The 142245-nt window shown below is 41.5% G+C and overlaps 6 protein-coding genes and 1 long non-coding RNA gene across 16 annotated transcripts in view; 4 read left to right on the forward strand and 3 right to left on the reverse strand.

Annotated features, from left to right (window-relative positions):
* Positions 1-9748: 9748 nt before the first annotated feature.
* Positions 9749-20276, reverse strand: LOC149309314 (uncharacterized). 2 transcript variants are annotated; one of them, XR_016281894.1, is made up of 5 exons: positions 20167-20276; positions 17258-17379; positions 16553-16624; positions 13427-13555; positions 9749-11112 (listed from the first exon to the last, which is right to left on the reverse strand). It is a non-coding gene; the product is annotated as an uncharacterized LOC149309314 (long non-coding RNA). The 2 variants fall into 2 exon arrangements; XR_016281895.1 differs by lacking the exon at positions 17258-17379.
* PLEKHH3 (pleckstrin homology, MyTH4 and FERM domain containing H3) lies at positions 16678-43613 on the forward strand. 4 transcript variants are annotated; one of them, XM_089532192.1, is made up of 12 exons: positions 16678-16695; positions 33103-33164; positions 35930-36018; positions 36507-36701; positions 37132-37289; positions 37909-38017; positions 38182-38479; positions 38922-39129; positions 39557-39693; positions 40185-40305; positions 40558-40789; positions 43308-43613. In XM_089532192.1, the coding sequence occupies exons 3-11, from the start codon at positions 35952-35954 to the stop codon at positions 40771-40773; spliced, it is 1509 nt and encodes a 502-aa protein (XP_089388318.1). In that variant the 5' UTR covers positions 16678-16695; positions 33103-33164; positions 35930-35951; the 3' UTR covers positions 40774-40789; positions 43308-43613. The 4 variants fall into 4 exon arrangements, with proteins under 4 accessions (XP_089388318.1, XP_089388316.1, XP_089388317.1 ...); XM_089532190.1 differs by lacking the exon at positions 16678-16695 and adding an exon at positions 21284-21546; XM_089532191.1 differs by lacking the exon at positions 16678-16695 and adding an exon at positions 21577-21661.
* On the reverse strand, positions 43597-59158 carry LOC149309316 (tubulin gamma-1 chain-like). The gene is made up of 11 exons (XM_089532197.1): positions 58713-59158; positions 57205-57317; positions 55978-56145; positions 55713-55781; positions 53062-53141; positions 49787-49913; positions 49368-49454; positions 48591-48740; positions 47543-47695; positions 47161-47322; positions 43597-45470 (listed from the first exon to the last, which is right to left on the reverse strand). The coding sequence occupies exons 1-11, from the start codon at positions 58759-58761 to the stop codon at positions 45273-45275; spliced, it is 1356 nt and encodes a 451-aa protein (XP_089388323.1). The 5' UTR covers positions 58762-59158; the 3' UTR covers positions 43597-45272.
* Positions 58902-80292, forward strand: RETREG3 (reticulophagy regulator family member 3). 2 transcript variants are annotated; one of them, XM_089532196.1, is made up of 9 exons: positions 58902-59319; positions 65004-65110; positions 68299-68326; positions 70178-70304; positions 70950-71034; positions 71670-71807; positions 72662-72744; positions 76825-76957; positions 77657-80292. In XM_089532196.1, the coding sequence occupies exons 1-9, from the start codon at positions 59099-59101 to the stop codon at positions 78106-78108; spliced, it is 1374 nt and encodes a 457-aa protein (XP_089388322.1). In that variant the 5' UTR covers positions 58902-59098; the 3' UTR covers positions 78109-80292. The 2 variants fall into 2 exon arrangements, with proteins under 2 accessions (XP_089388322.1, XP_089388320.1); XM_089532194.1 differs by having other exon boundaries at positions 58903-59319; positions 68296-68326.
* Positions 80293-91131: 10839 nt separating this feature from the next.
* On the forward strand, positions 91132-99048 carry PSMC3IP (PSMC3 interacting protein). 2 transcript variants are annotated; one of them, XM_089532204.1, is made up of 8 exons: positions 91135-91346; positions 92896-93011; positions 93973-94062; positions 95294-95405; positions 96514-96659; positions 97112-97165; positions 98473-98532; positions 98701-99048. In XM_089532204.1, exons 1-8 carry the CDS (start codon positions 91310-91312, stop codon positions 98755-98757), a joined length of 672 nt encoding a protein of 223 aa, XP_089388330.1. In that variant the 5' UTR covers positions 91135-91309; the 3' UTR covers positions 98758-99048. The 2 variants fall into 2 exon arrangements, with proteins under 2 accessions (XP_089388331.1, XP_089388330.1); XM_089532205.1 differs by lacking the exon at positions 97112-97165 and having other exon boundaries at positions 91132-91346.
* Positions 99049-99894: 846 nt separating this feature from the next.
* On the reverse strand, positions 99895-108965 carry MLX (MAX dimerization protein MLX). 2 transcript variants are annotated; one of them, XM_089532201.1, is made up of 8 exons: positions 108889-108965; positions 104935-104971; positions 104425-104514; positions 103750-103856; positions 103458-103557; positions 103252-103351; positions 101780-101981; positions 99895-100908 (listed from the first exon to the last, which is right to left on the reverse strand). In XM_089532201.1, the coding sequence occupies exons 1-8, from the start codon at positions 108934-108936 to the stop codon at positions 100852-100854; spliced, it is 741 nt and encodes a 246-aa protein (XP_089388327.1). In that variant the 5' UTR covers positions 108937-108965; the 3' UTR covers positions 99895-100851. The 2 variants fall into 2 exon arrangements, with proteins under 2 accessions (XP_089388327.1, XP_089388328.1); XM_089532202.1 differs by lacking the exon at positions 104425-104514.
* A 1593-nt stretch (positions 108966-110558) lies between these two features.
* Positions 110559-142245, forward strand: part of DHX8 (DEAH-box helicase 8) — a 33960-nt gene continuing 2273 nt past the window's right edge. The window contains exons 1-22 of one of the 3 annotated variants that reach the window (XM_089532199.1): positions 110653-110689; positions 111969-112153; positions 113717-113802; positions 113908-113980; positions 114739-114821; positions 115711-115820; positions 118662-118967; positions 119875-120019; positions 121125-121325; positions 122240-122327; positions 122924-123021; positions 125213-125360; positions 126718-126899; positions 127783-127977; positions 129379-129564; positions 130037-130247; positions 131938-132119; positions 133305-133445; positions 135793-135948; positions 136303-136440; positions 137395-137523; positions 140366-140562. In XM_089532199.1, coding sequence (XP_089388325.1) covers positions 112105-112153; positions 113717-113802; positions 113908-113980; positions 114739-114821; positions 115711-115820; positions 118662-118967; positions 119875-120019; positions 121125-121325; positions 122240-122327; positions 122924-123021; positions 125213-125360; positions 126718-126899; positions 127783-127977; positions 129379-129564; positions 130037-130247; positions 131938-132119; positions 133305-133445; positions 135793-135948; positions 136303-136440; positions 137395-137523; positions 140366-140562 — 3104 coding nt within the window. In that variant the 5' untranslated portion in view covers positions 110653-110689; positions 111969-112104. Of the gene's footprint in view, positions 110690-111968; positions 112154-113716; positions 113803-113907; positions 113981-114738; positions 114826-115710; positions 115821-118661; positions 118968-119874; positions 120020-121124; positions 121326-122239; positions 122328-122923; positions 123022-125212; positions 125361-126717; positions 126900-127782; positions 127978-129378; positions 129565-130036; positions 130248-131937; positions 132120-133304; positions 133446-135792; positions 135949-136302; positions 136441-137394; positions 137524-140365; positions 140563-142245 lie in introns of those variants that run through there. The other 2 variants (XM_089532198.1, XM_089532200.1) reach the window with 2 other exon arrangements.

The following is a 142245-nucleotide window of genomic DNA, read 5'->3' on the forward strand; positions in this document are numbered from 1 at the left end:
ACAGTAATATACTTTTTTAAAAAATTTAAAAGGACTAAGAAATATACCACGGAGACCCAAACAACATTTTGGAAGTGACAAGTGAACACTATTTATTACTTCCCCAATCTGTAACAACGCTACTAGCCTTTATGCTATTTACTTTGCTTTTGCCTTATTCTTCCTCTGTACCAAAGTAACATATTTCAGATGACAAAGGGTGAATCTACACTTTAGAAATAATGCAGTATGACACAATTTTAACCTCCATGTCTGCATCCTACAGATTACTGGGGTTTGTAGATTTGTGAGGCACCAGCAGAAAAGGCTAAAGATCTTGTAAAACTACAAATCCCCTGGTTCCATAGGATGGAGCTCTTAAAGTATGGTGTCAAACTGCATTATTTCTACAGTGTAGATGCACCCGAAGAACTGGCACCTTCTCAGCTGTCCCACTTCTATAACAGCCTTTCTGATATTCCTGATTGGATTCACCATCACTTCACATTCTTTATCTCCAAGTCCTAACCAGTCAACTTTTCTCCTGAGTCCTTTTCTGTTCATGTACTCTCCATTTCCATTTGGTGGCAGGTGGGTGGCCACCTATGTTAGTGTGCTGCAACTATAACAGCCAAGGTCCTTGCAGCACCTTAAAAAGTAGCACATTTAATTTAGGATCACATTTTTGACCATTTTATTTCAGAACTTGGGAGCCAGCGTAGTATAATGGTTTGAATGTTGGACTACGACTCTGGAGAATTTGCTTCAAATCCCCACTTGGCCATGGAAACCCATTGGGTGACCTTGGGCAAGTCACACTCTTTCCACTTCAGAGAAAAGCAAAAGCTAAGCTCCTCTGAACAAATCTTGCCCAGAAAACCCCATGATAGGTTTGCTTTAGGTTGCCATATGTTGGAAATAACTTGAAGGCACATAACAGAATAGTGTCAACTATGATCCCAAAATATTATTTACTGAGACATACTGTCGTCCATTGTACCATTATAATGTGTCAATTTGTGGCGGTGTGTGTGCAGGATCATCTTATTGTCACCATAAGTTTGAAACAACAAGAAAGCACACAACAATTTCAGAATAATGGAGTTTATCACACCTGAGAAATTTTTCTTAATTTCGAATGAAAAGAAAGTGGGGCCAGAACGCATTTATGTGAATTCGCTAGTTCAGCTAATTTACGTGAATGCGAATTGTGTTCGAACTGGCTTCCCATTGCCTGAAAATAGCATGCCATTGCCTGAATTTGCGTGTGGTAGTGTATCATGCAATAACGTTAAACCCCATGATTGCATTCAGATTGCCATTGGATTATACTTCCAATTTCCCTTGTCTGATAAACTCCAATGTCATCCACAAGACTAGAGGGTTCTACACCTGCTTATCCTCCAATGTAATCTATCTATATCTTTTATTTTTCTGTCTCCTCCTCCTCCTCCTCTAGGCATCTTTGGAATTAACCCAAAGAACACGTAATTGAAATAATAGCATATTCTTTCCTTCTTATAAATGCCTCCATTTCACCACTTCTTCTATGGTTTCCTATGTCTGCTTTACATTGTAAGCCCTTGAGTGCAGACACCTGTTATACCTGTTCTTTGTAAAGCAATGATGTCTCTACATGTAGGCATATACATAAATAAATGCTAGCAACTTTACCTCTTCCCAAATATATGAGGTATTGTATTAACATATAGTCCAGTCGGTAAAGCTTTTACTTTGATAGTTGGAATCTTGCCAAATAGTTATAAATTTAAACCCAGACTTAAATTTGGATTATTTTTATGTGTTTTTCTTCGCAATGTTATGACACTTTTCTAAAATGTTAAAATTATCTTTTGTAATTTCTTTATTTATATGGTTGTAAGGTGTTTGTCCAGTTGTTAAGAGAAAGTTTTCCTTTTTAATATAGAAAGGAATAGCTTTAGTTTGAGATTTATTTATTTTTTATTCTGTAGCTTGATAGTTTTACACATCCTTATATTCAACTATAATGTTAATGGCTGAACTTTTAATAGTCATGAAATATAAAATTCTATCATCCACATATATATTAATATTGTAGGTTAATTTGATTCCATGCATCCATTGCATCCATATTAATATTCTATTTTATGTGTATAGAAAAGTGGTCCTAGGAGAAAGCAATCAGCAAATCAGATAATCTTATCTGGGTCCCTCTATGTATGTATGTATGTATGTATATGGAGACACAAGCTGTAATCCTATCTTCCAGTTATACCAGCTAATGCAAGATATGGTGGAAGGATGCCCTACTGCACACCTCTTTCTTGGGACAAATTTCCACCAGAAAAGAGTTGCTGCCATAAAATTGCAGATACACTGAGAGATGTCAGTGCCTGCTTATCTGTGCTGATAACTTCAGGAGATGGGTCAAACTGTGGTGGGAATGGGTGGGACAGAGGAGGAGTAGACATTAGCAGATATCTTATACTTCCTCGGGCTTTAATCCTGCCCCTTATGCTGTCATAAAATTTTGTGTTATGCATTTGTTTTAAGTTTTAAAAACATTTAAAAAACATTTAATTAAATGAAAAGGGAAGAATGCATCTACCCAGGGCTTGTGAAAGTTACTCTTTTGGATAACAACTACCAGAATCCCCCATCCAGCTTTGCTACTGGCCATAGGATCACAGAGTTGGAAGATACCTCAAGGGCCATGCAGGAATTCACAATCAAAGCCCCCCTGACAGATGGCCATTGAGCCTCTGTTTATAAACCTCCATGCTGGCTGGATTATTAAGGGAAGTGTTGTCCAAAAGAGTATATTTTTCCAGGCTCTGCTCATCTTCCTTTTTCTTTCCCATTCCCACTCTGCTATAATATAGCATACATTTCAGACTAAATCTGATACCCAATCACTATATGGTATGAGCAATCTACAAACCTGAGAGAGGCCATTATTCAGAAGATAGACTGCATCATGGAGGTTCATGTATCTCATATTCAAACTCCCATCTCTTTGAAGAACCATTCTAACAGAGGTTAATACAAAACAAATGAAGTGCATTGTTGCTGTGTGCCTTCAAGTCATTTCCAATTCTTGGCAATCCTAAGGTAACCTATAATGGAAGTTTCTTGGCAAGATTTGTTCAGAGGTAGGTTTGCATTTGCTCCCCTCTGATGCAGTGTGTGACTTGCCTATGGTTACCCAGTAGGTTTGAGCATAATCTAATGCTCAAAGAACTACACTAGCTCTCAATGTATTAAGGTAAGTCAATGGCTATATTTGCAAAAATCTTACGTGAGTTAAAAATAATATACTGTAGGGGTATTACTTGCATTAGCCATAAATAAAGTGTACCTTATTATTTTTCTGTTTACTAAATAAAAATGCATTTGGACTAAATCCAATTGTCAGTTACAATTAGAGCAGGCCCACTGAATCAGGGTTTTTACATAGTTTAAAAAAAAAACCATTCAGCAGTTGTTATTGGGTCTACTCTAGGTAGGATTCCTAAATGGATTTAGGCCCTTGAGCAACAATATAACTCTGAGGGTCCTTTCACACTATGTAATTACAGTGTTATGATTCCACTTTAACAGCTATGGCTGCATGTGCATCATATGGCATCCTGGGGCTTGTCACTGGTGAAGTACTAGGGTTCTCACATTATTACTTTTGACTGGCTAGGAATCCCTCCCTGCACTTCTCATTTTTCTTACTGTTTCTTCACCTTGCTGTAAAAAAAATAATTTATTTCAGTTAAGGAGATCACATTATGATATATCTAGATTAAATAAAATTGATGTATCTTGCAATACACCTGTAAAAAAGAGGGATATGGTTCACAGCACAACCAACATAGAAACTGTTGGGACAGATAAGATGGACAGGGCAGAAGATGCTTCAGAAAACAGGGACCAATGGAGATGGTTTTAGGGACCACTCTGGAGGACAAAGTGCTATCTCTGGAGGACAAAGTGCCATTTGTGTCTTCTTGACAACAATAGTTTAATATCTGTGTGCTTAAATATATCCATTTACTTGTTGGTCAGCATCCTATTAGTGACATATGCAAATGTGGAGTGATTTTTTTTAGTGTGCAACAATCATATCCAGCTGATGGTGACCTAAGGGGAGTCAGTTACACGTGAGGCCTTTGCTCATGTGGTGCTGGCTTCAAGTATACACATTAATATGTAAATGCACATTGCCTCCATACATTGTCTTTGTACATTGCAATTGCTCAATGGGTTGTCAGCCACACACATTGGACATTGATCTTCATATGCTGGACTATGTTGTTATTCAGTAGAGGAGCTATGTAACCTAACTTTCTCAGTGGATATTTATGCTATGCTATAGCAATGTAAGATCTTGGCCATTACATGATAAAGCTGCCCAGTAATTACAAGGAATGAGAAACTGAGAAATACCTTATTCTTTAAACCTGAAATTAAAAACATGTGTGTGTTTCTTTATGAGTGAAACTGTAGGCAAATTGTTTTTCAAATTTTGATTAAAATCCTGATAGAGCAATTGTGGACTGGTCTCACATTCATGTGCCAAGGATACTTTAGAACAGTGTCAAACTAAAATATGAAACAGTCTTCCTGTGTGTATGTGGGACAGCCATTAAATGTGTAAAAACATCCGTCATGCCAGCAAAAGATTGCCAGAGAGACTATATTGTACATCCGGACACAGAAAGAGCAAAGCACTGCAGAGCCCTACTGAAATTTGAGAATCAGAACTGGAGAGACTGGAAAGGCGGACTTTACTGGAAGAGAAGTTCCTGCCAGAGGTGAACTCTGCAGTCCAGGCCCTAGTTATACCACAAGCAGAAAAGCTGCAGAAAAAAGCTTGCTGAGAAAGTGGCTTGAATAAAAAGTGCTTGCAGGCGAGCCAAGCCACATGCTGTTTGTATTTTGGTGTTGTCATCTTTACTTACACACGTCAGTTGGTATGGGATAAAATGTTGTCCTTTTGCAAAACTGCAGGATGTGACTCATTTTTATTTCTTCACAATAAAATCCTTTGTTATAACCAGCTCTCCCAAAGATTTCTGCTTCTAACAAATTAGGGTCAATGTTCATATGAAGTTCTGCAAGCTTCTGTTTGTCATTGTTATTAGTTAAAAACACATGGGCATTTTCATAGGTTTCGAGAGGAAGGATGAGAGCAGAGCTTCAAAAGTTATTTTTGGACTATATCCCCCCCCCCCCCCAAGCTGGGCCCAGCTCAAATTAAGACTTATTTTCAGTTTGAAAGGTATCCTCCTATTCAGGGAGTGAAAGCGGAGACAAAGCTTGGAAATGTTCTTTTTGGGGACTACAATTCCCAGAAACCCCTAGCTAAGACAACCATAGTCTGTGCTGGCTGGGGGATTCTGGGAACTATTGTTCAAAAGATAAATTTTCCAAGCTCTGGTAGAGAGGTGAGACACACTCGTTCCCTTCCACTCATACAGCCTTTTTGCTTGAACATCCCTCCCATTCCTTGGCTGACAATCTGTCAACTTCTCTCCCCAGCTGGTTAACTCTGCATAACTCACAGGAAATTTAATTGTTACTCCTATTATACAGTCAACCCTTCTTATACATGGATTCAAGCATCCACGGTTTGAAAATGTTCAAAAAAGTATACATTTCAAATATCAAACATTGATTTTCCATTTTTTATAAGGGACACCATTTTGCTATGTCATTATATTTAATGGGACTTGAGCATCCACGGATTTTGTTATTCACGGGGGATTTTGGAACCAAACCCCAGCGTATAACAAGGGTCCATTGTTCTGTACAGACAAGACAACTGAGCTGCAGCAAGAAGTTTGAAATTAGTATAGTACATATGGAGAGTCAGTGTGGCTCAGTGGCTTAAGTGTGGGACAATGACTCTGGAGTTTGAATCCATGCTCAGCCATAGAAACCCACTGGGTGACCTAGAGCAAGTCACACACAGTCAGCATCAGAGGAAGACAAAGGCAAACCCCCTCTGAACAAATCTTGCCAAGAAAACCCTGTGATAGGTTTGCTTTAGAGTCACCATATGTCAGAAATGACTTGAAGACACACAACAACAACAACAACAACAACGCCTCTGAGCACACGCTCAACACATTAATGTGATTCTGCCCCTCTGCCCATTTAGCACCTCAGGCCTAATAGAGATAGCAAAGCCACTAAGCAGGTTTGGCTACTTCCAGAATGAGAGGTCAGACAAGATCTGAAGCTGCTCTACCCCAATCTGCAAGGTTTGTATTTGACTCCGACTGCCCAGCCTGACAGGTCCTAAATACCCTGAAGGCACCTGATGCTGTCTGATCTTGGAAGCTAAACAGAGTTTGCTCTGGTTAGTACTTGGAATGGAAACTGCCAGAGAATACCAGGTGCTATAGGTAATATTCAGTGGAAGGCAATAGCAAACTACCTTTGAGTACTCCTTGCCTAAGAAAACTCTATGAAAGTTCATGGGGTTTAGATATGTTGACAGGTATCTTGAAGGCACATTAACACACACTCAGCCTGACTGCTATGGGCCAAAAACACTAAATTAAAACCACACAATATGGAAGGAATAAGAGGGTCTGGGAGAGTGTAAAGACAGCAGCATGTGAAGGAGAGGGGAGCAGGCAATCCAATGCTAAAAATTTGTAATGAGCCCCCATGGCGATAATACTGTGGGGAAAGAAAAAAAAGAGGCAGGAGAAAATTAGTTTTACTTAAGCATTGTGTATTAAAAAAAGTTTTCAAATATATTTTGAAACTTGGGACAGAGGATAAATCTGTAAACAAATGCACAAACACAAAAAAGATAAGGTGGGCCCAAAATTTTCAGCATGCTGTACAAAGGTTTCAAATCAATGTGAGTCGTCAGAACAAAAAAGTCTTTTTTTTTTCCACATGTGGGGAACCTGTAAGAAGGCGAAAATCTATTGGTCTAAGATTTATACATTAAGGTAGATTTCATAATGCCACCAATGTTTTTGTTGGGTATTACAGATAAAGAATTGGTTAGTAAATATGGTCTACTCTTCTGATATATGATAACAGCTGCAAGAATATTGTTTGCTCAAACCTGGAAATGGACTTAAATGCTGATGACAGAAAAGTGTGTTGTTGGTTGCGGACTTTGTCCAAGTTGCCAAACTGATTTTGAGATAAATCATCTGAAGATTTTTTTGAGACTGGAAACTATTTATGGACTTTTTGAGCAATATGAAACCTAATGATGTAATAATCTGCTGTTATGGTTATTAGCAATTCTATAAGTCACATTTATTTATAGCTTTAAAGAGACCTGGTAGCACTTTTGAGACTAACAAGAAAGAATTTGGCAGCATGAGCTTTTGCAGATTTCAGTCTACTTCTTCAGATGCATTTGATGGAATGCTTCTGAAGAAGTAGACTTAAATTTATGAAAGCTCATGCTGTCAACTTCTTTCTTTCATTTAGTCTCAAAGATGCTGCAAGAGCTCTTTACATACTGATTTTACAGACTAACACATGTATCTCTGAATTCTGCCATTAGTTAGAGCTGAGGAGTGCTGAGGAGTCAAGCAAGATACTGACAAGTGTGTGTGTCCGAATCTCAGGCAATGCTGAGGAGTCAAGCAAGATACTGACAAGTGTGTGTGTCTGAATCTCAGGCAATGCTGAGGAGTCAAGCAAGATACTGACAAGTGTGTGTGTCTGAATCTCAGGCAAAACCAAATTAGTAGTGCCTGAGCAGATATACTTATAGGCCAAAACTATCTTGGGGCAGATTTGCAATTAAGGTGAAGTTCCCAGGAGGGAAGAATAGAACTGGAAGTCTGTAAATGGCTAAACAATAATCATGATTGTCCCTTGACAAAGGAGTATCACTTCTAGAGAGAGGTAGCCTTGGCCTTCTGTTCATGTGTAAGCCCAAGATCTATCACACACTATCACTCCCATCAGTGAAGGAATTATGCAGATTCTCATCTATCTTAGTTGATCTATTCTATCCATGTGCTCTCGAGCTTCTACCTGCTGAGCAAGCAGGATCTTCAAATATGGTCCCTATATGGCATGGCTAGTTTTATGCACGGGAGGCACCCTCTCGGCTACCTGCCTAGAACATCCCCTTAATATCAAATTGATATCAGAGGGGGGTGCAGAGGGAGGCTAGACCTTGGGGTAACAGACACATGCTAACACTTCTACTTGTTGAAACATTTGTCTGAGGAACTGCAAACAGGTGCCAGGTGGAGTGGGGGGAGTGGTAGCAAAGAGTTGGAGGATAGAACTGTATATGTCTCATGTTCAACATTGCTTATACTCAAGCTGTTCTGCTCAGCTGTCATGTAGGATGCTGTCCCTTTACCAATGTTGAAGCAAGACTGATCTGCTAGTCTGGTCAAATTTTGTACATGGAATGTGTATACCGGTGAGTCTGTGTTATCTTGCCATAAGCATCAAGCAGAAAAATAGAGCAGCCTTGAGAGTGTGCTGGGCATTGCAAACAGGTTCTGAAAGTGAGCAATGGCTTTACTTTTTTCAGGAAATCTCTACCAAATAGGTTACTGTCTGTCAGCACAATTGTGGGGAAATCGCCCTCCTGAGGGGACTTTCCTTTTGCTTCATTTCCTGCAGAAAACCAGAACCAAGTTCTCATGCATGCCACTTCCCCAAATGGATCCAAGTGGTGAGACAGGGCTCATAAGATCAGTTGATGCTCTGCCCTTTTCTTAGGTCTAGAGGGGAAATCAGTGACTGGGCCTTGTTCATATAGTTTTCCTATATCACAGAGCTGAACATCTAAGCTAACATTTTGTATAGGATGACTACATAACAACAGGCAGGAAAAAGGAAATCACCAAAGAAAGAGATGAAAAGATGGTACTATTCTGCATAAAAACTAACATAAACTGATTTGCATATATAAATGCAAATTTATTCTACTGTAAATACAAATACACCCCACAAAGTGGTTAATACCAATCAGGTGACAACCTGTGTACCTGTTCAGTCTACTGCCTAGGTATGAATTGTTAATGGGTGACTTCAAAGCCTCAACTTCTCTTTCCTGTTCCATAGATTTGTTATCTTGAAACTGGACTCAAACTGGGTAGACCCTCAAAGAGAGAACACCACCAAACAGAGAATTATACTCAGGTAGACCTTTAAATAGAGGACTGCTTTCCATAGAGTACATGTCCACTCTACTTTTTTTCTTTTTTAGAAAATATTATTTATTAATTAAAAACAACAATGAAAAAAGTATTTTACATAATCTAGATCGCAGAAAAACCTGTTAACTCCCACCACCCATTCCCCTACAAAATCCATTTTCTTAGATATATTATATACACAGCAATTATTAATTATTCCTCATTTCTTTCTCTGATTTATCAACCTCATCTTCCATCTTATATAATATTTTAGCTTTCCATAAAAAAGTATGTAATATTACTAGTGTATTATTTTTTACCTCTTACCTTATATATGAATCAAATAACATCTTATCTTATTATTTACTTCAATTACAAATTGCAAGCTAAACTGCAAGTGGCAAATCTATTTCATACAATCCATATCCGACCATCTCTTTTTTCCAGTATTTAATCAGTGGTTCTCATATGTGTTCCTCTCTCCTTTCTTCCTTCATGTAAGTTGTTAAATTGTCCATTTCAATGATATCTAAAGCCTTAATTAACCAGGCCTCAATATCAGGTGCATGATCTCCTTCCTTCCAATATCTGGCAATTGTCATCCTTGCCGTAGTTATTAAATATAATATTTGCTTCAAATGTCTTCTCCCAATTACATCATCTATCATATTTAACAAGCATACTTCAGGTTCTAATTTAATTTTAATTTGATATATTTCTTGAATTATTCTATGCACTTCCTTCCAATCATTTTTTATTATAAGCCAAGTCCACCACATGTGGTAAAATGTTCCAGGTTGCTTTTGCCATCTCCAATATAAGCCCTCTGTATTCTTATAAATTTTAGCTAGACCTTCAAATAGAGGATTGCTTTCCTTAGAGTACATGTCCATGCTAATTTCTAGTATGCTGGAATATTGAGGTTTCTGGTCTGTAAGTATGCTCAGATTATTATTTGTGGCATTTGGTTTGTTAAAAAAATATTTTATTGTATGTCCTAACTACAGGACAGAAGGGGAAACAAACAAACAAACACACACACACACACACACGTATATGCATACACATATATTTTAAGCACATTAATGGTTGGTTTGCACTGGTAGTTTATTTCCCACTTCATATATAGTATACAATATACACTCAGTAAACAGTAGTTGGTTATTAAGTTATTTCTGGAAAATGTAGCTCTGCTGAAAAAGGATGCAAGCTACCTGAACAGGGAGAGTAACCACAGCTGACCTGAATAGGAGTAACAAGACAGGGTAAGCAGCATTCTCCAGACACCCTATTCAATGAATGTGAGAATGGTAGAACTAGCTGCTTTTCTTCTGAGTGTTAGTGTAAAGATAACAAAGAGCAGCCACTAAGCACACATGTGCATGAATGCACACATCAATTAAGTGACAATGAAAACGTTATAGAAGCTAAGTGTGTTAGTGTTGAAGTTAACATGATAGAAATTGTCCCTGTTTTAAAAGTAAAGGTCGAGATGGAAACAGAAAAGTGTATTACAACAACTGCAGAAAGAAGAAAACTCAACAAATACTGCTTTGTCTCAGTCCAGGGCACGTGGGAGCAGAAAGAGCTGGAGGAGGTTAGAAGAAACAAGGAGTGAACAGGAAGTGCAAACAAGGCACGAAAGTAGAGGGGGGGGGGGTAAGAAAAACAAGAGCAGACACCTGGAGGCAAAAGACATATGGGCATTCACCCACCACAAGTGGGGCCTTAGAATAGCAGCCACCCCCTCCTTTTCCAAGCCTGCTAATTATCTTAGTTCCTGGAGCAAAACTGGACAAGATCCTTCAGCTGGTTGTGAAAGGGAAACACAGTTCCAGGTGAGTCATCAATGCAGCTGTATGTGAATACTCTTTATTTGCAAAAAGTCAATGCCAGTCTGGATGTTTTCAGAGGGCTACCCAAAAAGGTGCGTCCGGATCCTCTGCACGTTTCAGTGCTGATGCGTTGTTTTGTAATGCTGCGTTCGTGTTTTTATAAGTTTTTTCAAGACACCACCCTTCAATAATAATAATAAAAAAGTTGAGGGTGGTTTATGAAAAAAGAAAATACAAAATACAATAAGAACACAAATAAAACATATCCAAACAGTCATAAAAACACAAGGCAAGAAGATAGCAAGATCTTAAAAGACACATAAGAACAGTCAGATAAACTGAAAGTATGTCTAGTAGATATAGGGGGAAAAGATATGTATTTGGTACAGAAAGGATAGCATTATAGATACCAGGTAGCCCTGTCAGGGAAATGAATACCCTAATCGCGTGCCATCACTGGCACTGTCATTTGGAAGCCATTGCCTCACCTCAGGTGAAAGAGTAAGAATGGGCAAGCATGTTTGGAAACAGGTTCTCCTTTAAGCAACCTGCTCCTAAGCTATAAAAGGGTTTAAAGGTCATGATCAGCATCTTGACCTGGGCCCAGCAATGGAACTACTGCAACTGATGTAATCTATCTGCCTACTTTCTGAATGGTCCTCAGTCAACCCCCATGTAAAGTGCATTACAGTAGTTTAATCTGGATGTTACAAGTTTTTGGATCACTGAAGCCAGGCTACTTTATCCAGCAAGGGTTGCAGGTTGCCACATACATCTAAGCTGGTAAAAACACTCCATTGCCATGGGAGGAACCTGTGCCACTCATGACCAAAATAGATTCAGAATACTTCGAGCCGAGAACCTGTTCCTTCAAGAGAATCCAACCAGACAAACCACCCTTCAATAGCCATTCTGTTTTATCTTGATTGAGATTGAATTTATTGGCCTTCATCCAGTCTTTTAGCCCAACTAGACACAGATTTAGCATCTTTGTTGCTTCACCTGAATTTGATGAAAAGGATAAATAGTATTGGGTGTCATCCACATATTGATGGCAACTCACCCCAAACTCAAAATTTTTGATGGCCTCTCAAAAGTTTAATGCAGATTTTAATGAAAAATATATCTCTGCAGAACTCTACAGGCTGCCAGTTTGTTTCCGGGCACAATTGAAAGTGCTGGTTATGATCTATAAAGCCCTATATGGCTCAGATCCAGGCTATTTGGCAGACTGTCTCCTGTATGAACCGGCCCAGGCTCTGAGATCCTCAGGAGAGGCTTTTCTTTCCCACCCACATCACAAGCATGGTTGGTGGAGATGTGAGAGAGGGCCTTCTCAGTGGCTGCCCCTGGACTGTGGAACCCCTCCTAACTAGTCCCTCCAATTAAAGTAAGAAGAGGGGATATTAGGGAACTGATGGTGGAAGCTCCTACATGCAACCAAGAGAGAAAGAGGCAAGAGCAACAAAGAGCCCATCTATTATTCTGAAAGCCTGCTGGACCAGTAGTATTGCCAGAGGGAAGATAGCTTGTACTGCACTGAAGAGTGGCCATAATGGCTATTCTTTAAAAGAAAGTAGGCCCTCCTGTGGTGGAATCAATTGGGGGGGGGGGTGATTCTTGTTCCTAGGCTGCTGATCCTTAAATTCCACTGCTGTCAAATACTCAAGCAGTAACCTGCCACTATCTTTTGGAATTGGCCATCCAAGACACAAATGGAACCACTTCAGCCAATTCCCCCATCTCTATCCCACGCAGCCTCTCTGTGAGGACATCACGAGGTACTGAAGATGACTGTGAGAGACTGAGGATAATCAACTGGATCACAGTCTCTTGTCTTTTTCCCAACATGTATCACACGTCAAAGGAAATGAAGTGGTCTTGGTGCCAAAGGAAATGAAGTGGTCTTGGTGCCAAAACCAGGCTTGAAACTACACTGAAAAGGATCTAGAAACTCAGTTTGATCCAAGAGCAATTGAAGTTGTATAGTAACCATTCACTTGAATACCCTGCCAGCTGGTCATTTTTCAAGTCTTCCAAGTCCTCATTAGATTCCCTTAGGGATGTCTGCACATCTGTTTAATGCAGGACTGGAATTATCATCTTTCTCAAAATGTTTGCTACCACATGGCTCTAAGCAACCAATACTTCCCTGCTTGATATAAGCCAAGAAAGGCAGGAATTGAATACAAACAAGTTGTTTCACAAATTTGGGTCTCAACAACTGAGCCTCATTCAACAGCAGGTCAAATGGAGCACTGGGCACCTCCAAATACTGTCTTGATTCAACACTTCTGTCTACACCAGCACAGATGTGAATACTTGTATCCTCAAAATATTTTCCATACAGGACAAAGTCACAGTGTCCTCCTGACAGTTTCTAAACATTCCATAATAGGCCAGATTACAAAATGACCAAGCCATTCTCAGAAAAGCACCCTAAGATAGCTCCACAAGGACACAATGAAATTGAAAAAATGGAACATTTGTACTTACCACTGAGGCCTTTTTTTCAGCAGTAGATAGAGGGTTCTGGGTTGTCTCCTCCCATCTGAGAGGCATAAATTACAACCTGTACTCGTTGTGTGCAAGAGCTCCTGCCCAGTCACAGGCAACAACCTTTGGCTTAGAGAGAAAATAAAAAGTGATTAAATCAACCTGTCCACAGAAGAGTGAGGAAGGTGATAAATTGTCTGGAAACCAAAGTATATGAGGGATGATTAGGGAGCTGAGAATGTTGAATTTGGAGAAAAAATACTTGACAGGTGATATAGCCATTTTTAAATATCAGAAGGGTTGTCATATTGAAAATGGAGAAAGATTGTTTTCTACTGCTCCAGAGACCTGAATGAATGTATTCAAACTACAAGAAAAAGATTGCACATGACCTTTAAGAACTTTTTATTGATAAGAGCTATTCAGCAATGGAACAGACTGCCTGAGAGGGTGGTGAACTCTCCTTTGAGGTCTTAAAAAAAGGTTAGATGACCATACTTTTCGGAGTGTATAGCATGAGCCTGGATTACATGGCCCTTACAGTCCCCCGTCCCCCGTCCCCCCCAATTCCATTAAGCTATGTTTTGATGAAATAAGACAGTCATGAAATGAGGAGGGCAGGGAAAAGGCACAGCAAGAATAACCTACTAAATTTGGGTGGCATAGGAAACCCTCCATCCGCTCTTGGAAAAGGACTTTCACACTACATGCCAACATTTCATTTCCCAAAAGCAGAGGGCACTTGTTCTAGGATGTACCATAGCTGCCACTCCAGGTGGAATCTTGCTGAGCAATTATGGAACAATATGATTCTGTGATTCTGCAGAACCTTTTCTGGAAGTGTATTTGTCCACTTTATGACAATGTACTGAAGATGGAAACCAAGGACCAAGTGGTGCCCCGCAATCTCTTCCAAAAAGAACAGTAGTTTTGAAGGTAGCTGAGATAGCAGCTACTGGTGGAATGGGCACTGCTGGGAAACAACTGCTTCTTTAGGTACACTGCACAAGCCTGATAGTGAGCTGCTGCTACTATTTTATCAGACTGTAGCTGCCTGCCTGCCTGCTTCATTGCCCTCAGTTCCCCAGAATATTAAGAATATTATGACTGGGCTGGGCTCTGTTCACAGGGCATTTAGGAGTGAGTGTGTCAGCTGTCTGAGTCATCTCCATATTCCACACAGTGAACAAAAGGAGTGCCAGCCTTACCAGATGGAAACTCCCCAAGAGCTCTCTGTAATCCTGGAGACTGTATAAGCCTCCTTGGGTGGATCATCCCACACTTCGCTGCAGAGAGGAATAAATGCTGTAAGTCTAAGCCTCACCAGGAAGTGATCTGCCCATCGGGTACTTCCAGATGAGACTTCTATCATGAAGTTGTCTTGCTTCATGGAATTTTTCACCATCTTCCATTTGTAACTCTCCAGTGTTTCCATAGCTGCTACTGTCTCTCTCCCCCACCCCTTTCAAGTTCAAATTTGTTAAGAAGAAAAAAAAGGACAGAATATCTCCACAATGATGAGAGATTCCAGGAGCTATCCATTTGGAAGCACCACCATGGTAAAAGAGGTAGAACAAAACCTGCACTCTTGGGTTACCATCTTCCTGCTAAGAAAGCAAAATTAAGAATGAATTGGCTATGATAATTTTTATCAAATATGTTGTTAGCCAACAAAAAGGCAGAATATGTATCTTTTAATAAATAACTATGACTACACAAATGACTGTAAGTTAACAAGTGAAGCCTAAGAGGTTTTGTCTGTTCACAAAAGTTGACAGAACATGATGTATATGTCCCTAGCATCAAGCACCTTTTGGGTGTTTGCATATGCTGTACGAGAGAAAGTGTGCTTGTGTGTGCCTGTGTACATGCTATGCAATTCTTGTGTGCATACATGTAAGAGAGTCTATATGCAAAAGTATGCAACTTTCAATATAGTACTGTACTTCTAGTTTTCAGTTATGGCTAAATGCACACAAGTTCCTACCTTGTGTTAGGCTTCCTGAATGTCAATGGAAAGAGATCCTCTGGCAAAGCCAAACGAGTGGGAGTGAATTTGGCATGCCTCTTATTTCCTATGTCCTAACTTCAGCGATGCTGCTTGACCCACCCTCTGTATCAAGGCAGAGTGCAAGCATGCTTAACTCCTGTTAAACCATAACTATAGAGGCTGAAGGTTTGAGATAAATTAGCTGTACAATAATGAATATCTCACATTAATGCCAACTCTGTGCTCATATTTTTATCAACAATTAAGGACCACAAGGGACCCACACAGCCACCCCTTTAGAATCTAAAAAGTCATTCAAAATCATATTTAAAAACAAGACAGTTGGCCACTTTAACATTTCATTTTTAAAACATATTTGAACTCTATGCAAAATATTTCCTTCCATATTAAAGATAACCTACTGGTTGCCACCCAGAATTGGTAGGAATTAGAATGGTGTTATTTTTAGGAATCCAAAAATAACAGGGAAAATCCAGACAAAGAGGTGGGGGCAGAGAAGAAAATACTGTTTCTCCCTAGCTCTCCTCCACATTAAAGGCAAGGAGAATATGTCCTGTTAGCCTAACTATAGTAGTAATACTGAATGTTTTTGATTAAGGATTAAGCTCACAGGGTCTAAATACTCTAAAGGCACCTGATCCTGTCAGACCTTGGAAGCTAAACAGGATCAGCTCTGGTTAGTCCTTGGGTGGGAGACTGTCAACAAATACCAGGCACTATATTTCAGAGGCTATATTTCAGAGGAAGGAACTGGGAAAACCCACCTCTGAGTATTCCTTGCCTAAGAAAACCCTATGAAATTCATGGGGTCACCATAGGTCAAGAGGTTAGTTGAAGACACTTACACACAAAGCTCACATGTGTCTCAATTCATCTCCGCTGCACTTCAGAACCATGATATCAGATGAGAAACAACTTTTTCAGCTGATACTATGGCTTAGTTCCAGGGTGGTGCAGAGAGACACGATAATTGCAAAGCAGAAATGCCCATAAAACTAGAGGATAATCCTCCTAAGGAGCGATTCTTCTTATCAGTCCTTTCAGGCCAAGTGTTCTGGATCAATGCTGCCAAGCCAGAGAGAGTTCACTGTGGCTTAACAAAGGTTACTTCTCACCATTCTTTTAGCAGATACACTCCATGCAGTTATGAAAATTCCAGGCAAGGATGCAGTTTTCACAAGCGAGACCTGAAAACAGATATGATGAAGAAGATCCATGAGAAGATCTTGGAACATCCCACCTCAGCCCAAACAGCTAGGTGGGGACCTCTGATTTTAAATGAAACAGCACTACTGGTGGGGCAAGTGTGTGTGATGTTGCTTGGCCACACATGCCCTGGTTTTTATCTGTGAAATATTGGAAGATACGTCATAATGTAATGTGAAAGGGACACACATGTTTGTTTTATGTATGTATTCTGTCTGTTGTGGGCTCACAGTGACTTTAAAGTGGGCAACTTAAATCTGGAAAATAACACAGGGGTTAGGTTTAAAGCTCACTGCAGGCCCACTGCTCCAAGAGAAACCAGATCCTCCGCAAAATGCTTTAAAATAAACTCACACAAGAAGTAAAACAAAATGTTGGAATCTCCCTAGACATTTTAAAATTAGTCTGGAAAACAGACCTACATCGAGAAAGTACATTCCATTTTAAAACCACACTCTCCCACTTTCTGTTCTGCTTTAATAACATTCACATGTGGCGCAAAGAGGGAAGCTCTAAATGCTATTTTTGGAAAACTGCCCCTGCTATCTCTCTCTCTCCTGAAACACAGTTCTGCCCCTAAAAGAATATAAATTTCTCAGTTCACATAGACTTACTGAGTTCATGAAGGACTTTATCACACAGGGGAAATTGGGGGTTTAAACAACTATTATCCCGTGAAAATCGCACAGTTGCAATTAAATTTTTCACATGATGTCACTATTAAAGTCCCATTGTCCTGGAATAAAAAGGCAATAAACAGCAACAAATCATTCATGGGGAAACTGGACTTTATCACATGGTGAAAATCGGGGTTTAAACAGCGATTATCCCATGAAAATTACGCAATCATGATTAACATGTTCACACGACGTCATGATTAAAGTGCCATTATCCCGGAAATAAACAGGCAACAAACAGAAACAAATCATTCATGGTAAATCCCGTGAATGATTTGTTACTGTTTATTGCAAGTTGATCCCTTGGATAATGGCTATTTAATCGTGATGTGTGTGAAAATGTTAATCACAGTTGCACGATTTTCACAGGATAATCACTATTTAAACCCCTGATTTTCACCATGTAATAAAGTCTAAAGAGAGGTAATATTGGCAGTGAATCACACATTACAGGAAAATGCATGCAAATAGATGTAAAGAAATACTGACCTTTTCAAACACAAGAGGTCAAAGAAATAGGAACATAGGGTGAAAGACAAAATCCCATCACCCCGTGATTTTTTTAATTCAGTTAGGGAAAGAAAGGCCTGCAGATAAGGGATCTATGGTACTTCCTCCATGTCCATTCAGATGTGAGGACCATGATAATACAATCCTGAAGGACCTCACGGTCCCAAGGTGACAGGTGTCCTCTCTTTCCAGGACATGTCCTACATTAAAGCCTTGCATCCAGAAGGTATTCCAAATGGCCTCCATTTTGAGCGTGACAGGGGCTGCATCCTCACTGCAGAAATAATCTCATTTGACACAGCTTTAACTGCCATGGCTCAATGTTATGGAATTCTGGGATCTGTAGTTCTGTGGGGCATTTAGCCTTCTCTGTCAGAGAGCTGTGGTGCCACAACCAACTACAGTTCCCAATTCCATAGCATGGAGCCATGGTAGTTAAAACAGTGTCAAACCGAATTATTTCTGCAGTGAGGAATATAGATTTATACTTCTATGGAGTTTATCATACTGAGGCAAATTTTGGCATTAAAGAGAGATTAAAGTGCATTTAAAGCATCCTGCAAATAAAGCAAAAATGGAGAGTAATTGAGCGAATGATTATCACACGCAATTGTGCAATTAAAGTCATATTGGAAATGCATTGTCACTGAAATCCCAAAAGTAAAAAGATGTGCATTAATTCTTCTTTGTGACTTTAATGGCAGGTTTTGTGCGATGTCGTGTGAACTTGTTTAGCGTAATTATGTGATATTTCTGGGATATTAAATGAGATAAATCCCCAATCTCCTTCGTGTGATAAACTCCTATGAATATTTTGAGCTTTTATTTGGTCATGTCCTTCATTTTTCCTGAGTGTCCTCCATTTTGTGGTGCCTTGCCCTCCTTTGTGGTTAGGGCATCTGGACACCGTCACAGTCCAGCACCTGCAAACACTATTGTTATAACAAATAGTGCATAACAAATACTGTGGGTAGGATTCTGGGAAGTGTAGTCCCAAGGAATAATTTGACTAAGCTCTGCATTTATGGACGATAAAAAATAAAACCCTTCTTATCTTAACCTAAGAGGGGGCCATGTGGAATAGGCCAAAAATACATCTTGTCCATTTCCTGTTTCCTTAGCTATTGTCAGCAGACCACCCATTCTGGCTCCTCCCTGAGGAGTGCCTTTGAACATGGAGGTTCCACAGAGCCATCATTATGTTTAATAGCAGTGGATAGACTTGTCCTCCAGAGCCCTAATGTTGTTTACAGCTTCTCTGGCTCACTGGGAAGAGAGTGGGAGTGACGTGCTTCTTTTGTAGCATGAAAGTAATGGGCCTCACGCAGTTTTATTACAAAACTGAAAAAAGCCATGTGTTTGGCTACCCTAACCACTGCCTATTAGTGTGCCCTGTAAATCCACAATGGTGCAAAAGACACTGTAGGGATAATCCAGTTTGACATTGCTTTAACTGCCCTGGCTCAGTGCTAGGGAACCCTGGGAACCGTAGTTTATTGTGGCACCAGAGCTCTCAGAGAGAAGCTTAATGCCTCATAAAACTACAGTTCTCAGAATTGCCTAGCACTGAGCCAAGGCAGTTAAAGCAGTCTCAGACTGGATTATTTCTGCCGTGTGTTTCAGACCAAAACGTGGCTCTTGTACCACCTTTTATGATCTGAAGACACTTTCCCTGTATGTACATGTCTGTTCTTAAATGATAAGCTTAGACTTTGGCCTGTGGAAATTCCTTCCACAGACTAAGGTGCCCTTTGGATTCTGGAGATTAGGGTTCGATTCCCTGCTCAAGCACAAAAACCCACTGGGTGAACATGGGCAAGTCACACTCTCTCAGCCTCAGAGGCTGGCAATGGCAACCTCCTTCTGAATGCCAAGAAAATCCATGATAGGTTCACCTTAGGGACACCATAAATTGGAAGCAACTTGAAGGCACACAACAAAGACCTTTTTATAAAAGCAGGAGTTGTATGATTAATTGGTTGCAAGGGATTGTTTTCTATGGGCTGTGTGTGTGTTCTATTTTTACGATGTTTTTAAGTAAATGTATACTTTTAAGATTAATGGTGTTTTCACAATAGCTTGTGATTTAAGTGTTTAGCTCTCCATTGTTTTAAGCTTCTTGTAAGTCTCCTCGGGCCTCTTGTCAGGAGCAAAGTGGGATATACATTTTAAAATCGTAATAAGATCCTGCTCCTCCTGCGTGTTACGCTGCCTAAAGCTCTCTCTATTAATTTCTGCTGTGTGTTGGGAAGGGTGAAGGGTGTGAGGCTGCCAGGCTACAAACTGGAGAGGCCTCTTGCACCTTCACAGGTTGTGTAGCAGGTGTTTCTTGTTACCTGGTTGTGCGACAAGCAACGCCTGCTGAAACTCCCTGTTCTCTCTCTCTGTATTCGTAAGACTTTTGGTTAAAGTTGACCATGGAGTTGTGCTGGAGGATGTAGATATTCCTAAAGATAACATATTAATCAGACCTGTGAATAATCAAATCCACAAATATCAAAGCTGTAAATGTGGAGGGATGAGTATACTATATTCACAGTTGCATACTTTTGCATGTAGACTCTCGTACATGTATACACACACACAAATTGCATTCTATGTACACAGGCACAAACAAACACACTTTCTTTTGTACAGCATACACAAATACCCAAAGGGTGCTTGTTGTCATGTTCTGTCGACTTTTGTGAACAGACAAAACCTCCTAGGCTTCACTTGTTAGCTTAAGTCCAAAACACACTGCAGCAGTAATCCAGTTTGAGACCGCTTTAACCGCCATGGCTCAGTGCTATGGATTCCTGGGAATTGTACTTTTATTGTGTGTGTGTGTGTGTGTGTGTATGTGTGTGTGTGCATATATATGCGTATTTGTGTATATGTATGTGTGCATGTGAGTGCATATATGTGTGAGTATTTGGGTATGTGTGTGTGCATATATATATATGTGTGTATATATGTATATATTTGTGTATATATGTGTGTGTATTTGTGTATGTGTGTGTGCATATGTGTGTGTGTGTGTGTATATGTATGTGTGCATGTGTGTGCATATGTGTGTATTTGTGTGCATATATATGTGAGTGTGTGTATGTGTGCGTATATATATATATATTTGTGTGTATATATATATATATATATGTGTGTGTGCGTGCATATATGTGTGTGTATATATATATTTGTGTATGTGTGCATGTGTGTGCGTGTATTTGTGTATATATGTGTGTGTGCATGTGTGTTCGTTCGGCTCTGGGCCCCACAACAAACTCCAGCTCCCAGAATTCCATAGCAAGGACCCAGAGAAAGCGGTGCCAAAGCGGGTTATTTCTGCAGTGTGGAGGCGGGGAGGCTAGTGAGGCTTAGGCCCGTCCCCCGCCTTCTTCCCTTCCCTTCCCAAGTTCCCTCTCCCTCGGGGCCTAGTGACGCACGAAGCCTCCTAGTCCTGACCCCCGGAAAAGGGCTTGTCGGGCGGGAGCAGCAGGAGGAGGCGCCTGAGCCTGGCCTGCCTTCCCTCTCCTTCCGAGGCTGAGGAGGACGGAGCAGGGAGCGCCTGAGAGCCTGGGCTCCGGATGCCTTTCCCGGGGGGCTTGTGGTGGCTGCTGTGCTGCAGGCAGGGCTTCACCTTGCTGCGGAGGGACTATGGCGAGGCGGGCAAAGGGGCGGCCGAGGAGGAGGAGGAAGAGGAGGCCGAGGAGGAGTCCTTCGAGCTCCGCAGCCAGGTGGGCTTGCTTCCTTTGGCCTTCTTCGCTGGGAAGGGAGGAGGAGGAGGAGGAGGCTCAAGGAAGCATGAAGAAGCTCCAAAGGAACCATGCTTCTTAAGCCTGGCTCAAAATGGTCAGTAGAATCACTGTTTATTTTAGAGAGATCTTGCTGCCCACTTTTTAATTCCAGTGAGTCTCAAAAGGGCTACAAGATCTCTCTACATAATTAATAATAATAATAATAATAATAATAATAATAATAATAGCTGCAGCAGCAGCAAATGCATCTGAGGAAGTAGACTTAAGTCTAAGAAAACTCATGCTGCCAATCTCTTTCGCTCAGTCTCAAAAGTGCTGCAAGATCTCTATACATAATAATAATAATAATAATAATAATAATAGCAAATGCATCTGAGGAAACACACTTTGGAGCCCAAACAGACAGGCCAAAATAAAGCTTCTTCGGGTCACTTTGGAGGTATGCTGTTTAAATGATGCATGCGTCCTAAGAGGTGAGAAGCTGCGCCAAAACCATGCTCCACTCCTAAGGACTGGAGCACAGCTTTGGCGCAGCTTCTGGCCTCTTAAGATGCGTGTGTCATTTAAACAGCATACCTCCAAAGTGACCCGAAGAAGCTTTATTTTGGCCTGTCTGTTTGGGCCCTAAGTCTTTGAAAAGGAGGACGCCTGCGTCTAGCAGTGTGGGTCACAGATGTCCTTCTTTTCCAAGGACCTGCCTCCCATCCCAGCCTTCTGTGCAGAAGGAATTTCAAAAAGTCCTCCATTGTTGAGCATGACGAAGAAGCATGGGTTGATACGTATGTGAGTGTTTTGAGCTCTCATTTGGTCCTGTCCTCCATTTATTTATTTCTTCTTTAATGTCTTCCATTATGTGGTACCTTGCCCTCCTTTGCCGTGAGGTCCCCTGGTCACCCTGGTCAGGCATCATGTCACTTCTGTGGCCGGGTTTGGAGGCAGATCTTGGCACTGGCTTCTCTCCTGAGCTTTTCTGGCCCTGGAGGAAAGAGGAGGGTGCATGCCTTGGCTTGTTACGCTTCTCCTCAGTCTCTGTGTATGAGCAAACTGGCTCTGGTGACTCAGGGCTGGGAAGGAATCCACTTGGCACCGACGCTGGCTGCGTCCACACTGCAGAAATAATCCGTTGTGGCACCATTTTGGGCTCCATGCGATGGAATCCTGGGAATGGCCGTTTGTTGTGGCACCAGAGCAGAGCTCTGTTGTGGTTTGAGTGTTGGACTAGGAGGTTTTTGCAGCGCTGATCCGACGTGACTGCAGGTTCAACGGTGTGAAATCACGCAATAACATGATGTGTTATCACACGCGATTCCTTTCTATGGGGGCTCCTTCCATGGCGCTTCCGCAGTGATTCCAAAGTGACCCCTCATTTTGGTGAAATCGGTAGCAAGTGAATTCACAGAAATCACTTCCAAGCTCAGTTTGATTTCACTCCGAATTGGTCTGATGTGGAATGCAACTTTGCTTCTGCTCTGCAAACCCTCCTGGGTTGCAAATTTCCCTTGATGCGGCGCTGCAATTTCCCCCATTTCCTTTCAGTGGTCCTTTCACTTTCAGGGCAACTCATTTTTTGGGAATATATACATGTGTGTATGTGCATGAATGTGAATATACAGATATGTCTATCTATCTATCTATCTATCTATCTATCTATCTATCTATGCATTTATAAATGAATTATTCTCTGAAGATGCCAGCCACAGATGCTGGCGAAACATCAGGAAGAAACCTTTCTGGAACATGGCCACATAGCCCGAAAAACCCACAAATGGATGCCGGCCATGAAAGTCTTTGACTATATATGTGTGTATTGAAATTGCTGAAGTGGAAGGGAAAATAAAAAAGGGGGATGAAGAAGACACAGAAATATTCACAAGGCAAATGGTCACACAATCATGCAATTAAGCGAAACAGGGAACAAGAACTTGCGCCCCTTTTCACCCCGGAAATGTGCAAGGCCACGATGCATTCAGACCTCCACTGAGCATGTGCAAGGGTGCCAATTTGAATTGTTGAATCCGCATGGTATACACTGGTGTGGTAATACAGTTTGGACTCACTCTGCTTTGCGTGCATCCGCATCATGTGACTTACCTTGGATTCGGTTCCCGCTCAGTATGGAAGGGCAACCAGGTGTGATAAAACATTCACGTTATGACGTGAATTTGCATAGCTGAACCAGGAGTCACCCCGGATCTGAGCTGCAAAATCCTCTGTGTTTCAATCCCCATTTGATCACCGAAACCCACTGTGTTTGGTCACACTCAGCCTCAGAGGAAGGCTATGACAAACATGTTCTAAAGAAATCTTGCCAAGAAAACACGATAGGTTCACCTCTTGGAAAGTGACTTGGAGTCACACATAACAACAGTGAATGGGAAAAGAATCCCAGGATGCACTTTGGAAGAACTTTTCAAGTGGCTGAAGGCAGGAATTATGAGATCTACACAAACAAACATTCCCAGGATTTCATTCCATGCGGCCAGGACAGTAAGCGGTGTCAAAATGAATTATTCCTGCAGTGTGGATGCAGCCTCAGAGGCCTTCTAGGTGGAGTTTTGACTCAAGCCCTGAGTGCCCAGTCCCCACATTCTTTATCTGCACCTTAAATGGATTCATGGACCGACTGCATAAATATATTGCTTCTCTTATGCAGAGAGATCTTACAGCACCTTTAAGACTCAACTTATTTCTTCTCATATGTGGAGAGATGTTTTAGCACCTCTGAGATCCAGTATATTGTTTCTCATGTAGAGAGATCTTGTAGCACCTTTAAGACGCCATATATTGCTTCTCATATGTGGAGAGATCTTGTAGCACCTTTGAGACTCACTGAAAGAAAGAAGTTGGCAGCATTAGCTTTCGTAGACTAAAGTCTACTTACTCAGATGCCTTCTCTTGCTTCTCGTATGTTCGGATTTATTTCTGATCCTTTGTACTACAGGGTGTGTTTGGGTGTGCACCTTCCAGTTGCCTTATGGAAATCGCATGAATTTCATAGGGTTTTTTTAGGCAAGGAATGCTCAGAGATGGTTTTGCCAGTTCCTTTCTCTGAACAACAATCTGCAGTGCCTGGTATTCGTTGGTGGTCTCCCATTCAAGTATTGACCAGGGCTGACCCTGCTTAGATCCCAAGATGAGAGGGGATCTGATGCCTTAAGGTATTTAATCTAATGCCGCAGGGGCTTGCTGTGTGCCTTCAAGTTGTGTCCAATTTATGACAACCCTTATTGTGGGTTTTCTTGGCTTGCAGAGTGGGTTTACCATGGTCATCATCTGAGGTTGAGAGAGTGTGATTTGCCCAAGGTCAGCCAGTGCTTTCCATGGTTGAGCAGGAGGTACTTTCATAATACTTGCTGTCAAGCTTGTAGAACAGCCCTGTTTTAGCCCACCCTCCTATGTTTTATTCTTTGCGTCCTGTAGTTAGTCCATTGGGGAATCATTAGAAGGTTGATCCAGGCTGCCTCCTCCTATTGCTGTGAGAGCAATAGTCTCCAAATATGTAGAATTAATTCAGCCTCTGGATTTTGCTGACAAGGTGAACAGAGGACAAGGTGTTTCCTCATATTTCTAATTCTTATATAATGCCATAGCCATGAATTATGCAGCTTTGGCTGTTGTCCTGTTTAAGACTTCTCTCACTTCCAGTCTTTTTAATTGCGGCATTTAAAAAGCCATGGATTGCTGAAGCCAAGCTTGGCCAGCCTCAGGAGGAGAGAGAGCCTGTTGGCAAATCAGGAGTCCCGATTGTACGCGGTGCCTGTCAAAAAGCTCACAAAGGCTGCATCCACACTGCAGAAATAATCCGGTTTGACGTGGCTTTAACTGCCCTGGCTCAATGCTGTGGCATTCTGGGAATGCTCTGTTCTAGGGCCACCACAAACTACGGTTCCAAGAATGCCACAGCATTGAGCCAGGGCAGTTAAAGCTGTGTCAAAATGGATTATTTCTGCAGCCAAAGATGACCTTAAAGATCTGCCTTTCAAATCTCCCCTACCCACCCCACTTCTTCTGCCATGCTGAACTCTCCAGAAAGCAGAAGGGATGCCACTGTTTCTTCCTCCTGTAGGTCAACCTCTTCAGAAAGAGAAGCCAAGTCAGCTGAGAAATAGATGAAATACAAATTCCTTGTCTTCGTTCATCCACTTTCCTGTCCCTATAGGGAAGGTAAATTTCCAGAAAGAAATTGTAAGCCATCTTGACTTAGCCATCTTGACTTAATGTGAGTTCTGGGTGTCCAAGGAAGGCAGTCCGTTCTGCAATCTGTACATACACAATTTGCTTTTTTATCTTACACGTTGGTTAAAGTCCTTCAGTCTCCAGGGAGGTTTCAGAGAACTAAGCTGCTGCTCTGATGAGGCCATAGCTGTAGGCTGGTGACTGTTGATTTTTAGGGGGCTGGTGTTGACCCTCTAATAACCTATCCCCAAAGGAAAACTTTGCAGTGGCTGGCCTTTGGATAATGTTTGCAATGGCGTTACTTCTTGGCACAGGCAAAAGGCCAAACCACCCGCTTGGACAGAGCTGGGTTGGGCAGGGAAGGCTTGTAGTCTGAGTCGAGGGGAACCTTTACCCCAAAATGTCAGAGTAAGGAGTACCTACATTCTGTTTCAGACAACAAACCACCGGTGGGTTGAGAGGTTTTGGCCAGCCTTAAAACCCCTACGTATTTCAGAAAGCTTAGTTTAACCCAGAGCTGGATGTGCAGAGAAAAACACACACACACTCATACATTCACCCTTTCTGCACACACAGTCAACACTCCTTTCTGCTGAGAAGTGTCTCTTCCATTCTTCCTTAGTCAGAAAGGCAGGCCCTGTCAAGAGGAACGGGATGGGACACGTTGAGGGAGTGCATTGCTGCTGGCTGGGAGGAACTGGTTTTGAGTGCTTTTACTTTTTTGTCTCTTCAAACTCTCCAGGAAAGGAAGAGCAGTCCCTCTATTTGGGGGAGAGCAGAACTGGATCTCAATTTTGACTGCCCAGAACTGTTTTTAAAGACAGGGAAATCTTAGTCTTGCAAGCAGGTAATTATTAATATGCAATGTTGCCTCCTTGCAAGGCAAATTGTTTTTCCTATCCATTACCATTTAAACATTCTTAAATATGAAAACTCTGATAAGCAGAATTAATACTTAGAAGCACCCTTCATGTTCTCATTGCAGCTTATCCCCAAGTAAGTATGCCTAGGAGAGATTGCAGGCAGCTTTTATTATTCCTGGGAGGGCTGAACAGCAATAGCCGTCTTAGGCTGCATCCGCATTGCAGAAATCTTCCAGTTTGACCCCCCCTCCCCCTTTAACTGCCATGGCTCAGTTCTGTGGAATTCTGGGAATTATAGTTTTGTGAGATGTTTAGCCTTTGCTGTCAGAGAGTTCTGGTGCCACAACAAATTACAATTCCCAGAATTCCATAGCATTGAACTATGGCAGTTAAAATGGGGTCAAGGTGGGTTATTTCTGCAGTACAGATGCAGCCTTAATATTTCTTAGTGCTTGATCATTTAGGGTACAGTTCTGATTATATAGGAGTCTTGGTGGTCCAATTTTGCAAGCTACTTTGTGGGCTCAGACCCCCAGTTTAGTTGTGAGGGGGCTCAAGCCCTCCTGCTTCCCTTTCCCAAGTCTCTTCTAGAAGTTTTAGACCAGAGTAGGCAACCCATCCCTTCTTCTGGCTGCACTGAAGGTAACGGGTCCTGTCTGATTTCAGAAGTTAAACAGCATCAGGCCTGGTTAGTACTTGGAAGTGAGACGGTCAGGAAATTCCCTGTTCAGGTGAGGGCAAGGCAAACCTCTAAATACATCTTGCCAAGAAAATCCTGTGATAGGGTTGCCATAACTTAGAGACTACTTGAAGGCATATAACAGTGATGGCGAATTTGCAGTTTGGGCACTCGGCCCCTAAAAGGTTCACCATCACTGACATATAACAACAACAAACTGTGTCCAGCCCCCCTCCCAGAAGGTGAACACTGTTGTTGTGTTTGGCAGTATGAGGTGACACTTGCTTTTGGGTGAAGGTAAGAGAAGGTTTTCACCCACAGCTGGGAGATTGGCATGTTGCTTTAGATAGATTCTTTTACTCACTCTGCCCCCACCTGGCAATGGCTGAGGAGCACCTCTTTAACCAATGTAACATTGATGTTTGAAGCACATGTGACCAACGAGAAGCAACTGGGGAAGAAGTGTATAAAAATGCCAAGCTTTTACTATGGAAAAGTGGTTGGGACCAAGCATACCATTACACTCATTCTAAACAGCTTGGCCTCTGATTAGACTCACATCAAGTCATTGTACAAAAGAGCAGCCTAGGTAGTTTAGACTATGGGGCTGCCCATCAACCTGATTTCAGTAGGGACGAACTGGCTTTGGGAAACTTGCAGCTGAGTGTGAGTTCACCCTTGCTATCCTTGCTGTTTGCCCACTCCTTCCCTGAATCAGGTATACTAAGGGATGCCTTCCCTTATTTGAAGACATGTTTAACTATCTTGCCTGATGCCTATTTTATAAGAACAGGTTTCATCCTGTTTTAAAACTACCTAAAACCATTTATCCCAACCTGATACAATTCTCATCATCCCAGACCAAATACATCTAGAAAGGCATGAAGTTGGAAAAGCCTGCTCAGACCTCATGGCCATTGCATCAGGTGTCAGCAAATGCAACTTGTTAATACTAGAATACCTGTGTTTTGTTTGATTGGCTTTTTTGGCCTTAAAAATTGGATATTTTTTCTACACTACACTACATATAATTTTATAAACGTCATATATCTTCTGTGCTGGTTTTCTCCTGTTACATTACCTTAAACATTTAACCTTTTGCTTTGAAGGAAGGAACACTTACTACTAAGTGATGCTGTTATGTGCTCCTATTGGAACTGCTTTTCCAGTGGGATGCTGTGCCAAACTAGGTCCTGGATAGATAGGTGTGTACTTGCCACTTAAAAAGTTATCTTGTCAAGCTGGAGAGACCAGATCCTGATCTGGACACCTGATACATATCTGCTGGGTGTGCTGTAGTGTTATCTGAGACTGTCATCCCTGGCCCTATCTCCATAGGAAAAGGGATTCAAGGGATATCAACTGGTCCAGGATGGATTGAGTTTAGGGTGGCCCATAAGAAGCATCTGGGCCAATATCCACTTTGGAAATCGCATGGGTAACAGCAGAGAGGCAAACCTTGAGGGCAGAACAGGTGTCAGTAACAGAACCACAAATGCCTCCTTCGAACAGAGGGCAGGAGGCTGAATCAAGCCTGATGGCTTTGCCTAATGATATGCATCATCTAAGCAGATGAGGACAAAACTGGCAGTACTTGGAACAGCAGCTTTTTGTTGTTCGCCATTCTGACAACTGTGCCTTTGAGTGACTTCATCCAGCAGCAACTGCTTACAAAACAGCAAGGCTCTGTCAGTCTTTGAAAGAGGCATCATCTGAGTTTTCAGGCATATGTTTCCCTGTGCAATAGTTTCTGTTCAGGTTGAGCTTTTTAACCATGCGATTTATTCCAAGGCTTTCTGAGAGGAAAATGGAAGGTGCCAATTCACGAGAACAGTATTGCCAGATACCTACAGACTAGAGTTGGGGGCTTGATAGCCCTGCCTTGGTTTCTACTACCCACCTGAGAAGTACTGTCGCATCATGAAAGTGCAACTGTGCACGTATTAACAAATACCCTGATCAGCTGTGTAAACTAGGGCTTTAACTTTATTAAACCACATTTATCTTGTTCTTTTCTGGAACAGAGCACCAGATTTGTGGCTGTCTTTTGAAAAATTGATTGTATTTTATTTATTTATTTATTTATTTATTTATTTATTTATTTTATTATTTTTTGCAAAATAAAGACTGGTCAGTGTGAACTCGAAGGCTTTTATGGCCAGCATCCATAGTTTTTTGTGGGTTTTTTGGGCTATGTGGCCATGTTCTAGAAGAGTTTCTTCCTGACATTTTGCCAGCATCTGTGGCTGGCATCGTCACAAATGCTGGCTCTAAAGATGCCAGCCACAGATGCTGGCAAAATGTCAGGAAGAAACTCTTTTAGAACATGGCCACATAGCCCAAAAAACCCACAAAAAAACTAAAGACTGGTCATTTTTTCAAGAATGGTCTTGTATGGCACCTTAATGACTGAGATCCCTTTTTGTGGCACAAGTCTTCATAGGCTAGCAACAAATGACTGGAACAATCTTTGGAAATACACTTTTTTCCAAACTGGATTACTAAAATCGTTCACATGTGACCAGTAGCTGGTCTGATGCAGTTGGGGAGAAAAAAAAAACAGGAAGAAGCCAAAATGGAAAGAGCAATGCAAGAGGGTAGTTGGAAGCTGCCTGTGAGTAATTGGTTCAAAACTGGCATCAGTTCCTTGCAGATTATTCTCAAGGGAATATAAACTTGCTCAGCCTCTTGATTAGGGTTTTCAGAATGGTGCACATTGATACTTTGCTCCTCTAGCCACTATTATGATAAAATAAGATATGTTATCAAAAGCAGATACCACTTTTGTTTTAATAGCTAGTGGGCAAGGTTGCCAAGCTGCAAGAGCTATCTGTCTGTCTGGGGTGGGAATCAGGCAGATTTCCAGATGTTGTTGGACTGCAGCTTCCAGCATTCTTCACCATTAGCTATCATGGCTAGGGCTGTTGAGATTTGCTGTCCAACAACACATAGTGGTCCCCACAGTGCCCTCCCCATGTGGGCTAAACCAAGTGTAGCAAGAAAAGAACTTCAAGACTAAAAATTCAGACTATAAATCAGGTGGAGGAAATGGAAGCATTTCATTCTCTCTTGGTCCAAATCACAGAAAAATATACCTTTAGTCCAAACCTCTCAAGCTACTAGACTAAATGCTGAGAGATTGAAATACCATAAATATCTGTGTCTGTCCATGTTGGGGTAGTAATTGAGCCCTGGATTTTCAGGAAAATACCAAGACATGCTGAGTGCTAGGTTTCCCCCATAGGACAAGCTTGTAGTATTAATCCATTATTTTTCCAAGTACAGTGATGAAATCCTGTAGCCCTCCAGATGTTGCTGGTAGTGGCCCTTAGCATTCCATTGATTGATTATATTGGTTTGGAATATTGTGTTTGCAGCCTAGCACCTTTAGGAGGTTGTAGTTGGCCATCAGTACTTCAGATATTCAGACTTCAGATAATCAGACTTCAGATATTACCAATACGCCCTCTCTAAAGAGGAGTTACTCCTTGTTCCTCACCTCCATGAGCCTCAGGATTATCTTAAACTGCAGCAAGGGAGAGCTGAGTCTCAAAATACCAGAGGACAGTCTGGGTGCAGAATGACTACTTTATGAGGACAGTGTGAGAGATTGTAGAACAGGTTTGGAGAAGTGCAGCTTTCCTCACATCCCAATAACAGCATAGCCAATGGTGAGGGATGCTGGGAGTTGCCATCCAGCAACAGGAGAGCCACAAATCTCCCCCCACAGTATTTATGTAACATGGAAATAAAGAAAGGCACCTGAAGTTCCACTGTGCACCCTTTGGATGCCTGCATGAATTTGTACGTGCTTCAGAATGTGCTGTGTTTGAATTTCCAGAAATGGCATTTGGTTTCTGCAAGCATTTGAGGCTAGGAATTCTTGCTTGAGCTTTTGAATATCCCCCTCGCACAACCTTTTGCTTCATTTCTGGAATAATCCTGCCATGCTGTGCTGATGGCTGCTGCCAGTCTCCCTGCCCCGGCAGGACTGTGACAAATAAAATCCATGCCAACTTCAGCTAAGTTATAACAGGTGTTCTAATGCCAGAGGGCAGTTGGTGCCTCGTCCTTTACTCAGTACCTGTTGCAGCAGCTCCCTGCTCCCCTTCATTCAGTCTGGCTTTATATAAAGATCCGTATCACACCACACTGTCATACAGGGTGAGTATCTCTTATATGAAATGCTTGGGACCAAGCGGTGCTTGGATTTTTTTTTCTTTTTGGAATATTTGTTTTTCCATATATGTACATAATGGAGATATCTTGTTTGGGCAAAAATTATTTTGTCTAAACACAAATAAATTTATGTTTCATATACACCTTATACAGAAAGCCTGAAGGTAATCATATACAATGATTTTAATAATTTTGTGCATGAAACAAAGTCTGTGTACATTGAACCGTCAGAAATCAAAGGTGTCACTATCTCAGTTACAAATGAAAAAAAGTTTTGGTTTTTAGAATATTTTGGATTTTGGAATTCAGGATAAGGGAGTCAACCTGTAGTGCTATATTCCACTTTAACAATATCTTCTGGAATTCTGAGGTTTGTAGTTTAGTGAGGCCCAAAAGCTCTATGGCTGTGAATTCTAAATGCCCTTCCCTAAACTGCAGATCCCAGCATTCCCTAAACTGCAGATCCAGAATTCCAACTGTCATGACAGTTAAAGTGGAGTACAGTGCTATAACAGTGTAGTGTGATAGGGCCCTTCCCCTAGGAACAAGTCAAATGGGTTCTTTGCTGTAGGGGAACAGCAGCCTGTGTTTTATGTCCTGCACTTTCTGCCAGTTCTCCTGAACAGCATCTCAGATTTCCTTTAAATAATGAATTAATTAACATTAATTAACATCTTGCTTGCATTTAAAAATGAAAACAGTACCATCAAGACATCCAGCAATAGAAGAAAACTGGTAATTTTTGCCATCATTGGGTAGTCAACTTGAATGAGGTGCATGAGTTGGGGTTTCCTGTGCCGTTTATTGGGACCTGTCTGTTCTTCTGGCGTGCCTCCCTCTGCTTGGAAAGGAAGGAAACCTTGGCTACAATAGGACTTTGTTTGCCTGTCTCTTATTCAGCCATGTGCTTGTGCAATTCTGCGCAGTCTGGAGCCCAACACCAAGGTCGCCTGAGGATACAGGAACCCGTTCAGCTGCTGCAGCTTGCTCTGTGGGGTGGGGGGAGGTGGGGTGGGAGGGGATGACTGGTCAGACTGTGGCCTAGGAGGGGTAGTAGAGCCGCCTGGGCAGCCTGGGAAAGTTGCAGATTAATAATTCATTTCCTTGTGTGGTTGGGAAATGGGATGGGTAGGCGGCCTGCATATACCAATGTTATTATTATGCATTCCCAATCTCTCTTCCAGCTAGCCTTCTGCTTTTGAATATATAAACAATAATATTGCTGGGAAGAGGGTGTTGTTATATGTCTCGGACAGAGCTCGGAAAAGCTTCTGTTGAAGACAGCAATTCCCAGAATCCTTCAGCCAGCGTAAACAGTGCTGGCCAGGAGATTCTGGGAGTTGTCATTAAAATGTAACTTTTCCATGGTCTGCTTGTGAAATTCCTAATTTTGAAACCAAAGGTGGGGATAATGCAATTCTATTGATATTGTTGGACTGCAACTACCAGCATTCCTCATTACTGTTCTGCTGGGATTTGCAGTCTAACATTTGGAGGACCACATTATTCCCAGTCCTTCTGTAAAGTCATCAAGTGTGTCTCCTGCCTTAATTTCCCTTACATTGGGATGTCTCACCCTGTTATGTGCAGCTTTGAGTCCTGATGATGTTCCCTATTCCTCTTTCTGTGATTTTACAGGGACCTACCTTGCAGGTGACTCTCGCTCAGCCCAGCAGTCGTGCCAGCACTGGTTCTGAAAGGTAAGCAATAATGGGTTCTGGGTGCATGTGAGAAAATTGGAGCTGGTACTCCAGTGTGGAAATGCATATGCATGTGTCTTGGTGGTGGTGCTGCATGTTATGCACAATCAGAATTTTGGCTGTTGTCACCACCTAAATACAGAACTGTACAGTCTTTTGACTCGGAGCTTGAAAGGGTGCCTTTTTTGCACTGCATCTCTCAGAATCTTACAACCAACTAATTGCATGCTGATTACAGGATTTTGGGAGTTGCAACTAACACTTCCAAATGCTGGTCATGCCTTATTACAGGTTCTTCCTGTTTGTTGTTAACGTCTGTCTTTAATCCTGGCATAGGCACCTGCTTTCAGGCCTCAAGTCAGCAGTTTCTTAAATATGGAAGCCTGAGATAGTACCAGTGAATACCTCTTAAACTTACCTGTGGCTAATGCTTCCTTCAGTATTATGACAGGCCACCTGATTTGAAAGTTCTTCCTTCTGTTTCTGAATATAGAGAAACTGGCATTAGTGCTAAGGGAAAGTTCCAGTAGATTTTGAAAATGGTTGCATGTTGAAACCAACACTAGGCCTCAGTTAAATTATGACAGTGGTTCCTAGTGACTTCAGTTGCTGATGGGGGCAGACTGGGAATGAATCTAGTTGTCCAAATGTGATGTTTTAATCTTAAAAACCAGTAGTGTTGGGGAGTAGGCTTGTCTTGACAATATACTTTTCCCCCTGAAAATGTTTCCCCTAATCCCAGATGCCCACTGATGTCTATATAGGAGAGGATAATCTTCATATGTTTAGAGGCATTCTGCTGTTCATGTTTTTTTTACATTCTAGGATAGGATTGTTCATCTTTGCATTCCTCTCATGTATTATGGCTATTTTGCCTTTGGCTGGAACAGTCCTAAACAACGATACTATATGGTATCCAAATCTAAGCTTAAGCCCTGATGTTGGATGTTATCCCTGTGGCTCAGCCCTGGTCCAAGTGAATGCCTTCCAAGTACATCAGTCCTCTGTACTCCTTAAAGTTTTGTTTCTTTTTCAGCTAGAAAGCAGTGGCGGGAGAGGGAGAATTCATGGGAAGAATTCTGTCTGGTGACCCACACACCTCCTGCCCTGATTCCAAGCTAATAGTTCCCATCTGGGTTGATGCTTAGCTATGGAGGAAGTGACTCCTTCTATCTCATCTATTGCCAGACAGGGCCTGGGAAAAAGCAGAGGGATAGAATCTTTTTGTTGGGGTTTAGGGACCTGGGATTCTTTCTGTTGACCAGGAGCGGGTAACTGCAGAAAGGGGATGGGGGGCATTTTCTATCCTCATCACCCAGTGCAGAATCAAAGGGATGGGAGCTTGCACAACTATAAGTATGGTCAACTTGTGTAGATTGAAGAGTGGATGCAGGGTGACTGAGGCCTAGTGGAGCTAGAGCCACCTGGTTGGGGAGAGTAGAAGACATAAGGCAGGCCTGAAAGGGCATCTTGATTTATTCTCAGTAGTATGCCAAATTATGTAGTCAATTAGAGAGTGCCTTTGAGTAGGAACCAGTCTGCCTTCTTTGACAGATATGTCAAGCCCACATAAATCTGGGATGAACTACCAAACCAAAGAGTATAAATTATAGCTGAGCTTGACTTTGACCAGCTCTTATCTAAGAATAGCTAGAAGCCTTATTTTGCTGGGCTTTGCCTGTCTTAGAAATATTTTTGAAAGCTAGGATCGCTAATGCTGGACTCCTCGAAATGTACTACATAGGATCATGACATGGGGAAGAGGCACACCACTTCTGCCTCTCATTAAATTATTTTCTTCTCCTTTGTTTCTTTACTCCCCTCCTTCTTTGTGTCTTGCACACATGCATGCGCACACACACACTTTTCTATCAGGCAGTCCAGCCAGCATCCTCTACTGAGCTCCTTCATTTCCCAAATTCTTGGCAGCCTTTCTGTATAAACAGCTTATTTTTAGCCTGAGGTTAACAGTGCAAGAGTTTGCAGCCCACTTTCCCACAACCATGGCAGGAAGGGATGTGTGGGGCTGAGTTCCCTTTCTCTCAAAGAAGTAAGTGCAACAATTAGAACTAGAATAAGAGTATGTACAGCCCAGGATTCTCTTAAAGAGAAGTTTAGAATGTAGAGCAGCAGCCTTCAGACTTTTTAAGCCCATGGCCTATCTTTTTACCAACCTGTAAATCTGAGGCAGCACTTTTTAAAACTATGTATTTACACATGGGCAGTGCTCCTGCTGTGGGCTCACTTTACCTTAGGCTACTCCCCATAGTGGTTCCTGACCCTGCAGTCAAACACAATGGATTGTATCAGAAGACCAGCTTCCATTTTCTTTCCCTTTGTAAAGGCGTGTGTATGGGTAAAGCAAAAGATAAGGCAAATGCAAGAAGGTTGAGAAAGGAACAGAAAGAAAAACAGACAAAACAGATGTCAAGTAGCATCTTGGGATTAAAGGCAGATGTTGAAGACTGTTGTAGAGGGGGCAGGGGAAAAGGACATTGTGATCCAGAAGTGAAGAGGATCTGAATCTATACCAGCCTTCCCTTATTTGTTCCCCTCCCTTCAGTGTGTTGGATTACAATTTCTATTATCACCATCCAGCAAATAATTGGGAAAATTGGCAGGGATTAAGGAAGTGGTCCAATATATCTGGGGGCCATTAGGTTAGGGAAACATGGTCTATTATCTTGTGGAAGAAAAAGCTGGTTTCCACCCCAACTGTATTTTGTTGCTATCTCAATCCCCTTACTTTTGTTTGCCACCCTCAGGTCTTTGCCAGTGGCTGAAGAAATGCATAGTCTTATCACAGAAAAGAATTGTGGTAGGCTGCAAGGTGAATCTGATGCTATTATGAAAGGTGAGATTTCATGCCTTATAGCCCTACAAGTTAGAACCAAGAGTCCTTCCGCTCCCCCCCCCCCCACCTTTAAAAGTGCAGTCCTGCCCAGTCTTGTAAAGGAGGAGGTCTCCAGTAACTTGAAGGAATGTTAGCTTGTGTCTTGGAAGGAAGACAGACAGATCACTCCTGGAATTTTGCTGGACTCGAATCAAGCATGCTGTCCTAGCCACAGCTTGCAGTGAATGCAAGAATCTTTAAACTGACTTAGTATTATCTTCAGTGGTTGCATAAAATACCAAGCCAATTGATTTACCTCCTTTAGTCCATTGTACTCAGGGCAGAGCCTCTCTCCACATCCTTGAAAGTAACTTACAACAGAGGAGCTTTCATTTTAAACTTTCTAAAGTTTTGGACGTTATGAGTGCAGATAAAGAGAGGTCCTGGATTAAGGAGGGGGTTGATTTAAGTTCAAGGTCCATCTTGCCCACTTTGTCTGCATCTTCTAGGTTGGCTGCAGCGAGAAGTCAGGGGTGGTATTAAAACCCCATGGTTGCGTCCTCGCAAGTACTGGTTTGTGCTGACAGAGGATTCCCTTGACTACTACAGTGGGTGTGAGATGAATGCCCGGCGCCTTGGGTCTCTTGTTCTCACTAGCCTTTGCTCTGTGCTGTGGCCAGACAAGCAGACCTACAAGGAGACAGGTAAAGAATCTGTTGTTTGTGCCTGGCTAAGAAGTGGAAGAAAGCCCTGACTCGCTGCTTGAGTATTTTGAATTTTTATCATCTCTGTGTTTTGCATAAGTGGCAGTAGTGGGGAACCCAAGGCCTATTCTTTTCTGACTGACTTTTCTTTGTGTCTTCTGCAGAGCTTTAAGGACTTTTTTGGACGTGTAGTCCAGAAAAGCACCTTTTCAAAGCTCTCATCTAGTGTAATGCACAGAGGCATGGGAGCGGATGGTGAGGCCAGCGGAAACCTTGGGTTTTCAGCAGTTTTCTTTGAGATCATTTGGAGATACTTAATATATCTGTGGCGTATGAACATGAGGTTGGGCTGGAGAAAATACTTAAGGCCTGGATTTTTCCTCTGTGTGTTTCTTCTGTTAATCGCATGTTGGTTTTCCCACTTCTGCAGGATACTGGGCTGTGACAGTTTTTGGCAGAAAACATTGCTACCGGCTTTACACAGAGCACTTAAATGAGGCTGTGCACTGGGTCTGTGCTTTGCAGAAGGTCATTGTCAGCAAGGCTCCTGTTCAGACCCCTACCCAGATCCTCATGTGTGACATTGAGGTGAGGAATACATGAATGAAATGAGTAGAAATGAAGTAATCACAAAGCTTACAAGTGATGAGGCTAAGAATGGTCATGGGAGCCTTGGTTCATCAGTGTTGAGAAGCTGAGAACATAAGTGTGTGAGGAGTACATGGGCACTGAGTGGTTTATATTCTGAAAATCAGAAAGATGCCATCACAAATGGCACAGTAGTAGAGTATCCTCTATAGTTATATATGTGGTTTTGATTTCAGTGCTTGTAAATTTTAATTCAGACGACTTGTTTTACGAGTGTTTAAATGACTGGATCTTAAGGATTGTTGTAAATATTTTTAAAATTTACAGTACTTACCTGGCTAACCTTCTGGATGTTGGAACTAAATTTCTATTTCCCAGGAGTAATGGGAGTTGTTGTACAACACACTTGGAGAGCTTTAGGTTGGAAAACATTAAAGGATGTGCAACTCTTCTATGATACTGGGCTAGTTTAATCTGTTGTCTGAAGTCTGCATGCTGGGTCAGCCAACAGCAGACATTCACATTACACACCAGGTTTAGCAGAATGATTTCTCGTATATAAGCTCCTTCAGAGGTAGAATTAGAGTGGCTCTCATATCCCTTTCTTTTCTCATCACAGGAGAATCATAACAGCCCAGAAATTTTGGATCAGATTTACCACAATAATCCCATACTATGCTACACAGCTGGCCCAATATATGCACCATTGTTGCCTTTTCCTTATGCAGGTGAGTGTCTCCTTCTTGGTAAATTATATTGTCACCTTGTTCTTTTAGTAGTCTTAATCAACACTCTGCTTTTGGGGCTGGGGCTGGGTGCAAGTGACTAGACAGATCTGGATATGTGGATGTTTGGGTAATGGCTCATTTCTCTCTCTGCTCATGTTCTACAGCATCAGGTGGCCAAGGTTATGCAGGGCTCCGTGATGAAGCTGTCAAGCTTTTCTACTCGCTGCAGCAGCTGGAGGGAATGCAAGAGCCAGCCCTACTCATGCAAGGGGTGCTACAGACTTGCCATGACCTCCCACCTCTGGTGGATGAGATCTATTGCCAACTGGTGAAGCAGACAACAGAACCACCTGTGCCAGGTGCACCTACAGACCTGCGCTACTGGCAGCTGCTCACCTGCATGAGCTGCACGTTCCTGCCTTCTCTGCCCATACTGTGCTATTTGCAGCTGCACCTGCAACGGTGAGCCTGTGGGAAGGGAAAAGAGCTTGGATGTCATTGGTGTAATGCTTTGTTAGTGTTATAAGGCTGAGAGAGAAGTGGGCAGTCACCTCTCTAACAGTCTGGGGGTGATTTTGTCCATTGTGCAGCTTTTTCATAGGGAAAGGTTTTAGGAAAAGCTTTCTTCTCTTCCCTCCCTGTCTCTGTACTCTGATTACTGGATGGTGGTGTTGACAACCAGGGAAGGATATTTCCATCATGCCCTGCATGTGAACTTGTAGTTTGTCTCAGTCACTGTTGGTAGACAGGAAACCAAGCAGGAAGATATTTGATGAGACACATGAAAGCAGCATGTAGTTAGTCTGCTGGGAATCTCTTTGTGGGCTGAGCAGTGTTCCTGCTGAGGTGACTGCACCAAAGGCCTCTAGTTTTTTTAATGCCAGCTCTCCCTTGACCCCAGCAGGACAGAAAACCGGTTCCCAGGCTCAGAGATGGCTCTGTATGGACGCTTCATCACAGAGTCCCTGCGCAAGACCAAAGGCCGGGAGTGTGTGCCCTCACTGGATGAGATTGCACAGCTAATAAAACGCCAGGAAATGGTGTGCACTGTGCATTGCTCCGGCACGGACACATGCCAGGTGGCCATCACTTCCCATACCACGGTCCAAGAGGTGAGCAAAAGTCAAGAACCTAACTAGCAATGGGTGGGGGAAGGGAACAGGATGATTTGTTTCCAGTAAAATCCATCAGTGTATACAAAAAGAAAGTTGCAGCTGATCTAAGAAATATACGTGATATTGTTTCCATCATTACCTGGAGAGGGAGCAACAAGGGTGGACAATGTTGTAAGACTATTTCCCATCAGTCCTTATTGGGAACAGTGCAATATCTGCACCGTGACCACTTGCGTTAAAAGATGTTGCCTTTGTCTCCATCAAGAGAGACCAAACATTCAGTAATTTACCTTGCAATCCCTCCCTCCCTCAAATCTCTTTCCTCAGCATGCTTGACCCTGTCTGTGTCCCCTTTACAGCACTGAGTGCCCTCCTTCTGGAAATGGCCAGGCCTCCTGTCACCCCCTTTGTCTCCTCGTCCCAGGTGGCCCGGGAACTGATGTTGCGCCTGGGCCTGGCCTGTAGCCCCAACTCGTTTGTCCTCTATGAGGAAAGCTGCCAGCATGGGTGCCCCCTTCCAGAGGATGTACTCGTGGCAGACGTTCTCACTAGGTTTGAAAAGTAAGTGTCCCTTACACAGAACCTAGTATAATTTGTGTATCCCACTCCCAGTTGTAAGTGAACAGAAGAGTGAGCCCATGAATTGACAGTATGTTAAGAAATCTAACTTTAAAATCAAAGCATGATCCTATCCTCTGTAACTGTGGAGATAGTCTTGCAAATATGGGGGCAGCAACCTAAGAAGTAATTGCTTGCTGAAGGAAGGAATAAGCAATTAGTTGCTGGGGAGGTAAGGACCTCCCTACAACTAGCAGAAGCAGAATGATGCAAAATGAGCATATTATGCAAATTTCCCATTTATTATTATATAGTGTTGGGATCCATGTAAGATACAGTTTTAGTTGAGGCATTCAAAAAGAGAGGGGTGAGAATAGTACTGAATTGGATAGTTGTTTAGGAAGTACAGATTTGGTCTTATATACAATCCTTTGTTGGGAGGTTTGTCTGTTATTGCCCTGATAGACTGTTTTTTTCTTACATGTTATATCTAGCTTGACTGGGGAACAGCCACACTGGAAGCCTCCTGCAAGACTCTGGTTCAGGCATTATGGGCATCCAAACATGGACTGTGTCGCATGCAACTGTCAGGAATTTGCACTGCTGTTTAAGAAGGTAAGGATCATAATGCAGTGTTGATAGTAACACGTTTTTGGCCTCTCCTGTACAGGCCCACAAACTGGTCCTCCATAGCTGTGTGCCTCTCTAAGGAAACACTCCATCTTGGAGGTGCATTCTACTTGCAGAGCCTGAATGGCAACTTTTCTCCTCACATGGCCTTCCTTTGTTTGGACAGACGTTTCCCTGTTAGCCTGCAGTACCTCTGTCTTACTGGTCTTGTAACTCCAAGATCTTCCCTTCCACCAGGGGATTTATCACTGCAGTATTATCTGCTGGACTTTGGGATGGCACCTCTCTGGCCAAGCAGCAGGTGGAATGGAAGGACAAACTGCACAGTCATCTTCAGAAAGAGGCCATCATGGACAAATGGAACCAGTTTCAAGGGATGAGACAACTGGAGGCCAAGCCAACCTGTCTCAGCCTAGAGGGCAAGTGGTTGGCCTTTGGTTTTGCCCTCTTTGATACAGAGGCTCATGAGGTAAGTTTTCAGCTGCATTTCTAAAGTACCAAGCATGACAATGTAGTTGGTGTGTTATATGGCAAGAATGACAAACTGTAGAGACCAGTCGTGAGGAGTGGGGTGGGGTAGCACTTTTGACAAAGCGGTGTGTGTATATTATTGATTTCAAGTAGACAAGGGATGTAAAAACACATAATACTTGTAGGAAAAGAGGGGGGGGTGTTTATGAAACATGTGCTAAAGGCTTCTACTATGTCATTATGGCCTGTTGGGATTAGATAAGGGTATTCATTCCTCATTCAGGAAAATATTCATGTATTTCAAAGGCAGTCAAAATGGTGTGCCATTCTTATTCCTCATGATACATGGATTTTGCTGTAAGAGTGATGCTACTATATACAGCGTGCCCGCGTCATATGCGGGCGTGCTTTACGCGACTTGAGCATACGCGCTGAAGCTGCGGGGCGCAGCATCCCATTCAATTGAATGGGCGCGCGCCCCCGTTGCACCCTCGAGCCGCCGTGCATGAGCCCCATTGTTTACAATGGAGCTTGAGCATAGGTGGAATTCGCCTTACACGGAGGGATCCAGAACGGATCCCCTTGTAAGGCGAGGACCCACTGTATAGGACAAGGACTGGTAACCAATCTGGGCTGACCTCAGCCCCGAAGAAATATTGTTTTAAACTCCAAGAGGCTAAACACTTGGGAGTTTCAGATGTAGTTGTATCATACCCTTTGATGGGACTTCATCCTGGGTGTACTCTTCCACTATAGATCCATGACCACCAGCAAAGAGAGCTGGAATGGGATAATAAGAACACCCATAGGAGCCAATGTGTAGTTGTTTGAGTGCTGAACTATGACTATGGAGACCATATCTCCATTCAGCCATGGAAATCCATGGGTGAGCTTTGGCAAGTCACATACTCTTAGCTTCAGAGGAAGTAAAACACAAACTCCCTCTAAACAAATCTTACAAGGAAAGCTCTATGATATGGTCACCTTAAGTGAGAAATTACTTGAAGGCACATAACGCCCATGGGGAACTGTAGAAACATGTGCTCCTGGTAAAGCTCCAAATGATTAAAATAGTATGTTATAATTCTGTATTGGGAGTGGAATTATCTACATCATGGAAATCAGAAATATCTTAATAAATGTACTTAATGTGCATTTTCCCCAATGTGCTCCATTTATACCTAATTTTTAAAATGTTCACATTTTAGCCAAAATAAAAGCTACAACATTTGAACATGGAAGAGCACTAGTAATAGCCATCTGGAACTTTGGAAAAGATAGGAAACCTCTGATCTCTTCCCATGGTTGTGGGGCCCAGTCCAGCCCTCCATGATACTTGATTTAGGCATGTTGTATTTTAAAAAAACATATGTAAAATACTTTGGTACTACATTTCAAAGAACAGGTGGTATAATCTAAAACAAAGAAGCAGTAAAAAGTCACAGAAACCTAATTTACAGTATGTATAATTAACAGTTCAGCTAACTGTAGGGAGGGACTGAGTTCAAACTGCAGTGACAATCTTGTTATTGTCCCTGGCTCTCCTATTGCCTAGGATTGCATCACCATAGTAGTATTAAGTGAGTTAAATAATTTTGTTTTTCTTTACAGTAAAATATATTTTTGTAACCTGAATGGTTTGCAGAATATAAACTACCATCCTTGTTGTTAAGGGCTCCCTTCTCACACTCTTGTGTTGTCCTTGGCCAAAAAGAAACTACAGTGGTACCCCGGGATACGAATTAATCGCGTTACAAAATTTCCGGGGTACGAAAAAGTTAGATTGGAAAAAACTGTTCCGGGTAACGAAAGATTTTTCGGGTTACGAAATTCATTTCGGCGCGAAATTTAAATGCGAAGCGCGGCTAGCGGCTTTCCAGCGCTAACGGAAAGCCTTTTCGGGTTGCGAAATGTATCGGGTTACGAACGGCGCCGCGGAACGAATTAATTTCGTAACCCGAGATAGCACTGTACTTGGGGTGCCCATCAGTGATGGATTAAGACTTGCTGAGAGCCTTAAGCTTTGTCAAACTTAAGAAGCCAAAAAACATCCCTCTAGTAGTATGTTTAACATTTTGGCGGGAATGAATGACCTGTGCATGTGTCTTGTTTTGGACACTATGCCTCTTGCAAAGAATACAAAACACCTCACCCATGGGTGAAGTCTTGAAGGGGTGCTGCTGGCCAGGAAGTGTTTTTACTTCCTATCAGCTACAGTTGCAATCAAGAGCAAGCACTTCTTAGTCACCTCACTTGTAGTCAGTGAGATGGCTACAGCAGCTGTCCCTGGAAAGCAGGTGGACAGGACATATAGCAGTGCATGATTTTTTACTTTCATTTAGAGACTACCTGTATGTAATCTGAGGCCCTGAGATGTAATTTACTTATCTTGTGCAAAAACTGGCACTAGTGCCAGGTGCATGTAGCAGTTTTAAGATTGAAATCTGCCAGCCACAGGATAGCAGATTACAGGGGCTGACATCTGATCTTGCAATGATTTTCTGCTCTGATTTCAGGTAAAGGAAATTGTGCAGCATCTACAGGCAAGCAAGTTCAGCACCACTCTGCAACAGGAGACTCACTGACTACACTAACCAAGACTGCACTCAAAACTGCGAAAGATGAGACTGCCTGAGCTGCCTGACTCCTCTTTGCCCTGGCAGCAGCCATGTTGTCTAGGATAGTGCCGTTTTCAGTCAGACACTTTTAGCAGGGATACTAGTAGCACTTTTTGCTCCTAAGGAGCTGATAACTTTGTTTTCTCTCCTGTGCAGAGGGATTCCCCACCCAAACTTGTATTAAAAAATATTTATATCACTTCAGTTCCTCTCCTTGTTCTGGTCTCTTGAAACAAACAATGGATTACTCCTTTGTTTAGGGGTGCTACATTCACAACTCTTGTTGTAATTTACTTCCACTCATATATCATACTTTGGCATAAGGGATATGAAAGGTCAATAGCTCCCTTCCAGTACCTGGCTCTTCTAAAGTTCTCCTTTTTAAAACAAATGAGATGGGGAAATGGTGGGTCATTAGCTCTGCTATGGGTAAAATTAGAGGGGAAACCTTGTAAGACACATTAGAGCCTGATCAGGCCTTCTATAAAGCTAAATTGGCCAGCATATGAACAATGGTACACTTAAAGAGGTTCTCCATCTCTCATCCAGCAGATCTTCTGTACTAAATATATAAGCACACACTTCCCATAGGGAGAATTTCTATTCTTTGAACACATTCCAACAGAGGACTTTGTATCATACCGTAATCCAGCAACAATTTACATTTAACACAAGGGTTATAAAGGGTAACAATCAGTCTTTCCCTTCCCAAACCAAGGCTTTTCTGTAAGCTGCCCACTACTACAGCTGTGCCTTGACAAACAAAATGAATCTTTGTTGTTTAATCGGCTTGAGGAGAACAAGGGAGTTGCTTCAAAACACTTTTTTTTCCTTTTAGGGATGAAAGAGAGATGTCAGTTATAAACCATTTGGTGGGAAAAGAGCAGCACTCTAAAAGCAAAAAGCAGTGGGTAACATAGACTAGGTTTTTTTTAAGGGTTGTTTTTTTTTAAGGGGCATGGCAGGATTATTAATAATATAGCAGGCAAGAGTTTAGCTGCTAACAGGGATAATTCTGGCCATTAAAAACAAGGATAATATTACCAGGTTTATTCTCCTTAACTTATTACTGGGTGGCTGTGGAAATCAAATAACAGCAACTAATATGGAGTACTTTTCCTTGAAGTGAAGACAGAAGAGGACTAGGATGATTACCAGCTAAGAATACCTGGATACTGTTTTCTACTCCCTCTTATTTCAGATAATGAATGCTGGAAGGGAGAGAAGGTGCAAAGACAACAACAAAAGACTCCAGACTTTAAAACCATTTCCTTCTTCCTACTCCTGACCCCATTACATAACACTGTAGCTGCAGCACAGTTACTGCCCCACAGAAACTGAGTGACACAAAATGCCAGTTTGGTATCTTATGCAGAAACATAGGCTTGGGTTATTTTAAAATGCACACAAACATCCTACATTATTATTCACTCTGGGACTTATTCCAACATAATTGTGTTTCAATAAATACAAGTGCAACATGAAGACAACTTGGTAGAGGAACACGCTTCTTACGGACATAAAAAAAGGAATAAAGAGAAGTTATCCTAGTGCTGCCTGCTATTAACCAGACCTGGTGACTCCTGGTTCATGGGAAGTTGCCACATATAACCAGATGTCTCAAGGGAACAAGAAGAAATCAGGCCCAATAATAAGAACACTAGGTTGCAGCTCAACAGATGACAAAGGACTTGAGGGTCAATGTCAAAAGGGGACCAGATTCCCTTCTTTTCATGAGGCCTGCGAGTGTCCCCTCACTCCCAGACATGGGTCACCAAAAGGGAGGAGCTGGTGTACTTGGAGAAATCTTGCTTGAGGACGAAGACGTGCCAGAAGACAGACAATCATATCCTATAAGACAACTCACTGCTCTTGTGTACCCCAGGAGATATAGTCAGGCCGAGTGGCAGCATGATACTCATCTATCAGCTCCTGGACAATCTTGCGGGAATCATCAAGTTCATCAAAATTCTCCTTGAACATATCCTCCTTGCGGAACTGTTCCAGGAAGGCTTCACGTTTGCGTAGTTTGTCATATTGATGGCAGGTACGTTCGAAGAGCTAGACAATAGATAAAAATGGTTCATTTCAGAAAATTCATGAGAACAGGTACACAGAAAAAGTAGAGCAATTTGGTGTCCGGTATAAATAGATCACAGGGACACCTCACTGTGGTAATAAAAGATACCTCAGGACAGTGGATCACTCTTTGCCACTTCACAGCTATCATATGAGAATGAAACACTCAGGAGAGTAAATGTATTCGCTTATGTTGTTTTTCAAAAAGAAAGGTAAACAGAGCTGCAAAATGGTAGAATTTGTCCTGCACAAAGGGCTGTACTCAATGATTGGTTTTATTTCTTATAATTTACTTTTCCCCCAAGAAGAGATAAACACTGCCGCTTTTACAAGATCTTCTCTAATAAATCATCAAATGACTACCTATTTTTTTACTACAATAGTGTCTTTCTCTGAAGATTGTTACTCAAGGTGGCTGATAACATAATTAAAGAGACATATACAGAGGTGAGTCCACAATCAATCTGGTAGCAGCCCTCTCTCACTCTCTCTCAAAATGTGTGAGGGCGCCAGAGTTTAAAAAAAGGGCATCCCCCTAAAATCTTAAAAACCAGGCTCATATCGTGAAATGTGATGCTTCAATTAGCTTGGACAGAAATGTATAAGACTTTATCCATCATAACCAGCACTTTGGTATGGACCTAGAAACAGATCAGTAATCACTGAGATGGTTGTAGAAATTGGTGGACTCCTCAACAGCATTTGGGACTTTCTGAAGATACTGAGCACTGTCCAAAGCAGCCCAGGAAGAGCATAATACAGTAACCGAATAGGAGGTACGGTAACTAAAGCGTGCATCACTGTGGCCAGATCAGAGAAACACACCTTTGTAATATATACCAAGTTCATCTCAGATCATGCGCTAGATAGACAATGATTTCTACTTTATTACTCTAACACAGATGGATGGAAGACTTTGTACAAGTGTTACTAAGTGGGGATTTCTCTGTAGACACCAGGGTTTTGACTGGAGCATTTCATGGTTGTTTTTCCTCTCTCTTTTTGTATTATTCATTTTTTTTGTATTATTGGTGGGTTTACTTTTAAAAAAAAACCCCAAACAAACAAAAACAAACAAGCCATGAGGAACAGATGGGTTGCTAATAAATCTGCAAAAATCCCAGAGGACAAGAAGGAATCTGGACAAGGGAACAAGGTTATCTAAACATGTATCTCTAGCTTATCCTCCACTGCCAAAATTTTCCCTTCCTCATTCAGAATCAATGGTGGCACCATGCTCCCGCATAAGTATCTCACCTTGATCCATCAGACTTCTCAATACAACTAGAAGAGGGCCAGAAGATTCCTAATGCAAATACATCCTAAATTACTTTCAAAGAGTAAACATTTCAGACCATGCATTTCTTATTTCTCAAAAAGCAAGGAATTAGACAACAAAAGCCTTGAGAGCAACTGAATCCAGTTTAACCCAGTTCCAGAATTGCAATAACAACATCTGGTGATAGAAAATGCATCAGTTCTGCCTGAAAACCACTGATGGAAGTAAATAAATAATCTCTAACTGCATCTTGAACAATAAAAAAGGATGCAGAAATGGCCCTTCTGGGAGTACTTTAAATGCCAAAACTATCTTTATCTCATCAGGTTAATTCTGAGAACATCAAGCCATGTAGTAAAATGAAAAATTGCCCCAGCTGTTTCACTGACTCACCGATGAAATATTGGTGTGATTAGCCATCATCAGACCGCTAACCCTGTGTGCTGATGGCAAGTATGGAGACTTCCTAGAAAGTGCCACTTGAATGCTGGCAGGGCCCCAAGGAATGAAGTTAGCCAGTTTCCTCTCCCGGATCCGCTGTAAACTCTTATGAACCTGATGGAAGACAGATGGTTTGTGTGTGTATGCATGAACACAGCTATGTTAAGAAAATAAAAAGAAAGTTTCACCTGAAGTGTGGACATTCACAGCACATATCACAGGCCTGATAACATGCAGGCAGAATTGTGGATACACAGCAATCACATTAATCCTATTGGGCACAAGATAAGCTTCCAGACAAACTGGTTTGGCTGAGCATATGCTAGCTACTGACCTGGGTGGGATCCACCTCCCCTTGGATGATGTTAAGGATGGCAATGTAGCAATGGTTGGTCTGCCGATCACGCCCCATAGATACCATGACATTCTTGGGCTGCAGCAGCCGTCGCATAACATCAAGGACAGTGGTTTTGCGGACGCTGGCCACCTGTGGGTAGTGTGGGACAGCATTGGCATTTATTCAGGAGAGGAGATGAAACAGAGCCAAAAGGTATCTCTGGATCTTATGCTATTCAGAAGGAAAATGTTGCAGCCTTCCAAGCCAGGCTGAAGAATATACACACATCACTCACACAGCATCTCTTTTTTCTGAGACACAAAAAAGCAGGGTTCCGACTTCCTTGGACCATTCTGGTAACCATAAAGGGTGTCTAAGAATGATGGAAAGAGACTAAACAAATACCCATATTTACAGGTAAGGATAAAGAAAAAAATAAGAGACAGATAGAAGCATGAGCACACAGAGTTACACACAAACACACACCATGCAGCTGATACCCTCTTCTGGACTATTAGCCTTTGTGACCTCAGTTTGCCCTGCTGCTTGTGGAAAGGGATGAAAAGGAGAGAAAGAGAGCTATGTTTAGCAGGCTGAGAATGGAGATAAGAAGGCTGTCTTAGGAACATCCCTTGCAAGCAAGTATCACATGCCTCTTTGCACATCAGTTTTCCTCTAGCTACACATTTGCTACTGGACAGTTCTGGGCACATCTGTAATTGCCAGTCACTGATTGGTTACAGGTGCACCAGGACAGTGCCTTTGAACTGTCACCTGACTAGCAGATTTTGGTCTCCCAGACTTCCTGTATAAGTATACTGGTGGAACTTTATGCTCTGCCATCAATAACATCTTTATTATAGATCACATATTTGGTGTAAAGTGCCATGGATTACAAATTAAACTAGAGGACAAAAGACCAGCTGCCCATTCTCAGACCATCTGCATACATATACAGAAAAGGGCTAAAGGGCAAAGGGCCAGTAATGATGCACAAGAATACCAAGAGCATCGTTTAGGGGCACAGTGGGGGGAAAGTACTTACAGCCTGATCTGTGGTGAGAGGTGTGTAGCCTGTGATGAGGAAGTGTAACCTGGGAGTGGGGATAAGGGAGGCAATCAATCCAATCAAGTCATTATTCATGTAGCCTGGGTAGCGCAATGTAGTGGTACTGGCAGACATGATGGTGGAAACCTAGGAAGAAAATACAGACAAAAATCATAGTAAGATCCACACTAATATCAGAAATTAGCAACAAACGCAACTATATTTTCCATAATCAAAGGTAGTCAGCATGATCCAAAACAAAACCAAGATCCATAGGTGGGAAATACCTTTATTTGGACCTACAGAATTTCCACAAATTTTGCAAGCTAAGTTCTCCAGAACTCTTCACTGGGTTAGCTGGGGCCAAATATTAAGTGGGGGGCAAGAGAGATGCAAGGAAGTTTAGACTCCTCCATATCACTTTATTTGTGGATCCTGAAAGATCTAGCTGAAAAATGTCCATGCTGAGTGATTAGGGATATTCAGTGGATAAATTTTAATTTAAATACTTCGTGTGCAGGTTATTATTTACTTATTTTAAATTTATGCTGCTTTTCAGTCCAATACTACAATATAAAAATATACAGAATTCCAAAGGCACAGTCACCAGCAGACTTAAATAATGTCAAACTGTACATCAGCTTAGTCTCTCAAGTGAATCATGCCTGCCTCTCACTGAGATATTCCTTGATGAAGCATCCAGGGTCAAACTCAGTCTTTTTTCTTCAGGGATGAGGGAAACATCTTATTAACATCACATTGATACTCACTTACCAGTTGGTTGATCTGAGAAAAGGTAGGGTTCTGAATGTGTAGTCTGTCAGTGGCAATGCGGTTCAGAGCTGTGTTGTCTAGAACCACCTGTGAAAAGGGAGACAATGTAGGGTAAGAGTGAATGGGTAGATATCTCTCTGCTTTGTTAAATACGTACATTGGATTCAGGTTGCGTTCACCCAGAGCTATTCTTGTATTTATTTTTTACACATTACCAGGTCCTCTATAACACTGGGTGGGCATACACAGAATGGGACATTGGGATGTAAGGCCTCTTCAGATACCAACTTATAGTTTCATTGTACGTATCAGTAGGTCTTACGTATGGTGTGTCTTGTTCTTACTCTACTACTGGTGGGCAGTTTTACAGTACTTCCTCCTCCAAAGGGAGAGAAGTACCTTCCACAACCATGCCTTACCACACAATCAGCATTCTGTGTCAGCCGCTTGAGTGTCAAGAGAGAGTTGTATGGTTGCACTACCACATCACTCATCTCATCCTGGTTAGGGAAGACTGAATATGTCTGCACCAGCTTCTTAGGATACCTGTTGAAAAGGAAGATGGTCAGTTATTCAGTGCTTCAGTAGAATATGTGCCACATCTGAGGACGCTGTATGGGGTGCACTGACTGTGCAGTAGCAATTCTGGAAGACCAGACATACGAATTGACTGAAGCAGACCCAGATGTGGGTACAAGCACCACAATGCACCAAAGGGTCTGTTATTTGGCAGAACAGTCAGGAGCTAGAGATTGGATATGAGAATAACTCAAAAATAGTCCCATGTTTTACTGATAAGGACAAAAAAGCTACAAAGGCTATCATAAATAAAAAGTTTAAGGTGGCAGTGGAAAAGAAGGCATTTCTAATCAATGTGTTCTAAAATAAACATGTTGAGGAACACAGCTATTAATTAGGACTCAATATGATAGTAACCCTTTCCTTATATCACTGAATTTGGGGGCAAACAGAATGGATCTCTGGAGTTACTGTGAAGATGCATCACCATGAAAGTTCTTACCATTCAAAGAGAATGGCGGCGTCTATGTGTGACATCTCTCACTTAACAGAGGTGGCTGAGGACATAAAAGTTCCACTGGCAGTTGTACTACCTCCTCATTTTATAATTATTATATAACTCACCCTAAAACACTATTTTGAAGTTTCTTAATACAAGCTGGAGGACTGGAAGAAAGCTATCTCCAAGGTTTCAAAGGAGACAGACTCAAGAATGTATCAAGATGATGTACATACCAGCCTTCTCTGAACTTACAGTAAGTAAAGCGTTACATTCTGACTCAGAAGAGAACATCCAGTTCTGAGATGATCAACTGCAGTAATATTCCACAGTAATAATAAAAGATCAGCTACAGACCTAGTTTGGGCTATACTGATTTTCCTTCATTATACTGTATTACATAAGTCATCTATCTGAAGTAGATATTAAATGAAATGATTGTTCTGTAATGTTTTGTAATGAGCTGTCAAGGGGACAAGTCAAATGCCTACACAGAAGCACAAGAACAGCACACACTTATCATAGTTGTCCTCATGGAATGAGCTAAAACATCTACTCAAAATGTGGAAGTCTTAATTTTATATACTGCTGAACTATGACAGTTTTGTAAGCAGTTTATAGTAATAATTTTAAATCTTCTAAGGAGGAATGAGACTAAGATGAAATCTAAAACAAACATAAAACAGCTTTTGGATAAGCAACAGCAGTGATTCTTTAATCCTCCTAGAGTAAAATGATAAAAACTCTAGATTAAAAATAAGGAATCCAAAGTCTATAGCTCAATATTTTGTAAGACATACTATAAAGCATATCTCCAGAAGTTTTATACAGTATTTGTTTAATACATCAGCAGTCTCCCAAACCTGTGAAAAGGGCCCTGGCAAACCCAAAGCCACAAACAGAAGTGACTTTTAGTTGTTATTTTTAATCAAAAATATGACAGTGTAGCTCACTGGGATAAAAAAAATTGACCTCCAAGGCTTCTGCAATCTATGGTGAAATAAATTAAGGTAAAAGCTAGAAAATATGTACAACTCCGCTGTTAGTCCTAAAATTAATTGGTAATTTCACTGTTTGCAGGAATTCCTAATTACATATCTTCAAGCAAAAAAAATATTTAATATTTCCACAAAAATATTACTGTAATCTAGGTAGGGGTATTCTGGCCTTTTGATTTCATTCACCAATCCACATGCCAAATGACAATTATTTTATTTTATTAACATATGGAAGGATATGCAATTGTAGATGTTGTGAACTAGAGTGAAGCTTGTACAAATTAAGTTCTGGTGGGGCTTTAGAGTGGGCTGAAGAGAAGGGTGGGGAGAGAGATGGATGCAGTCAGCCTCAACTACAAAATACTGATGTTGGGTAGGGATATACTTCAACTCAATTGCTAGCACAACTGTCAGTGCTAGACATACTGAAATTAAATCATATTTGCTGTGAACCTGAATTGGCCGAACATGCTTACCCATTCAAAGGGACTATTTCATACACAATGGTATGGGAATAATGCAGTTTGCTTTACGCATTAGAAATGCAGTACCCAAAAGTGCATGTGAAGCCAGTTGCAATTTTGCTCCTAGGAAACCCATTACAGTGCGCCCGCATTATACGCGGGTGCGCTTTACACAGACTTGAGCATACGCGCTCAAGCCACAGGGAGCGTGCAGGGCGGTGCGTCCCATTCAAATGAATGGGGCATGCACCTGTGGTGCCCCACATGCTCCCACACCGCCATGCACGAGCCCCATTCAAATGAATGGGGCTTGAGCATAGGCGGAATTCGCCTTACGTGGGAGGGGTCCCGAACGAATCCCCCGCATAAGGCAAGGGCCCACTGTATTAGGTAGCAATAGAAGCCTCGACCCACTCTAGGATAAAACAAAGTGATTCCACAGTGGGCATTTTAAGCATTCACAAGTCTTAACTTCTCTAGTAGGTGGCAGGATTCTTCTGCCACTGGATGACTACATCAATCTGATAGAAGGAACCTTCATATAAGTTCAGTCAGATGAAAAACAGACTGCTCCCAAGCTCAGCATAAAATGAGACCTCCTCCTTTGGAGTATTCCTGGATATAGAAAAGGTCTAAAGAAGGTCATAGATCAACCACAAACAGTGACTACACAGTAAAACAAATTATATTTTGTGGACCTTGCAGTGCAGGAGAAGCTTAAAGAGATTTACAATGAAGACTGGACACATCCAGCATTTATTTGGTGCATTACTTCTGAGCCCAGAGGATGTCAGCAGTATTAGTGGGGTGGGGAGGTTATAGTCAAGCAAATGCCTCAGCTAACTGAACTGTCCCCAAATGTCTCTTTCATCTCTCCTCAAAATTTATGGAAATTCCATGTGGAAAGAATTATCAAACTGCCACTGCCCATCCAAAATAAATGTGATTTGTTTTAGCTGAAACTAGAGAACATTTCTTGCCTGAGGGATGAGAAGTGATTATTTCTCCTTCCTGTTTCAAGTCACAACTCCACCACCTACAAGGCTTGCCTAAGCTGGTGTCGGGGTGGGGCAGTCTTCACTCTGAATCACCTGTGTATCTTACACATTTGCCAGTCTGATGTCTCTCTAGACTGACTGGCTTTTTCACCTACATGTGCTCCTCAGGAGTGTGAAGTTTACATGCATTTACAGGTATTTCATGCCACCACTCACCTGTCATTTAATCTTTCCAGGAGATAAGAACCCAAACCAGAGCCAGTCCCACCTGCGATGGAATGGCACAGCACAAAACCCTGAAGAGAAAAGTAGCAGAAAGTTTTTGTGCGTGCATATATGTACACAAATACACAGAGGCCGTCCTCTTATGGGAGGTACACTCAATGAATATTACTAACACCAAATCAGATAGCTGAAGTTATAAACATGAAGGCCATATAGTTTGAATCTTCCTTTCTGCAATGCAAAGGCCCGCAATACTTGCTACAGCCCTTCCGAGATCCAAATCAGTCATACTCTTCAGTATTGCCTTAAACACAAAATAATACATAAATCTGTAAGATAAGACCACTGGCGAGACAAGGGTAACAGAGACCCTCAAAGCCTATTATAACTTGTAGAATATTGTGATTAAGAGTGCAGACATCAAACAAAAATGTTGCAGTGTATCCCCTGTCCTGATAGGAGTGCTTTAGGCAGAACTCAAATGAGATTTTTTGTGATATTTGAGATTTATGGGAGGGAAGATGGTGGAAAGAAACCAAGTATTAAATTTCCTATTCTCTTCTGCTGTTATATAGTCTAGCAACTGGCTGTTGGTGTTCCCTTTATTCCTCCTTCCAAGTCATGGATAGGGAAAGTAGTTGAACTCACTGATATAAATACACACACACACACACACACACACACATATATATATAAATTTCAAAACTCCAGATAACTTCTCCCAACAGTTGCATGTAGATGTTAAACATTGTGAGGGACAGAACTGAACCACATGCCAGTGGCAAGGGGGTTGAACAGCAATCTCCCAGAGTTCACTCCCTCCAGGAAGGACTTGGAACTACTGTAGTGTCAAACACTGTCCCTAAGTCCTATCCCTGAGAGGATACCATGACTGATGGAAGCTACAGAGAGGTCCAGCAGAACCAACAGGGACACACTCCCCACTCAGTTCCTTGCATATGTTATCTACCAAGTTGAACACTGCTGGCTTTGTCATAGCCAGGCCTGAAGACAGATTGAAATGGATCAAGATAGTCTATTTCGTCCAGGAATCCTTGGACCTGGAAAGCCATCACACACTCTAGAACCTTGCTTAGGAGAGGAATACTGGAGACTGGCCTGTAATTCTCTAGCAAGGTGGAGTTCAGGAGGGTTCTGTTAACTGCCTCATTACAGCCCCTTTTAGGCAGGATGGAAAGCTGCAACGCTGCAGTGAGACATTCACCTTACCCACTCAGCCAGTCTCCCCATGGCTGTTTTCAGGAGCCAAGAGGAGCAAGCATCCAGTACATGTGGTGGCTTTCACGTCTCCAAAGACTCTGTCCACATCTGCAGGCTATACAAACTGAAATGTTTCTAATAACGCAGGACAAACAGCTGCCAAGGTTACTGTATCAACCACAGCATCCAAGTCAGAGCAGATCCAAATTTGAAACTAAATTCTACTTCAAAGTTTTATCTGAACCAATATTCCAAAGTTTATGGAAGTCACTGAGCACATTTTCATGATGATTCCAGGTTTGAAAAATATTGCTTTACTTTTAATTACCAGTAACATACTTTTGTGTACCTTGGGACTCCCTGCAAATATGGAGAAACTATTTGGATTGACCTATTTCACTAGTGAACTTGGGACAGTCCCAAGCCTATTACTAGAAGGCATAAATGAGAATCTAGAATCAACTGCTGTATTCTATCCTCAGTCATTGCTGTAATAGCAATGGTGCCGTTTGGGATCACAGATGCGCTGAAAAAAGAAACCTGTGACAATATTTGAAGCTCACCAATCAGAAGAGGATATAGGATTGTACATATTCCCCATACATCATACAAATGAGTTTTTAACCTCATAGTGCACATTTCCCAACCCTAATTTGCCTAATATTTTAAGGTGATTATCTTGCATCACCAGTACTTCTCACCCTAAATTATATACAAACAAAACAAATAAACAGCTTCATTTATATACCACTTCATACTGAACTAACCATGTCTAAGCAGTTTACAACTGTACGTTAATTGCCCCCAACAAGAGGGCAATTAACTTACAGAGTTGTGAAAATAAAGAGGTGATACTGGTGAACCAACAATCCTATATACTATCCTCAGGCATCTGAAGGAAAAGTAGGATCAAAAAATCTCTAGCAATCATTGTTGCGGTTTAAGGAGTATTAACATTTAAATATTTGAGTGTTCTGGATAATAAGCACTAAAGAGAAAGACTTCAAGATTTATAAAAGCAAGGCAGCCCTGGATCTGCAGTAAATACATTATCAAATTGCACCAATAAAGCAAAAGATGTCTCCACCAGGTACTCTAGAGCAAAATAGCAAAATTTATTACGACATACAGCCAGTACAAAGAGAGAAGATAATAATGACCAAATATCCATATAGACACAATGCGATCATGATGTCCATACATATCAACGAGAAATCTAAAATGGGATAAAACTCTCTACCATGTGTCGAATTATAGGGGAATTTAAAGGAATTATAGAAATATTACCAAAGGGTTTCTTTGGCATAGTCATTTAAGTGTCAATGGTGTTCTAGAGAGACACTGCAAAAGTGTCTAGGACAAAAATACTAGGGCCATTTTGCTGAATCCCATGCCCACTTGGTTCTTATAAGTTCCCTTACCTCTAAGCTGTCACTGCCATCAGCTTCTCTGTCTATAATGTCAAAAATATCTTCATGAATCTTTTCCCCCTGCAAACCAAAGAACAGGATGTAATCAAAGATTTACTCTACTCACAGTTTAGCAGTCCTCTAGAAACTCAATATAATTTAGTCACTTTTCCCTGAGTGAACAGAGTACAAAAGAATTTTTTTTTGAAGGAAATATCCATGTCTAGCTGTAAAAAAACAACAACACATATATGCTATCAGTTCTTGATTCTCTTACCTGTGAAAATCCACTGGCCCAGTTGTTCCCAGCCCCACCACCATGCTCAGACAGGTATATATTTTCTGGGTTGTACAGGTTGGCATATGGGGAATTCAGAATGGAATGTATCACTCGTGGTTCCAAATCCAGGAGGACGGCTCGTGGGATATAGTGCTCATCATCTGCCTGTCAACAAGGAATGCAAACATACTGAGCAATCTGCAGGACAGCAGTTCCAACATTGCTCTGCCTTTCCAAACAATCATTTGACTGCATACCTCCAAAATGAAATATTCTACGTTTAGATAACAGCAACTGTCATGAGGAGGCATTGTGCATGTTCCTCGTTCACATTTCATTGACTCTAGACTTCTAATCTCTTATATCATGCGTGTGTGTGTGTGTTTTAAAGAGATGCTGTATTTTCAGTACACTCAGAGAACTTTTAAGATCTCAAAAGCAACAGGCTTAAAAGTTCTACCCAGTTCCCTTTTCTCATCTCTTACCGACACACAGTAGAAGTATGTATAGCTAAGAGCTAGTATGGCCTTCTTCCTCCCAGTTGTACCAAAAGAAAGAGTTTAGGGTTTGTTCTTGGTTTCTTTCTGGGTTTTTTTTGGGGGGAGGAATAAACCATGGGTTAGCTTAGCTCATCGGGATGCTGTGGCTTAGTGGTCAAGACGCCAGTTCTGATGAGCAGAAGATCAGAAGATTGGCAGTTCGAGGCCCAAGTGCCGCATGATGGGGTGAGATCCTATCACTAGTCTCAGCTTCTGCCAACCTGTGGACATTCACCTAATGTTGGATCTACTTTCAAAATGTATGAAGGTGAGAAAGTGCCTGTGTTTTTAGAGCCCTATGTATTAGCACTCAATTCTGTAAGTGAAAAAAATTACATTAAGATTTTATAAGATAATATACTGTCAATATAATGCAGAAGTTAAAGGGAGTGCTGTTGTGGCTTATAGATTCCATGCTTTCTGGCACACAAATGAAAGAGCCTTAGGTGTTTTCTCCAAATCTCAAAAACATTTAAATTCAAGAATAAACAATTACTCCATTATTTTCACAAAAGAGTAAGTGAAACAGCTTTCTAGAAGCAATTACTAGAGGCCAGCCCCAAGCAGTGGAATAAATAAAGTGCATGATTCCATGAGCAGAACAAGTCCATTGTCTGTTCGCCAGCCATGTAGGTTCAGTCCTTTGCAAAATCACCAGAAAACCACCCACAGATCCCCACATTACCTGATAGAAAAACACATCTTTGCGATCTGTACCCTCCGTGGCGAATTCCTCCACAATACCCTCAGGACTAATGCCATGTTCTGCACAAAGCTGTTTCCAGAATTCAAACCCAACTGCAAGTGTGAAAAGAAGAAAACGACAGAAGGCATAAATAAAGGGGAAACGAGGGGTGCGCTAGTTTGACCCTGTGGTCTTTTGGTACGATAACTTGAGCCAGCTTGGTGTAGTGGTTTGAGTGTCGGACTATGACTCTGGAGACCAGGGTTCGATTCTCCACTTGGCCATGAAACCCAATGGGTGACCTTGGGAAAGTCACACTCTCTCAGCCCCAGGGAAAGGCAAATCTCCTCTGAACAAATCTTGCCAAGAAGATAGGGTTGCCATGAGTCAGAAACGACTTGAAGGTACACAATAATATTACAACAAGAGTAACTTTGGTAAGGCAAATGGTCCTATGTTAGCTCCCAAGGGATCCCACATATTTTGCCTAACATCCCAAAGTGCCAGTTCTGCCCCACTTCCACAGGGACTGGCAGCCCAGGAGCTCAGAAGATGCCATTTGCTCTTACTGGTTAATGACCCCCACCGCCCCCACTCCAAGGCCCAAGCCCAGGGTGACCAGATGTCCTCCTTTTCCAGGACAGGTCCTACACTTCTGCCCAAGAGGAATTTCAAAAGGCCCTCCATCTGAAGCATGACTGAAAAGCATACATTTACACTGATATGTAGAGCGACTAGAGATCTTCCTTTTCCAGAACGCGTCCTACAACTTCAACCTTCTTCCCAGGAGGAATCCCAAAACATCCTCCATTTGGAGCAGGACTAAAAAACCACACATTGACATGGACACGCAATAGATAGCCAACACAGAACCAATATACATATCTGAATACATAACTAAACATATATTCAACATATATATATGAATATATAACTATATATTAAACATATAACATATATATATATAACTAAATATATATTCAACATATAACCTATATGTATATATATATATAAAACTAAATATATATTGAACATATAACCTATATATATATATATATATATATATGTTTGAATATTCAACGTATAACCATCTAACTAAAAGATTGTATGTACAGCGCTGTGTAAATTTACAGCGCTTTATAAATAAAGGTTAATAATAATAATAATAATAATAATAAGTTTTATTTATATACCGCCTTTCCTTACAGATCAAAGTGGTTTATATATTCAACATATAACCTATATATATATGAATATTGAACATATAACCTATATATATATATATATATATAAAACTAAATATATATTCAACGTATAACCTCTATATATATATATATATATATATATGAATATATAACTAAATATATACTCAACATATAAATATATATATATGTAAATCTCAATCTATATTCAACATATAACCAATGAGTCCATATGTTTGAATGGACGAAGGATTCGGATATTAAGGCCAGCCTAGGAACGAAGCCTCTCTTCGGAGGGGGCCTTACTCTGGTTGCCGCATTGCCCCAGCTGCAGAGTGATGATCTCCCGAGGCATTGCGAAGCCTGTCGTTCCTTTAGTTCTTCCCGCCGCTGCTTTGAGGCCTAGACTCCGGCTCTGGCCTTAGCAACGGCCGTTCCGCGCGCCTGCGCATTGCTAAGGCGAGAGCCGGATTCTAGGCCTCAAAGCAAAGTAGAAGTAGAAGCGGCGGGCCCAGCGTTTCTACGGCGCATGCGCGCCACTGTTTATTCCGTACACCAAAATGGCGCCGCCCATTCCCCTTTCCTCCCTGATGGGGGCGGCCATGTCATTGTGCTGAGGGAAAAAAGCTTTGGTGACGGAGGACACAGAGATGATGAGCCGAGTCCCGGCAAACCGGTGACGCTTGGGAAGAATGGAGGCTGGAGCCGCTGGCGGCGGCGGCGGCAGCGGCGGTTCTTCTTCTTCTTCTTCTCCGTCGTCGGAGCGAGAGCGTCGGGTGCTGGGCCTAAGCGCCTCCCTGAGGGCCCGCCTGGGGCCTTACGAGCCGGCGCTGAGCTCCCTGCAGGCCACGCTCGTGTGGGAAAGGCCGGCCAGGAGCGCGCTCGGATGGGCAGGGGCCCACGCCGCCTTCGGGTGCGAGGCCTGGGAAAGAGCGGGGAGGAGGGAGGCCGGCCTCTCTCGGGGCTAGCAGCCGTGGTTTGAGCGCTGGGCGGCCACCCTGGAGACCGGGGTTCGAATCCTGCCTCAGCCATGGTGCCCTTGGGCGAGTCACGCTCTCTCAGCCTCAGAGGATGGCCGTGGCCAATACAATCAAAGCAAAACAAAGCTCTGGACCTGCCAAGACAACCCCATAGTAGTACATAGAGAGATCTTGTAGCCCCCTTTGAGACTGACTGACTGACTGAAAGGAAGAAGTGGGCAGCATGAGCTTTCCTAGACTTAAGCCCACTTCCTCAGATGCATTTGGTATTATTATTATTATTATTATGTAGAGAGGTCTTGTAGCCCCATTGATACCAACTGAAAGAAACCAGCAGCATGAGCTTTCCTAGGGTTAAGTCTACTTCCTTAGATGCATTTCGTATTATTATTATTATCATGATGATGATGATGTAGGGAGATCTTGTAGCCCCTTTTGAGGCTAACTGTAAGAAAGAAGTCAGCAGCATGAGCTTTCCTAGACTTAGGTCTTTAAGCAGAGGCTGGATGGCCATCTGTCAGGGATGCTTTGACTGGGAGTTCCTGCATGGCAGAATGGGGTTGGACTGGATGGTTTTTGGGGTCTCTTCCAACTCTATGATTCTAGGTCTACTTCCTTAGCTACCTTTGCTATTCTTATTATGTAGAGAGATCTTGTAGCACCTTTGAGACTCTCTGAAAGAAAGAAGTTGGCAGCATGAGCCTCTGCAGAGAAACACACTGCAGAAATAGCCCAGTTTGAGGCCGCTTTGACTGCACTGGTTCAATGCTAGGGAACTCTGAGAACTAGTTTTGTGAGACGTTGTAGCCTTCTCTGTCAGAGAGCAGTGGTGCCACAATAAATTACAGTTCCCAGGATTCCCTAGTATTGAGTCAGGGCAGTTAGAGAGGTCTCAAACTGGATTATTTCTGGAGTGTGTTTTGGACGTATGACTCTGGAGACCAGGGTTTGAATCTTGCCTCATGAAACGTACTGAGTGACCTTGGATGAGTCACACTCTCTCAGCCCCAGAGGATGACAGTGGCCAAAAAGACCTGGGCTTGCCAAGGCAATCCCATAATAGTATGTAGATAGGTCTTGTAGCACCTTTGAGACTGATGGAAAGAAAGAAGTTGGCAGCATGAGCTTTCAGAGACTTCCGTCTATTCCCCCAGATGCGTTTGGAAAGAACCCCATGATAGGTTGGCCTTAGGGTCACTACAAGTCAGAAAGGACTTGAAGGCACACAACGACAACATCAAGAACAGCGCACTTGCTTTCTTCCCTTTCGTGTCTGTTGTCACAATAAACCACAATTCCCAGGATTCCCTAGCACTGAGCCAGGGCAGTTAAAGCGCTCCCAAACTGGATTATTTCTCCCGTGTGGTGAACTTTCCTCACTACTGTTTGGAGATCAAGGAGGTGTGTCTCCGCATAGGGAGCAAAACTATTAGGGATCTTGTATCACCTTTGAGACTAAGAAAGAAGTTGGAAGCATGGGTTTTTGTAGACATCAGCCTATTTCCTCAGATGCTCATGCTACCAGCTTCTCTCTTTCAGTTACTCTCAAAGGTGCTACAAGATCCCCTTGACACTTATTTTCCAGACTAACACGGCTAGGTCTTTGGATTCTATTTGTATTATATCAGGTTTCTTGTTTATGGGAATGAGATTTGACCTGTCGCTATTTTTGCCTGTGCATTTTGTTGGTCAGACAACGTCATATACATTTTTAACAAAGGGAAGGAGAGGCAAGTAACAGTGGTTGCCCAGTTCTGTTTTGTAAGAGGGATTGTGCGGCAAGCTGGAGCAGGCTGAGTTTATAAAGCTCGGTTATTCTGTGTAGTGACTAATGTTGGGTGTGCTGACCAAGCCTGCACTTGTTTGTGGGGACATGGGACGTCTTGTGGGCTTGATGGCGCTCCTTGGATACTGGAAGGGAAGTTTAGGTTTTGTATTATCAATGCTTCAGCCAGGCCAGCTTTAATAAGCAAACATTAGTTTGATGCATGGATTCCCACATGATGTACTTGAAATTCAAGTGTCCTTTCTTCAAGTCTGTTTCTTGAAGAAGTGATTCTCATTGCCATACTCAGTGGCCAGGATACATCCCCAACCAGAATCTGTCTCTGTGCTTTCAATTGTCAGTGCTTTGAAACAAGTGGTTCTGAAAAACTCGATCCCTGAGTCTTCTTGTCCCATAGTAAAAGACTGGGTCAGAGCACCAAACTGCTGCGTCTGTAATACATTTGAGATAACAATGGGAACGTCTAAGTGTGTGCGCACACATTCAAGTCACCTGTAACTTCTGGTGTCCCCATGAATTCCATAGGATTTTCTTAGGTAAGGAATACTCAGAGGTAGTTGTGCCAGTTCCTTCCCCTAAAATCCAGCCCCTGCACTAACTTCAAAATAAGTTTCTGTAAAGCTCTCCTAAACTGCTTATCTACTTCTTTGTGTGGTAGAAGCTGGAGAGCTGGTTGCCCTGGCATGATGTTTTTATATCTGTCCTATGAAGGGCTTGGTTCACCAGTTACTTCCAACATGTGGTTCTCATCAAAAGGATAAAAATAACCACCTCTCTCCAATTGTTGTGGATGCAGCTTATCTTCAACAATATTTGATTGTATTTAGCGAATCACTGAGGGGGAAAGCACACAGCTCCTATTCAGTCAGGGAATAAACAAGTCTTCAGATCTTTTGACAAAAGCAAAAAGATCCTCTGAGCTCATGTGTCATTTGGTAGACCGCTGTTGAGTGGTTCTGCCCCTCACTGGCTTAACCTGTTTCTTGGCATGGACTGAGTGGCTGAGTATATCTCTTGATAAAGTGAACAGTGTGCCAGCCATTCAGCAATGCTGAGCTTGTCAGAGTTACTAACAATGCAAAATCTGTACTCGTTGATGTTCATGACAAACACTCGGGGTCTCGTGGCTGTTGTGTTTCACTTTGAAAAGGTGCGATCATCCTTTGAATGCGTGGGCACATGGGGTTTCACATGTTAGCTTTTATGCCAGAAGAAAAGCTATTATAGAAAACATACTTTCTTACCAACTACATCTTGCAGTTATTATAAATTGTAGTTATCATGTATGAGTTGACCTCATGTATATGTCAAAGGCAGGTGCCGGGGGGGGGGGGGGGGGGGCAAAATTATTGATTTTGATATGACCTATGGATAATTTGAGGGCATGTGACAAAGGATGTAAAAATGACAAAGTGAAGGGAAACAGTACCAGAAGAACTTAGAAAATTGCACCAGGCATCATTGCTTGTGCCCATCCTAACGGCTGGATGGATGAAGAGGAAACCGGTAAGCAGTGGCTGTGCAATGTTTGGGAAAGACAAGTAGGTGCTGGAATAACATTGTTGGGATCCTCTTCTCTGAGTAGAGTGGTGAAAGGCGAGAGCTTAGCCCATTTTAGGAGAAGCTAAAAGAAGTACCCCCCCCCCCCCAAAAAAAACTTACTCTCTTGGTGCTCCTTTGAAGTGAGGTGCCAGAGATATTCAGACATTCAAAAAGGCCAGAAGCAGCATGCAGTGGAGAGAACAGAGCAGTGATTCCCAACCTTCCCAATGCCGCGACCCTTTAATACAGTTCCTCATGTTGTGGTGACCCAAACACATGAAATTATTTCCATTGCTACTTCATAACTGTAATTAAATAGGTGTTTTCCAATGGCCTTAGGTGACCCCCATGAAAGGGGCATTCGACCCCCAAAGGGGTCCTGACCCACAGGTTGGGAACCACTGGAATAGTGGGAGTTGGTCCTTTTCGTAGGTTTTCTTATGTTGGACTTTTGCCACTCTACTCAGAGAAGGGGATGGTTCCTTTTTTTGATAAGAGTTAAGCTGCAGTATTTCCAGTGGTCTGTGGATAAGTTGATCAAGGCTTTAAAATTTCCTAGTTATCCACAGACCAATGTGAACACCGTAGTTTTAACTCTTGTCAAAAAAGGAACCTTCCCCTTCTCTGAGTAGAGTGGCAAAAGATGAGAGCTTAGACAACAGTAGAGATGTATGAGTCTATATGGCAAACCATCCTTATAGCTGCAGAACTCACTATAGTTCATTAGAAAGCAACTGCTGGCTTGGTTAGCATATGGACACTTGATTAGAGTGAAAAAATAATTACTAATTTGTAATGAATCTATGTAGCAATAACATGGTAGCAATATGTAACAATAAATGAGAGCATCCTGGCCTCTTTCGATGTTTATTTTTAGGTACGGTTGGCTATAACTGCTGTTTCTTCTACTTTTGTGTGATTTCTTTACTCTGAAATATTAAATTATTCAGTGCTTTCTTTTGTTAGGAGCTTTTTCTTCTAGCGAATACATAGGTAATATAGGATTCTAGCATTTACTAGGGATGGGGAAATGTATCAGGTTCATCTTTTTTTCTTTGTTTGTTTCTTGTTTTTGTGAACTTGGTTTTGTACAGCGCTGTGTAGATTTACGGCGCTTTATAAATAAATTTAATAATAATAATAATAATAACAACTTTATTCCATCCCATTATTACAAGTGCAAATTGTAAATTTGTCCCAATATTTTCTGCTATGTACACAATTTTGCCCAATGTTTGTATTTTACAAGCAGTTTTCCTGGTTGTAATGTGTTTTAACATTATTTCCACTAATACAAACATTATGGTGCACCTTTCACCATGCTGTATGCATTTTTGTATGAATTTTTGCAGAATTGCAATGCAGACGTATGGATCGCAAAGCATAAGTGCATTATGGTTCATCTCCTGGTTCAAAAAATGTGAATTAGGTCCATGTTAAAATTAGATACAGAAAAATTTCTCCTTGGTTCAGCTCTCACATTAGAGAATCAAAGAACTGTAGAGTTGGAAGGGATTGGTAGGATACCTGATCCAGTGCTACACAAAATGGTGGTTCCTGGACCACTGATGGTTCCCAAGTCCTTGACTGCTGGCCCAGGCGAGTTTCCAGGAAAGACAGAAATAATTGTATCCATTGGGCACAGGTATGGTGCTGGGCACTGGTACTCTGGAAAAAAAATACCACATCAGTTAGCCAGCCACTGTGATTGAGAAATGTAGTTTATTTGTTTAGGTAAATATTGTAAGTAGCCATGCTGTTCCGTCAGACTGACTCCCACATAATAAAATAGTACTTTTTAAAGAACACATTAAAAGGTCAAGAACATGGTTCTAGATCCCTCAGAGTGGATGCTGAGCATTTAAAAAGTGGGAATAAAACAAGTTTCATTAGATAAGATTGGCGGGAAAATGGCACACAAGTGTCCATGCTTCTCTTTTCAGCATATTTGTGCCTTTAAATAGTAAGGGAATCTTGTAACAGGTTGCTAATCATAACTGGGGTTCCCTGTCACAATGCCAGAGACTCTTAAAACTGGTTTACCTAAACGTTTGTCAGGGCAAATTGATCTAGTGAATGTTTTGAAGGAGGGAGAAAAGCGATCATTCAAAGAACCTTTGGGACACAATCCATTCCATTGCCTTTGCTTTCTAGCTTCCTTGTGCTGATCATAAGACAATTATCAAGTATCCAGGGCACTGCCGCTCCATGACCCTAAATGAACTGTTTTTCATGTATTACAGCCCTAGAAGAGCTAACCCTGTACTGACTAGATTTATTTTCCCTCAGGTTTTTTGCTCTGACATCGCTGCATCTGATATTTTTGGTTGCATTTACTCTGATACTCATCGTATGCTTAGATCAGTGGAAAAATAAAATCTGGCCTGAAATAAAAGGTAAGTTCTGCTTTTCCATGACCCCTGAATTTTGGCTAAGACTCCCTCTTTCTATAATAGTATGCAAGGGGATCTTGTAGTACGGAGTAGGCAACCTTTTTAAGCCGGGGGCCGGGTTGCTGTCCCTCAGACAACTGGGGGGCCGAAGCCAAAAAATAAATAATTAATTTCTTTTTTTTTTAAAAAATTAAATAAATAAATAAACTGGGACAAATGTAGGACAACATTTTCAAATGGTGGACACTTTTTTAAAAAAGTGGAGGACACGCAAAAAAAATTGCTGCTTTTTTAAAAAATGTTAATATAAATGTATGTTTCTGAGGCGTCTATAGACAATTGCCCCCCTTGCCCCTGCGCGCGAGAGGCCAAAGGCCCCGGCGGCAATCGGCAGCAGGACCGGGCTGGGGCCGGTTCCAAGGCCTCGCCGGGCCGCATCCGGCCCGCGGGCCGCAGGTTGCCTATCCCTGTGTAGTACCTTTGAGACTAAGGCTGCATCTTCACTGCAGAAATAATCCAGTTTGACACCACTTTAACTGGCATGGCTTAATGCTATGGAGTTTGGGAACTCCATAGCCTTTTCTGTCAGAGAGCTCTGGTGTCACAACAAACTACAGATCCTAAAATTCCATCGCATTGAACCATGGCGGTTAAAGTGATGTTAAATTGGGTTATTTCTGCAGTGTGGATGCAGAGTCACTGAAAGAAAGACTTACATAGGTCTGTCTCTGGACTCTCCACACCAGCCTATGCATCTGAGGAAGTAGACTCAAGCCTACAAAAGCTCATGCTTCCAGCTTCTTTCTTTCAGTCAGTCTCAAAGCTGCTATAAGATTCTTTTGCATACTGATTTTCCAGACTAACATGGCAATGTCTTTGAATTATTTCTATAACAATTGGGCCAAGAATGCTAGATTTCCTCAGTTAAAATGGTTGGCAAAGATAAACAGGAATGTAATAAATTGGGTTCATTTTCTGTTCAAAAAGGCTTTCAAGATAGGAATATGGATAGTCATATTTTGTTTTTGTCTTCTGGATCAAGAAATTACAGTGTTGCTGTGTCAGTGTTCAACATCAAATGTTGCAAAAGTATTTGGAGGATTTGTACTATAATACATCAATTATTATTAGTCATGTGAACAAAATCATTGTGCAGTTGTTTACAGAGATAAATGAAAAGACTTAGACTGTAGTAGTAGTTTGTGATCCAGAAATATGAATTCATGACAGATGCAGAAAGCTGTAGCAGTATTAAAATGGAAGGCATTATCCAAACATAGAAGAAACATAATTTGCCTTATGGAGCTTCTGGTTAAAGAAAATCCAAAGTCCTTCCCAGTATTTATTTTTTTCTTGAAAGTGGTGCAGCTGCTACATTAAATTAAACCCCCCAAAACTTGTTTTATTTCCAGTTAATTAGACATTGGCAAGATTCAGATATTTACATGGAATCAACTAGGCAGTATGATAAGCTGCTCAGTTGCTCCCATGGAAGTTCAGTATATGGTTGGTTTGTTGTGACCTCTGGACCTGGCACTCTGTCTTGTTTTTTCCTGGACAAGCTGGGAAAATAAGCCAAGAACACACTAGCTTTTGACACTGCCTTTGCTGAAGAGAAACAAGGCAGAGTGCTGGTTCAGACATCACAGTTAATAAAGCTTTGATGGAAGGTCCCTGGTTTATTTAGTCGCTTGTGCTTGAAATGGGAATAGTCAGACAATGTACATTAACATTCTGGCTTATGACATCTGAATGCAGCTATTGCCTCACAACCTAATCTTCCTCACAGGATTATTATAAAAATAAAATACCTCTGTGGGTTCCTCCCAACGTAGTCTCTCTGGAAAGAAAATACTTGAATATATCATGAAGGAGCAATATTTTTTCTAATTCTAGAGCAGAACGGCCTGTATACACTTATTTGGGAGTAAGTAGGTTTACCTCTCAGTAGATATGTGCACAGTTAATTGGTCTCCTTAACCTTTTTAGTTGCTTTCATAACAGCACTGACCAATAGAATAAGATGTACTTGTGGGCATCATTCAGAATATTGTGCATTTTGTACTGTTTACATGCACATTCTCCACAAGTAAAGTTGTACAATGGGAAGTTACTTGTCTGACCTCTGTGCTGGGCTTTGTATTCAGAAAATAGTCCTTCTCTTTGGATGGAGACTGTTCTGGGTGGAGAGCCAGCATGGTTTAGTGGTTAGAACATTGGACTATGCCAGGGTTTGAATCCCTGCTCAGCCATGGAAACCCACAGGGTGACTTTGGGCAAGTCTTATTCTCCCAGCCTCAGAGGAAGGCAAAGGCAAACCCGCTTGGAATAAACCATGCCAAGAAAACCCCATAATAGGTTTGCCTTAGGGTCTCCATATGCCAAACAACTCGAAGACATACAACAATAGTCTTGGATGGGATGGAATGAACGGTAACATTCACATGAGCACAAATTTTTGCTGTGCATGAACTCACTCTTCTCTCTTTCCTTTAAGCCCTGTTACTAAAATGAGAGGAATTACAGTAACAAGGTGAAGAACTTGTGAACTATATTCTAAAGTGTACAAAGTTATTTGGCTTGTGAAGCTTCTCAACTAATGTAGGCAAATGGAGTAGAGCAAATCAGCAAAGCATAACTATGTAGGCTTAGGACAGACTTCAAAAGTGAGTTGAAGAGTTGTTTCCAGATTTAGGTGCACTGTTTCCTGACTAATACTGGCAATTAATAAGGCTATACCTTTGCATTCTATTGACTGAAAAGTGTGGATTTGGCTTGAGACCTATTTGAAATGCTGAGTGAAGAAGTGCTTGTGGTCTTTGTCCCCATCCCTAAGCATTGATACTGACTGCTAGATGTGCCTCCTGGTCTTATCAGTCAGATGTATTAACACATAGTATCGCAGCTGGCTTTACTGTGTAAAATTGCTGAAAGCTCTGCTGAAGAGAGGCAACATATACTGTACATCTTTAAAATAAGATAACCTAATAAGCTTGAAGTTGATTTTGTAAAAAGGGAAGCATAATTTGGGACAAAGCACTATTTTCACAACGTTTTCAGTTGTTAGCTGGTCAGTAGGAAAATGCATTCTTACATGATTCATAAGCCATATGCATGTTTTAATTATGCCACTAAGTGTTTGCCAGCATTTTCCTGACAATGTTTCTGATGTGTCTCTCATGTTCTAGTAGCAAGACCTGATGAGCAAGATAGTGAAAGGTATGCAAATTTTAATCTTTAATTTTTTGGATTTTATCTGTGCCTGTGTGCCTTTGCTGTAATAGATAGATAGATAGATAGATAGATAGATAGATAGATGGTTACTTCAAATATGACAGTAACTTGCTTTCAAAGCCAGGATTGAATGAATTACATCTTGTTTCTTAATCATTGTTGCTCTTTTGCCTTTCCCTATACTTGTAACCAAGGTCCAAAACACACTGCAGAAATAATCAGCTTGAGGCCACTTTAACTGCCTGGCTCAGTGCTAGGGAATGCTGGGAATTGTAGTTTATTGTGGCATCAGAGCTTTCTGTCATAGAAGGCTAATTGTCTCACAAAACTACAGTTCTCAGAATTCCCTAGCATTGATCCGGGGCAGTCAAAGCGGTCTCAAATTGGATTGTTTTGGACCCGTCTGCAATCTTATTCTTCTTTGAAAATAACAAAGTTCTAAAGTAAAACATTGTTAGGAGTGGGCTTTATTTTACATGAACATGGGACATTTAACTGTAAATATGCATGGTTGTGTAGAATCCCCAGTTTTCAGGGAAGAGTGTGTTCATAGGCTGGAGCAATCTATTCTTTTTGCATCTTTTTAATCTTTTTGAGTTCACAGAATCATAGTTCAATTCAAATACTCCTTACTCTTTTTAATCATTCTAATTGTGAATGCATAAGAATGGTTTATCTGTACTGTATCTGGCCACATCCAGTGAAAGTTTCTTGAGCTCATTTCTATTAAAAATAATTGACAGGAATCTTGTTTAATTCTGTGGGAAGTAATTGATTTATACGGAAACAAAAGTGACAGAGATTAGAATGATGATAGCAAAAGACTTGGAGCAGGTGTGACTGCATACAAGCCAAAGCCCATTGAAAGCCTTTTTCTCTGGCAGTAGTAGCAGTGAAGAGATTATTTTTCTCTGCCTCCATTGCCTCTACATAGTGTCATCCAGTGGAGCTGTGCTGAGCGGTAGGGTCCTTTGTTCCCCATAAGAGCGGAATGTAAACACGCAGCAGACCACTGTATTAATTTGCACAAGACTTCACAGATAAAATTGCTTGGCTCTGCTCTAACGTAGATGCTATGGTTGATACAAGTCTGGTTTATATAACCTTGGTTCCTGCCTGTCCTGTGTTATTGGATATAGTTCACCATGGAGAGGTGAGAGCTATCACATACCCATGCTCTTTCTGGCTTATAAAAGTAGCTGAAGGGGGACTGGCTGAGTAGGTAAGGAGAGTAGTGAATGCTTCATTGCAGCAAGATAGAGTTCTACCATATCTAAAATGGGCTGTGGTTAGCCCTTTACTTAAAAAGACTTTGTGAACCCTATCACCCTGGATAACCACCGGGCAAGAATGTGTGGTGACCTCCCAGCTCTCGGGGTTCCTGAAGAAAACTGATTATCTACATCCATTTCAGTCTAGCTTTAGACCTAGTTATGGGATCAAGACAGCTTTGGTTGCTGTGGCGGATGACCTGTTTAGCTGTACTGGTGCTAAACTACTGTCTGATAGTGGTAATTAACTGGATGAGGGTAAACAAATGGAAGATTAATCCAGAGAGATAAACCTGGTCAGTCAAAATGCAAAATTATGCTTCCCATGAAATCTCAAATTCGTACCCTGGGTTTCATTTTTCTCTTCTGCTGTGGATATAACCAGGACACATCAATTACTGTTTCAACCTTCTTTTGTCATCTGTACAACACAAACCTGAGTGCGCTTCATAGAGATGGAATGAGAATAAAGTGCAAGGAGGCCCATTTTAAACATTGAACACATTCCATTTGTTTGTAAATAACTTATTAACAAAATAAAATATTGTCATTGTTGTCCTTCCAGCTGGGGTTACGTTCACCCCCAATTGCTGAGTGTGCCTGAACTATGTCACTATTTGGCAGAAGGATGGGTCATGGGAGACAGCTTCATGAGAAACCTGTTGGATTTCAAAAGGCAAAATCCGGGCAAGGTGAAAAGCAATCCTTGTTGGTATTTGGGGTGGGGTGGGTAGGAGGGTTAATGCAAAACAACAACTGGAGAATGATAGTTGTTTAAATTGCTCTTTATTTACCAGCAGAAGAGTGGAAACTAAATCTTTAATTGTGCACACAAAACTATACTACATATACTGGGGTGGGTTGGACCAGAGCATTGAGAGACAGGCAGAAAGGGGAAACCAGAGGACGGGGAATGGAAGATAAGGACATACAGAAAGCAATGCCCTCTTTTTATTTGATGGAGCCTTTGACAGACTGTTTCTGCCCCTTTTGCTCTGATACTGTTAGCATTATCTAGGGCAGAGGTGGCAATTGTGCTGCCCTCCAGATGTTGTTGAGCTGAAATTTCCAGCATTTCCTATCACTGGCTAGGGCTGCTGGAAGCTACAGAGCCACACAATTCCCATTCTAGATCCAGAAGCTAAAGAACTGCTGGTTATAGGTGTCCCTCTCTTAATATTTATGCAAAGCTTCTGATTTATGCAAACCTTCTCATTTTTTTCATCTCTTCCTGAACAACTTGCTGGCAGCAAACTATCTATTTGACTTTGAATTATAGAAACCAACTTGTTCATCTGTTAATTCAATAGAAACTGACTTTGTATTTTGTCTCTCAGTTCTGCCTTTTAGCTTGTGGTGTCCTCACGTTTTTGGCTGTGTTGGGCCAATACATTCCAGGAGTCTGTCTTGCCTATCTAACAAGTAAGTATTTGTGCTTCTGGAGGAGTGTTAGGCACTGGAAAGGCCAAATGATTTATAATGAGCATGCTTCACTTTCATTTAGTCCTCCCACTATCACCAGCAAGGCCTTCTTGGTGGCTATGTGCAGGCCATGGAATTGTCTCCCACAGGAAACTAGGCTGGCGCCCTCTCTGCTTTCCTTCTGCCAGGAGGTGAAAACCTTTATATTTGGACAGATTTTTGGCAATTAGTGGTTGTTGCAGAAAGGCTATTTAATGAGGGATATGTCCTATACTTTAATCTCATTGTTATATTTTAAATGTTTTCAAACTGTCTTTAAATTAGTGCTGCTTTAGTGAGATACTTTATTTAATTGTTTTCAAGTTTTAAAAATAAATACTGGGGTTTTTTAAGCTGTACTTGGTTTAATCTATGCTGCAAACCGCCTTGGGCTGCACTTAGGAAGAAGAGCTGCAATTATGCTGAGCTTTGGGCAGACAGCTGGGTTGAACAAGAACAAATCCATCTTGCTTTGGTTTCATAATAAATTATGTGCACTTATTATGCCACCATGAAATTTTCTCCTTTGTACTAAAATGTTATTTGTGACTGTGTTCTTGTTGTGTACTAAGCATGTGATCATCCTTTTCCTCTAGTGCTTTTGTTTTTGCTATGGCCACTTGCTGTGTACCACCACTTGGGGCAGCGCCTGTACACCAAACTGGAGCCAGCTCTGCAGCGGTTGGACTTCAGTGTTCGTGGCTACATGATGTCCAAGCATAAGGAGAGGCAATGTGAGTTGGTTGCAGAGCTACTATTACCTCCAATTCTTGGGTGGAAGGACTTTTCTATTTTTCTGTTTTTATTTCTTTACTTATTGGATTCTTCTTCATCACCTCTTCTAGCTATTGACATGAGGAATTGAGTACCTTAATAGTTTGGCTAAAAGTACTGAATGACTGGAGGCTAATTCAGAATGCTCCTCTCACCTTAACAGCACTTTATTTGAAATGAGCACATCTAGCAGTTAAGGAGTACTTGACTGTCAAAACCAGGGGTAGGCAACCTTTTTGAGCCGGGGGCCAGGTTGCTGTCCCTCAGACAACTGGGGGGCCGAAGCCAAAAAAAAAAAATTAAATAATTTTTATAAAATTTAAATAAATAAATAAGCCGGGACAAATGTAGGACAAAATTTTCAAATGGTGGACACTTTTTTTTAAAAAAAGTGGAGGACACGCGAAAAAATTTGCTGATTTTTTTAAAAATGTTAATATAAATGCATGTTTCTGAGGCTTCTATAGACAATTGCCCCTGCACGCGAGAGACCAAAGGCCCGGCGGCAATCGGCGGCAGGACCGGGCTGGGGCCGGTCCCAAGGCCTCGCCGGGCCGCATCCGGCCCGTGGGCCGCAGGTTGCCTACCCCTGGTCAAAACAATTAGCAGCATGGCATTTTGATGATTACAATCCTAATTAGGGCACATTGATCTGTTGTCAGTGGTCTGCCTATCTGTCTATTCAGGAGTATTAAATCATGGTATTTTATCTCTCAGTACTATTGCTTTGATGCAGCCCTCTTTTCTTCTTCTTGCTTTCTTTGTGGACATGGCACAATCCATACCTGTACTCCGGGCTCTGATTTCACTGCAGTGCGCCATCAGATGTTGAGCCAACATCTTACTAGTGCTGATGGGAGTGACAGTGAAGAAGAGCTTGCTGCTTTCTGTCCCAAGGTAAACAGCATAGTGTTGCTTAAAGGAAAAGGTACTGCTGGGATGGGAAAGATGATGAAAAGCTTGTGATTTTCTGCTCGTGTCTTCTTGATTTTCAGGCTATACTATCTCCTAGTGGCTAGATTCTTGGTTTGAATACAATGCAGTTTTTGCTGTGTGATTGGATTTGGTTTGTAGGAGTTGCATCTCTAAGTCTTGAAATCATTCTTAAACTGACACATGACACATTTTGAGGGTAATGGAGTGCATCAGAGAAGTTGCAATAAAATGTATAATTTTAAATTCTCAGTGAGGTATCTCAGTCAATATATCTAATCAGCATTGGCAAAGGCCATCCTAATTGGCTTTTATATCATCGTCTCAGAAAAGCCTACATCATTTGACTCTTGTTGGTATGAATCACATAATGTCAATTTAAACATATCTTGAACTCAACTTTTTATTTGTTGAACATAATAGAAGACGTGGACCTGGGGGAAAAATATGGTAAAGTAATATTTTACATTATTGTTGCAGCTAGAATTATTTTTGCAAAAAAATGGAAAAGTAAAGGAAATCCAACCCTAGATGAATGGAAGGTCAAACTATATGACATGATGTTCTCTGATAAGCTTACTTATTTATTGAGAGATGGTAGCAACAAGAGGTTTGTAGAAGAGTGGACTCCACTAGGCAGATATCTTTGTTTAAAAATGACATAAGGAAATCTTCATGGTTTAATAATGTAAACTATATCAACAAAACAGGAAAAAAGAATGAGAAAGATTAATTGATAATTTTCAACTATCTATAGAGAGCGATTAAGTAAGACAATTGTAAATAATTAACATAAAACAAGCTGTAAAGATTTCTATATAAATAAGTATGAATGAACGGTGAGAAGAAATAAGTAATTTCTGTTGAAGGTATTAATCATGAGATGATTACAAAAATAATCAAATTAAGAGATTTTATACTATGGAAAGTCATAAATGAAGGGAAATGAAGAAAAGATATTCAAAATAATGGATAGGAAGTTATTTTATGTTCTCATAAATAAAATAAATTGAGACATGGCAGTTAAAGAGGTATCAAACTGGATTATTTCTGCAGTGTGGTTGCAACCTCTTGCCATTTTCCAGGGAAGACATGTGTTTCAGAAAAAGCAAGATACTCCAGTATAGTATATTACAACCAAAACAATGTGTACTTATAGTAGCAAACTGAAGAAAGACGTTGAATTTTAATCTGGTGAAGCAGAATCTAGCCCACAAAAGGTTATGCTTTCTTTAAAGTGCCATATACCTCAGTGACCATGCTGGCTGGAGGGTTCTAGAAATTGTATTCCCAGGGCTCATTTGCACTATGATTTAAAGTGAATTGCTGATCGGGTTAGATGTGCCTCGTTCCCACTTGGAACTGGTTTTGATCCTACTGAGATCAGCTTCGATTGTGATGAGGCGAGGCAAACGCAAAAACCCGCTGTTTCCTGACACTAGTTCTTTACTGGTTCTTTTGAAAACAATTGATTCCAAAGTGTGTTCAACAAGTGGGAATGAGAAATCTGAATTGCATCATTCTGGAGGGAAGGGACTATGGCAGAGGGGTGTTTACCATCCCTCCCCAGTTTTTTGGAAATCAGCCACCCCCACCCCCACCCCTGCTCTCAGTGCTGCCTTTGTGCTTGTGGTGTGACCTATGGGCATGTGATCATATACAGTGCTCCCTTGGCTTACGCAGGGGATCCGTTTCAGAACCCCCCATGTAAGCTAAATACCGTGTATGCTCGAGCCCCATTCACTTGAATGGGGCTCGTGCATGCGACGGCGGTGCCAGGGCGGTGCCAGGGCAACGCACGCACTCCATTCATTCTAATGGGACACGCCACCCCTTGCACCCCACGTGCTCCCACATGGCTCTCCACAGGTTTGAGCATATGCTCAAACCTACATATAGCGCACCCATGTATGACACGGGCACACTGTATTTTCTTTTTATTAAAAAAAATTGACAGAATGTGCAATCCATTGTATTTGCAACTATTTGCAATTACTTGGGCGGTGTGCCAGGCGATCAGGCCAACTGCAGCTCAGCGAGGCAAATAGCTACGGAAGTAATGGAGCGCATATTCACTCAGGGCTGCTGTGGGGCTGCTGGGGTGGGGGTAAAGAGGGAGCAATTCTTCCCCCTCCTCCTCGGCTTCCCAGCCTTTACTTTCAAATAGAGCCCAGGCTCCTGAGGTGAAAAAGATGGAGCAATTCCTCCTCCTTTTCCTCCTCATCGGCTTCCCATCCTTTACTTTCGAGTAGAGCCCGGGCTGCTGGGTTGAAAAAGAGGGAGTGATCCTTCCAGAATAATGTCGGTGCAGCGGTTTGAATGTTGGACTAGAACTCTGGAGATTAGTGTTTGAATTCCAGATCAGCCATATAAACTAGTGGTGAGCATGGACTAGTCACACTCTCAGAGGATGGTGATGAGAGAGTCCTCTATGACACCCATGGATCCATGGATCCTAGGGGAGAGTCCTCTGTGAGGGCACCACCTCAAGCCCCCCATGTCCTTCAAGGCTGAGAGGGCATCACTTCAAACCCTCATGTCCTGTGAGGCTGGGAGGGCACCACCTGTCCCGTCCTCCCATTTGCTAAGTCCTCCCCTGAATTTTCTGAGCATCACTTAGAGAAGCTCTGCATCAACATTCCTAGGAGTGATTTTAGGGTTTTTGATTTGGGAACGTCCTCCCCCCACACACACACACATCCTTTGGAAAGTCCTCCATTTTAAATATGACCAAGAGGCATGCATTGACATGTCCTCCATATATATTTTTTTCCTGGATGGTCCTCCATTTTGGAGGGGTGCCTCATTCCCCCAGCCCTCCCTTTTGGAACCGATTCAATGACATGGAGTGAAGGCAAATAGCAAACCAGTTTAAATGTAAGTGGAAATGAGCCCCCAGAAGTTAGTTTCCCAGGTTCGGTTAATTCTTAATTCACCAGGACATGTTTTTGGCATGAGCAAAGCCCTGCTATACTGTCCTTCAGTTGCACTAAAGGATATGAGGGATAACTTTAAGGCTATAGCTTTTTAAAAAGTTAGAGAAGATTATTATATGGCTGTTTTCTCAGTATTTTGGTGTATTTCTGCAGTAAACTATTTGAGATAGCGTAAATACAACATGGCTGGAGAGGAAAACATAGTAAACGATGGAATTTGTATATGCTATAAAATGAAGATAACATTTAATGCATCTGATGAATAGGATTCAAATCTCTGAGACTCTATGACACAATTAATTGTTCTTTATGGTGCCACTGGACAGTTTGTTTGCTTTTGCTGCAACACAGAGTACTCCTCTGCTTCTTAATGTTATCAGCTTAGATACAGGTACAGTCATGAAGTGTTTAGTCACTGTTAATTTGACATACATAATGCTGAGCCAAAACTGTACATCATGTGTTTTTGTTATCTTGTTTGATTAAACAGGGTGATTCAAAAAGAATAGGACAAACTGAATGAGAACCTTTGCACAGATTCTCTTTTTAAAATATTCTGCATAGTGGCTGAGGAGTCTCCCTCTCACTACTTAAAGTTCTTTTAAAAGCCTCCCAATCTTTTTTAGCAGTACAAACCACCCTTTTCTGGGGGCTGAACCAGAATTCCTGGAACCAAGAGACCAGTTCTACTTTGTAAAATTTAATAAGGTAAAAACAGCCTACTGCCACAGTCCATCCTGAAAATTTCAGCAGTCTATTATACTCCCTCAAAGCAATAGGAAAAGGCTTTCCATTTTTGCGGGGGAGGGATCAAAGCTTTTACAGCAGGAGGGAATTGTGACCTAGCATTGTTTTTTTGTATACAGCCAGCCTCTGTTCATGGATTCTGTATCCATAGATTCACGATCCACTGCTTAAAAACATTTTTAAAAATCCCAAAAGCAAACCTTGATTTTGCCATTTTATAGAGAGGACACAATTTTATTAGGTCATTGTATAAAATTAGATTTGAGCATGTATGAATTTTGGTATCCACAGGGGGTGTATATGCATGTGCAGCCATAATAACCATGCTAAGAGCTTTGTTGGTTATCTGTTTTCTTTTAAGCTGGATGATGCAGTAGTTGCCAAAGAGCTTGCCATATCTGATTCAGAGCACTCTGATGCAGAAGTATCCTATACTGAGAATGGGACTTTCAATCTGTCACGAGGCCAAACCCCATTGACAGAGGGTTCTGAAGGTAAGAACAAGAGTTGGCATGGAACAGGCAGAATGTTGTTGCTATTAAATAACACAAAAGAGCATTTTAATTGAGCTGTTGTTTGCCACATTGGTATCCATCAGAATAAATGTACAGAAGATAAATACTTAAGCATTTGTAAGCAAAGTCATCTGTGTAGTCTACTACATGGAAGTGACATGATCTTGTCCTTTAAAAGATGCAGTTTGCATTGGATGAAACGTAGAGACTGGGATGGGAGGAAGTTGCATATTCATTTCAGCTGAATGACAAGGCTTTTCTTTATTGAACTAGGGGCTTGCATTTTGTGCTACATCCTGTTAAGGATCTCTTGGAGATAAAACAGTGAAAGGCACCTGCCTTAGAGATGGCTTTTAAACCCATTTGCCCATGTGAGTTCCCAGATTTCAGGTAGTTGGTTATTAGTTCTCTTTTCCTCAGGTATAGTTCAGAGTTTCCTATAGTAGAGGAGTCTTCCCCCCCCCCCCCCCTTGTATAGGGAATCACATCTGTCTGATATTTGCAGATAGGTTTCAACTACTTTTTCCGGTAGTAAATTTTACTACCTGGATTATGGTGGGAAACATTCTAACTTAATGAAAGGACTGCATAGTCTTTAAATGGAGTGAGAGCTGCTTGATGATGGCTAGCAAAGAAGCTATATCATGACTAACTGCTAAATTGTCTTTCTGTCTTTAGACTTTGATGGCCACAGTGATCCCGAGGAATCCTTTGCCAGAGATCTTCCAGATTTCCCTTCCATCAACCCTGAGGTGACGGGCATTGATGATGAAGATGACACCAGCATAGGCATTCCAAGCCTTGCCTCTCGCCCACAGGGCCAGGAAGAACTTCGTCTTTCTCATGAGCAGGAGGAAGCGACTTCACAGCTCCTCTTGGGTGAGGTACCACTGATGCACAACCTCAAAGATGACATAGCTGGCTTTGTGACTAGGGGAATGATCCAGCTGGCTTTGTCAGGAGCCTCCCAGTCAGGTTCCATGCATGGGAGCAGACGCCAGCAAAGTGCCAAGGCCTTCCTCCGGACATCCAGCTCAGAGCTGGACACAGATGCTGAAGGAGATGACTTTGAACTATTGGATCAGTCAGAGCTTAATCAGATGGATCCTTCCAGTTCCCGTGGCCAATAAATGGTTATCATCCCTTGACATTTGTACCTCTTCTGTGTCATGAAGCAGAGAAGGAAGAATTCTGTGCAGAAGTAGGGTAGCTTCCCACTACTTGCTAAATGGCCTGGCTGGGAAAATTTTGGAAAACCTGGAATTTGAGAACAAATTTCTCCTGGGCAGAATCAGAAGAGATTGGTTTCTGAGCCTGCTATGTCCAGCACATGTCTAGCTTGCAGTGTGTTGAGTCACAAAGCCACATGCCCTACTCCCATGGTTATCCTTGTTAAACAGGCCTTGAAGACAAATCTCAGCACTTGCATAGTGCAAAAAAACAAAAACAACCAGCCATTAGGAATTGTTTTTAATTTAAAAAGCTAGACAGAGGGTGCATTCTAGAATCTCTTGAGCAGTGGAACTAACTTATACCTAGCTGTTGATTTAGGTTTTATTTCTTCATATCCCATCTAATGTACTTTTGTGTATTAGACCCTCGGTTCCCTGAGATATTGGAAACTACCTCTATCTCCAGTAAATATTTGCACGTAATGACCCCAACTTCCTTCCTCTTTAAACCCTGGATCTCTAATGAGGCTCTTTTCGCACATCATAATGGCAATAATATTTTGGTGGGTTAGAATCCCTCTTGCACACATTTACCACTGTTTGCTATTTGAAAGAAGGTTTCAGTACTGGAAGATTAACTTCCATCCAACATCCGTGAAACTTTGGGCTGAAGCAACATGAAAGAATTGGTCCCTTGTCCTCCTCTAGCAAACACTAAGCCTACACAAATAGGGGAGCAGTGAACTTTCCTCATTAATACTTCCTTTTTCTGCAAATAAGTGTGTGATTCCATTAGGATTCCTTATAGTAACAGACTTAATAGTCAGACTTGTTCAGCTATTGGGGGCTTGATTTCTTGATCTATGGATGTTGAGTGTTCTCAGATGGCTCTGGCTTTTTCAAGAAAGCTTGCAATATTATCCCTGAAAAAGATCTTGGGACTAGAAGGTGAGAGCAATGCTGCATAATGAGGGGAGAGATTGGTATCCTTTGCTGAGCACCACTGTTTTGACTATTTGAAGACTGAAACCATGGCTTAATGGACAATAGGAAGATACCCATTATTATATCTTGGTTGCACTGTCTTCATTGGCATGAAGATGGTGCTGTGTTCCTCAACAATAAAGTATTCACAAATGATAACCTGAATGTGACAGCGTTTTGGTGCTGGGCCTGTACACAATACCTTTGATTTATGTTTCTTAAGTAAATCTAGCATGCGGTCTTAATTGTGTTCCAGTGATCTTAAACAACAACTCAGACCTGCAGTGAACAGAGGGCTTCATAGGACAACTACACCGTTATAAACAAGTAAAAACTGAGGCGTTAACATGCTACCATTAATGAGTTTCTCAACTTGGTGCTCCAACACAGAACTGCATATCCAAATATTTAGGTTTGTATGAAAAACTGTTGGGAGACTTTATCTTGGAAGAAATACTGTTCAGTGCAAGATCATCCTGGTAACCCTCTGTGGAAAGATAAGAAATGTAAACAAATGCTGTGCTTTTACATTTATTTATTTATTTTTAGCTTCCAGCCTTCTATAACAACTTCTGAATCTGCACATCTGAACCTTTTGGACATCTGCATATCCTGTTAAAGAGCTTTACTTTAGGTTCTCATACTTCCAACTCAACAAATGCCATCTTTTAAACTCATCAATTAAAGATTTACAGATTTTTGCAAATTTTGCAGTTTATTTGAAGACGTTTCTATTGTTTCTTTGCTAAGCAGCAAGCTGATGTAGATGCTATATTCCTAGTAGCACATTTTTGCAGAAAAGACTAAGAGGGTGGCGTGTTGTAAATTTGAAACAGCTTGGGTTTGGTAGCATCTGTGTGGCAATATCATAGTGTCCAACTGCCTTTTTTAGTGTTTACAAATCATCCAATATTGTGGAAGTTTATACTGTAATTTGTCATCTTGCAGAGGTTTTTTAAAAAATAAGATGCTAATAACGTTTGAGGTGAAAAACTTGTTTTATTTCATTAGGTTTTGTGTTATGTGGATTAAAACAAGAATTTAGTGCAATAAGACAACAAACTACACCTTCTCCATTGTATCAGTAGTGAGATCATTATTTTCTTAAGTGTTTCTTCCCTGACTGGTGCAAAATAAAGAATTTGAGACAAACCCAAATCCTTTGTATGGTCATTGTTGCAGTTATATACATTATTAGGTCACTGCCAGAGTTATGTATGGGTATTATCAGTCATCGCAAACTAGTGTGATACAGTGGGTTGAGTATTGTTGGACTAAGACTCCAAGAGACCAGGGTTCAAATCTCTGCTCAGTCTTGGAAACCCACTCCTTGGGCAAGTCAAACCTAGCTTCAGATGAAGGCAAAAGCAACAACACCGGAATGGACTGTCTAAGGAACTGTGTACATGCACCATACAAATAAGCTTTGAGTCACCAGAAATTGTAAAACCTTTTGCTGGCCCAGGGCATTATCTTTAATGCAATAGCATTGTGTTGTGGTTGCAAAGCGTGGTCAGTTTATGAGCTAGTGTTGACAGCCAAAATATGTATAGCATTTATAACCCACTTTATAGCCAGAAAGATGCAACAATTTAAAAAGGACAGGGCATGTCTTGCCCTTGATCTTACAATAAAAAAGACACAGTACAAAAAGAAAAGAGGACTGGTAAGGGAAAGAAAAATATGAGTATTAAAGTACCATTTCTGAAAGTGATGAAGTCCCTTGGCTTGGTGGAATGGCTGCTGGACCACTGGGAAAAGGCAAAACACAATGGAGCTAGCTTTTCAGGAGGGCTGGTAGGGGTCATGGTGGAAAAAGCCTTTTGTCCCTCTGCTTAAAATACATAGAACAGAATTGACACCAGGGGCTAGGCATTCCAGAAATAGCTTTGGACTAAACTTTCAGTTGTCCAAGCAAAACATTCTCTTAGATGACATTGGGTTGCATCTAGCCTAAAGCTTTGAGTTTAAAACAACTGTAAGCATAGTGGGCATACATAGAAATATAAGCAATGGCACCCCAACTCATTGCTTATTTCCAGTTCTATGTGGTTAAGCCAGGATTTTTCATTAAATTAGACATTTAAGTTAAAAGCAACAACATGTCATGGCTATGCAGTGATAATGTGTAAATATTTTGCGAACATATCCCACATCTACTTACTTATTGCAAATCGTTAGTAACTGTTGTATCCTGCCTTTCTCCATAAAACTAATAAGTCTGATAATAATGGAATTACACTATTATGAAAGTGATTTTCCAAAAAATACTGTTATAAACTCTGCAAGATACTTTGTGTAAATATCTATCCATCTAGCTGTCACTGACTAAATATTAAGACCAAACATAAATACACTCAAAATGTATGTAATATATACCATATAAGTATGTACAGAGATCTTGTAGCATCTTTGAGGCTAACTGAAATAAAGAAGTTGGCAGCGTCGGCTTTTGTAGACTTCATACGCATCTGAGGAAGTAGACTGAAGTCCATGAAAGCTCATGCTGCCAATTTCTTTATTTCAGTTAGTCACAAAGGTGCTTCAAGATCTCACTACATACTGATTCCACAGACTAACACAGCTATAGCTTTGAAACAGACAATATAAGGTTACAGACAATTCCAGTCATTCAGCTGGTTCTTGTTAGAAACTTCCTTTAGTCGGCCTTGTAACGAACATAGGGGTAAGCTCATCCCTTGAATTAAAACTTTCAAGAAAACAAAACTCGATGTGCTAATAGAAAAGCCCACAGAATAACATTAAATGTGTTGTAGACTAACAGAATGATGGTCAGTCACAATCAGTGCATTCATTCAAATGTATTAACACTAATTTAGTAGTACTAAAGAATCCAGTATGTTGTGGTTTGAGTGCTGAACAATCATTCTAGAGACAAGGGTTCAAATCCCTGCTCAGCCATGGAAACCCATTGGGTGGCCTTTTGCAAATCACAATCTTTTTATCTCATGGGAAGGAAAAAGCAGAGGCCCCCTCTGAACAAATCTTGCCACCTTAGGGTCATCATAAGTCAAAAATGACTTAAAGGCCAGACACACACAACAATGCTAAGGCTATTTTTTCCCATTTTGGTTTGTAAACAATGTTTTTGTTTTTAACAGAAATATTTAATAACTCTCTTGTTCTGATAAATGTGTTTCATTTCTTTTCAATCTTTTCTTCCCTAAGTTAAATCCAAGTTACCTGAAATCTTGCTTGAGGAAAGTACTAACATGAGACATATAATTCGTGAACAGAATGCCAGCCAGAAGACTATAACAATTCACAATTATATTTGTGAGAGTAAGGGTGAAGAAACAGTAGTTCCTCCACATTTGCTGCGGCAAGGACCCCTGTGAATGTGGAAAAACCACAAATTAAAAAACACGATTCTTTTTAACTAAGAGAACACCTTTCTAGGAATCTCCAGGTGCATCTCTATGGTTAATATCTGCCGGAGGTTGATCATAGATCATGCTGGAGGACCTACAAATGGCTAGAGAGGTGTTTTCTCCAGACACTTCTAGGTTCTCCGGCACAACTCTATGGTTAACGTCTGGCAGAGTTGCCCTGGAGGACCTACAGATTCCTAAAGAGAACATATTAATCTACAAAAGGGATTATTTTCCGCCTCTTTCCTAATATGTCATAGCATTAATTTACGCTTAGCAGGTGACATTTGCCAGGTGGATTCCCCCCCCCCAAAAAAAACAACTATCTATCACAGATGATAGATAGATAGATAGATAGATAGATAGATAGATAGATAGATATTATTATTATTAAGTTTATTTATGTTGCGCTGTAACATACAATCTTTTTAATTAGATGGTTCTCTATCAAACGCACTTAATACTTTCCATATCCAAGGATTTTTAAATTCACAAATTCAATTCCATGGTGAAGTCAAAGGCTTTAATGGCCGGCATCCATAGTTTTTGATGGTTTTTTCAGGCTATGTGGCCATGTCCTGGAAGAGTTTATTCTCTGAAGATGCCAGCCATGGATGCTGGCAAAACACTAGGAATAAACTCTTCTGGAACATGGCCACATAGCCTGAAACCACAAAAAAATATCAATTCCATGGCATTGATATCATTCCTCCTCCAAACCAAATCCAAAAGCTTGGTTTTGCCATTTAATATAAGGGTCACTATTTTGGTTCCAGGACTCCCTGTGGATACCAAAATCCATGGATCCTCAAGTCATTTATGAACAACTGGACTTGAGTATTATTATCATCATTATTATTATTAATATTATTATTATTTTCTTACCCGCCTCTCCCCATGGATCAAGGTGGGGAACTACAACTGTTAACTGACACCCCACATTAGTTAACATACACATCAGTTTAAAAGGACACATGTACAATTTAACATATACACATACTGAAACAATCCACACTGAAAATTTGTCATGAAAACCATTCACAGTTTAAAGTCATAGCAAATTCCAGGTGTTACCAAGGGCCCGTTGTAGTAGATTTTATTTTATTGCCTGAATGCGCATCACTTTACACCTTCAATAACCATTCTTTATTTTTGTTTTGCCCATTTATAAAGATGGAGTAGAGAAAAGCGAGATTCCTTTGTAGGTCTTGGCAGTATTCACTAGTCTGAATAATTAGAGGCCCTCAGCAAACCTGGACACTTAGGTCCAAAACACACTGCAGAAATAATCCAGTTTGACATCACTTTACTTGCTCTGGCTCAGTGCTAGGGAATTCTGGGAACTGTAGTTTTGTGAAATGTTTATCCTTCTCTGTCACAGAGCTCTGGTGTCACAATTAGGCTTGCCATATCCCGCCTGGGGACGGGACTTTCCTGGTTTGGGGCGGGTCCGCACGGTCCCGCCCCAGTTTGGCCCCGCCCCTGGGATTGCCCCCGCCCCCCGGGCGAGATATGGCAAACTAAGGGAGGCTTTCCCTCGCAGCTTGGGCCAAGGCCTGCAGGGAAAGCCTCCCTGAAAGGGAGGAGTCCCTCCCCGTTTGGGCTCCGCCCCTGCCGAGGGTGGGGCTCAGGCTGAGAGGGAAAGCCTCCCTGAAGGGGAGGAGTCCGTCCCCACTTGGGCTCCGCCCCCTCCGAGGGCGTGGCCCAGGCCGAGAGGGAAAGCCTCCGAAGCTCCTATTCAAATGTAGGACACAAAAAAAAATGTGTCCTACATTTGAAAATGTTGTCCTACATTTGTCCCGGTTTGGAGGTCCTGATGAATGGCAACCCTAGGATTCCCAGGATTCCCTAGCACTAAGCCAGGGCAGTTAAAGCAATCTCAAACTGGAATGTTTCTGCAGTGTGTTTTGGACCAGAAATGCCAACCACAGCTCAGATCATTCATGGACAATTTATATGCTATATACCTTAAAGGCCCTAGATAGGGTTGCCATAACCCTCCTGCCGGCGGGACATTCCCGGTTTTTAACCACTAGGGGGCGTCCCTGCACGGTTTCCTCCTTGACTCAGGTTTGTCCTGGGTTTTCGTGTTGCCAATCTGGTGACTTTCACACCAAAATGGGTCCTTTTCAGAGCCTTTGGTGTGATTTTGGTGGTTAGTTTTAATGGTAATTTTGAGAGTTGAAATAAGTTCCAGTTATTTTTATTCAATTAGGGCTACGTTTTATTGCCATATTAACATTACAGGGACTTTTCAGGGTTTTTGACTGAATACTTGATGAGATATGGGGGGGGGGGATTTGGTGAGTTTTGGCCAAACGTTTGGGGAATTATCTTGGAGGCTTCTTGGCAACAATTGTTGCCAGACTCAGGAAGAGGAGCGCCTCCTCTGTTTGGTCCCAGCAAGGCAGCAGAGGGGAGAGGGCCATTTCCTTTGGCACCGAGGCGAGGATGATGATGAGGAGGAGGAGGAGGAGGAGGTGCATGGCCATTTTCAATATTTATTTTGCCCCTGTGTATTTTTTCTAACTATGACTGCCAGGGCTCAATGCTCTGGAATTCTGGGGTCTGTGAGGCATTTGGCCTTCTCTGTCAGAGAGCTCTGGTGCCACAATAAACTACAATTCCCAGGATTCCATAGCACTGAGCCCTGGCAGTCAAAGCAGTGTGTTTTGGACACAGATATCCTCCTTTTGTGAGTTAATGAATGAATCCAGTCCCTAGCCTTTCTATCTCTCTCACACTCTGCAGGAGTAATAACCCACTTTGAGACTGCTTTAACTCAATGCTAGGGAACCCTGGGAATGCTAGTGTTTGGGAGACATTGAGACTTCTCTGTCAGAGATGGCTCTGAGGCCACAATAGACTCCAATTCCCAGGATTCCCCAGCACTGAGCAGTCTCAAACTGGACCATTTCCTCAGTGTGGATGCACCTGGGGAGGAATTCTAGGCACTGCAGTTATGTCACTCCCTGTCAGAGATAGCTCTGGGACCACAGTGTACTACAATTCCCAGCATTCCCCAGCACTAACCCAGGACAGTTAAGTCACTCTCGAACTGGATTATTTCCTCAGTGTGGATGCAGCTTTGGTGAGGAACTCTGGGCATTTCAGTCCAGCATTGTTTTATTTCTGCAGTGTATTTTGGACCAGAGACAAGGTGACTAGACAGCCTCCTCCTTTTCCAGGACATGTCCTCTTCTGTCAAATTTCAAAATGTCCTCCATTTTGATCATGCCTAAGAAACATGGATTTATATGAACATTTTTTTAAAACCATCAATTTTTTTCACATGTCCTCCATTTATTAAAAATGTGTCCTACATTTGTCCCAATTTGGAGGCCCTGACTTATGGCAACCCTATCTGTGCTGCATATCAAAGAGACATCGTAAAACCCTTGAGTCTGAGGGACTGTTGACCTCACTAGTGCTCAGCCAATCCTTGAGGCTTGTGTTCAGTTTCTGAGTCTTTGTGACATCACAGAGACCATGGCTAAAGAGAACTTGCATTGCTTGGCAGGCTTCAGAACAGTCCAACCCACAGACCAGGATGGATGGCAAGCAGAGGAGGCCAACTGGCAGATGAGCATCAGAAGGCAAGTCCCTAGTGACTTGCTAAGCAGGAGCTGGGTCTAGGGACCCGAAGCCAGTGTAGTTCCTTGACATAACACTGGCTGGCGTCGGGCGACAGACCCGGCAGAAGCCTGTTGACGGAAGCTTGGTGGATATTTGTGGGTTGAAGCTGGGGCGTGTCTGGGAGTGAAAGGAGAGTGTCTGAGAGCCAGCGTTCATATGTGTGAATGCTTGTGTGTGTGTGTGTGTGTGTGTACTTCAGGTTCTGACGGAAGTCTGAATCTGTGGATGCCACGTGTTCAGAAGGTGGCGGAAGCTCCCTTCCAGACACAAAGTGAATGTGATGAAGCTGGTGGATGCGTGTTTGAATGTGAGGCAGAGAATGTGGTCGAGGTGAATGCATGTGTGTCTGTGAATGCATCCAGGCTCTGACGGAAGTCCGGATCTGGTGCAGGCGTGACTGGGGACAAGTGTTCAGAAGGTACCGGAAGCTACCTTCCAGACACAGAGTGAATGTGATGAAGCTGGTGGATGCGTGTTTGAATGTGAGGCAGAGAATGTGGTCGAGGTGAATGCATGTGTGTCTGTGAATGCATCCAGGCTCTGACGGAAGTCCGGATCTGGTGCAGGCGTGACTGGGGACAAGTGTTCAGAAGGTACCGGAAGCTACCTTCCAGACACAGAGTGAATGTGATGAAGCTGGTGGATGCGTGTTTGAATGTGAGGCAGAGAATGTGGTCGAGGTGAATGCATGTGTGTCTGTGAATGCATCCAGGCTCTGACGGAAGTCCGAATCTGGTGCAGGCGTGACTGGAGACAAGTGTTCAGAAGGTGGCGGAAGCTCCCTTCCAGACACAAAGTGAATGTGATGAAGCTGGTAGATGCGTGTTTGAATGTGAGGCAGAGAATGTGGTCGAGGTGAATGCATGTGTGTCTGTGAATGCATCCAGGCTCTGACGGAAGTCCGGATCTGGTGCAGGCGTGACTGGGGACAAGTGTTCAGAAGGTACCGGAAGCTACCTTCCAGACACAGAGTGAATGTGATGAAGCTGGTGGATGCGTGTTTGAATGTGAGGCAGAGAATGTGGTCGAGGTGAATGCATGTGTGTCTGTGAATGCATCCAGGCTCTGACGGAAGTCCGGATCTGGTGCAGGCGTGACTGGAGACAAGTGTTCAGAAGGTACCGGAAGCTACCTTCCAGACACAGAGTGAATGTGATGAAGCTGGTGGATGCGTGTTTGAATGTGAGGCAGAGAATGTGGTCGAGGTGAATGCATGTGTGTCTGTGAATGCATCCAGGCTCTGACGGAAGTCTGGATCTGGTGCAGGTGTGACTGGGGACAAGTGTTCAGAAGGTACCGGAAGCTACCTTCCAGACACAGAGTGAATGTGATGAACCGGTGGATACTTGTGGATTGAAGCCGGTGGATGTTGGCAGGCAGAAGTTTGGGGATGAAGTCGCCGACAGAAGCGGGTGGATATGTCTGTTGGGATGAAGCTGGGGGATGGTTGCTGATGAGCCAGCCCTCTTAGTTTGTTTGTATTTCTCTTCCAGAGATGCGACGCTTCTTCTGAAGGTGCGACCATCCAAAGGATCCTGTGGGCAGGCTTCTTGTTGAATCAAAGCAGCTCTGGGATGGGTGAACATGAGACGCCCTGTGAAATCTGTGTAGAGCCTCCTGGTTTCACTGGTGGACAAAGACTGAATAACGGTATAGGAAATAAATCTAGAACTTCCTTGAAGGCTATTTATGATACTGTAGTTGAATAAAGAATGTTTGACAACAAATAAAACCTCTATTCTTTATTTTTTAAAAAATATTGTTATTATCATCATTACCCCGCCAATTTGGTAGGTCAAATGCCCTGCCAAAGGCGCTTGAGTGAGATGAAGAAAGACTAGGGGGCTGTGTCTGGGTTTTGTAAATGAATCGTCTTTAAAAGTGCCAGCGGTCTTTTTGTGAAGACTTTACTTGGGCCAGCCATGGACTTTGGCTATCTGTTGAAGCACATTTAAGTCAAGCTTCTTCCTAGGGGTTAAAATGTATGTAACTCAACTTGAAAAGAGCCAGTCTGGTGTAACAGTTTGAGTTTTGGACTACGATTCTGGAGACCAAGGTTCAAATCCCTTCTCAGCAATGGAAACCCACTGGGTGACCTTGGACATGTCACACTCTCTCAGCCTCAGAGGAAGGCAATGGCAAACCTGACTCTGAAAAAATGTTGCCAAGAAAACCCTGGGATAGGGACACCTTACGGTCGCCATTAGTTGAAAACGATTTAAAGGCACACAGCCACACCACCAACAACAATGTTTCCATGAATCCTGTGCTTGGAGAAAGGTGGAAAGAGTTGGTCTGTGAATGATGGGTGTGCTATAATTATGTCTTGCTATAACTGTGTTATTACTGCTATTTAAGAAGTGGCGCTTTTTAAAAAAATCAAACCAATCCCAAAGCCAAAGGTGGGACATGTCATGTGGGGCGGTGATAATGGCAGATAGAAAGTGTGCAAATCACACTATTACAGTGCAAGTGGTAAGGGTGTGATGCACAATGTCAACCAATCAGCTATCATTGTCAGTACAGCTGCAGCAGTTTTTGAACGGTATATTCCAGCATAATGACATGGCGTGATAAGCTCCTTAGCATCTAGAGAGGATGTACCCCAATAAAGTCCTATTAACAAAAAGTGTCAGCTGTAGTACTGGCATATAGACTTTGTGTGTGTCTCTGTGTACATACATTTAGAGCCTTTGGGGGATTTTATTATTCCCTATGTTTGGATTTCAAATTCCCAACATCTTTGTTGGAATCCCTGCATACTTCCTCCCCCCTTTATTTTCTTTAAATTAATTTTCCTCTTTGGAAGGAACTGGAAGTTATTCAAAGTCTCGTCATCTGATTCTGATAGATTGCAACAGGGAGACAAGGCTTTAGTGAGTTTAGTGCTCCTGTGCAACTGTTGCAGGTTTATTATTTCAGTGGCTGTTTTCTAATTCCAGGTAGGTTTTCCACTGCTGAGTCTTTTGGAAGAAAAAGAGAGAACTAGACACATGCCTGTCTCCTCTGGTTTTGTGAACACGCTGCTTCTCTCTTATTAGAGAATGGAGTGAGTCTGTGTCATCCAGTAGGTTTCCATGGCTCTCCAAAATCCTAGTCCTGGACTCAATACACTATACTACACTAACTACTTTTATAAAAACTTAACTCTCGCCTTCACCTGATACCTGCCTTTTGGGCCAGTCTGTACCGTATCTATATTACAATAGTCATTTATATGGTTATCTACCCCTTCTTGGCTATAGGCAAAATTCTTATTCCTGCCTTTGTCCCCCAACAAGCAAGATTAAAATTGAACTTGTCACTTCATCTCCATACCCCCAAGGTTTTGAATTTCCATTGACATGCTCAGATACAACTGGTTTATACAGGTCTGTCTCTGGACTCTTCATTCCACCTGACGCATCTGAGGAAATACGCTCAATCTATGAACTGCCATGCTGCCAGCTTCTTTCTTTCAATTAGTCTCAAAGATGCTATAATATCCCTGTCAACCAGACAATGGGGAAATTGAAAGAGTTAAAGAGTTCTGATACCATAGATCAAGCATTGATCAGAAAGGAAACTGCAGCCAAGAAATCAGAAGAAGATTAGGAATGGAAAGGGTAGCTATGAAAGAACTAGACAAGGTCCTAAAGAGTAGTAAAGATATGTAACTGAGCACTAAAGTAAGAATGCCTAAGAAACATGCATTTATATTAAGATTCTTTAAAAACCCTGAATTTTTTTCACGTGTCCTCCATTTAATAAATGTGTCCTACATTTGAAAATGTTCTCCTACATTTGTCCCCGTTTGGAGGTCCTGACTTATGGCAACCCTAGCCCTAGATCTCTTCTGATCCTGGAGGCTAAGCAGGGTCAGCCCTGGTTAATACTTAAATGTGAGACCAACAACGCATACCAGGAGCTCTAAGATATATTTCAAAGGAAGGGACTGGCAAAATACTTCTGAGGCTGCATCCGCACTGCAGAAATAATCCAGTTGGACACCACTTTAACTGTCATGGTTCAATAGCATGGAATTTTGGGAATTGCAGCTTTGTGAGACTTTTAGCCTTCAGGTCCAAAACACACTGCAGAAATAATCCAGGTTTTTTTAGACTGCTTTAACTGCCCTGGCTCAGTGCTAGGGAATCTTGGGAATTGTAGTTTATTGTAGCACCAGAGCTCTCTGACTGAGAAGGCCAAAAAATCTCACAAAACTACAATTCCCAGCATTCCCTAGCATTGAGCCAGTGCAGTTGAAGTGGTGGCAAACTGGATTATGTCTGCAGTGTGTTTTGCACCTCAGTGTGTTCTGGTGCCAGTGCCACAACAAAAACCATAGTTCCCAGAATTGTATAGCGTGCAGCCATGATAATGAAAGTGGTGTCAAACTGAATTATTTCTGCAGTGTGGATGCAGCCTGAGTCATCCTTGACTAAGAAAACCCTGTGAAATTCAAGGTGTGTGTGTGTGTCTCCAGAAGTCAACAAGTGACTTGAAGGCTTGTTGTTGTTGTTGTGTGCCTTCAAGTGTTTCCTATGGCAAACCTTTGGCTTGGGGTTTTCTTGGCCAGATTTGTTCAGAGGAGGTTTGCCATTGCCTTCTCCTGAGGCTGAGAGTGTGTGACTTTTACCCAAGGCTACCCAGTGGGTTTCATGGCCCAGTGTCATAGTCCAAGGCTCAAACCATGTACACACAAAGGCTGTTGTGTTAAATCATGTCTGCACTAACTTAGGTTCAAAATATACTGCAGAAATAATCCAGTTTGAGACTGCTTCAACTGCCCTGGCTCAATGCTAGGGAATTCTGGGAACTGTAGTTTTGTGAGACATTTATCATTCTCTGTCACAGAGAGCTCTGGTGCTACAGTGAACTACAATTCCCAGGATTCCTAGCACTGAGCCAAGGCTTATTTTGGATTATTATTTTGGGCAGTGTGTTTTGGACCTTAGCCAACAAACAAACTAATAAAGGGTCACTTTTCCCCTCAGAAGAGGCGAAAAGGCATCAATATGGAAACCGGATGAAGTTTGTCACTCTAGACTTTTGAGTCTATGTTCCTAAAGGTGCTTTAAAAAAAGAAAAAAGAAAGAAAAAAGTTGTATTTTTTCCAAGCTTCCGTTTCCGGGCATTTCCTTGTCGGGGCATTTTTGGTGGTCAAGATGAGCGGAGGAGGCAAAAACCGGGAAGGATCGGCGGGTGAGAGAGCAAAATCGAGGAGGGGTCGGAGTAGGCCGCAGCTAGGCCTTGGGCCTGGTTGCTAGGCAACCGCCCCTTTTCCAGCATCTTCTTTACAGGAATGGAAGAAGCCATTAATATACTATATATATATATATATATATATATATATATATGCATATGCATATATATTTATAGGTAGAGACAGAATTGTGCTAATATACCCAAATTGTAATCCCAGGTGTTTATTTGTTGTTAAATTTTGCAATTACAGGTGTGTGGGTGTGTGTCAGTATTTCTTTGTCTGCATCCACACTGCAGAAATAATCCAGTTTGACACTTCTTTAGCTGCCAGGGCTCAATGCTATGGAATTCTGGGAACTGTGGTTTGTTGTGGCGCCTTGGCGCCACAACAAACCACAGTTCCCAGAATTCCATAGCATTGAGCCCTGGCAGCTAAAGGGGTGTCAAACTGGATTACCTCTGCAGCGTGGATGCAGCCTTTATTTATATAATGTGCCTCCTTTCTCCCACAAAGAGTCAATTAAGAAACTTTCACATTTTTAAAATCGTCTCGTAAAACGATACGGAAAAATTATTTAAAGTGTAAAAAGGCGCATTAAAAAACCCTCCCTGATAAAAAAGATTCCTCACACACACACACACACACACACACACACATATATATATAATATCATTATTACACTTTCTTTATATAGCACTGTAGATTTACACAGCGCTGCACATTATGTCGGAAAATATCATATGTATGTATAAAAGCACTATGTTAACAGAAAGAAATGGTGCCACTTCCTCATGGCCCTCCGTATTTTGCTGAAGGTCAGTGGAGGCACATGTGGTGGTTAGGCCACAGCGGGAGTGGAAAAACCATGCGGCCTCCCAGATGTTGCCATTGAATTGGCACTCCTAGCAGCCCTAGCTGGTTTTGTCAGTAATGAGGAATGCGGGGTACAGCAATCCAATATGAGGAAGGTGCCATGATTCCTTCTTTGCCAGAGTTTCCCTCACTAGAGGTCCAAAACACACTGCAGAAATAATCCAGTTTGTGACCGCTTTAACAGCCCTAGCTCAGTACTAGGATATCCCGGGAATTGTAGTTTTTTGCGGCTCCAGAGCTTTCTGACAGAGAAGGCTCAATGTCACGCGAACACTACAGTTCTCAGAATTCCCTACCACTGAGCCAGGGCAGTTAAAGTAGTCTCAAACTGGATTATTTCTGCAATGTGTTTTGGACCTTACTTGCCCTGTTTTTCCTTCAACTTCATGGCATGAGTAGGCAACTTGTGGTCCTCCAAACGTGGTTGTATTATTTATTATTTTATTTATTTAGAGTATTTATACCCTGCTTTTTGCCACAGAGGCCCTCAGAATGGTTTACAGATTGTTTATTTGACAGGTCACAGCATTCCTCATTATCTCAGATACTAGCTAGCGCTGATGGAAGTTACAGTCCGAGAACATTGGTACAGCACACTTGGCTCGCTTTGTGAGATGGTCTTATGCTATTTATCATCTTTATGATAGACACTTATCGTTTTCTCTTTTCAAGGAGCTGGAGAAGGTGCAGCTGCCATCCTGTTGCGATATCTTCAGGAGCAAAACCGGCCTCACAGTGCACAGGATGCCTTTGGCAACTTACAGCGAGAACATGGCCTGGGCAAGACGGTGAGAGAAGAGCTTAGAGGTGAAAGTGTGGGCGTGCATCATCCCATATTAGTAAAGGGCAGAGTGACCAACAAAGGTGTCAAAACAGACATGCACTTTACTTATCTAAAGTGGGCTCTTGGTATCTGCTCGAGTTTGGTTTCAGGATCCCCCATGGATACCAAAATCCATGGTTACTTAAGTCCTATTAAATACAATGACATAGTAAAACGGTGTCCCTTATATAAAATGGTTTGCTTTTTGGAATGTATATATTTCTTTTAATATTTTAAAGCTGTGGATGTTTGAATCTGTTGATTAAAAAAATCTGTGGATTTTTTTGGGGGGCGTGATTTATATATCTGGCATCCCAGACTACTTTATGTAAACATTCTCAGTTTGATACAATCCTATAAATACCTGTGTGATCTTCATAATGGTGGATGTTCACTAGTACGAACCATCCCTGAGGCAACGGATTGGTTGAATTAGATACACTTGTTTTTCTATACAAAATGTATTTCAGGTCACCTGTTAACAGCAGTATTTGCTCCATAAGATATTTGATTCTGTGATGTTATACTACAGGAGCAGCCTGTCACAAAGATCTATTAGAATTACCTCAAATGCTCTCAGCATTTGAGGTAATTCTAATAGATCTTTGGGACAGGCTGCTCCTGTAGTATAACATCACAGCATCAAATATCTTATGGAGCAAATACTGCTGTTAACAGCTAGCTGATTTTCTTTGGCTAATAGCAGACAATCAAAGTGCATTGTCAAGGGTTGGAATGTGACAGATTTTAGAGTTCACATTAGTATGTCTCCTTCAAAGCACAACTATCTTGCCGTTCCCAAAGTGTTGATTCTCTATTCCTGTTGTTAAATATGCATATATTAATGTGAGGCTGATCAGCCTGTCTACTCCTATATCCTAGATCTCTATTAATTTGCCCCAATGTTTTCTTTTCTTTTCTAAAAGGCTGTAGTGAAAGCACTAGAACAGTTGGCTCAACAAGGGAAGATCAAAGAGAAGGTGTATGGAAAACAAAAAATCTATTTTCCGGACCAGGTGAGGGAGACACCTTTCAATTTTTGTCGGACTCAGCTGGTTAGATGCGAATCTGCTATTCATAAAATATTTTTAACACAACATACAGCAAACCTAAATTTTGTGACTATAATGAAATGGCATTAGGGAAAAATATGCTGCTACATACTTGAAGTACCATAGTCCTGTACTTCTTGCTGTTAGAAAGCAAATTGTTTTTGTACACTGCACTTTCATCTTGTTTAAAACACCAGAAGCAGACTTGAAATATGTTTTTTGCAGAGCTTTCTTAAGTCAGCAGATTGATTCCCATGGGACATGTGTTTATCTATAAGCGTATGTCTGTTACTTTGGGAATGTTGTGTATAATACTAGACTTTTGAACATTGACTAGAGATGGAAATAATATTTGAATGCTTGAGGGGGGAAACTGAGAAAACTCCAATGAGAAGAAACCTCCTTGAAGCTTTTTTCCTGGTTTCTCCCTCTAGTCCTCAAACAGAATCAGTTCCAGATGTCATGCAGCAAGTGGGCGTGAGAGAGACAGGAAAAGATCTTGGAAGGCTACAGCCTCTGCATCCTTGACTGCCTTCCTCACCTTCTGATATCACATAGGGCAGGCAAGGATGAAAGGCAACCAAGGATCTGGAAGTCCACAGATTAGTTTCCAGATTCTTGGCTCTTTCCCCCACTTCCAATGTTGTGTGGGGTTGCTATTGGGAGGGGTTCTATGCTATCCCCCCATGTCGCACAGGCAAACCGCGGGGATCTTCCACAAACAGTGCTGCTGGAGACTTGCTCCCCAAGTCAGATCTCTGAAGATGTCTGGCAACAGAGAAAATTTTACGTGGGTGCACATATGCTGAAAGCTGCACCAGAAGAGCCCGCCATGCACCCCAGAAGAACTAATGGGGCGTGTGCCTGTGGCACTATTGCACCACTGCACACCAAGGACGTGAGCCCCATTACTTCCAATAGGGCTCCAGCACATGCAGAATTCCCCTTACATGGAGGGATCCGGAATGGATTCCCGTGTAAGGGGAGGGCTCACTGTAGTTATTCTCTTTTGAGGGAATGAATACTGTAACACACCAGATTTCAAGTGAGGTATTTGGCTGTCCATCTTCTTGCCACTGGAAAACTAGTTGCTAACCAGGAGAGTACAGTTTGAGATGTGGTAGGAAAAATTTACCTATTCTCACCATTGCTCATTTTAGTTTAATGACTGTTCCTCATGTCTTTGGTCATCCAGGAACGCTTTGGTAATGTGAGTGATTCAGAACTCAAAGGCTTGGACAATGAAATTTCAGAACTGTCCTGCAAAGTACAGACTCTCCAACAGAACTGTCGTCATATGGAGTCAGGTATGTGCAGGCAGAATAAGTCAATTTGCTGAGCTAGAGTTAGCAGAATCAGTGCATGCAAGACTGGACACTTGTACAGTATTGTGGAATGTCAGTATCTGGGAAACATTTTCTCTCATTTTTCTTTTTCTTTTTTTAAAAAAATTATTTTTTGGAAAAATTCAAACCAATTATATTAGGGCCCTTTACACGTTGAAAGTTACTTTGTTACTTTAGAAACAAATGTATTACACAGGGCTTTCCCCATCCGTAGGGGTTTGGTTCCGGGATCCCAAGCAGATGAGAAAAATGATGGAAGCTCAAGCCCCATGTTACTCAGTGAGTGGCGATATGTAGATGCTCATGTCAACACAGTTATGGGCACGTGCAGCTATTGGATAATATGGGATGTGGCAGTCTGTGAATGGTGCAATCACTAGCCTGCTGAAAAGGCCAGCCCACTGCATATACATAATGTAATACAATTATGCAGTTTCATTTGGCATAAAAGTATTATGTTTTGTATATGACAATTTACACTTTATTATTTGTATTAGAATTACAAATTGAACTTCCTTTTTTTTTTAAAAAAAAAAGTTATAAATGCAGTTACAAGGTCCTGAACTATAAGGAATTTCTTTGGTTTTGCTAGTATATTAGGAGCAGGCAAAATAAAATAAGAGCAAAAATCATTAGTAAAACAGAAAATTATTTCCCTCTTCTAGTTTGCTACATCGTCAAGCAGACGTAAAGCTTTTATTTCCATAAAAGGAATAGAGAAGAGGAAACCAAAACAAGGAATTGCAATGATAGCTACTATACATTGTTACAAAAAATTCTTCCTGCTCCATAGTTGTTAGAAATAATTTTAGCGGAGTAAATATTTGAACACCTTGTCTTAAACATGTCATTCATCACTCTAAAAAATAAAATAAAAAATCCATAATCCATTTTTTCATTCCCACCCCTTTCCCATTTTTTTTCTGATTTCCCCCCGAAATAGTTTGATTCCCCCCCCCCCCCAATTTTTTTTCATTTTCTTCCTGGGCCATCACATCACTAAGTGTGCTGAACACTTGCAGTCCTTCACACTGACCAGCAGCTGTTGTAACTAGCAATTCCATTCCAGAACTGAAAGAACTGAAGGGCTCTATGACAACCCCAGAGATGGTTAAAGAGATTGAAGACTTAAAAAAAGATTGTGCCAATTACACAGAGAAACTGGAACGAATTAAATCTGCTGCCAATCATGTGACCCCTGAGGAGAAAGAAAAGGTAACAGAGCTGCCAAAGGAGGGTCCTGTGGCAAGAACTGGCATGGTCCGGACAGGTATAGAGGTTTTCCTTCTAGGTGCCCTGCCATTCTTTGCCAGCTATGTGTGGGGTCCCCAGTGGTTTGAATATTCCATAAGTAATCGGAAAGATGGGAGAGACTTAAGATCCCCAAAAAACCACAGTCATTTTCTGATAGTTTTTAATGAGATCTGAACACTCCCTCAGCCTACCTGTACCAAAGTCATTGAGTCTTTCTTATTCTTAATTTTATCAGCCTTGGGAGAAATATGTTGTGGGGTTAATGGAAGAACCGTTTTCCATTTCTAAGGCCCTTGATGACAGCTTGTGAACACCAAATCCAACAGCAAATCCAGTTACATAGTAATCTGATTGAATGGTAAACCATTTTGTTGGTAGCTGAGAGTAGATTTGTTTACTTTTACTGATTGCAGGTGTACAATGAGAAGAAGCTGTATTGCAAGGAATGGCGTCGCCGGAAGAGAATGGTAATACAGCTTCTGAACTGTACTATACTGGAAAGAGTAACATAGCTGCATAGCACCAAGAGTGAAATGTTTAAACTAGAAAAAATTGCAATAACCTGACTAGAGTATGATCTGATTTTGCATACTGTTTGACTTGTTTTCATTAAGTTTTTTAATGTCCCAACAGACCCTCTGGAATTGAAAAATTTGATTGGGGGGTGAGGACACTTAGGGGCAGTACTGACGGGTGGCTAAACACCGCCCCTGTATACCCTGGGTTGGTGCTGCTGCGGCAGCCGCATGCTGCGGCACTGACCCATTCCCTAAAAGAAGCTGCTCTGAGCAGTTTATTTGAAGGGGTGCCACAGACGCGCTTGCATGCCATGATGACACCCCTTCCAGCCAGCACCCTTTGGGCACTGCGCTACACATGCGTCATCATGGCGGACGCAGTATGGATGGGCATGCGCCAAGATGGCACCCGGATGCTGGCAGAAGGGCTTTGATCATGTGCATGCTCAGCCCTATTTGAAAGTCTTGAAAGGCCTTGTCAAAATTTTACAATTCATTTTTAATCATTAAATAATTTTGTCTCATCAGCAAATCTGACTATCTCACTACTCGCCCCAAATCCACTTGTGAACATGATAAAAAGCACTGGATCCAGTGCAGATCCAGAAGAGATTCCCCCATGCCTGCCCCAATTTGGCTACAGGTTTCAAGCACTATCAGGAACAGTTTGCCCTGCAGGGGTTTATAGTGGCTTTGAAGCAAACTTTACGCACCCATTAAATTGTCAGATGCTCCCTGAAACATAGGCCATTGCTTATTTGTATTTGTGAGAGCATCTAGTAATGACATCTTTCCTCTCTTCCTGTTTACTGCACCATTTCCCCTTTAAAATTTTGAATTTCCTCTACATTCTATCTAGCTGATTAACTATATCTAGAACTGTATTCTCTGTTGAACACTTCTACCTGAATTAGGAGTCATGGGTGTCTATATTCTCTCACTGAAGATTTAGCTCATACAGAAAAATAGTTACTTATCAAGTCTGTCATATGTTTGGTACGCTGCTTTATCAGCTTGTCTCAACTGCAGATGTGCTTGGTACACCCATTTAACCAATCTCTTTTCTCTTAGGATATGTAACTTAAGGCTTAGTTACGTGTATGTTGGACAGAGAATGATATTTGTTTTTAAAAGAGCACATGTCCTCATTTCTCAAGCTGGGCATGATATTTAGAGCATTTTTGCCACTAAGGAGGAGGAAGTAGAACCAGGCCTGCCCTATTTATTGTATTCTGTGGTATTTATTCTTTCAACAGGCAACAGAACTACTTGATGCTATCCTGGAAGGCTATCCTAAAAGCAAGAAACAGTTCTTCGTGAGTATTATAGACACACCTTATTTGGTGTTAGATGACAACTACATAGGGTGATTGAATAAACTGTTTTCCCGTAGTGCAACAGCTCATCCACTGCAGTGGAATGGCATAGGATGTTTGTGTTGTCCTGCCTTTCATCTTAAGTGGTATGTTTTGTCTTTTGTGCAGGAAGAAGTTGGTATTGAGACAGATGAAGATTTCAACGTTACTTTACCTACCATCTGAACCAGCAGCTCAGCTATTTTATGAGATTATTGTCTACCCAGCACTCCAGTTTCAGTCCTCCATACTCTACATTGCTGTATATTTTTGAAAGAATATTGCATTCAGTGAAAATGAGCAGAATCTGCCTACTGCACTATTATTTCTCTCTTCCAGCACCTCTCTTCAGGCCTATCGGGCTGATTACCATTTTGTTTTGAAAGCTTTTAGCTTCACTACACAGGATTACCAACAAGCACTTCAGAAAATTGTTAATGGGGGGAAAACAGAAAATAAATACTTGAAGTAATCAAATGATGTTGTCATTTCCTTTTTGTATAGTGTATGAATGGCATCATGCCCATTAAATTAATGCCACTTGTTTGTGTCTTGATGTAATCTTTTCTAGATACCCAGATCAGGGCCCCCCAAAGTTCAACCCAGTGGCTTTGAGATTAGAGTCTGCATCAAAAAATTAGTAAGTATAGGTCAAGTGAACAGGACTGAAGGAACCTGTCCAATATTGGGGAAGTGTAAAACAAATGGTTCCACTGCTAGTTGGCCCTCCATAACCACAGATTTTTTATCTACAGATTCAAGCATCCATGGTTTGAAAATATTTCCCAAAATATATAAATTCCAATAAGCAAACCTGGATTTTGCCATTTTATATAAGAAGCACCTTTTTACTGTGCCATTGCATATAATGGGACTTGAGCATCCATGGATTTTGTTATTCACGGAGGATCCTGGAACCAAACCCCAGCTGATACCAAAGGCTCACTGTGTTTGGTTTCATTTGCCCCCGTGATTTTTTATTTCCTCACACTATGTAATGGTGGGAGGAAAGAAAGAATTTTGCCTGGCCTTGCATTGGTGGTCAGGAGATAACACAAAGCAGTCACTTTGAGGATTAAATCCTAGAATAGGCTTCCCATGAACAGTTTTATTTAAAGGTGTGGATGCTTTGCATCTTATGCTGCCCTTGCTTGGGCAGGGGATTGGTGGATTACTCCTCATTTTTTTTCTGGTTCACTAAGGAGGAGGAAACTCTGAAATACTTCTCTGTTAGATACTGAGATATATTATGGACCAGAGATTTTATATTGTTTTAGTTCTGGCAAAGTCTCCTTCAAGACAAACCAAGCAAGAATACCAACATAACTGAAACACTTAGCAAAATTTATTAGAATTGCTTGTCGTGATAAAAAAATAGTTTAATTTCCATGAGTGACAAAAGTAGTAATTAAACCAGAGTCCTTCTCCACCAACCAGCAGCAGAGCCAGACAGCAGTGTGTGTATTTTTTTAAAACAACACCCTTTTTAGTTACGGAAAAGGAAGTAGAAGTTGCAGAAGATTGGCTTAGGCATAGAGGAGTCTGAAAAGTTCTCTTCCCAGGCGCACCTGTGTTTTTTGCTAGCAGAATCAATGAGCTTATCTGGACTCTTAACTGCATGCACTGACAGCAAACTGCGCCTATAAGTCAGTCCAGCAATTTGAGAAGGGCTCTAAGAAATTGGGCTGTAGGCTACTTAGGTCTTTGAGGGTATGACTTGACTTCTGTGGTACCATGGGTTATTGCACCTCTGTAAGGCTAACAAAAGACATTATGCAAAACACAGCAATTTATTGCTTAAGTCAGCCCTTAGCTCAAAATAAATGCTATACAAAGCCATTGTGTGTGAACTAGGTGTCTGCATGTATATCACAGAACATACAGCTCTTTCAACCTAGCTAATGTCAATTAAATCAAGCCTCAAGTATAATGTCTCAGTTTCTTGTGCTAAGAATTTAAAAAGCTCAGCTGCTGCTCTAAGAAGGATAGTCTAAAGAGAACTGAAGTCCTAGTACCTCTGTGTTCTTAGGAAAGGAGCTAAGCTGATTTTAAAACCACTTGGCTGATCTGTTAACTTGCAGAACACAGCAGGGCCAAGACCTGAAACTGGGTACAGCAGCAGTTGATTTTCATCAGTAGCTAATTCCCTGCTGACTTCAGGAGTTGCAAGAAGGGCTAAACACGATCAGTGGCCCCATAAAAAGCTTGAAGAGGAATTACTGGAAAAATTCAAGCCTGGCCACACAACTCCAAAATGTCCTCCTAGTTGTCTCCATGTCGTTAGTAGAGCTGGCTCTTCAGTTGTTGCAAGACACCAATGACAATGTCCCGTAGGGTCTGGAAAAAGAAACCAAATAAGCTGATAGCAGACTGATCAGGTTAAACACTTAAAAGTATCTGCTCATCTTACATTTGTGTCAGAATCACTTTCTGGAAAGGGGGCCATCATCTATAATTACCAGCCAGTGTATCTGACACAAGAGTTCAGACAGAATGACAATGGCAGAACAATCCATAGCAGGGTTGGCATCCTCCTTGCAAGACAAACCAACTGACAGTTTGAGACAACTGATACATTCCAAATAAGGGATTCTAGGACAAGCTGAAGCCTTGTGGCAAAGTATGTAGTAGTTAGATTGTCCTTCCCTTCCTAAATCCACTGATGTCACCAGTGGCTGATGGAACAGTGGCATGTTGGGATATCTGTAGCATCATGCACCTTTAAGGACAGTTCTCAAGTCCTCTAGCTAGGATTTTAAAGGAGACAAGGAACAAAGAGTTGTTTTTGTAGATTTTTTTTTAAAAACCCTCAAAGCTATTCTAGAGTTGTATAGGAATAGCAGATCCATAGAGTCACTGACTGGACAAGGCATCCTCTCCCAGAAGCTGAGCCCTTCATTCTGATTTTAACCCTGCCTTGCACTGCAGAATTAACAATCTGCAGTGTGCAGTGGTCTAAGGAGGAAAGTTTTTACAAATTAGGACAAAGCCTTTCTCTCATCAGGGAGGGAGGAACAGAGCAGGTGACAGTTTCATGCATGCCATGCCAATTTTATGGGAAAAAATAATGCAATCCACCTCAGAGACCCAATAAAGTCTTTTTTTCCCCCAAGGAAAACACTGAATCCTGGAAGACTACCATGATAAAATTAAGTGCATGTTTGCCACATGTATCTGATAACAATATGCTCTGCAGTACTCTAGTTACCTGTGGCTTGCAGTGCTCCTCTATCCAGCTGAAGACACATGCTGAAAGCTCCTGAAAACTCGTCACGGAGATGGAGGCATTGAAAGATTGGAACAAGGAATCCATGATACCTTGGAAAACGTTGAACTTCACCTGGTCAGAGACCTGGTTTTTACCTTCATTTGGATTGTCCTGGTGAGCTTTGACAATCTGCTCATAATTTCTAAAAGACAGAAATGTGGCTGATGGAATTAGGAGAAACCACACAGAATCTTAACTGTTTGGTCAGAAAATGCAGGTTGAAGGATGTAAGTTATAACTTGGAAAGTTTCATATACCAGACCATCATGTTGCAGAGAGAAATCATAAACCTGTTAAAAATAGGATGGGATTTGTTGCTCAATGAAGAGAAGTGAGTTCTCTCAATTATGAATATTCTGGGGGCAGCTACTATTGAAGCATTATGTTACCATATATATTATAAGTTGGAAAATACAGTACGTAGATGCCAAAAAACTGACTGGGTCACCTTATTTATTTATTTAATTTATATGCCACCTTTCTTGCGAAAGGGTCCCAAAGCAGCTCAATACTATAATAATGCTCAGAAAGGTCCTAAAAGAAGTGTCGCCCAACACCCAATTCTTCTCACCTCAGCAGCTGCTGCTCAGCCAAAAAGAGTGTGCAAGTGTCCTCCTGCTTTGCTAGAGAAATTCGTAAGAGCTGTGCGAAAGAGCCTTTGCACAGAGTGAGTGCGGCACAAATGGGAGCGGGTGTGTGTGTGTCTCTGCTTTGTCAGAGCAATGCAAAAGAGCCTTTGCAAGGGAGTGAGTGCATCGCAGGTGGGTCTGTGTGTGCATGTTCCTGCTTTGCCAGAGTAATGCAAAAAAAGCCTTCGCAAGGAGTGAGTGTGACATGGGCAGGTGTGTGTGTGTTTTTGCTTTGCCAGAGCACTGCAAAAGACCCTTTACAAGGAGTGAGGGTGGCATGGGCGGGTCTGTGTGTGTTTCTGCATTGTCCGGACAATGCAAAACAGTCTTTGAAAAGTGTAAGTGTGGTGTGAGCGGGGAAAGGTGTGTGATGATAGGTGCTTCACTGATGCCTTTGCTTTGTCTTTTATGTGCTTTATTACATGCCTCTAAGTTTTATCCTCAACTTATCCACAAGTAATATCAAAATTCAAAATTTTGGCCCCAAAACCATCCCTCGACATATACACAAGGTCAACTTGTACATGAGTATATACAGCAGTGGTGATGAACCTTTTGCAGACTGAGTGCCCAAACTGCAACCCAAACCCCACTTATTTATTGCAAAGTGCCACATCCCTCTGGCTTTCTAGTAATGAACTCTGGCAAACTCTGTGCTGGGGCAACAGCATGCGTGCCCATAGAGAAGGCTCTGATTGCCACTGCTGGCATGCGTGTCATAGGTTCGTCACCACTGATATACACTATATGTGCATGTTTGCACACACAAAGACAGTATCTTACATTTTCATGATTTTCAATGCCATCACATCTTTCCGGAGTGTAGAGACCTCTTCCTCCTGCTTCTTCTTTTCCTTGTGCAAGAACTGAATATAATCAATGGCTGTGGATCATAAAGAGGAGCAGTTTAGCAACTACAGAGAGTCTTTTCACAACTGTTAATAGAACATGAAGATGGGATGCAAAATCAATCCCTTGGCTTAACTCACTCTTTTGCAGTACAATCGCCTTGCTTAGCTTCTGAGATCCTATTGAGAAATCTTGCTGTTGGCATGTTGGTACAATCGCCTGCAAATCGTCATAGCCTTTCTGTAGGAGAGGCAGAACAACATTAAAACAAAGCAAAGCTGTTCCCTTTGACAGAAAGACTCACTATAAGCAGCAAAACCTCACACCAGTCTCCCTTTCCCTCTACTGTAGGATCAACACAAACATGTTACATAAAGGATGAAGGTCAGAAGAGTAGTAAAACATAGCTTGGAGCTCCTCTTAAATTCTCACTTTGATGGCATCCCTTCGCTTCTGTTCAGCTTGTGTGTGGGCACGCCGGCGACGGTCCTTATAAGTTTCTTTATAGGTTTCCTGTTGGTAATCCGAATCTTCGTCATCTGTAGGAAGAGAAAAGTGTTTCTCGGGTAAGAGGCCTAAGGGAAGTCTTTGTGGAGCTCTCAGCAGCTTCCCAAACTACAATATTACACAAGACTCAAATTAGTGAAAGAAGAGTGCCTGGTAAGAACTAGCATTTGAAGATTAATAGCCCCAGCCTGCCTCAGACTTCTTTTCAAGATAAAAGAGAATAAGCCCTTTTTATGGGCCACTCTTTCTCTGAATTGTCATTGCCACACTTGCATGGATGCCAGGGGGAAAGGGGTAGAAAATTAACTAGAGCTACTAATGCTGCCACATTCCAAACTGAATTTCATCTCAGTCTTGTAATACCAGGAGCACAGCTCCTAACAGTCAAACATAACCAACCAGCTATAGGCCATCTGATTTCCAAATGTTTAGCCCTCTTCTTTATAATTTCACTCTCTATAGACAGAGTGCTTGAGACAATACCCTCTATCCCCATAGACAACCAGAGATGTTACAAGAATACGGAACAAAGGTTCTGTTCACTGCACAGTTGGGAGAAAACTGATAGTTTCACTTGAACAGGGAGCCAGTGAGCCATACCTGTATTTGGTACTGAAGAGGCACTGGTAGAGCCAATGCTGTTAGCTCTTGATACAATACTCCCTTTTCTCCTGCTTTCAACGAAGAGTGCTGGAGAATGAACACCAAAGAATATTAGGGTGCATATCGAAAATAATTCAGTATACCCCTTAACACTCTTTACCCACCTTTATTTACTTGCAGTTAGATTGACTGAAGGGTAAAAAAATTCCCTGCCCTTTTACAACATGCTTGTAATTGTAAGGGATTGTAACTGGCACTACTGATGTCAATTATGCAACCAGGTGGTAGTTTATATTAATAGGTATACAACAGTGGTAAATTCTGTATATATGCTTAGTGAATCCACAGCAGTGAATGGCAGAAAGGGTCCACAGTTTGGTTACCATAACTTTCTCATTGCCCCTTCTGTCATATGACTTCATGCTGACAGGTTACAGACAAAGAAAAGATAAAAACAAGAGAAGGAGATCTTTAAAAAGCCAAACAAACTGGCCACTGGACACTTACCAGGATCTAGTCCATTGTCACTAAAAGAAGAGTCAACCTAGTTTGTGTCACAAAAAAGAGAAGAAAAGAGAGGGGGGAAATTAAAGCAAATTTTCTTTTAAATATATGATGACTCACTAAACTGTGGCTAGTTCTGATTAGTTTTTTCCAAACATTTCTAAAACCTGAGCTGCATGTAGAAATGAATGAAGGAGTGTGTTCAACAAACCAGTAAGAGTAGCAACTGACTGACCATTACAACAATAAATCAGCCCTTCACAAGCAGTGGAAATGACCAATGTTTCAGAACTCTAAATTGTGATAGGCGTAACTTTTACGCTACAGTGAACCAAGACTGAATCCTAAACAACTGCAGGAAGATTTAAGTAACAGTGTTAAGAGAGTAGCACCCTGAAAGGCTTCATATTAGCTTGCATATAATGCAGGAAGCAAAGAAATGTTGCAACACTGAAAAGTTATAAAGTTCAAGCTTTGCATATGAGGGTAACCTTTCCACTTCTAGAATGCGGGGAAAGTATAAAACACGGTCTTGGCAATAAAGCCCAATAAAGCTCTGGCATTCCCTGCTTTGCTGTAAGTGAGAGCAAGTCTTGATCTGAGCTGTACCACTGGGAGGGTGGGGAGAGAAGAAGTCTGGAATATTGAAAAAGGAACAGTCCTTCCTTCTCTTACCCTTTCCTTCTCTCTGAGAAATTCTTACACAGTTCAGAAAGCAAAGGCTTACTAAGAAATTTATTATTGGTGCGGTAGATACTGGAACAGCCTAATTCCCTCTGTCACCTCCCCAATTTCCTTGTTTTCCCCCTTTAATTCAACATTCTGAATGTCATGGAAGTTTTGTCATGCCGTTATGAAATTGGTTTATTTTTCTATTAAAGTTGCAAATATTTGCTTACTGGGGAAGCTGTACTTCATTTTGTATTGTATTTTACACCAGGCTGTGCTCCTGCCTCATTCCATCTGAGAGAGGCAGGAAAATATAAATAATAATAATAATAATAATAATAATAAGTGTGCAGAAACCACTATCCTGGTTTTGCCTGTTTCACTTATAGACACAGCTACAAAAGTTTGCTCAAAGACAGCAAAAGGGGAACCACAAAAAATGTTGCAGTGTATCCTTACTTCCTAAAAGGAGTGATTGTGTTCAGAGTTCTGGCCAGCCTGGAATAGAAGACTTGTACAATACTGCTGTTCAAGGGCACCACACCCAGCCTTCTGATATATAGCAGTAGAAAACTACTCTCAAACCTTATCAGAGATAATAGTTCAAAATTTGGAATAGCTGGGGGAAAGGTACCCCCTTTCTTCCTCCTCAAACATCCCTATACAGTTCAAATTGGTGTTAAACCTCATAGTCCTCATCTCCAGAACTCCTACTCTCTCCTTCTACTAGTTATAATGCTGATTGCTTGTATTCAGGTTCTCCCGGCCATAGCTCTGTTGACTCTACCTGAGTTCAATCCTATTACAAGTGTAAAGATGACTGCACCTGAGCCTCCCTTTGTCTAATAGCTAAACTACTGATTTCTATATAATCCAGTTTGAGACTGCTTTATCTGCCCTGGCTCAGTGCTAGGGAATTCTGAGAATTGTAGTTTATTGTGGCATCACAGCTCTCTGACAGAGGCGGCTAAATGTCTCACAAAACTACAGTTCCCAGAATTCCATGGCATTGAGCCAGGGCAGTTAAAGAAGTGGCAAACTGGATTATTACTGCAGTATGTTTTGGACCTCAGACAACCTCACTCATAAGGCATATCCTTTTGAACCATGTTAGACTCATGTTGATGATAGCCTCTTCCAACTCTGATTCTATCCCTTCTTTGTTGGAAAATTTATGTACTGCATTCTCCTTTCTGTCCTTAGATAGACAGGGACTTCCAGCTATCTCATTCTATCTAAACATATGACTCTGATCACTCACTCTTGGAGGCTGTTTAACAGACTCTCTCTCAAGATTCTAGTCTCAGTCAGAGTAGGGTTCAAAACACACTGCAAGCATAATCCAGTTTGAGGCCGCTTTAACTACCCTGGCTCAGTGCTAGGGAATCCTGGGAAGTGTAGTTTATTGTGGCACCAAACAGAGACGGCTCAATGTCTCACAAAGCTACAGTCCCCACAATTCCGCAGATAAAGTGGTCTCAGACTGGAATATACCTCCAGGGTGCTTTGGACTCAAGTCTCCCCTAAGAGAGTCTTGTCTGCAGTAGCAGTAGGGTTTCTCTCTTCTTCCGGCTATATTAAAGATGGTGAAATTTAATCTCTGTTCCCAAACCATCACAAGTTAGGATAGGATTTTGATTGTTATGTATTTATTTATTAAAGTCATTATTATTGGTTTTTAAACTACAAATGGTATGTTTTTTGGAGTAAGTCTTTACTCTTTAGGAAGACAGATTTAAAGCAATAGCCTGACCCACACTTTTGCTGCTCTGCTGATGAAAACTGAACTCTTATTAACTTTCACACTTGCATATGCTGTAAACCGTGCCGGAAAGGCTTCTCCAACACACCGGAAGAAACAATGGGGCGCACGTCAGGTGCATGCTGTGGGAACAAGCCCCATTGTTTCTAATGGGGCTTGAATTTACATGGTATTTCCCTTACACGGCGGATTCTGGAACGGATCTCCTGCGTAAGGGAATTGTCCCAAGGTCTAGAGCGCAGCTTTGGTGCAGCTTCTGGCCTCTTAAGATGTGTGTGTCATTTAAACAGCATACACCCAAAGTGACCCAAAGCAGCTTTATTTTGGCCTGTCTGTTCCGGCCCTTAGCTACAAAGTTGTATCGATTCTCTCAACCTGGCCACTTAGACCCTTCTTTAAAATACACAGTCAGGCTCCCATAATGCACTTACTATATGCTAGCACGCCCAAAACCAGTCCCCAATGGAACGTTGGATTACAACTCATCCTCAGCAAACAGGCCTGTGACCATTTGGTGAGTGGTAACTCAACACATCTGGAAGCTGGGGACGATTGTTCTATGCAGTTTTAAGGAGTGCCAAATTTTGTGTGCCCATCTCCACTCCTCTTTCCTTGGCTGCATCCACACTGGAGAAATAACCCAGTTTGGCATCACTTTAAGTGTCTTGGCTCAATGCTATGGAATTCCGCTCCGCTCTGGGCCCACAACAAACTCCAACTCCCAGAATCCCATAGCCTTGAGCCAAGACACTTAAAACGGTACCAAACCGGGTTATTTCTCCAGTGTGGATGCAGCCATTATGGGCCGTTTTGCAATGAGGTTAAAGAACAAGAAGGGTGCCAATCTTTATGCCTTGCTTCCTGTGCTTTTCAGTTCAGATGGACACTCTACTGAAATGATAGAAAAGGCTACAAATTGTAAAACAGGAAAAATTATGCCAGTTTGAAGAGTCGCTGCTGCTGCTTCTGCTGCTGAGAACATCTTTAGGAGAGTCAAGATAATTAGGAGAATCATTAATATTAAACTTGATTCAGTCACTTTAAAACTAAACCTGGGTTTAGGACAAGCAGCCCTTGAGAAGATTAAAACACCTCCTTGGCTGCATCTGCACTGCAGGAATAATCCACTTTGACACCGCTTTTAATCGCCATGCATACAGTTAGGGAGTTCTGGGAACTGTAGTTTTGGGAGGCACTGAGCCTTCTCTGTCAGAGAGAGAGAGAGAGAGAGAGAGATCTGGTGCCACAACAAACTACAAATCCCAGACTCCCCTAGCACTGAGCCAGGGCCGTTGAAGCGGGATGAGACTGGGTCATTCTTGCAGTGCGGACCCAGCCTCTTTCTTTCTGACTGGCTTGAGAGTGCATCCGAAAGAGGGAAAGGTGCCAAGGCTGGGCTTTGCCCTGGAGGCTCAGAAGGAACTCTGCCTTCCTGGGCCCAGGAGGAGGGTGAAGCCCCTCGCCAGCCCCGCCACGGACTCACTCTCCCGATGCCTCCCCCTTCGGTCCTCCCCGGCTCCACTCACTTTTCCTCCCCAGGCATTTTCCGGAGAGACGCCTGACGCCTCCGCCATCTTCCCACAGCTCTGCCACACGGTCACGTGTCTCCCCGGCGCTGGCCAATCAGCGCCGAGGGAGGGTACTCCCGCGAACCTGAACCGCAAGGGCTGCTGGGAAATGTAGTCTTTGCCTCATAGATGGCCTTGAGGGTGACAAACCTTATCGCAGCCATCTGTTTGCCTCTAGCACATTACACTTGTTTCTCCATATCCTTTAGGGTTAGGGGCACAGGACTCCCCTGAAATGGAAGAACCGCAAATAACAAAAACACCATGTTTTTATCTGAAAGGACGCCTCTCTAGGAATCTCTAAGTCCTCCAGTGCAACTCTATGGTCAACGTCTGACAGATATTGACCATAGAATTGCACTGGATGAGCTACAAAGGCCTAATAGAGTGTTCTCTCTAGGAATCTCTAGGTCCTCCAGCGCAACTCTATGGTCAAAGTCTGACAGATATTGACCATAGAGTTGCACTGGATGAGCTACAAAGGCCTAATAGAGTGTTCTCTCTAGGAATCTCTAGGTCCTCCTGCGCAACTCTATGGTCAAAGTCTGACAGACATTGACCATAGAGTTGCACTGGATGAGCTACAAAGGCCTAGTGGAGTATTCTCTCTAGAAATCTCTAGGTCTTTCGGTGCAACTTTTAGTTAAAGTTGACCATAGAGTTGCACTGGAGGACCTAGAGAGAACATATGAATCAAACCCGTGAATAATCAAATCCGCAAATATGGAGCGATGAGTGTATTTCCTGAATTTCATTTAAATACACAAACACACCTGAAAATTGATGGAAAGGGCAGGGATTTACAGTACCAATAATAATAATAATAATAATAATAATAATAATATGTTTTATTTATGTTTTCCGCCTCTCCCTGCGGATCAAGGTGGGATTACAGCATAAAAAATGTACAAAAGCACAATAAAACATTATAATAACTCCTAGAGTTAAAATGATTACATCAGTAACTGTATTGTATTGTTTTAAACATGAGTCCCTATATTGGGAGAAAGGCAGGATACAAGTAAATAAAAGAATAAAACATCCTCCTTTTCTAAGACACGTCCTACATTTCAACATTCTGTTCAGGAGCAATGTCAAAACGCCCTCCATTTTGAGCATGGCCGAGAAGCATGGCATTTATATGCAGAGTGAAGTCCTCCTTTTCCCGGACACGTCCTACATTTCAGGATACATTTCAGCCTTCTATCCAGGAGGAATGTCAACACGCCCTCTATTTTGAACATGGCTGAGAAGCATGGCATTTCTATGGGTGTTTTTAGTTTTTTTTAATTTGGCAATGTCCTCCACATTTCTTGCACGTCCTACATTTTGTGGTGAGGGCATATGGGCACCCTAATAACAACAGTAATGATGATGATAATGATGATGATGAAGAGGATAGAGAATAACAATGCCTCATCCCATGATTCTAGGATGTAGCCATGGCCTTTAAAGTGGTGTCAAAAGGCATTGAGAAACAAAATGCTTTGCTGAACCCGGAAGTTCGCGCAAGGCGCCTCTTCTACTATTTTCATAAATCTTTGGTAAATGGCGTCTGAAGCCAAACCGGAAGTTTGCTGACGTCATACCCTTCCGCCCGTGAAGGCGTGGCTAGGGCTCCCCGGAAGTGCTTGTGCGTGGAGTGAGGTTGCCATGGCGGACCCCGCGGAGGAGCTCGCCAAGCTCGAGTACCTCTCCTTGGTCTCCAAGGTCTGCACGGAGCTCGACAACCACCTGGGCATCAACGACAAGGACCTGGGTGGGTCCCTTGGGGCTGGGAGACAGGGGCAGCCGCCATTTTGTGCCTCTCTGTCTGGTTGTATACACACTGGAGAAGTAGCCTCTTTAACTCTTTGTGGCTCAAGGCTATTCAATTCTGGGAGTGGGTCATTTATGGTCCACGAATTGAACATGAGTCAACAGTGTGATGCAGCAGCTAACAAGGCCAATGCGATTTTAGGCTGCATCAATAGAAGTATAGTGTCTAGAGATCAAGGGAAGTAATAGTGCCACTCTATTCTGCTCTGGTCAGGCCCCACCTGGAATATTGTGTCCAGTTCTGGGCACCACAATTCAAAAAGGACATTGAGAAACTGGAGTGTGTCCAAAGGAGGGCAACTAAAATGGTGAAGAGTCTGGAAACCATGCCCTATGAGGAACGACTTAGGGAACTGGGGATGTTTAGCCTGGAGAAGAGAAGGTTAAGAGGTGATATGATAGCCCTCTATAAATACTTGAAGGGATGTCACATTGAGGAGGGAGCAAGCTTGTTTTCTGCTGCTCCAGAGACTAGGACCCGGAACAATGGGTGCAAGCTGAAGGAAAAGAGATTCCACTTCAATATTAGGAGGAACTTCCTGAGAGTAAGGACTGTTCAACAGTGGAACACACTTCCTCAGAGTGTAATGGAGTCTCCTTCCTTGGAGGTCTCCAAGCAGAGGCTGGATGGCCATCTGTTGGGGATGCTTTGATTGAGAGTTCCTGCATGGCAGAATGGGGTTGGACTGGGTGGCCCTTGCGGTCTCTTCCAACTCTATGATTCTATATGTTTTGGTGAAACGCAAAGGAGCTTTTGGAAGTTATAATGTGTTCAATATCATGTAGAAGAAGATGTCAAAGACGTCGCATTTTTCGTATATCCCTCTCTTTATTCCATTGGTGGGAACAATGCGCTGTGCATAGCTATGGAAGAGGGTTATGCTTCTCCTGGCCGAAGAATTCCTTCCTCTTGGAGGCTAGTGTTGCCCTTGTTTCACTGTCAAATTAAAACCTGGGCCTTTGCCAGTTTGTATGGCTCATAGCTTGAAAGTAATTACAGGCTTATTCTGGTGCCAGTGTTCTGCAATCTTTTTCTCACTCATTTTGTAAAGCTAGGATAGCATTATAGCTTGAAGTAATGTATGTGCTTTAAACTAGTAGTTCTTGTATTGTGGAGAAGGAAAACAATACATCTCCACTAACAGCTGGTCTCTTTTTCCTAATATGTTTCATCCCAGGTATAGGAACTTTTTTACTATTTCTATTTCCTCACTGTCTAGAATAGATCCTTCCTTGGAGGTCTTTAAGCAGAGGCTGGATGGCCATCTGTTGGGGATGCTTTGATTTGGATTTCCTGCATGGCAGAATGGGGTTGGACTGGATGGACCTTGAGGTCTCTTCCAACTCTGTGATTCTATGGGAAGATCCTCCGTGGTCATAATTTTTGTTTTCTTTATGTTCAACAGTAAGCCTGCCTTTGCACTTTCTTCCTTGGCCTTTCTCAGTAGTTGCTCTAGGTCTCCAGTGTTTTCTGCTATAATAGTATTGTGTCATCTGCATATCTTAGATTATTAATATTCCTTCCTCCTATTTTCACTCTTCCTCCTTCTATGTCCAAGAGTGGTCTTTGTATAATATGTTCTGCATACAGGTTGAAAAGAGAGGGTGAAAGGATGCATCCTTTTCTGACCCTTTTCCCAACTGGGAACCATTCTGTTTCTCCATGTTCTGTTCTGTTACTGTAGCCTCTTGTCCTGAGTCTAGAGTCTGCATCAGGATTATTAGATATGTCAGCACTCCATGCCTTTAAGGGCATTTCATAGCCATCTTTTTCTCTTGGTAACTATATCCTTGCTTCAAAGAGCACTTAGAAACAAAGTATAGATGTTGTTTAAAAGGGGAGGAAAAGTAATTTCCAAAAGAAAATGCTGGTTTTGGCAGCAAAATCAGAGTAATGTAATGCCTCTCCCTCTGGGGTCTGCAGGTGAGGATGGCCGCAGAGCCTGCAAGTGTTGCTTATTTGTGCTTTAGGACAACCTTTCGCACTGCAAAATTGTTGAAATCCGACACCTCTTTAAATGCCATGGCTGCATCCTGTGGTATCCTGGGGTTTGTACTTTGATGTGCCCCTAATTCACAAAACCATAAACCCCAAAGTTCCATAGGATGAAGCAATGGTAGTTCAAATGGATTGAATTTCAGTTCATCGGCCCATGCTTAGGCTCATACTGCTTTGAGACACCAGTTCAGTACTGTTCCACATGAATCTGTTGCAAAAAGAGAGAGGGTAAAATTCTTTACATCCCCCAGAACAGTATATTTATTGCCTACAAATAATACCATATGTTTCTGCCATATGAATATGGAGAAGCTAGAAAATTTTGCCTGCACCAGTGGCAGTTTAGGGCTCCGTGAGTGAAGCAATTGATCCAATTTTTCATCCAGGCTTTAGAGGGCATCTCCAAGGTCCTGAACGCTATTCCTAAATAGGCCTAGCACCTTGGAGAGTTCCTGGAAACCGAGGCACAAGGGTGATGTAGATTAACTCCTTCACTGACGTGGGAGCTACCAGCCATCTTTGGACTGCATTGAATTGGAAAGAGGGCTTTTAGAAACTATCAGCAGGACCAAACTCCCTATAAGCTCCCCATAAATGTAAATAAACTAATGCGTTGGTTTGGGGATATACAGTGGGTCATTTGTATATGCGGGGATCTGTTCCGCATATGGCAAAAAATGCAGAACCTCAAGTCTTGTTCGTTTCAATGGCGGCACATGCCATGGATGCGCACACCATTGTAACATTCAGGGCTTGCTGTCCGCGTAAGCTTAAAGCCGCTGAGGGCAAGTCTGCGGATGGGGCAGGCATGCTGTATTTCACTAGGTGTCTTGGCTTTCTCAAAATATGAATATTTAAGATCTTTCCTGTACCAGATCAGAGCTGTGCAAAATGGGTGCCTGAGCCATTCCAGACTAATACTTGTATCATTTTAATTTTCATCTTTCCATTGATCCTTTCTGTTTGCAGCTGAATTTGTGATAAACCTTGCAGAAAAAAACGCAACCTTTGATGCATTCAAGGCAGCCTTGGTGAAGAATGGCGCTGAGTTTACGGTAAGTAAAAGCAGGAAATTGCTTAGAGTTAGTGGTTTAATTGGTAGAAAAATTACACAGTTGGTTCTTGAAATTTTGTTTTCTTAAAAAAATGTTATATTGCAGGATTCACTCATCAGCAACCTGCTACGTCTTATACAAACAATGCGGCCTCCTGCGAAACCTTCGACTAGCAAAGGTAAGTGTTTCAGCCTTATTTATCAATAGAATCCCCTCAAGCATATAGAGACAATTGCTATAGAGTTCAGATGTTGGCCCATTACCCATTAGAAATGTAATATTATGAACAGATGTGGAAACAAACAAACCAGAAATTGCAATATGTTCAAAACAGATAGAATTATGGGCTACCACAAGCCTCCTTTGCAGCACAAGCCGTATTCTGGAGTGTTGCAGTGCCATTCTTCATGCATTCTGGGCCTGCAAAATGGCCCCACAGAAGTTTCGAGATTCCACACCATTAACAGCAGTGCTTTAGTGGACACATCCCTGCTATTTCCCAGAACATGATTGTCAGAAGTGATCCCAGCACTTACCAAAGAAAAGACAGATTGGCAGTGGTCTTTTGTTTTTCCAGAATCCATGTGGCACAAGATATCCAGTAAGATGAGATTAGAACTACCTATTCCTTTCCTTATTAATGCAAGTGTAATCGTTTTTTAAAAAACTTTATTTTGATTACAATTTGATGGGCCCTCTGATGGTTGGATAAACCTGTCCTGGAGACCAAATTCATCCCATGGTTGTTGTTTTCTCTCCTACTATTTCCTTCAGTGTACAAATGCTACCTACCAGTTAGAAATGAAAGGATAAAATACCTGTTAAACTAAAACTGCAGCCAAGTAGATTGAGACTCAGTTGGTGTTAGAGATGTTTATAGTGAAATAATGAAAACGTGTTTTAACTGATGTATTTTGTTTTTAATTATCACACTAGATGCTGTTAAACCAAAAACAGAAAAAGAAAAATTAAGGGAATTGTTTCCAGCCCTCTGTAGGCCAAACAACCCCATTGTCAGGGTAGGTGTGTGCCTTTTTCTCTTGTTTGGAAGCTGTCAGAAGAGTTGTTGTTCTTGTAGTGGTGGTGTTCCTTCAAGTTGTTTCCAGTGTATGGCAACCCTAAGGCTATGGAGTTTTCTTGGCAAGATTTGTTCAGATCAGGTTTTCCATTGCCTTTCCCTGAAGCTGAGAGCATGTGCCCAAGATCACTCAATGGATTTCATGGCCAAGCTGGGAATGGGAAAAATAAGAGGACACAAAACAATTCTGCCATTTTTTGGATCTCCTGAGCTGTTTTATTTCAGGGATAGATCTTTTAAATCCAAGAAGTAAGCTGGAAATGGACTTCTCCTTTAATTCCTGCTTTAAAAGGGCCACTCCTGGTCCAAAAGAGCCCTTGTGGTAAAATCAATCCCCCCACCATGTCTTCCAGAGTGTTGAGGGGAAATTTGAGTAAAATAATAAATCATAAAAAATATGCATTCCAGTGAGGTGTATTTGTGTCCTCCATACCTTAGATTGTTGCCTCTTTTTGCTCTAAGCATGCCTGGATTCAGAATATAAATTAAATAAAAGCAGGATATCTATGGATATTGTTAATTCCAACTTCAGATTTAGATCTGGTTAGCATTGTATCAATTTTAATTGCTTCTTATGAACTTTACATTGTGTTTACATTTTGTCATTTGTCTATGAACCCATTCATTTCTAAGGGAAAATCTGTTTTGCAGAACCCCTTATTGCTGTCTCTTCATTACTACTGCTGTTTCCTAGACAAGTAGAGTGAGCTGAATCCTCAGAGCAAGAAATTATTCTATTTTAGTATACCTTCCGCCACGTAGATTTGAGAGAGATGCTAAAACAATAGATCTGCTGCCTATTCAGAGAGTTCTTCTTCTTTATGTTACAGACAATGCTAGATGAAGATGATGTGAAAGTGGCTGCTGATGCCCTGAAGGAATTGGAGGCATTGATGCCAACAGCAGGCAAACAGGAGAAACACCGGAGCAGTGAGGAACGGTAGGTAGGGCACATTTACTCAGTTAGAAAACCAGTTCTCTGTGTGGTCTCAAAAACCGTAGATCTTGCTCGGCTGTCTTGTTTCAGGCACAATATTCTGTGAGGAATTTATGAATATACTCAGTGGGTAGGCCAAGATTGGAGTGCAGTTTACAGCCAAAAGAAGAGACAATATATGGATGTTCTTTTTTGTTTTCATAAACAGTTAACTATATTTTACTTTCTTAGGAACTAAATTAGGTTACTAGTCTGACTTGTGCTGGTACTAAATCTGCCATACTGTTCAGTCTTCTCATAGGATAACTAAGCAGAGTGGCAGTGGCATTTTTAAAAACTTTTTTCTTCTTGTTGCACACTCTTCCAGTTCTTGCTTCCTGCTTTGCCTTCTCTGTTGGTCCCCAGAATTGTCCTCCAATCAATTCTCCAAAAAGCTCTCTTCTGGCAGAACTGGCTTTTGCCACATAGACAAATCACAGGCCTGTTACAGACTGCCAAAATAAAGCTGCTTCGGGTCTCTTTGGAGGTATGCTGTTTAAATGATGCATGCATCCTAAGAATCCGGAAGCTGCACCAAAGCTGCACTCCAGTGCTTAGGAACGGAGTGTGGCTTTGGCGCGACCTCCGGACTCTTAGGACCCATGCATCATTTTAATAGCATACCTCCAAAGAGACCCGAAGCAGCTTTATTTTGGAAGTCTGTAACAGGCCACAGTTACCTTTTTTACTCTCCTTTCTCACCTTAGTACAGTTCCTTTGGGAGCAATTTTAAAAAGAAAGAGAGGGGGACTCAATTTGAGCTCATTAGGAACAAAATTGGAATATGTGTGTGTGTGTGTGTATATATATTCACTTCTACATGTTTCTTAAATTTATTATGCTTCAAGCATCCTAAAATTGCTATTTCCCCCAGTAGCCTGCTGCCTAAATAGTTAATTTGTCTATCTGAATAAATTAATGCAATTACATTAAACAATCGACCTACAGCAAAATGTCTACACATAAAACAGATTGCTATCCATAATTATCTATCACGTTATTCTACTTATCTCATCATTATCCCTCTCTTTTCCAAAATTCTTTGTTCACAAATCTTACTTCAAACTTCAAAATCTCAAAAACTGATTATTCCAAAACCGTATAGAATCCAACATTCTAACAGTTACAATTCTTTAAATTCCACATATGGCTTCTTTTCAAATTTCAACTTTTGCATATCATGACTTGAAGTCTTGAAGTAGAGTTATTATGTCAAAAGTTTTAAATAGTGAGTCTTTTCATCTGTATGTGCCCAGCCACATTGGTGCAGCCGCAAAGACGTGCTGCCATTGAGGAGACTGGGACAGGGCCATCTGTGGATTCTCCAGTCTGTGGATGGCAAGCCTGCCCATACAGTGAGCCAACTGTATAATCCAGGGATTTTCCTTTAAAGTTTAAAGTCTTTCAACACTTAATTTAGTTTAATTGTCCTTTTAATTCTTTAATTCAGTAGCATTATTTTTCAATTAAGAACCAAAAGTAATCTTCTCACAATTCCAATTGCAGAAGTGTCCCCATTAGCTTGAAACCTACCTTGATCATAATTCCAAAGGAGATTAAGAAATTGAAAGGCTGTTTCTTCTGTAGTAGGTGATGACTAGAATGTGGCTGGGCATGATGATTCTCTCTTTGTCCCCTCCATTCCATTCATGTAAAGGTGACACTCCAGTGTGATCTAAACTTTGGAAACAAAGTCCTAGACAACACATGAGCAATTCCCAGGACCTCCCATACCAGGGAGACACTATCCCACTGGCTGGCATCCCCTCAAGTTGGCAGATGCCACATTTAGCATCTCTCCCACAGCTCAACGTTTATGGACCAAGGCGGTATGTCATTTCAGCTGCAAGTCAAGAAGTATGGAAAGTTCTTAACCTAAGTCTCTTGTTTCTTCCATGGATAGTTGAATAATTTGATTTTTTTTCCTCTTTGTATTCTTTGGAGTAGACAAAAATTGCACTCTACTTTGCTACCCCATCAGGCAAGAAGACACACAGGATTTGCTCTTCTGCCCTGATCTCTGGCTTTGTCCCGCAGTTTCAAACCCTGCTTTCTCCTAATGTTCTATGTGCCTGACTCAGGTCATGATTCCTAGCTTCAGATACCAGATGGCTTCAACTTAATATTATTTAAATAGAGATGAGATGGTAAAAGATAATATTGCCCTGTGGAACTCTAGAATGTGAATGGCAGTAAGCACAGTTCACATACCTCTTGTGTCATCTTCTGGAAATGTCCCCCAAACTCAATCTGATTGGTTGTTTGGGGGGAAAAAACTATCACGAGCAACAGATACTGACAGAATGAAGAGGATTTAGCAGGATAGTATTTCCCATGTTCATTCTAGACTGAAATTATTAGTTTGACTAAGGTGCATTGATGTGTGAACTTGGCTAGAAGCTAGATTGCACTGGTCCAGAAAATCCACTTTGTTCCAAGATACCTGGATCTAATGGTCCAAAGAGATGCTTGAGACATGATTCACTATTATCAGCTGGACCCCACACTTAATTCTACATACTCCCCACAGGGCAATACCATCATGTTTTTGCAGTTGGGCTCTTTCCCCATCGCTGCCCTAAACACTATCACAAAGTCAGAACGAGCAATATTTAAGCAAAAAAATAAATTAAAAAAACATGGTAAAGTGAACATTTTGTCTGTATCTTATCTATGAACTGTGATTCATCCAAACAGTTGTGACTACTGGGAGCTATAAACACACCCATTAATTGTACTGTATTAAAGTGGCCTCTGAACAGATGGTACAGATGTGAGTACAGTCTTAATACTTGTTGTTGTTAGGACCAAGAAAAAACACAGGAGTCGCAGCCGCAGTAGGGATCGGGATCGAAAGCGGAAACGAAAGTCCTCATCTCGCTCTCGGACACGAGAGCGACATAAGGGTAAATCAAGGTACCGCTCCAGGAGTAGAAGCCCCAGTTGGGACCGCAAGGAGCGAGAGAAGCCTGTGGAGAAAAGCAATGAGCGATGGAGGGATAAGCATGTGGACCGGCCCCCACCTGAAGAACCTTCCATTGGGGATATCTACAATGGCAAAGTCACCAGCATCATGCAATTTGGCTGCTTTGTCCAGCTCGAAGGACTCAGGTATCTGATAAAATGTGGCTGTTACCTTTTTCATTTCCATCTGCAATTGTGAAAAGGGAGTGAGGAGGACATTTCACTGTACTGAGCATTGTATTATTGTACCATTTAAGTAATGTAATTCGGTATATTGCGCTCTCTAATTTTACCAGCTTTTATGAGCAAACGTCTTGATTATATAGGACTCTTCAGATGTTTGGGTAACTTTATTGCTTCATTCTGAATAGGTGGTTTACAATCCAGTTAACTTTGTTCTTTCTTGGGGTTGGAAGAGCACAAAACTTTTGGGTGAGAATCAGCCATGTTCAACAACACTTCTTGCCAGAGCCAATAGTATAGTGGAGATTTCTGTTTAGAAAAATTCTAATTCTCTCTCTTTCTTTTCGAGCCTTTTAACTATCAATAGAATTAAAAAGATGTTCATTTAGGAAGAAAAACAAATATAAATAGACTGCATAATTAAAGTCTCCTGTTGCTATTGTGTGCTTTCAAGTAGTTTCTGACTTAAGACCCATGAGAATCTATCACTGGGTTTTCTTGGCAAGAATTGTTCAGAGGGGGGTTTGCCATTGCCTTCCTCTGATGCTGTGAGAGTGTGACTTGCCCAAAGTCACCCAGTGGGTTTTCAAGACCAAGCAGGGATTTGAACCCTGGTCTCCACAGTTTTAGCCCAATGCTAAACCATTACACCGCTCTGGCTCTTTAGAGGGCCTTTACCCATGAGCAATCCTTCCTCAGAGATCTGCCGAAAGGAAAAAAAAAGTCTTCCCCTTCATATTTAGCTTTATAACACTTCATACATGATAGTTTTACTGTGGGTAGACCTGCAGTTTATTAGGGAGTTCCAGCTTGAGGTATGGCAGGCATTTTCTGACTCATTCCTATCTGGATCTTTCACTGTCCCCTTTAGGAAGCGCTGGGAAGGACTGGTCCATATTTCAGAGCTGCGCCGGGAGGGACGTGTTGCAAATGTGGCTGATGTGGTGAGCAAAGGCCAGAGGGTCAAGGTCAAAGTGTTGTCCTTCACCGGCTCTAAAACCAGCCTCAGTATGAAGGTAGGAGACACCCTTCCATTCCATGTAAAACCTACATCCCTTCTGCTTCTGTTTCTTACTTTTACTTCCTGTTGGCTTCTTTTGCCATTTAAGTTCTTCCTCTTTAACCAAGCCTTCTTAGGCTTTCCTTGCTGTTCCTCTGCTGTCTCCTGTCTCTAGTACCCATTTCTGAGTCCCTGAGTTTTCTTTCATTACCATTCCTTTCTTTGGCTATGTAATATAGGTCCAAAATACACTGCAGAAATAATCCCGTTTTAGACTGCTTTAACTGCCCTGGCTCAGTGCCGGGGAATCCTGGGAATTGTAGTTTATTGTGGCATCAGATCTTTCTGACGGAGAAGGCTAAATCTCTCACAAAACTACAGAATTCCTTAGCATTGAGCCAGGGCAGTTAAAAGCAATCTCAAACTGGATTATTTCTGCAGTGTTTTGAACCATAGATTTCTAGTTTGATCCAGGGGCTGGAGGTATTTTCAGAGTATTGTAATGCATTCAGCGTTTCATTGTGGCGTACATACTTTTGTCAGCTGGGAGACTGAGCTGCTGCCCTTGTCCTTCTGGCATCTTCAATAGCTCAGCTGTTCGAGTTTAATGCAATTTTGTAAATAAATATAAAAAGCAAACCTTGCCACTTAACCTAAACTTTCTTGCTAACATCCCACTCCCCTTCTGGCTCTGATTTAAGTAAGCCTGTTCTGTAATTACCAGTAGTTTGATTTGAGCAAGACATTAATTCTTTCATCTTCCTTTCCCTCTAATTCTCACCAACAGTTTTAATGAAGAGGTGTGAGTGGGATTGGTCAGGAGTCTGTCGCAGAGACCATTCTTATTCCAATGGTTGTCTACCACTGACCTCCCTAAGATTAACAGCAGATACAAAATGAGCATTTTCTTGCCAAAGCTGTTTTCTTCCTGGGAGGTTCAACACAGAAACAGCTGTTGTCAGTACCAGGCATGGTACTTGCCTTTTCAGTCTAAGGAATGTGTTTTGCTGCAGGCTAATTACAAGACTAGACTAATTTAATATGTTTGGTGGTTGTTGTTTTTAACTAAAGTTTCATTTGATTACTCCTTGTGGGACATCTGTAACTCCTGTTTGCATTAGGATGTAGATCAAGATACAGGGGAAGATTTGAACCCAAACAGGCGTCGGAACCTTGTTGGAGAGTCTGAAGAGACAGCCATGCGAAATCCAGATCGGCCCACTCACCTCTCTTTGGTCAGCGCTCCTGAAGTAGAGGATGATACATTGGAGCGAAAGCGTCTCACTCGCATTTCAGACCCAGAGAAATGGGAAATCAAGCAGGTAACAATTTCTGCTTCAAGAACAGGCCAAATTCCTCAGGCCAAATGGGTGATTTAAAGCCTGAGAAATTGCTCATCCACCTTTGGGCCAGCAACAGAATCTACAAGCAGCTAGAATCTATCTTTTCTAAATGTACAGTTGAACTCCCTCCTATAGATGTCATAATAGCCTTTGAGGATATCAGCCCAGCTCTCTGCAGATTCAGTGACATCCATTCTGGCATGTCCAGGTGCTCACATTTTGTTTTGGAGGATTTGATAGAGATGCTAAATACAGCCTTTATTCTTAATACTTGAGTGGCATCAGTGACTTGAAGCTTCCTGAGTCTGACCTCTGTTGTCCATGGTCACAGCCAAACTAGACTACTGTACACTGCAATATGTTATATACTGGTAGAACAGTGTGTTATACATTGCATGTGGCTGCTTTTTAATACTATGAAGCAAAATACCATCTTTAGAGATTCTTTACCACACATTTCTCTTGTCTTACTATACCATCGGTAGGATAAGGGGCCTTTTCTGTTGTGGCCCCTCAACTCTGAAATTAAAGTACTTCATTAAGCTCTTTTTCCAACAGTCATTGTAATAAACTAAAAGTCAGGCCCATTACTATTGTGTGGATGGTGGCAGTTTGTCCTGAAATGGGATGTTGTAGCTGGCACAGTACAGGTCTCCTTTTAAAGTCATTTAAGCTAGTGGGGTTGGCTAGATGGTCCTGTTTATAGAAAGGGGTGGTGAGTTCATTTGCAGCCTCTCATAACTCAGTGGTATAGATTGCCTGAGAAGGTACTTATTTGTGAGAGAGTTTGTATGAATATAAAGAGGATGCTTGCAAAACCTTGTGTTCGAAACAGTGCAAAAACTGTTTTGTGCTGGACTTGAAAATGCCTGCTATCATGTCATCCTTCCTAGATGATTGCTGCCAATGTGTTGTCCAAGGAGGAGTTCCCTGACTTTGATGAGGAAACAGGAATTCTGCCGAAGGTTGATGATGAGGAAGGTAATGATAATTCTGGGTCCTCAGATAGTCTACAGTTCATATTTGTTTTTGTGTTCCTTCATCGTTTCTGACTTATGTAGATCGTAAGGCCCAAGTTTAATCCCATGAGTAAAGACAAACAGAAAACATCCTATGAACTCCCAAGAAGAGCCCTTTAAATGACACCCCCTGCCCCCGCCTTAAAGACACCTTTCATTGAAAAACATTACCTGTGTTTACTCTTCAAAGCTTAGTCTTTCTTTTGCATTGATTACTTTCATGGGCAAAATTTTCTTTGCTCCTGGTCTGCACTGAATTCAGAAATGGTAGTTGACTCCCCTAAGTCACTGCCAAGAAAGGAATTTCTCACCATGTTATTTATATCTATTCCATAGTCCAGTACTTGGAGTTGTTTTGGAAGAATGTGGGAGGGATGGACAGTAGGAGACTAACTGCATTTATTTTGGTGGACCATGTTTGGCTTACAGGCTACTAGGTGCCATCTTTAATTTATTTGGTAATTTATTTGGTAAAGAAAGGGAGGACTTATTAACAAGAATGATGAATTTTTGCTTGAAATTACAAAGTATTTAAAACTGACCTATTCTCTCCTTTAGATGAAGATCTGGAAATTGAATTGGTAGAAGAGGAGCCACCATTCTTGAGAGGACACACAAAGCAGAGCATGGACATGAGCCCCATCAAAATTGTAAAGGTAATGAAATTTTAATAATGAATTTCTCCATAATTACTGTTAGTGAGGAAGAATGAGGAATGTATACTGAAACATAATTTAGGAGTAAGATTTGTGTTGGTGCTGAAGATTTGATAAAACATCTTCCAGTATCCCAAGGACAGAAAAAGAATGGTTAATTTTGTCCACTAGAAATTCATATTCTCCTGTTCTTCTTTCACTGCTTCATTCATGAACCCTGTTCACACCAAATTTAATAATTCTCAGCACCTTCAGTACCTTACCTCTGCTAAGACTTGTCTTTCGCCTGCCCAAGATTTTGCTTCCTCCAAGGATAAAATCAAATGTGCTCTGATCTTTTGCATATGTCTTTCATTCTTTTCTCTCTTTCTCTTGCCCTTCCTGCACCTTCAATCCTTTCCTCTGACCTGCCCACCATGGCTTGATAACTTGAATACTTTGTTTTTGTTCTAACTCCAACACAAGCTCTGTTGATCCCATCTTGTTCTGGTTGCCACCTCCCTGGATGTGCTTTTATTTCACTGTATAGTCTATCTTTCTCCTTTGGCTCCTTTCCTGATAACATTTAAAAACATCAAAGTTTACTCTGTTCCACTCAAATTATGACGGCACCCATTCTCCCTCTTCAAATGCTGCCTAATTTCTCTTCTGCCCATTGTCTCCAAACTTTTAGAATGTGCTGCTTAATTATGCTGTGTCAGTTTTTTTCTGGTTTTACTCGGTCTTTCTCTGTCCCTTGTGCTTCACTTGCTGTCTTCACAAAAATCACAGGCAACTTCTTCCTAGAAATTCTCTTCAAATAGCAAACTGCATTCCACCCCTACTCATGTTATTGGACTGCAATTCCCATCAACCCTAACTATCATTGGAAATGGTGAGGAATGACAAGAGTTGAACTTCAAGAACATGTAATATTCACCCCTGCTTCATAGCTGCTGTTCAGCTTCATTCTTCTTGATAGATCTGCTGCCTTAATACACTTGGCCTTCACTATTGCTTTGTACTGGCTGTGAGGTTGGTCTTTTTTATTCTGTCCTCGTATAGTTATCTCCCAACCTCTCATAATTATTTCATTACTTCTGTACCAAAACCTTCCTCTGCTTCTCCATTTCTTCATTGATGACTTCAGGGCTTAGTTCTTGGCCTTTGGCTTTGCTCTTTCTCTACACATTGTCCTTGGATGATATCATCTTGTGGCTTTCCTCCAAATTTCCACCCTCCATCAAAAGCCACATGTCCAGCTGCTTCTGTGATATTTTTGCTTTGGTGGTGTTCTGTCAGCCCAAGCCCAATATCTCTAAGACCAAACTGTTCATCTTTACTTACAAGCATGCCTCTCATTCGACTTTATTCTTTGGGACCATTAACATTCATCCTGTTGAATACACAGACATTTTTCTCTTTGTCCCTATACTCCTTTCTAGTCCAGATCACATTAATTCTCCCCTTACAGTCTGGTCCTTTCTCTGTTCCCTGAGGAAAATCTTTGATCTATAAACCAGTCCTCTTTTGCCAAAATTAACTTCAGTCTTTTCTCTGGCTTTCCATTGTCTCATATTGATTGCAGCATATCTTGTGCTGCTCTGATTACATGACCCCCCAGCAATATTTCATTGATCTTCTGTCTGTTTCAATATTTAGCACAAACATTTCATCCTTGCCTTCAGGGGCTTGGTCTGTTTCTTTACTCTTATATCCAGATACTTCCCTGTCTATAACACTCATTTCTCCAGCTTTACTCCTCTTTGTTTTCTTAAAGTTTCTAGTTCCCTCAGAAGACTACTCCTTTTCCTGCACTGTCTGATATAAGCCTAGAATGTCCAATTCTTGATTTGTTTGGGCCTTGTCCTCTTGTATTTCATTGTTAAAACCCCATGCCTACTAATGATGCCATATAATAATAAACTAGCAAAAGTATCCAGCTTTAGACATGTTACAATAACATGGTTCTAGCATGATACATAAAAAGCTTCAAGCTATGTTATAAAGCTGTCAAAGCATGGAAATAGTTCCGTGTTCTTCTTGGCCTTCTAACTTTTATGGCTGAATATGAGGTTGATTTTAGGAAGACCTTTTGTGCTTTAGGTGAATGGTGGGAGTAGAAGCAGATAGACAACAGCTTTTTGTACAGGAGCAAATTCTGTTCTGTAGCAGGAAACTGAGCATCCAGATTTTCCTTTGTTGATTCCAGAATCCTGATGGCTCCCTGTCTCAAGCAGCCATGATGCAAAGTGCACTAGCTAAAGAGAGGAGAGAACTGAAGCAAGCACAGCGGGAAGCAGAGATGGATTCTATCCCCATGGGACTCAATAAACACTGGGTGGATCCCCTTCCAGATGGTACATCAAATCCTTTTTCTAACTATATGTTTGTTGTTTTAAAATGTCCTCATCCTCTTCTGAGATGTTAATTCTCTGGACCCTTGCTTAGCAGTAAGGTCCATGAAACTTATTTAGCAAGCCTGCATAGATTGACACTGCAGAATACATTGAGAAAGAATCACCTGCCTGTTGTGAAAGATTTGAATCTCTAGAACAGAAGTAGGTAAAGCACAGTCCTTGGGCTGCATGCAGCCTCCCAGGGCTGTTTTTTGTGGCCTCCAAACTGTCTTCCTCCTGAATTTGGGAGGGGGGGAAGCAAGCTCTGCTTTCCTGCTCCTAAATTCCCCCAGACTTGCTATGGAGGGGTGCATTTTTGTATCACATTTTTGCTCCCCCTGGGCCATTTTAGGCTTTTTAAAAAACAGGAACCGATCACTTCCTGTTGCTGGTCAATGACCGAATAAACTTTATTACATTACATCTTCTTCCTGTTGAAAAAAGTCCCACCCAAGTCTGAAGTGGCCTGGGGGTCCAAATCATGGCAAAAATGCAACCACACAGCCTAAAGGGAGCATTTGGGGGCAACAAACATGGGTTGTTTTGTTTTCTTATTGCAGGGGGTAAACCTCTTCAAAGTCTCCTGGGAGCCAGTGCAGTTTGTACTCTCTAGTTTCCATATTCAGTTTTCTAGAATATGTCAGAAGATCTTACAAAGAATTGTACTATTTCATAATATTTTCTCTGTATTTCTAAATAAATCCTTGGAGTAAACCCTTAGGGCCTAGTGGGCCTTATTTCTAAACATTTCTAGGACTCTGTGATTAAGGAAGAGGTTCCTGCCCTTTTCCTCCAAGTCAATAGTCCTTGCTTCTGATATTTTTAGAGCATTTTGCTGGCTGGTCAAGATCAAAGTGGTCTTTTGGTTTGTTCTAGCAATATGGAGTGAATTTCTTTTTCTTGTTTGACCTGAGTGCTGTTTAGATGCCTCTTTCCACATATATCACCCACTAGCTCCATCCTTCCAACATCCAAGCACGTTCCTTCCTAATGTAACTGTTGAGCAGAATATTGACAAGCTACCCATGTACAACTATGTGTGGGCTTGTCTTGGCAATATTTTGCTCAATGAGCCTTTGTTGGGAGCAGAATAGTAGAAGTATTTCCATGTCATCAGTTGGAAAAATGGCATGGAGAGGGCAGGCTTTTCTGTACACTCTTTATTTACTTGTCTAGTGCTATTTGTTTGAATTCATTTTGTCATCTCCATTCCCTCCAGTGGATATCTCTTTCTAGTTAGCCCTCTTTTACTTCCTATATATTGCCAAATAATAAACAGAATTATAATCTTCATTGGCTTTCTCTCTCTCCTTCTCAGTGGATGGGAGGCAAATTGCTGCTAACATGCGGGGTATTGGTATGATGCCCAACGACATCCCAGAGTGGAAGAAACATGCTTTTGGGGGCAATAAAGCTTCTTATGGCAAAAAGACTCAGCTGTCAATTATTGAGCAGAGGGAAAGTCTCCCTATTTTCCGTCTGAAGGACCAGCTTATTCAGGTAAGGCCTGAAAAGATATTTTGATTAGAACTATGCCAGTGGGCTTTTAACTCTAGCCATCTCAGCTTGCCTATCATGTTGTTCTAGTCTGTACCGGAGACAGCACTGCTGTGCCAAAGTCCAAAGGAACATCAAGAATTTTGCTTACTCTTTTAATTCTGCAAGTCGAAAACCCAAAACCTGAGTTGGTGAAGCTGATGTAATTTAATGTTACTGCTCCCATCTAGGAAAGTTTTACTATGTATTATAGCCTGCATTTTTATAAAATATCCATGTTGACTTACAGTCCCATGAAAAAAAAACGTGCACAATAAGAACAAAAATGTTTAAATATTTTAAAATTACAATAGAAGTAGCAATGTAAAATATCAACTTGACAGCAGTCTGCATAGATGAAAATAGTCTCAGCACAGAGATTTGTGCTCTGGATGTCCAAAACCTAAGTCAGCAGACATAATGCCCAAAGTTGTCCTGTAGAGAATTTGCAAAATACAAGATAAAATTAAGTGTATAGAGATGTGGTATAAAGAGTGCTTGAATGGCCTGGGATGCTTGTTCAGGTATGTATTTCAGTAAAAACCAAAAGCTTAAAAGAGCGTTCAGGTTTAGATTGATAGGATAATGTCTTGCAATAATTTGTGCTGGAGGCCACATTTTGCAGGCTGACATACTCCTATATTACCATGGATTTATAGCCCATGTATGCATTGTTAGGACTACTAACATGATTTAAACTCCAAAGCTGTTTATTCATATGAAGAAGATGTATATTTTCCACTTTTACATACAGAAGCAAAAATTGGAAGAGGTTTGAATATAGCAACCTTACCTATGAATCCTATTCTCATACGAACCATCTTTTTTCAATACTTTCCCCTTCCAGGCTGTCCATGATAACCAGATTCTAATAGTCATTGGAGAGACTGGTTCTGGGAAAACTACACAGATCACCCAGTATCTAGCTGAAGCTGGCTACACCTCCCGTGGGAAGATAGGCTGCACTCAGCCTCGTCGAGTGGCTGCCATGTCTGTTGCTAAGAGGGTATCAGAAGAGTTTGGTTGCTGTTTGGGCCAAGAGGTAAGATGTGGTGCTGGCGTTTTGCAGATTAGTCCTGCAGTGTACTGGAATGGAGATTGGCTGCTAGCTATTATAGTAGCAATGCTGCTGACATTATATCAATGGTAGGAGCTGTATTGTTCATTTTAAAATGACCATAGAAGGTGCCCACTTAAATTTCCATTGATCCGTAGGTCCTGAAGTTACATATTAAGAAGCTTACTGGTATGTCTATGCATCTGCTTGCTTGGGAATTGTGCCAAATTCTGTTGAAACATGAAAAGATCCTGTTGCTATTTGAAGACTGGATCCTCCCTGATTTTTGTCAGTGCTTTTCATAGCTGAGGGGAGCAGGAAAAGGAGTGTTTATGTCTCTCAGATGCTGTCCTCATAAAATCTCTTTTTCAGCCTTATTAATAATTATGTGTATATACAGTTGCCCCTCCTAACCTGCAGATTTGAGATCCGTGACCTCAGATATCCACGGAGGGGTGACCTATACTGTTTCCAATAGTGCATGCCCCAGTCAAGCCTATGAGGCTTGAATGTGCACAAGCCTTCGTTTTCGCGGGGGGGGGGGGGGGGCGAAACGGATCCCCCTGCGAAAATGAAGGGCCAACTATACATTCTATTCCATCATCTTTATAAATGATGTTCCTTTACATATGATATGTTGCAAAATTAATTCTAGTCTGTTAGTTGTGCAGAAAGTGGATGTCCCATTCTACATCATCTCTGAAAATCCCACTCTAACTCTGTAGATTTCTCCCAGGGATCTGGACTCTTTTTACAGCTTTAAGGACTAGAAACCTGTATTTCCTTTCTTCACTGAAACACTTGTGGGATGCTGATTTTGGAATCTGATAATCATTTTCTACACCTTTGAGGTGTAGGAACTTACCTGTGAAGTCCACATAGCCCAGATTGTATCTTTTGAAGATGTGCATGGGAATGTAGTTGTACTCAGGACCATCATAAAAGAAATAACAAGACACCAGCTGGGAAATATAAATTATTATTATTATTAAGCTATATTTATATATCGCTGTAAATTTACACAGCTCTGTACGTACAATCTTTTTAATTAGATGGTTCCCTGCCCTCAGGCTTACAATCTAAAAAGACACGACACAAAAGGAGAAGGGAGTGGTGGTGGGGAAGGAGATCAGGTCCATTAATTCTTCTCTCCCTCTGAGGCCTGGACCAAGGCAGATGGACTGGAGGGAGGGCTCTGCTTTTTAATCAAGGCCAAGCCGAATGGAGTTAGATAGATGGGATTCAGTAGCTTGAGATTTCCCATTCTTGCTGTTAACTGTTGACCACTATTTTTCATGAGAAAACTGGCCTGAATGCCACTGTATTAGAATGGAAGCAGCTCTTCATTCACCACTGCTGTTTTTCTCTCTCTCTGTTTACTTGAAGGTTGGCTACACTATCCGATTTGAGGATTGCACCAGCCCTGAGACAGTGATCAAGTACATGACAGATGGTATGCTGCTGCGAGAGTGCCTCATCGACCCAGATCTGACACAATATGCCATCATCATGCTGGATGAAGCCCACGAGCGCACCATACACACTGATGTGCTCTTTGGTCTCCTGAAAAAGGTGTCAGTTCAATCAAATCTTCCCTATTTCCTTAAAATAATATATTTCTTAGCAGTACCTTCATTTGTGGCTATAATGTATAATACTTTCTGTATTATAAAAGTTTTTTGCTCAACCATTACAGAAGGTTTCTTTGTTCGGAATCTCAGATGTGGATTGGGGTCATGGATTAGTCTGGCTTCCACTTTTAGTTTGGCTTGTACAGCGCGCCCGCTCCATACGTGGCTTCCGGTTTACGTGGAAGTTGCACTGCAACCTATTGAATGGCGCACATGCACTGATGGCACGTGCACACCATGTCACTGCAAGCATGAGCCCCATTCTATTGAATGGTGCTTGAGCTTACATGGTATTTGCCTTACGTGGGGTGGATGGGTCCAGAATAGATCCCTGTGTAAGGCAAGGCTCGACTGTATCACTATATGTTCCTTTTCTACACTTCTCATACTTTGTCAACTTTGGTCTCCTACAGACAGTTCAGAAAAGACAGGACATGAAATTGATTGTGACGTCAGCCACCCTCGATGCAGTCAAGTTCTCTCAATACTTCTATGAAGCCCCGATCTTTACCATCCCAGGCAGAACGTACCCAGTTGAGATACTCTACACTAAAGAGCCAGAGACAGATTACCTGGATGCCAGCCTGATTACTGTCATGCAAATTCACTTGACAGAGCCACCAGGTAAGGAGCAAGACTGATTGTAAGTGTGTGGTCCTAGATTGCAAGGAGATGTTGTGAAATAACATGGAAAGAATAGAGATGGGTTTCTGAACCACAAAAAAAGAAAGAAAGAAAGATAGACGAGCATCCTGAATAAGTTTCAGCAGACTTTTGTCAAAACTAAAGATATACACGTGTGAAATTAAAAAGAAAAAAGGTTAGGCAAGCATTGCATGAATACATAAAAACATTTGGAGATTTGTAGGGACCACATGAAGGCATCTTTCAAAATGCATTGAGGGATAATTTATTTTCTTTCAACAGTGTCTACTTTTTTTTAGTAATTTCCATTTTGGTGGCCAACATGCTGGGGTTAGCTGGTGGGTCTTATCTGCTCGCCCCTTGTCTCTCTCTCATGCATATTTAGTAAGGGACTCCAAAAACAGGCTCAGTAAGAGATTGTAACAGGCCTCTTGCCTGTTTTAAGGAGGCACACATGGATACAGTTTCCCTGTTGTTGTGTGCCGTCATGTAATTTCTGACTTAGGACGACTCCAAGATGAACAGATCATGGAATTTTCTTGTTAGAAATTGTTCACAGGGATTTGCCCTTACCTTTCTCTGAGGCTGAGAGACTGTGACTTGCCCAAGGTCACCCAGTAGACTTCCATGCCTGAGCAGGGATTCGAACCCTGGTCTCCCAGTGTCCTGCCCAACACTCAAACCACAACACAGCGCTGTTTCCTTCTCTGTTAAAGCTTCTGTGAAAGTTTGTGTTTCTTCAGTCCTCTGTCACCATCTTCCCAAGGCTGATTTCTGTTGATAAATCTTTAGCTAGACAGAGAACAAGTTTAAAATGGGGCCTGCAAAAAGAAGCTTCCTTCTCAGTTAACTGAGGTATGCTTGTATGCACCCATTCACTATCAAACTAAAGTCAGGTTCACTCAAAGGGGTTAATTGGAAGGAAGTCTCTCCTGGTTTTGGTCCTACACCATTATTGCTAGTAATGTATACACCAGCGTCTCTCCCTCCATTCCCAGCACTTTGTTTATTATGGTAGGAAAGAGGTCTGCTGGTGTCTCAGTGGCTAGATTGATGCGATGCTGAAATGGGAAAAATCTGAATCTCTCTAAAGGAACTAGTTAACATATCCACAGCTTCAAAGAGGCAACAAAGAAATTGTCAGTACATTACCACACCTGTCTCCTGCTGTATTGGATGCTTCAGATCTCAGATCAAGGACTCGCACCTGAAACAGCAGCACTTTCATTTCTTCAGTGGACATAGCAGGACTCAACAGATCAGCAGGCTGAGGGCCGGGGTGTTATTATTGTTGTTGTTATTGTTATTATGCTTTATTTACATAGCGCTGTAGATTTACACAGCACTGTACATACAATGTTCAGCATTTGTTAGTAATAATGTATATTCTGTACATGCCACTAAATTATGTTCCTTCAGGCAGACCATATTACATATTTTCAAGCTTCTCTTAGAGCCCTGAACTAACAGATTTCTCTCACAAAACTTTTAACTGAGATTTCTCAGTTCCATTTGGTTAAAGATTCAGTTGTGAAAACTGCCTTGTTGGTGTAAGAGGGAAAGTATGACTGTGATCTCACATTTCTGTCTATCTGTGGAGTTGCTAGCACTGGATGCTGATCTAGGGATAGGTGAATCTCACCATAGGAGTCAATTTACTTTGGTGCAGGAGACATCCTGGTGTTTTTGACTGGCCAGGAGGAGATTGACACTGCCTGTGAAATTCTCTATGAGCGGATGAAATCTCTGGGTCCTGACGTGCCTGAGCTGATCATCTTGCCTGTGTATTCAGCACTGCCCAGTGAGATGCAAACACGGATTTTTGATCCGGCTCCCCCAGGCAGTCGAAAGGTAACTGTTCCCATACTTTCTACCGCAATGTTGTCTACCTCTTAAATAGTACGTAAGAAAGGCTTCTTCTAAATCAGACTAAGGGTGCATCTGCACTATAGAAATAATGCAATTTATCTGCCATGGCTCCAGAATCCTGGGATTTGTAGTTTTGTGAGGCAGCAGCATTCTTTGGCTGAGAAAGCTAAAGATATTATTTATTTATTATTTATTTATGGTATTTATACCCCGCCCTTCAGCCTTAAAGGCTATCAGATATTGTAAAACTACAAGTCCCAGGATTCCATAGGATGAAGCTACAACACTTAAACGGTATTATTTCTACAGTGTAGATGCACCCTAAGAGTCCATTGAGTGCAGCACTCTGTTCCAAAAATGGCAGCCAGGTGCTATCAACCAGCAAGCCCCAGCAGCCATGTAGGTGAATAGTGCTTGTTAATAGTAGGATCACCACAATATGATTGTTACAAGCAGAGCACTTCATAGAAGTCATGCAGATCTTTCTCTAGTAAGGCCCATTCTTTCAGCTGTTCCTCTGTTCATGTTTTAATAATGCTTTTCTCACATCGACCTGAGGTAGAAATTTGGCTAACAACCCTTTAATTTCATGGCTCCTGTCTGGATGCCTTTTGAAAAATGAGTGCTATGCTAGCTGCCTTCCAGTAAGAAGGCTGATTTTAGTGATGAGTTTGCATATCTTTGGAAGCTCAAAAATCTCACATGCAAGGGTTGAAGCACTCTTGCTGGGAAGCTGCCTAGATCTGACTTTTAAAAGAGTTTTTAAAAATTAATCTCAGCCTAAGAACGTCATCTCTAAGCAATATGTATCCCTCCAGATTTGGACTGCAGCTCCTTTCATTCCTCACCTATCTTGGTGCTGAGTCTGATGAAGTTTGTAGGCCAATATGACCTTGGACTGAATCCTATTAGTAGTGTCAATGAGAGCAGCTCATTGAATCCTGGATTTACATTACATTCAGCAATTGATTCAGTGGGTCTGCACCCCCTCCCCTACTGTCTGCCCAAACTGTTTTTTCAGAGAGGGCATCTCTAACAATTTATGCAAGGAATGCTAATACGTATGATCTCATTAGGTGACTATGATAGGAAAAATTTCAGTAAAGCCCTGATTTGACATCTCATCTTGTTTTGTTGTCTGACTGTAACCCTTTTCCCCCTATGCAGGTAGTCATTGCCACAAACATCGCTGAAACGTCACTTACAATTGATGGCATCTATTATGTGGTAGATCCTGGCTTTGTGAAACAGAAAGTGTACAACTCTAAGACAGGGATTGATCAGCTGGTTGTGACACCAATTTCCCAGGTATGCAACATGAACTGGATGGCTGTTCTATTTGGAACCTGCAGTTGGGGTGGCAGGAAATACCAGAATCCCTATTATTTGATGGGTGGATTTATTTTGCTCAGGACTCTGAAGTGTGAAAAAATAATTGAGCCTCTGCTTGACTCCTCCACTCTCAGATTCTACAAAACAGTGCTCACACCCTTGCAAATCTATTATCACTCTCAGTATGGAATACGGAAGACAAAAAATGGTCCAAACTGAATCTGTCTTTGTTAGGAAAAAATTCAACAATTCAGATGAATGTCTTATTGAAACAGCTATACCTATTCCAGAACTTATCAACATGAATGATAAGCCATTTAAACAATAGGATAAAGAGTTATCAAAGTTCTTATGGCAAGGAAAAAAACCAAGAATAAAATTGAAATTTTTACAAAATAGAAAGGAAAGAGGTGGACTAGGACTATCCAATCTGAAGGTATACTACCATGCTTGCTGTATGTCATGAAAGAGTGGATGACAACAAAACAAGAGATTGCTGCAATTAGGATTTAATCAAAACTGTGGATGGCATGTCTTCGTATGTTATAACAAATTTAAATCCAACAGAATTTGCAAACCACTATGTAAGGAAATCCCTACTGAGAGTATGGCTGAAATACAGGAAACATTTGTGTCCAGAAATCCCATTATAGACCTCACTCCATGAGGTATTCCATAAAAAAGAAAATATGCATATAAATAATTGGCTCACATATAAGAATCTATTGGGGGTGGGGGGGGGGGGAGACGGAGAATACCAAATGAAATCCAGAGAAGAACTTAGCCAAGAAGGTATTGTAACTCACTGATTTGATTATGGTCAACTTGCAGAAAAAATTTTAAGAGATATAAAGGTAGAGGAATTCAAAATGAAAAAATGAACTAGACATATTGCTTCAATCTGAGAATAAAAAGATAATAACAAGATTGTATAAAATGTTAATGATTTATGAAGCAGAAGAAGAAACAGTTAAAACCAGTATGATTAGATGAGCACAAAATATCAGCCATACAATATCTCTGGAGCAATCATCAAAAATGTGGAATCAAAATCTTAAATTCACCAGAAGTAATGACGTAAAGGAGAATTACTGTACAATCTTTTATAGGTGACATTTAATCCAAACTTGCCAAAATCTATGGAAACCAGAAAAATGTTAATGAAATGGCACTTTTTACCATATGTACAAAGGTAATCTTGGGGAGGGGGGAACATACATAATAAGATAATAGAAAATCTTAAGTTCAATGGCCTGTTCACACCAGAACTATATTTGTTAAGTATGTAGAATGTACTGGACAATCAAACAGAAAAAAAATATGGAAAAATCTTACTTTATATGGTCACAGCCATTAGAATTATGTATGCCAAAAATGAAGGAAAAAAATCTACAACAATAGGGGAGTGGATTATGAAACTCATAGATGTTCTTAGAAATTAGACTTTTAAGTATTTGGAGGGGGGAAAAGTGAGAAATTTAGCAGAGTTTAAAACAGATTTCAAATCTTTTAAATGGAAACTTTATGCTAAGATTTGGGAAATAATGTATAATCAAAATCATGGGTTCATAGGTTTCTTTCTCTACCAGGGTTAGTAACTTAGAAATAAAGACAAAAAATAACAGGCCAAACAGGAAAAATTTGCCAACAATTTGAATTGCTGGAATAAGGAAGTTACTTAATCTTTGTCAGAAAGACGAATAAAGATTTATTTCGAAATAGGACATTGCAATGTATCAGAAATGTAAAGGTGGGTGTATGGTAATTGATTGATGGACTTTTTGTGCCCCCCCTTCTTTGTGTTTTATTAATGTTATGATAAACACTATAAAACATAACTAAAAAAAACAACTCTCGGGACTAGAAATACTACATTTTAAAAATGAAACTGGAGATTATTAGGATACAAGATTCTTAGTTTGTAGTATATGGTGATAGATCCTCCATTAATTCAGTAACAGTTTTCTCAGACTGTTTTCACAACTTCGTTGTACATTTTGCTGCTGGTTTACATTCTTCTATCTATGTCATATCCTGGTTGCCCCATTAGTATGTGAGTTTTTCTCAATTTCCCAATCTTGTCCAGCCTTTCTTGACTGCAAGCCTTCTAGCTATTTCTGTAGTCCAGTAACAGATATCCCTCTAGATGTTATTGGGTTATAGCTTGTTTCCCATTGGCTGGAAGGGAGTTGCAGATCAAGAGGATCAGGAGGGCAACACATTTTCTACTACATCTAGCTCTCCAGCACTAAATAAAGCATGCTGTGAACATAGTAGAAGTAATTTGTGCATCCCTGTGGTTTGTTTCTTGTGATTTCCTTAGGCACAAGCAAAGCAACGAGCTGGGAGAGCTGGGAGAACAGGCCCTGGCAAGTGCTACCGACTCTACACAGAGCGTGCCTACCGTGATGAGATGCTGACCACCAATGTACCTGAGATCCAGAGGACCAACTTGGCCAGCACTGTGTTATCTCTCAAGGTTAGCTCTGGTGATGTGGATGGAAAGCAGACAGGCTGTGATGGTGCCATTTGCCGCTAGAAGGAGTGATTCTGTCCGCTCTTTCTTGGCCTGGTTCTTTCCAGATGGTGTGTTGTCAGCATGGTTTTGTGTTCAGGGTGTGCGTCATCTAAATGCCATGCTCCCAACGCAGCCTGAAGCTGGCGCTTTTCTCCCGTCTACTTCAGGCCTTAGTAACCAATTGAGAAGGCTTCACTAAGTATCTTTGATCTTGTTTTAAAGAACAAATAGGTGAATCTTTTATCATTTGCCAGATATGCATGAAGCACATGTGTTCATTCTCTCTTTTCCTCTCCACTTTTTTAATACTGACAGGCTATGGGAATCAATGACCTGCTCTCTTTTGATTTTATGGATGCTCCCCCAATGGAAACACTCATCACTGCAATGGAGCAGCTGTATACCTTGGGAGCCCTGGATGATGAGGGGCTACTCACTCGACTAGGGCGCCGGGTAAGGCCTGCGTTTTTCAGGTTTCTTGCTGAAGGTGGGTGCAAACTAGAGTAGAGTTTGGGTAAGACATTGTATAACATCGTGTGTCTATATCCATAATTGCCTATGCAGATATTTTCAAATTTGTTTATTGTAAAATTAATTATGTATTTGGCAAGTAAATTGGCAAAGCATGTTTTAGAAAAAAAGTGAATGTCATGGAAGTTGGTAGTAGATTAACAGGGACAGGAACGAGTAGCAGTAGATGGGAAGAGAAGGACCTTTGTAGGCTTTATCTATGTGTTACATAGCAGAAAAGCTCTGCTTAACCTCTCTCTGAGATCTTTGTTCAGTATGTGGTGAAGTTTTGTCATTAAGCCATTAGAACTAGGAATTTGCATTAAAATAAGAGAAAAAGAAAGATTTATGTACCAGAACACTGTACATAAGAAATACTGTATGCTTTAATTCTGGATGAAGAGAACATTCCCTGCCCTGACTTTGGGCATGGTGGCAATCTATATACATCTTTGGTTGAAAGATGGTTGGAGGTGCATTAGCTTTCATTTGCTGGAAAGAAAGACATTGACCTTATGAAACCTGTACCAGACAAGCCACAATATATCATTCTTTCCCAGAAAGGACTCAGTGGGATGCTTCTATCAAGTCATGTTTCAGTTAGCTTAACCAAGGTCCAAAACACACTGTAGAAATAATCCAGTTTGAGGCTGCTTTAACTGCCCTGACTCAGTGTTAGGAACTGTAGTTTATTGTTGCACCAGAGCTCTCTGACAGAGAAGGCTCAATGTGTTACAAAACTACAGTTCTCAGCGCATTGAGCCAGGGCAGTTAAAGTGGTCTCAAACTGGATTATTTCTGTAGTGTATTTTGAACCTAAGATTGCTGGTCTGTTACTGGGAAGGCTGTATAAACCTAGTGAAAACACCAAACAATGCTCTTCTTTTTACTATGCAGATGGCAGAATTTCCCTTGGAGCCTATGCTGTGCAAGATGCTCATCATGTCAGTACACCTGGGTTGCAGTGAAGAGATGCTCACTATAGTCTCAATGTTGTCTGTACAGAATGTATTTTACCGGCCCAAGGTAAACATGTTATGGAGGAATAAATTCTAGCTGTGCTTAGGTAAAGCAAGGAAAAAAAGATAGTGGAGAAAGATGGCCTTGTAGATAGTAACCTGGATGTCAGTTTGGGGGATTCAAGCCTTATTCTTATCATAGATTAGCTGTACACAGCTGGAGTTACCTTGCAGCAGCTCCTTGATTGCAAAGCAAAAAGAGGAGGTAGAATGCATATTTAACAGCAGGAAGAGTTAGAATGTATGCTTAACAGCAGGAAGACATGGGATAGTAATTAATGATTAACAATCAATTATTTGTTTTACTCTTGCTTAACCAGTTAACAAAACTTGCATTGGATTAAATCTTAACTCCCTCTTATTGTTCAAATAAACTGATGCTTTTAATACAACACTTTAATTTAGTAGTATTTTTTGTTGTTCATTAAATATTTCAGCCAGTCAAGTTCTACTTCTGCACGTTGTTGTTAATTGCTGACCCTGTGAATGAGCGACCTCCCAAAGAATCTGTTATCAAATGCCATGCTCAGATCGTACATATCTGTGGCTTCAGTAATTGAGCATACCCACCTATAATGCAGTCTTCCTGGTTTCCTACTGCCTCCCATTTTACCAAGCATTATTGTCTTTTCTAGTGAATCATATAATCTTAGGATATCTTCAAAGTACTATAGTCTCAGTTTGGTCATTCTGGCCTGTTACAGACTGCCAAAATAAAGCTGCTTTGGGTCTCTTTGGAGGTATGCTGTTTAAATGATGCATGCATCCTAAGAATCCAGAAGCTGCACCAGAGCTGCACTCCAGTGCTTAGGAATGGAGTGTGGCTTTGGCACGACCTCCGGACTCTTAGGACCCATGCATCATTTAAATAGCATACCTCCAAAGAGACCCGATGCAGCTTTATTTTGGCAGTCTGTAACAGGCCTCTGGCTTCTACAGAAAGTTTAGACTCGACTTGTTCTCTATTTGTTTCTTTGGCAGTCTGTAGTTTCTGTAGAAACTCCCCTTTCAGCTTTCTTCACATCCAGCTTTCACACCATAAATAGAAATCAGAAATAAGATGGCATGGCCAATCCTGACTTTGCTAGTCAATAATATACCTTTATGTTGAGGATTTTATATAGTTGCTTCATAATCACTCTTCAAAGTCCTAGTCTTCTTCTGATTTCTTGACTGTAGTCTCCATTTTGATTCTGATTCTACTATTTAAAAATAATGCTGAGGAAGGAAATCTGTTAGGAAAACATATGTGAAGATGCATACAAGTGTTCATGCTGACTGTAAGTAAGTAAGTAAGTAAATAAATAAATAAATAAATAAATGCATATACTAGACCACTAAAAAGCAAAGTTTGCTCCTTTCTTCAAATCTACTCACTCAGGACACTTGGTAATGCCAGACCTTGAAAATAATGAGATTGATTCAGTATTCATATGTACAAAGATGATGTAGAGTATTCCAGTTATTATTTACTCTTAAAGAAATAGCTGTGTATCTTGCAACATTAAATTTATAGCTGTGTATCTTGCAGCATAAAAAAATATCTTGCAGCATAAAAAGGAAGAAGGAGGGGAGAGGGAAAAAAGAACGTGGAAGCATCTTTAAGACTAATTGGTTATTGTGAAGTTGAAGGCCCATATGTCCAGGAAAGTTGAAATGTTCTGCAACTGGTTTTGGAGTATTGTCATTTCTAATATCAGTTTTTGTCCATTAATCCTCTTGCTTAGAGACTGTCCAGTTTGTTCAGTGTAGAGAGTAGTAGCATTGCTGGCATAGGATGGCATATATCACATGGGAAGAAGTGCAAGTACAGTGGGCCCTTGCTATCTTCTGGGGTTTGGTTCCAGGACCTCTTGAGAATAACAAAATTCATGGATGCTCAAGTCCCATTATATACAATGGTATCCTTTATATAAAATGGCAAAATCAAGGTTTGCTGTCTTGGAAATTTCCATGGATATGGATGGCCAATTGTAAATGCACCTCTGATGCTATGAGTAATGTTATTGGCCCCTGTAATATTGCTCCCAGAGTAGATGTGGAGACAGAGTTGGCATTGGGTTTGTAGCAGGATCTTAACCCTATATTACTTTTGTTTTATGCCGTCAAGTTGTTTGTGACTTACGATGAACCCATCATGGAGTTTCCTTTGCAAGTTTGCCTTTGCCTCCGTTTGAGGCAGAGAGAGTGAGACTTGCCAAAGGTCACCCAGTGGGTTTCCATGGCTGAGTAGAGATTTAAATCCTGGTATGGAGTCATAATCTGAGCTCAAACCATACACAGTACTAGTTATCTGCTGTTGAATAAACATGCATGTTATGCAGCTCGTTATAAGTGAGGAGTAGTTTAACATTTGGAGACTGCCTTCAGGCCACTAAAGACCTGCCTCCCAGAGCTTGTGAGTGGGCTGTGCTATTCTGCAGAAGTGGTTGTAGCTCATTGATTATGTGTTTGAGCAATCCCAACTGGGGACGGAAGGTGACAAATAGGGGTGTTCTGTTTTAGGTCTGTCTTGTAGTAGATGGTTTCTGGGTATTAATCTGGCTGATTTGTTTTTTCACCTCCTCAGGGTATTGTAATTTGAGAAATGTCTGTTGTAAATCAAAGAGTTTTGAGTCTCTGCCTTGTGGGTTTGAGCAGATACATTTGTACTGATATAATAGCAATCATTTGTGAACAATTATTTAAAGAAATATACTTAATAAAATTTTGTAAAATACATTCTCAGCTCCAGAAAGTAGTTATTTTAAAGTTAGTCTTCAGTGTATGTTTCGCTGCTGTGTGTTGGCACTTAGATCCAAGTGTCAACATGGCTGCTAGACAAAACTGACATCTTGTCTCATATTTAGGACAAGCAAGCTCTTGCTGACCAGAAGAAAGCCAAGTTCCACCAGACTGAAGGTGACCACCTCACACTTCTGGCTGTTTACAACTCCTGGAAAAACAACAAGTTCTCCAATCCTTGGTGCTATGAAAATTTCATCCAAGCCCGTTCACTACGCAGGGCCCAGGATATCCGTAAACAGATGCTGGGTATCATGGATAGGTAAGAATGTGGATATATGAGAGAGAATAATAGAATTGTAGAGTTGGAAGAAAACGTAAGGGCCATCCTATCTAACCCCCTGCCATACAGGAATACACAGTCAAAGAAAAAAAACCTTTATTAGTCTCAAAACAGAGGTGGGCAACAACCAGGAATAAAGGACCACATTGCTCCTCTGAAGAACCTCAGATGGCCCCAGACCCCTTACCCTTACAAACATTTTTTCCCCTCTGTAATAAATACCCCCACACATACTATTTAAGGATTGGGTTGCGGTTTTGCCAAACTGTTGGTTGTCTGTGGCTCTTTTAGCCTCTTGAAGAAGTCTTTATTAAACCAGGAATTAGACTGGACATTGATGGTCTTGAGTTGTAGCCTGGAGATGTTCAGTGCAGGCTACATTTGCTTCATCCATCTTTGGAAACACCTGTTCTCATTCAAGTTTGCTTGGTAGCTGAATTGTCATCAGAGATGCCGGATTTTTGCTGCTATTCCTATTGTCTTTTTAAATTGTATATAATGATGTATGTCTGATCTTCCTTTCACTTTTATAGAGTTCATTGGTCTGGTTTGGATATTAATAGTCAAGGAAAGCAGTCTTAAATTAATAAAACAAAGGGCTAGAAATATGACAGATAAGAGATCTGTCAAGGAATCTGCTTATATGTATGGGAACTCTCAATGGCATACATAATAATTATTATATTCTACTAAATCAAGCCCAGCTGAGCTCCAAATAATTGATTTGGGGCTTTGTGTGTTTTGTAAAAAAAATCTATACTCCATTCTTTAAGCAAAAGCCTCTAAGAACATCTTTAATATAGTTAACAAATATTAAGACAACAAATGAGCTGTCCTACTTCCCTTTGCTAGGAATATTCCCTTTAGCTTGCATATCTGCAGCTTGTTCCATTCCAAGCATCTGGAAAACCTTTTTAAGAAAACACGGTAGAAACAGCCATTCTTTTATCATTACTGTAAAAACCTTAAGTCATCTTCCGAAAGGCTTAACAAGTTAGGAATGTACTCACAGTAGGAGGCAAAACTTAACTGACTTTTCTCATGAAGAGCTAGAATTATGGAATAGAAAAACAAAAGTAGCTGTTACATTAGAAAAAAAAGAAAATGCAGTGCTGGGATTTTATAAGGATTAACAAAACTGCATAAAAGTATGCAGATTTTCAAATTCTCCAGATTTCTTCATGAGGCTGGGATGTGCCAAAAAGAAAAAAGTGAGGACTAAGAATTAGTCTAGAAGTTGTGGATTTGGGAGCTATGGTTAAAGCTAATCCCAAAACAGGGATTCCAGACCAAGTGAGTTACTGGTAAATGTGCACACATAAGGAATACTAGGTGGAAAAGACAGTTGAGGTCAACTTATATTACATAATGGTTGGAGGAGATTGAACCCCCAGATCAGTCCTTCTTCAGATGGTAGAAAATCTTTTCCCTTTGGTGGTCAATTCTGCCCTGAATTGCTAAATGGAATATTTTACAAAGCAAATAATAGGTGTCCTAATCCGTTGATGTTTTTTTAAACCACTCCAAATCTGCCATTGACGTGTTGAACCACATTTCCCCCTTCCTGGCATGTAAATTTAAGCACTTCTTTCCTGGGGCAAGAGAGACTTCATTGGAACTTGTTTAAGAGTTAGTAGAAGGTGAAGGAACGGAGCAAACTGA

The sequence above is a fragment of the Sceloporus occidentalis genome, unplaced genomic scaffold (assembly GCF_023333645.1).
Source record: "Sceloporus occidentalis isolate IW3139 unplaced genomic scaffold, rSceOcc1.0.p SCAF_7, whole genome shotgun sequence".
Classification (NCBI taxonomy): Eukaryota; Metazoa; Chordata; class Lepidosauria; order Squamata; family Phrynosomatidae; genus Sceloporus; species Sceloporus occidentalis.

Excerpts from the sequence above, each read along its gene's own strand:
- PLEKHH3 (XM_089532190.1), top strand. The coding sequence starts at position 21,397 with ATGCCTTTCCCGGGGGGCTTGTGGTGGCTGCTGTGCTGCAGGCAGGGC. Across the intron at positions 38,480-38,921 it reads TTGCAGCTGCACCTGCAACG|GACAGAAAACCGGTTCCCAG; the intron begins GTGAGCCTGTGG and ends TGACCCCAGCAG. Across the intron at positions 40,306-40,557 it reads TTGCACTGCTGTTTAAGAAG|GGGATTTATCACTGCAGTAT; the intron begins GTAAGGATCATA and ends CCCTTCCACCAG.
- PSMC3IP (XM_089532204.1), top strand. The coding sequence starts at position 91,310 with ATGAGCGGAGGAGGCAAAAACCGGGAAGGATCGGCGG. Across the intron at positions 94,063-95,293 it reads AAATCTATTTTCCGGACCAG|GAACGCTTTGGTAATGTGAG; the intron begins GTGAGGGAGACA and ends TTGGTCATCCAG. Across the intron at positions 95,406-96,513 it reads CTGTCGTCATATGGAGTCAG|AACTGAAAGAACTGAAGGGC; the intron begins GTATGTGCAGGC and ends ATTCCATTCCAG.
- RETREG3 (XM_089532194.1), top strand. The coding sequence starts at position 59,099 with ATGGAGGCTGGAGCCGCTGGCGGCGGCGGCGGCAGCGGCGGTTCTTCT. Across the intron at positions 71,035-71,669 it reads CTGTCTTGCCTATCTAACAA|TGCTTTTGTTTTTGCTATGG; the intron begins GTAAGTATTTGT and ends CTTTTCCTCTAG. Across the intron at positions 76,958-77,656 it reads ATTGACAGAGGGTTCTGAAG|ACTTTGATGGCCACAGTGAT; the intron begins GTAAGAACAAGA and ends TTCTGTCTTTAG.
- LOC149309316 (XM_089532197.1), bottom strand. The coding sequence starts at position 58,761 with ATGCCTCGGGAGATCATCACTCTGCAGCTGGGGCAATGCGGCAACCAG. Across the intron at positions 56,146-57,204 it reads AAGATGTGTTTTTCTATCAG|GCAGATGATGAGCACTATAT; the intron begins GTAATGTGGGGA and ends CCTTGTTGACAG. Across the intron at positions 55,782-55,977 it reads GGGCCAGTGGATTTTCACAG|GGGGAAAAGATTCATGAAGA; the intron begins GTAAGAGAATCA and ends TTTGGTTTGCAG.
- MLX (XM_089532201.1), bottom strand. The coding sequence starts at position 108,936 with ATGGCGGAGGCGTCAGGCGTCTCTCCGGAAAATGCCTGGGGAGGAAAA. Across the intron at positions 104,972-108,888 it reads AAAATGCCTGGGGAGGAAAA|GTTGACTCTTCTTTTAGTGA; the intron begins GTGAGTGGAGCC and ends GACACAAACTAG. Across the intron at positions 101,982-103,251 it reads GCATTGAAAATCATGAAAAT|AAATTATGAGCAGATTGTCA; the intron begins GTAAGATACTGT and ends TCTGTCTTTTAG.